A 144,179-nucleotide genomic window follows, 5' to 3' on the forward strand; every position below is an offset into this window, starting at 1 on the left:
GGCATACGTAACATGATTGGGCAATAGGGAGCCATTCCTTGACCCACTCGGGCATCGATCAGCCTCCCATTGTATCAGATGGAAATTCATCCTGTACAGCTATTGAAGGCTTCACGAACTACGTGGTCGAAATAGATGTTAAATGATGTGGGAGCCAGTGGACATCCCTGTCGCACCCCAAGGTGTACAGGGAATGGTTCCGGCTCCCAGCCACGTAGTTTTACCCGGGCCCGCTCATCATCATGAAGGTCCTTAATGATCGTGAGCAGAGGGTCAGGGACTCTGAAAGCACGAAGAGCTACCCAGAGCCCAGGCCTACTGATGGTATCATAGGCCATGACCAGGTCAATAAAGCAGAGATGTAGGTCTTGTTGGAATTCCCTACACCTCTGCTGTAGCAGACGGACAGAAAATATGACATCTGTGCAATACCGCCCTTTCCTGAAACCGCATTGGGGCTCCACAAGCCTCTCCTCAGAGTGCCTAGCAAGGCGATGTTGAAACATCCTTGCCAGGACCTTTCCCGCCACACTTTGGAGTGAGATGCCCCTGTAGTTGTTACACTCTGTGCGGTCCGCCTTCTTAAAGAGGGGACCACCAGGGCATCCTTCCAGTCCTGCGGAACCCGTCCAGTAGACCAGACTTGTTATGATGTCATGAAGGGCAGTCTGTGCATAAACGCCATCTCTGCCTGGTGCCTTTCCTAGTATCATACTATGGACTGCCTTCAGTACTTCCTCAACAGATGGCACCTCAGCCTCGGCAGGATCATCCCCACTTTGCCCCACGTTGTTATCCAGGCTGAGGGATGTCCTCTTCCCCAGGACCTCACAGCAATGCTCAGCAAATCAGCAAACCTGGTCCTGGGGGTCGGAGATTGGATCACCGTTCTTTCCCCTCATGATGGTAATAGGTGTGGCGCTGCAGGTTACTTTTTATGGAATTAAATAGCGATTAAGGCAGACTCCATCTCCTCAGCAACTCGCGACCACCACCCATCCTTGCAGCACCTCACGGCTCTCCAAACCTCCGAGCGAAGACTGCGGTAAGCCTCCTCATTCTCCGACGTGGGATGCTGTAGCCAATGAGAGTGGGCCTGTCGCTTTTTCTCAGCCAGCTTGAACACCTCCTCTGTCAGCCAGGGTCTCTTTGGGGAAGTCTGGACCGTGTACCCAAAGCAGCCATTGCAGCTGCATAAGCCACAGTCGCCCATTTCTCCTCGACATCAGGAGGAGTGGGGGATGATGCCAACCCCATCCCACAAGCGATAATTAAATTATCGCTTGCAACTTTCATCAGCTAACTGAGACCATGCCACTAAGGGTTTGAATGGGGTCCTGGGTGTACACCCACCACTAGAGTGAAAGAATGGCAGGCGCATCTTACAGATAAACAAGTCGATGGTCAGTGGGCAGATCAGCTCCATGGTAGGTCCTGGTGTCAAGGACATGGGCCCGCATCCACTGTTCCGTCACTATGTAGTCCAACAGATGTTCTTGCTTGGACCGGGCATGCATCCAAGATGTGTGGATGTGCCATGCCAGAACAGCGTGTTGGTAATTACAAGCCCATGGGCTGTACAAAAATCTAGCAGCCTCCTGCCGCTGGTATTGAGCTGATCTGGCCCATACCTTCCAATCACTCCAGACCAGGTGCCAGCATCATGACCAACTCGGGCATTGAAGTCACCCAACAAGATGACTCTATCCCAAGGGGCCACTTTAGCTAGCACCTGTGACAGGAGGTCATAGAAGGCATCTGACTCATCGGCCTTGCCTGCATCCTTCCACGGATGTTCATCTTCAGTGGGGGCATAAGTAACCACGACCACCACTCCTCACCTTTGGTTGATGGGAAGGCAAGCTCAAAGTAGCCTGGGTCTTACAGCTTCCCACACCTCACCGCCACGCTCCCATGCCCTCTTCATTCTTTTGTTCAGAAGAAGAGCCACTCCCTGTTGTTTGGCAGTCTCCTGCCCCGAGAAGAGGAATGTCCACCCCTCATGGTGGCAGGAGCCAGAGCCGGTCCACTAGACCTCCTGAATACCACAGAGATCCAGGCGGTACCGGTCCAGCTCCCAACAGAGGAGTGGCAGCCTCTCCTCCAAAGTGAGTGGTCGAACATTCCACGTGGCCACACATAGAGGTTTTTTGTTGTTTCTGGAGGAGCACTGAGGGTAAGGATTCAGTCTCCTGGCTCCGCCAAATGGGGTTTGGCCAGCAGACGTCCCCCCGGGGCCTCTGGCACAAGCTTATTAATCACATTTTTCAGTCATGGTTTAGCGGTAATTAATTGAAGGTGGAGGGTTTACCAGCCCCTCGCACCCATCCAAGCCCCCTTTTTGACCGCTGTGGTGGTCATAAAAGCCATGAGGGGAAAAGCCAATCGGAATTGGCCCTCCCCCCACAGCACTGCCCACGACAGCGTTTCCCATCCGGCACCACGAGGCGGTAGGGGGTTGTTTTGCCAGTAATAATATACACTTTTATACACACATCTAGTTTTCACACGGATGATTGTACAGCATTGATGCACAATGGGTTACTGAACATCTCCTGTTTAGGTTCTGTACCACGTTTTGTACATCCTTATTCATATTTGTAGTAGGTTGTGTACCATGTTAAGATCCATCATCCCATCACTACTACTAGGGAATAGCCACGGATCCAGAGAAAACGGCTTGCATTCACGATTGGCTGACCTCTACATGCATGGGTGATGTGCGCAGTTTCGTTGGGTTTGCGTCGTACTACCGCAGGTTTGTACCGGAATTTACCATGATTGCCAAATCCTTGCATGCCTTGACTGCTAAGAACCAGAGGTTCCGATGGGGACCAAAGGAAGAGGCTGTGTTCCTAGCCCTTCGCGAACGATTGTCTGATGCGCCCACCCTCGAGTTTCCCGATTTTTCCCTGCGATTTATTCTTGACACTGATGCTAGTGACACAGGCATAGGCGCTGTTTTGTCTCAAATTAAGAATGGGATTGTGAAAATGATCGCATATGGCAGCCGTGTCCTTTCCCCCGCAGAACATCAGTATTGTGTCACTCAGAGAGAATTGTTGGCCATTGTTTATTTCATCTAACAACACAGGCCTTACCTCTACGGCAGAGAGTTCGTTGTTTGCACGGATCACGCGGCCCTTCAGTATTCCTTGAAGGTTGAACAACCTTCTGGCCAACTTTCGCATTGGCTCGAAATTCTGCAGGAATTATCATTCCGTGTCATATATTGGAAAGGTACTCGACATTGTTATGCAGAGGCCTTGCCCCGGTTGCCTCAATCGCCTCATTGTCCATGTTCGTCGGGTGTGGGCCATTGAAATCGTCTACTGCCATGTCTGCATGTAATGACTCGGAGCCCGCTAGGGCGGTTGTGCCTGCCGATAGCGTTTTGCACCTTACACACGCTGCATGGGTGCACGCGCAGTTGAATGGTGATTCTCTATGGGCCTTGAGTTGTCGCTCAGAAATTGAACAGAAAACTCCCACGTTGGTTGATGGGCCTCGATTGTTTCTTCAGGATGACCTATTGATGTGGCGAGAGGACATGTTGGACCGTTGCCATGTTGTCGTCCCCAGTGCTCTTTAGGATGACCTGATTCGCGCGGTGCACGAGGATAAATTGTTACACCTTAGTGTTCGTAAGACCTTACTAACACTACAGCGAGATTATTATTGGCCTGGGGTGACCGCTGATGTTTACAAGGTGGTCCAAGGGTGTATGGAATGTGCACGCAGGTAACCGCCACAGTGGAAGTTCCATCCTCCGCTACAATCCATTTCGGTTTCACGGATCAACCAATTGGTAGTGCTCGATATCCTTGGGCCCTTTCCTGCCACTCCAAGGGGGAATACATTTATCTTAGTGGGGATTGAGTATTTCTCCCGATGACCTATCGCTTGGCTGCTGCCTGACCAGTCGGCGGCATCCATTGCGGAGGCATTTTTGTACGGTTACGTAATGGACAAGGGAGCCCCTGAGCAGTTGCTCACTGACCAGGGATGCAATTTCTCATCTAAACTGCTGCGTGAAGTTTGCGACGCTTTAGGTACTAAAAAAATTAGAATGTCACTGTACCACCCCCAGACAGATGGGATGGTGGAGCACCTGAATAGAATTCTGACCTCCATGCTTTGTCAGGTGGTTAACGCGGTGCAAACGGACCGGGATTTGCATGTTCCGAATGTACTGGCAGCATATAGGATGGCCCCTCATACTTCCACGGGATTTTCACCGTTTTTTATCATGTATGGGAGGGAGAATGTACCCCCTACATATGTCCAATTGGCTTCGCCACTGGATGAAATGAAATCCAAGTTGCCTGAGCATGTGAAAATTACCCTGCAACGCATTTCAATGGCTCGGGAGGCGGCCAGATTTAACACCACCGAAGCACAACGAATTGCGGGGAAACGGGATCACGTGCTAGCGTGGTCCGTTGGTGACAGAGCATGGTTACATTGCCCACAGTTGCCAGCTGGTATGTCCCCTAAGCTCATAAGCCCTGGCAAGGGCTCGTGGAAGTGGTCGAGGTTAAACGGCGACAGTGTGTGCGTATTCGGGTGGGCCGTTGCCGTTGGTTTGTCCATCCATCTTGGTTGAAGCCGTTTGTTCCTCCGCGGATTGCCTCTCCATCTCCAAAAATTGGTCTGCCGGTGTCTGATGTATCCGACGAGCCGGGGATGGTGTGTTTCGCAGGACGTACATCAGAAGGATTGTGTCGTGCCGCCCACAGCATCTGAGCCTGTGACCGTGGACGGGCGTCGAAGCCTCGCCGGGACCGAGGAGATGCCTGCTGCCGCCGAGCCTGCTGCGTCTGCGCCTCCTTTTTTGCAGTCCGCATCTCCATCTGTTCCGGTGGTGTGCACACCGCCCGAGCAGGAGCACAAGACCGTCCCCGTCGACGGACCGGCATCGTGAACTCGGTCCAAATGCTTGCGATTCCGTTGATTCCTTGTTCTGGGTATTGCTCGGGAATGGAGGAGAGGTTGTGGTTGATGTTCAGTTCTGGTTTTTTTTTCCTCCGTCTTGTTCCCCTTCGTAATTTTCCCTTCCCTCCTTGTTCCCTTATTTTGGGTGTTGATTGTTCCTGCGGATTGTCCCGCCCTTTAAGGAAGATAACTCGAGTCGTGATTTTATAGCTCTTTATTGTCGTTCTTATCCTGCACATGGGTGCACTTACCTGTTAATTGAGTATTAGCAGAGATGGCGAACATTTTTTTATTACGGGGGGGGGGGCCGTGATGTAATAACATGATTACACCTGCTGGTTGGAAAAGGGAAGAACGGATACAGGCACCACAAGAACAACATCCAATCCGTATGGGCCAAAGGTAATGGGCGAGGCTGGCTGGGATGCTCCGGGAACCCGCGCGGAGGTTCTATGATAGGGCCTGGCCAGAGGCGGAGCCTAGCCACGCCTGCAGGAATATACGCAGGGGCGGAGGAGGACTCGGGGTTCGTGTGTGGAGTCTTGGGTCCGGACTTCGTCGCTGTTCGCCGTCATCTCTCTCCGCCGTCCGGCCACGAGGATGAACTCCTGCGATGTTCCATCACCCTTCCCGGCCCACCGCCAGCCAGCGGCGAAGCCGAGAGTGGACGATAGAACCACGCCATGTGATCGACCGTGTGTGTAGCCAGAAGAGTGCAAACATCTAGGTGTTGTACCATAATGAGAATAAAGTTTGGCTTGTGCTGTGCCATGTGTGAATAAAGAAGAAGTGCCCTCTACACGACGAGTCGCGGAAAACATTCATTACAATACAACTTATACTAGTAGTAGGTTCTGTTCCATGTTATGATCAATCATGCCATCTCCACAACAAGCAGTTGTAGTCCTAGTAGTAATAGTACTCATACTACTAGTGTAGTAGGTTATGCTCCATGTTACGATCCACCATTTTATCTCGACTACACGTAGTCATAGTCCTAGTAGTAATAGTACTCATACTACTAGTGTAGTAGGTTATGTTCCAGGTTGGAGAGAGAACGGCTGGGGGGAGTGGCTGGGGAGGAGGGGGGAGTGGCAGGGGAGGTGGGGGGGGGGGAGTGGCTGGGGAGGTTGGGGGGGAGTGGCTGGGGAGGTGGGGGCAGTGGCTAAGGAGGTGGGGGGAGTGGCTGGGGAGGTGGGTGGAGTGGCTGGGGAGGTGGGGGCAGTGGCTGGGGAGGTGGAGGGGGAGTGGCTTGGGAGGTGGGGGGGAGTGGCTGCGGAGGTGGGGGCATTGTCTGGGGAGGTGGGGGGAGTAGCTGGGGAGGTGGGGAGAGTGGCTGAGGAGGGGGGGGGAGTGGCTGGGGAGGTGGGGGGAGTGGCTGGGAACGTGGGTGGCGTGGCTGGGCAGGTGGGTAGAGTGGCTGGGGAGGTGGGGGGGGAGTGGCTGGGGAGGTGGAGGGAGTGGCTGGGGAGGTGGGGGGGGAGTGGCTGGGGAGGTGGAGGGAGTGGCTGGGGAGGTGGGGAGGAGTGGCAGGGGTGGTGGGGGGAGTGGCTGGGGTGGTGGGAGGAGTGGCTGGGGAGGTGGGGGCAGTGGCTGGGGAGGTGGGGGAGTGGCTGGGGACGTGGGGGGCAGTGGCTGGGGAGGTGGGGGGATTGGCTGGGGAGGTGGGGGCAGTGGCTGGGGAGGTGGGGAGGAGTGGCTGGGGAGGTGAGGGGCGTTATGGGGAGGTGGGGGCAGTGGCTGGGGAGGTGGGGAGGAGTGGCTGGGGTTGTGGGGGGAGTGGCTGGGGAGGTGGGTGGAGTGGCTGGGGAGGTGGGGGGAGTGACTGGGGAGGGGGGGCAGTGGCTGGGGAGGTGGGGGGAGTGGCTGGGAAGGTGGGGGGAGTGGCTGGGGAGGTGGGGGCAGTGGCTGGGCTGGTGGGGGGCGTGGCTGCGGTGATGGGGGGAGTGGCTGGGTGGTGGGGGGAGTGGCTGGGGAGGTGGAGAGGAGTGGCTGGGAAGGTGGGGGGAGAGGCTGGGGAGGTGGGGGGAGTGGCTGGGGAAGTGGGGATGAGTGTTTGTAGAGGTGGGGGGAGTGGCTGGGGTGGTGGGGGGAGTGGCTGGGGTGGTGGGGGGAGTGGCTGGGGAGGTGGGGGGAGTTGCTGGGGAAGTGGGGGGAGTGGCTGGGGAGGTTGGGGGGAGTGGCTGGGGAGGTGGGGAGGAGTGGTTGGGGATGTGGGGGGAGTGGCTGGGGTGGTGGGGGGAGTGGCTTGGGAGGTGGGGAGAGTGGCTGGGGAGGTGGGGAGGAGTGGTTGGGGATGTGGGGGGAGTGGCTGGGGTGGTGGGGGGAGTGGCTGGGGAGGTGGGGGGAGTGGCTGGGGAGGTGGGGGGAGTGGCTGTGGAGGTGGGGGTAGTGGCTGGGGAGGTGGGGGGAGTGGCTGGGGAGGTGGGGGGAGTGGCTGGGGTGGTGGGGGGAGTGGCTGGCGTGGTGGGGGGAGTGGCTTTGGAGGGGGGGAGAGTGGCTGGGGAGGTAGGGGGAGTGACTCGGGAGATAGGGGGAGGGGCTGCGGGGGTGGGGGGAGTGGCTGGCGAGGTCGGGGGAGTGTCTGGGGAGGTGGGGGTTGTGGCTGGGGAGGTGGTGGGGAGTGGCTGGGGAGGTGGGGGCAGTGGCTGGGGAAGTGGGGGGAGTGGCTGGGGAGGTTGGGGGGAGTGGCTGGGGAGGTGGGGGCAGTGGCTGGGGAAGTGGGGGGAGTGGCTGGGGAGGTTGGGGGGAGTGGCTGGGGAGGTGGGGGCAGTGGCTGGGGAGGTTGGGGGGAGTGGCTGGGGAGGTGGGGGCAGTGGCTGGGGAGGTGGGGGGAGTGGCTGGGGACGTGGCGGAGTGGCTGGGGACGTGGGTGGAGTGGCTGGGGTGGTTGGGGGAGTGGCTGGGTTGGTGGGGGGAGTGGCTGGTGAGGTGGGGGGGGAGTGGCTGGGGAGGTGGGGGGAGTGGCTGGGGAGGTGGGGGGAGTGGCTGGGGAGGTGGGGGGAGTGGCTGGGGAGGTAGGGGGAGTGGCTGGGGAGGTGGGGGGAGTGGCTGGGGAGGTGGGGGGGAGTGGCTGTGGACGTGGGGGGAGTGGCTGTGGACGTGGGGGGAGTGGCTTGGGAGGTGGGGGGAGTGGCAGTGGTGGTGGAGGGAGTGGCCTGGGAGGTGGGGGGAGTGGCTGGGGAGGTAGGGGGAGTGACTGGGGAGATGGGGGGAGGGGCTGGGGAGGTGGGGGGGAGTGGCTGGGGAGGTGGGGGGAGTGGCTTTGGAGGTCGGCGGGGTGGTTGGGGACGTGGGGGGGAGTGGCTGGGGAGGTGGGGGGAGTGGCTTGGGAGGTGGGGAAATTGGCTGGGGAGGTGGGGGGAGTGGCTGGGGAGGTGGGGGGAGTGGCTGGGGAGGTGGGGGGGGGGTGGCTGGGGAGGTGGGGAGGAGTTGCTGGGGAGGTGGGGGTGGGGAGTTGCTGGGGAGGTGGGGGCAGTGACTGGGAGGGTGGGGGGAGTGGCTGGAGAGGTGGGGGGGAGTGGCTCGGGAGGTGGGGGGAGTGGCTGGGGAGGTGGGGGGAGTGGCTTTGGAGCGGGGGAGAGTGGCTGGGGAGGTAGGGGGAGTGACTCGGGAGATAGGGGGAGGGGCTGGGGGGGTGGGGGGAGTGGCTGGCGAGGTCGGGGGAGTGTCTGGGGAGGTGGGGGTTGTGGCTGGGGAGGTGGTGGGGAGTGGCTGGGGAGGTGGGGGCAGTGCCTGGGGAAGTGGCTGGGGAGGTTGGGGCAGTGGCTGGGGAAGTGGCTGGGGAGGTTGGGGGGAGTGGCTGGGGAGGTGGGGGCAGTGGCTGGGGAGGTGGGGGGAGTGGCTGGGGACGTGACGGAGTGGCTGGGGTGGCTGGGGGAGTGGCTGGGGTGGTGGGGGGAGTGGCTGGGGAGGTAGGGGGAGTGGCTGGGGAGGTGGGGGGAGTGGCTGGAGAGGTGGGGGGGAGTGGCTGGGGTGGCTGGGGGAGTGGCTGGGGTGGTGGGGGGAGTGGCTGGGGAGGTAGGGGGAGTGGCTGGGGAGGTGGGGGGAGTGGCTGGAGAGGTGGGGGGGAGTGGCTGTGGACGTGGGGGGAGTGGCTGTGGACGTGGGGGGAGTGGCTGGGGAGGTGGGGGGAGTGGCAGTGGTGGTGGGGGGAGTGGCCTGGGAGGTGGGGGGTGTGGCTGGGGAGGTAGGGGGAGTGGCTGTGGAGGTCGGCGGGGTGGCTGGGGACGTGGGGGGGAGTGGCTGGGGAGGTGGGGGGAGTGGCTGGGGAGGTGGGGGGGGTGGCTGGGGAGGTGGGGAGGAGTTGCTGGGGAGGTGTGGGTGGGGAGTTGCTGGGGAGGTGGGGGCAGTGACTGGGAGGGTGGGGGGAGTGGCTGGAGAGGTGGTGGGAGTGGCTCGGGAGGTGGGGGGAGTGGCTGGGGAGGTGGGGGGAGTGGCTGGGGAGGTGGGGGGAGTGGCTGGGGAGGTGGGGGGAGTTGCTGGGGAGGTTGGGGGAGTGGCTGGGGAGGTCGGGGGAGTGACTGGGGAGATGGGGGGAGTGGCTGTGGAGGTGGGGGCAGTGGCTGGGGAGGTGGGGGGAGTGGCTGGGGTGGTGGGGGGAGTGGCTGGGGAGGTGGGGAGAGTGGCTGGGGAGGTGGGGGGAGTGGCTGGGGCGGTGGGGAGTTGTGGCCGGGGAGGTGGTGGGGAGTGGCTGGGGAGGTGCGGGGGAGTGGCTGGGGAGGTGTGGGGAGTGGCTGTGGAGGTAGGGGGGAGTGGTAAGGGGCGTGGTCTCTAAGGGGGAGTAGTCGTTATGACCCCTGACCCCGCGAATCGCGAGGCCGCGGATTCCGCCACTCGCTCAGCCGCCTCCTCCCCGCAGCCTCGGCCTCAATCGCGAGCAGCCCTCACCACTTCACCACCGCCTCCTCACCACCGCCCTCTCACCACCACCTCTTCACCGCCGCCTGTTCCTCACCACCAGCACCGCCTCACCACCGCTGCAACAGCAGCTGCGACTTCTCTTCTCGCCCCGTGCTTCATCACAGGTTCATAATGTTAGTGTTTGTGTTATAGTGCCTGTGTTATAGTGCCTGTGTCATAGTGTCTGTCATAGTGTCTGTGTTATAGTGTCTGTGTCATAGTGCCTGTGTTATAGTGTCTGTGTTATAGTGTCTGTGTTATAGTGTCTGTGTCATAGTGCCTGTGTTATAGTGTCTGTGTTATAGTGCCTGTGTTATAGTGTCTGTGTCATAGTGCCTGTGTTATAGTATCTGTGTCATTGTGTCTGTGTTATAGTGTCTGTGTCATAGTGCCTGTGTTATAGTGTCTGTGGGGAGCGGTAGTGTAGCGGTTAGCGCGCTGCACTACGAACCTGGCGACCCGGGTTCGATTCCCGCTCACGGCCAACACCAGTGACGATTATCTTAACCGATCCCGGGCCTCCCCTAGGTCGACTCAGCCTCAAATGAGTACTTGGTGCGGTGTGTAAACATTGCCACTAGGGAGACAAAGGCGGTCGGGCGTGGTGCTGGCCACCCACCCCCTCGTGTACCGTTCCGGCCTTCATAAGTGCTCGCTAACAGCACTTGCCCCTACAGTTTGTAGGCTATATGGGGGATTCATCTTCTTTGGTTCTTTCGGTAAAGTCACGTAGAATGAGAATAAAATAAAAATAAAATAACACGATAATATTCTCACGACGTTTCGGCCACAACACAAGCGGCCTTCATCAGGTGAAGGGACGAGACTGTCTGGAGGACAGCGCTGGAGTGAAAAAGCCACGCTCAGATCGCGACCTTTAAGCTGTGTAGGAAGAAACAAAGCACATTGACAAAGGAATTAGCATAGAATTTAGCATTGAAATGGCTGAGTGATGAGCTTGTGACTGGTCACAGAAATGGCAGAGGCACCCCTTGACAAAGGAATTAGCATAGAATTTAGCATTGAAATAGCTAAGTTAAAGCATACACATCCGCAGACTTATTGTTGGTAGCTTAGCTGATTGGAGAATATATAGAGTTTGTTGATAACATTGAGGTAATTTATATTTTGGTTTTTAATTGGTTTACTATATAGTATTTATTATATATTGTAGTGTATACCCAGTTACTGTGAATAGCTCAGATGTGTAGGCCTTGACTTCAACATAGCCATTTCTGTGACCAGTCACAAGCTAATCACTCAGTTATTTCAATGCTAAATTCGCCTAGTTATTTCAATGCTAAATCTTCCTGTTTGATTTGTACTAGGTGCCTCGGTGAATGTATATGCTCTGACTTTAACATAGCTATTTCTGTGACGAGTTACAAGCTAATCACTCAGCTATTTCAATGTTAAATTCTATGCTAATTCCTTTGTCAAGGGGTGCCTCTGCGGATGTGTATGCTTTAACTTTAACATAGACATTTCTGTGACCAGTCACAAGCTAATCACTCAGCCATTTCGATGCTAAATTCTATGCTAATTCCTTTGTCAAGGCGCTTTGTTTCTTCACACACAGCTTAAAGGTCGCGATCTGAGCGTGGCTTTTTCACTCCAGCGCTGTCCTCCAGACAGTCTCGTCCCTTCACCTGATGAAGGCCGCTTGTGTTGTGGCCGAAACGTCGTGAGAATATTATTGTGTTATTTTATCAATTTATTATTTTATTCTCATTCTACGTGACTTTACCGAAAGAACCAAAGAAGATGAATCCTTGCAGTCACAAAAGCTTTAAATCGAAAAATATATGGGGGATCTTTGTCTTTTTGTCTTTGTGTCTTTGTGTCATCGTGTCTGTGTCTTAGTGGTTCTTAGTGGCTGTGTCATAGTGTCTGTGTCATAATGTCTGTGTCTTAGTGCCTGTGTTATAGTGTCTTTGTCATATTGTCTGTGTCATAGTGTCTGTGTCATCGTGTCTGTGTCATAGTATCTGTGTCATAGTATCTGTGTCTGTGTTATAGTGTCTGTGTCATAGTGTCATTGTGTCTGTGTCATAGTGTCTATTTCATAGTGTCTGTGTCATAGTATCTGTGTCTGTGTTATAGTGTCTGTGTCATAGTGTCTGTGTCATAGTGTTATAGTGTCTGTGTCATATTGTCTGTGTAATAGTGTCTGTGTCATAGTGTCTGTGTCATATTGACCTGGTCAAGGCCTATGATACCATCAGTAGGCCTGGGCTCTGGGTTGTTCTTCGTGCTTTTGGAGTCCCTGACCCTCTGCTCACGATCATTAAGGACTTTCATGATGGTGAGCGGGCCCGGGTAAAACTACGTGGCCGGGAGTCAGAGCCATTCCCTGTACACCTTGGGCTGCGACAGGGATGTCCTCTGGCTCCCACATTATTTAACATCTATTTTGACCACGTAGTTCGTGAAGCCTTCAATAGCTGTACCGGGGGAATCTCCATATGGTAGAGATATAATGGGAGGCTGATCGATGCCGGGGTGCGGTCAAGGGATGGCTCCCTATTGCTCAACCACGTTATGTATGCCGATGATTTGGTAATAGCTGCTCATTCAGAAGAGGAGTTGGAGACGCTGCTGCTGAGACTGCAGCGTGCCACTAAGAGATGGGGCCTTACCATCAGCCCCACCAAAACTAAGCACCTGCCTGGGTATTTTGTACCATCGGACACTCCACCCCCACAACTCCCAATCAGTGATGGGGCAGTTGTGGAGAGAGTGGAGAGTTTCCCATACCTGGGCAGTGTGCTTATGACCGGCTCCAGTTAAACAGCAGAGGTCTCACTCCGAATCAGTTGAGCGGCAATATCTTTTCATCGGTTGCGTAATGCTGTGTGGAAGCTACCCGGTCTGTCGCTCCGCACTAAGCTTCAGGTCTTCTCGGCCACGGTCATTCCCTCCCTTCTCTACGCTTGCGAAACGTGGACCCCCTTAATGGAGCATCTTCGCCGGTTGGAAACATTTAGGCTGGCCTGCCTACGATCCATCCTGGGTTTAACCAGGCTGGATTGTGTGAGGAGCTCACAAATCCTTGAAAGATCTGGGCAAGGTCCCATCGGTGAGCTCCTCCGGCAGGCAAGGCTGCGTTGGCTGGGTCATGTAGCCCGCATGCCAAGCCACCGCATGCCGAAACAGAGAGAAGAGATGGAGTGATGTGGTACAGGAGGACATGGAGCTGAGTAGACTTGCCGATGACTGGTACCAGCGGTGTCAAGATCCGCCTCTGTGGAGGAGGCTCGTGAAGGACGCTATTGGGCACTTGGAGGGCGGAGGAGCGACGCTTACAACAATGAGCGGAGCGCCGGGTGGCTAAAGCACAGCAGGTTGGCACAGTTGGGGGCACAGGTGGTGCACCAGCCAGTCATCTCAGTCAGTCGACTCGTGGCACCTGGGTCTGCCCCGTGACCTCCTGCCCTCGGGCGTTCGACACTTCACGTGGCCTCAGGGTGCACATAGCCTGGCACAAGCGTCGTCGTGGTGACGTCACCGCCACTTAGTGGCGAATGGCGGTTGTTGTCTGGGTCAGTGATCGTGTCTGGATCATAGTTATTGTGTCTGGTTCATTGTGTCTCTGTCATAGTGTCTGTGTCAGGTTCAAGCAGGGAGTGGCTTTTCTTCCAAACAAAGAATGAAGTGGTCATGGGAGGGTGGCATGGTGAGGTATGGGAAGCTGTAATCCCCAGGCTACTGTGGGCTCACCTCTTCATCAATGGGAGGCGAGGAGTGGCTGTGGTGGTTTCTTACACCCCCATCGAAGATGAACATCAGTGGAGTGGATATAGACAAGGTCGATGAGTCAGATGCCTTCAAGTGCTAGCTAAAGTGGCCCCTAGGGATAGAGTCACCCTGTTGGGTGACTTCGATGCCCGAGTTTGTCATGACACTGGCACCTGGTCTGCAGTGATTGGAAGGCATGGGCCAGATCAGCTCAATAACAACGGTAGGAGGCTGCTAGATTTCTATGCAAAACCATGGGCTTTTAACTATGAACATGCTGTTCTAGCATTGGCGCATGCACACAACATCATTGATGCACGCCTGGTCCAAACAACAACATCTGCTGGACTATATAGTGATGAAACTGAATGCGGGCCATGTCCTTGACTTAAGGACCTATTGTGGAACTGATTTGCCCACTGACCATTGGCTTGTCATCTGTAAGATGCGCCTGCCATTCTTCTATTCCAGTGATGGGTGTCTATCTAGGACCCCATTCAAACCCACAGTGGCCTGGTCTCAGCTAGTTGATGAAAGTTGCGAGCGTGAATTTTATCATCGCATGCAGCTGGGTTTGGCATCGTCCCCCCCTCCTGATGCCGAGAGGGAAATGTGGCTCATGCAGCTATAATGGCTGCATTGGGTACAGGTCCAAACCTGCTCAGAGACCCTGGCGAACAGGGGAGGTTTCAGTTATTTGGTATAGCCCTTTGAGCCATTCGGCTCTTGAATCGGGTTCAACCGCAAAAAAACAAAAAATAAAAACATGAACAAGAAAACATCTTAACCGAGCACAGAGCGGCAGCAGACGGCACCTCGAGCCACCGCGCGTCCCTCGCGACTCCTGAGCAGAGCGTGCGGCTGCGATTCTACGAGAAGAGCCCGGTCCACGCTCACAAGGAATTAGCGCGCAACAACCCAGGACATGTGCTCGATTTAGAAAGTGTTTATTTTGTGAATGGTTTGGTAACACTGGCGCGCAAGCAGTTTAGAAGAGGTGGGTGTTCCAGCTGGCTGAGAAAAAGCGACAGACCAATTCCCACCGTCTACAGCGTCCCACGTTGCAGAATGAGGAGGCTTGCCGCAGCTTTACCTCGGAGGTTCAGAGAGTGGTGGCTGAGGAGATGGAGTCTGCCTCAGTCGCTCGTGCTCACACATAACACTTTAATTCCATCAAAAAAATCTAAAAAGTAACTTGCAGCATCACACCTATCACCCTCCTGAGGGGAAGGAAAGGTGATTCAATCTCTGACCCCCATGAACAGGTTTGCAGATTTGCTGAGCATGTCTGTGAGCTCTTGGGGGAGGGGAAATCCCGCAGCCCAGAAAACATGGGCCAAAGTGGGGATGACCCTGCTGAGGCTGCAGTGCCTCAAATATTGGAAGCAATGGTCACCCCCTGTAAGTGCCTGGCTGAAGTGCCATCTGTTGAGGAAGTACGAAAGGCAATCTAGAGTCTGAGACCCGGAAAATCGCCGGCAGAGATGATCTCCCAAGCGAACTGCTGAGGGTGATGTTTGTGTGCAGACTGCCCTATATGACATCATGATAAGAGTCTGGACCACTGGACAGGTTCCACAGGTTTAGAAGAATGCCAGACTGTAACAACTACAGTGGCATCTCCCTCAATGTGCTGGAAAAGGTCCTGGCAAGGCTTATTCAGCATCACCTTGCCAGGCACGCTGAGGAGAGGCTTGCGGAACCCCAATGTGGTTTTAGGCCAGGGTGGTCCTGCAAAGACGCAATATTTTCTGTTCATCAACTATAGTCGGTAGGGAATTCCAACAGCATCTACATTTCTGCTTTATTGACCTGGTCAAGGCCCATGATACCATTGATAGGTCTGGGCTCTCCCTGACTCTGCTCACAATGATTAAGGACCTTCATGATGGTCGGCAGGCACGGGTAAAGCTACGTGGCCGGGAGTCGGAGCCAATCCCTTGGAGTGTGACAGGGATGTTCTCTGGCACCTACGTTATAGAAAAAAATTTCGACCACGTAGTTCGAGAAGCATTCCATGGCTCTACTGGAGGAATTTCGATCTGGTACAGATGCAGTAGGATGCTGATCGATGGTCGGGTGCGGTAGAGGGATGGCTCCCTATTGGTCAGCCATGCTATGTTGCTGATGATCTGGTGATTGCTGCTCACTCTGAGGAGGAGTTTGAGGCACTGCTGCTGAACCTGGAGTGTGCTATTAAGAGGTGGAGCCTAACCATCAGCCCCACCAAAGCTAAACACCTGCCTGGGCATTTTGTGTCATCAAACACTCCACCCTCTTAAATCCCCATTGGTTGGGTAGTTGTGGAGAGAGTGGAGAATTTTCCATACATGGGCAGTGTGCTTATGACCAGCTTTGGTTTGACAGCAGAGGTCTCACTCCAAATCAGTCGCGTGGCATTATCCTTTCATCGCCTGCGTAACGCTGTGTGAAAGCTACCTGGTCTTTCGCTCCACACGAAGCACGGGTCTTCTCCGCCACAAACGTGGACCCCAATGGAACATCTTCGCTGGTCCATTCTGGGTTTAACCAGGCTGGATTGTGAGTTGCTTCGTCGGCCAGTAATCTTAGTCAACCCTTGGCACCTGGATCTGTCCCGTGACCTCCTGCCAGCAGCCATTCAACATTTCACGTAGCCATAAAGTGCACGTAGCCTGGCACAAGCGCCGTCGTGATGTCACCTCCACTTAGTGGCGAATGGGTAGTTGTTGGTGTCAGGTTCATAGTGATTGTGTCAGGTTCATAATAGCTGTGTTTGTTTCATAGTCATCTTGTCAGGTTCGTAATGGATGTCTGGTTTGTAGTGATCGTTTCAGTTCATAATGGCTATGTCTGTTCCATTATGTCATGTTCATAATGCATATGGAGATTTAAAAAAGTGAAGTTTTATTTTATTTTTTAAGTAATTTGTCTAACTTTCCTATTCTTTACACTCGTCTGTCGTGTTGTTGTTACGTTCTGACCCCCCCCCCCGTGTCCGCCCTTGCTGGACATCTGTAAAAAAAAAATCTTCATAGCTCATCAGATTCCTCCTCCGGCACAAACATTATATTCCGACTCTTAATTTATAGGATGTCGTGTTGCGCCACGGCTATGCCGCTGGAGGCAATCGGCGACGGCAGCAGCTTCCCGGCGTGGCTGGAGACGCAGGGCGTGAGTGCCGAGGTGGCCCGCGCCCTCGACTCGGAGCTGGGCATCCGCGACTACGGCCTCCTGCGCGCCTGCGTGGACGACGGGAGCGTGCGAGCGGAGCTGCTGGCCACCGCTCGCCAACGCCTGCCCTTCGGGTTCTACGCGGCGCTGAGGCGCGCCGTGAAGGCCCTGCGACAGCTCAACAACGAAGACGGAGAGGGAGGAGGAGCGGGAGGAGGAGAAGCGGGAGGAGGAGCGGGAGGAGGAGGAGACGCAGGCGCGACGCTGCTGGGAGGCCTCGTGGAGGCGCTCCTCGCGCTCTTCGGGGGCCTCAGCCGCGAGCTGCTGCTCTCCGCTGAGCGCCTGGGGGCACTCACCGCTCACCGCCTCTGCCCCGGAGTGTCCGGAGACGGCCGGGAGGGAAGGGACGGGGGAGGTCGCGGAGAGTGGGGCGAGGCCAACGGTAAAGAAACGGACGGGCGATCGCGCTGTGTCATTCTCTCATGGAGTGGCACAACACTCCACGTTCAAAGGAGATGTTAACTACCTCTCCTGGTATACTGGATAGCGTGGGTTCGATCCCTGACGTCTGCTGTATTTTTTGAGTTTGCGTGTCTCTTTATCCCCGTGAAGATGTTAACTACCTCGCCTGGTATGCAGGAGGTTGTGGGTTTGATCCCTGACCCTGACACCTGTATATTTGGAGTCCGCATCTCTCTCTCTCTCTCCGTGGTCACGTGAATTTCCATCCTACGGTTTTTCTCCTCTACGTTCAGAATCGACAATCGTGCGTTTAGAGCATTTGGCTGCTATAAATCTCCACGTGAGCTATCATGACGTGTGGCAAGGTCACCTCTGAAAAAGTGCTACATAGCTCAGTGGGGCCTTACCTGAAAAATAAATCCTGACTTAAAGATTTCGTGACTGCATTAATTCATATTCTTTGGGTCTTTTGGTAAAGTCACGTAGATAGGTTCAAAGAAAATAACAAAAAAATAACAAAAAACTACGACGTTTCGATCGCAACACAAGCGTTCGTCATCGGGAAGAGGGGGTTAGCTTCTAAAGGTAAACTGTTTATAAAAGTTTGACATGGACGTAGGCCAAATATCAGCAGCCAATGTTAATGTAAGTGGTGGGCAGCGACCAATCATTAGGCTGCCTATGATTGGTGGGAAAACCCACAACCGTCGCGGTCGCTGCCTAACATTGGCTGCTGACATTTGGGCTACGCCCATTTCAAACGCGAACACACAAATAAACACGTCCTTCCACTCTACACTATATACTACACTCCACTCCGCTACTGTGTTTAGTTTGTTGTCCTCCTGCACGTCCGATTAGCACGGTTGGCTACGTACGGTGCAAAAGAAGTTCAACATACACATGTCCATGTCTTGTGGGGCATCCTGCACACAATTGCCACTCTTCAGCATTTCGTTTTGGCACGTCACCTGATCTCATGCTCTGGATCCACTCTTCATGGCTGGCACAGCAGCCAGCCACTCACAGGGCGTGGTTGCTTCCCATGATATTTGAGACACAACAGTCCCGGCAGGGTCAATATTTTGTGAGATCCGCCAACCCCTTGCCTCCCAAAGTGCTGAATTAAAGGCATGGGTCACCACTACCCCTCTTTAGCTCAATCTACAAAGAGAAACGTGCTGTTAGCGAGTAGCACCTATCAAGCCCAGCAAGGCACACGAGAGGGTGGGTGGCCAGCACCACGCCCGGCCACCTTTGTCTCCCCACTGGCGATGTTTACTACACACTGCACCAGATACTTATTTGAGGATGACTTGACCTACGGGAGGCCAGTACTGGTTCAGATAATCTCCAGGGTCGTAGCGCAGTGTACTATCTGCAACACTACCACTCCAAAGTGTGTGTACATTGTCGATTTAAGTATGCAGAGAATATGCAATACCTATGATTGGTTGAGTTATTCACAGTTAATCAAAATAATGTGTGTACATTATGTTAATTTATGACTACTTTAAGTTGATCTCAGAGTATTCCGAGAAGTATGTAGGACCTAAATTTCGATTTAAAGCTTTTGTGACTGCAGGGATTCATATTCTTGGTTCTTTCGGTAAAGTTACGTAGAAAGGAAATAATGAAATAATAAACATATAAAATTCTCACGACGTTTCGATTGCAACACAAGCAATCATCATCAGGTGTGAAAACCACAGCAAGAACATTTTCTGGCCAAGAATGTTATTGTTTTATATTTTTATTATTTTATGATTTCCCTTCTACGTGACTTTACCGAAAGAACCAAGAATATGTAGGACGTATTATTATTATTGGCTACTACTCAACCCCTTCCTCATACGTGAACCTAGGCGAATTCACCCTTGCACTTGCCTCACGCATCTGGCAACGGAGAGAGCACCGAGTTGATTCCGTGTGTCTGGGCTTGTTGTGTGTGTGTGTGTGCGTGCATTCGTGTGTGTGTCCATGCGCGTGCGTGCGCAGAGGAGGAGGTGGTGGGGGATGACGCCCCAACGCACGACCCCCGGTGGGACACGATGGCGGTTAAGACGGAGACGTGCGGAGGTATTTTATCTTTCTCCAGGTCGCCCGCGTCGCCACGTTACCACGTCGCCACTTTTACCACAATCGTTAACAAACTGCAGCCGAACGCGGCGGCTACATAACCGAGCAGTTGCAAGGGGGTTCGAGTTCGTACGCGGATAACAGAGCTTTTGCTGGATAACATTTGGGAGTATTGGCGGTACACTGGTGATACATGACACACCGGGTTCTTATAAAACGGTGCTAAAATCAAAATGTCAACTGACATTCGTTTTCCGACTGCTTCGACATTACGAGAATTCTGGTTTATACACCACCACCCACCACCAACCACCCATCAATCACCATCAACCACCACCCACCACCCATCAACCACCAACCACCACCCATCGACCACCACCCATCAACGACCACCCCCGCAAGATTTTCTGACCGGGAGTTGCAAATTGCCAACACGTTAATTTGTTCAAAGTGGCACGCGTGATGGGAAGAATGTTACGTTAATGCACAGGCATTATCGGACCAGGGTGGGTGGAGTGGGTTTGAACCTCCGATTTAGCACGGTTGGCTACATACGGTGCGAAAGAAGTACAACATGCATACGTACTACACTATACAATACACTACTTTACACAACACGACACACTACACTACTATACACTACACTACTATACACTACTATACACTACACTACTATACACTACACTATACACACTTATACACACTACTCTACACTACACTGCTATACACTACACTGCTATACACTACACTGCTATACACTACACTACTGTACACTGCACTGCGATACACTACACTGCTATACACTACACTGCTATACACTACACTGCTATACACTATACTGCTGTATATCACACTATACACTACACTGCTATACATTGCACTGGTATACACCACACAACTATACACTGCTATACACTCCACTATACACCACACTACACTACTGTACACTGCTATACACTACACGATACACCACACTATACATCACAATATACATCACAATATACACCAGTGCTATACACTACACCGCTATACACTACACTGCTATACACTACACTATAATACACTACACTATACACTACACTACGATACACGACACTACTATACACCACACTATACACTACACGACTATACACCAAACTATACACTACTATACCACATTATACACTACACTGCTATATACCACTGCTATACACTACTCTGCTATATACCACTGCTATACACTACTCTACATTGCTATACACTACACTGCTATACACTGCACATCTATACACTACACCACTCTACTCTACATTACTATACACTACACCACTCCTCCGTCCTCCGAGGAGGGGGGATGGAGGAGGAGGGAGTGGTTGGTGTGAGTAGCGATGCAGGGGGGAGTGGATGAGATGGGTCTCCCCCCCGCCCGTCCTCCAGACACCGGCTCCGGAACGGCAAACACCTCTTGCTCACCTGAATGGCCGCTCATCAAAGTGGAGGAGAAGTGCCGAGGTGAGACGTCAGGTGAAGGAAGAACCGTGTTCCTCCTTCACGCGCGTTCCTCCTTCAATCGCGTCCCTCCTTCCATCGCGTCCCTCCTTCAATCGCGTCCCTCCTTCAATCGCGTCCCTCCTTCACTCGCGTCCCTTCTTCACCCGCGTTCCTTTTGGCGTCGTTCTCTGGTCTGCTAACACCGCTGGTGAGACACGAGGCCATCAAGCAGGCTGCGGTCTCTGCTGTAGGCCAATCAGTTTCAAAGACAATCAATGCCGGATTATCCTAGGAGCAAAAGTAGCTGCAAATGCTAACGCAGCGTAGGCACCATGGAGGCGAGAGATAGCGGCGATGAGGGGGAGAACACGTGCGTGAGGCGTGGGGAGGACGCTGGCTTAATGAGGGCCATCTGGGGGCACTTAATGAGGAGGGGGATATAAGGGGAATATGTGAGGCAGTTGGGTGAGTTGGTTGGAGATGAAACAGTGAAGAGATTCAAGAGAAGTCCGGGACCTCGACCTCCACACATCGTCCCCCCCAGCGGTGTTGGCTGAACCCCCGCTGGGGGCACGGGCGAGGTTGGAGGTGCGGGTGTAGACAGGCGAGCAGTGGAGAGGCTAGCGGAATCTTTAATCTGAGTGTGATAGACTTGCGGGGTGAGATGCTAGCAGAGTATGCACAGAGAGAGAGAGAGAGTCTGTGACAGGCTAGGAGAGCGGGAAGTAACAGGCTAGCGGAGCAAGAGAGAGTAAGCTTGAAGTAGCAGGCTAGCAGTGTAAGAGTTCGAGACAGGAGAGCGTGGTGTTGAACAAGAGGGGCATCCGTGTGGGATGCTGTGAATGAAGTGACACAGGAGAAATGACGTGAATAAACACCACACTACACATATGCTACAGGCCCCGCACTAGCTTAATCCGGCACTGAAGACAGTGCTTGTAATATTATCATCAGAGCGCGTTTGTTTGCATGTTTTGCCAAAAGCACTGTGTGGTGAATGCAGCCTTGATGTTTGTGTGACGCTCTCAACACCGAGCGGAGAGCCGGGCGGCTAAAACGCAGCGAGCTGTTACAGTAGGGGCCTGGCACAGCAGTCAACCCATGGCACCTGCTGGGCCTGTTCCTTGACCTCCTGCACCGAGCCTGGCACAGCAGTCAACCCATGCCACCTGCTGGGCCTGTTCCATGACCTCCTGCACCTAGCCTGGCACAGCAGTCAACCCATGGCACCTCGTTCTGTCCCGTGACATCCTCCTCCTGCACCCTAGCCTCACCAAAATGCAGCAAGTTGGCACAGCAAGGGGCACATGTGGTGTATCTGCCAGTCATCTCAGTCAGCCAACTCATGGCACCTGCTGGGTCTCTCCCGTGACCTTCTGTAAGCGAGCCTTCGACATTGCACGTGGTCCCAAAGTGCACCTGGCCTGGCACAGGCGCCGTCGTGACGTCACCGTCGCTTAGTGGCAAATGGTGGGTATTGTAAGAGAAGTCTGTTCAGGCTATACGGGGGATCTTTCCGGCCGTGTGCGTGTGTGTGTGTGCGCGTGTGCGTGTGTGTGCGTGCGTGTTTATGTATGAGCTGGTCCTAGGCCTCCCCTAGATCGACTCGGCCTAAAATGAGTACCTGGTGCTGTGTGTAAACATCGCGACTGGGGAGACAAAGGCGGTCTGGCATGGTGCTGGCCACCTACCCCCTTATGTGCCGTGCCGGCCTTCATAGGTGCTCACTAACAACATTTGCCCCAACAGTCCGTTAAGGCTACACGGGGGATCTTTGCGTGTATGTGTGTATGAGATGTCTCTTGATCTTTGTGTGTATGTATGTGTATGTTAGTGTCACGCTCCCATGCCCCCTTCATTATTTTTTTCAGAAGAAGAGCCACTCCCTGTTGTTTGGTAGTCTCCTGCCCCGAGTAGAGGACTGTCCACCCCTCATGGTGGCAGGAGCCAGAGCCCATCCACCGGACCTCCTGAATACCACAGCATGGCGGTGAGGTGTGGGAAGCTATAAGCCCCAGGCTACTTTGGGCTCGCCTTCCCATCAACCAGAGCCGAAGAGTGGTGGTCGTGGTTACTTATGCCCCCACTGAAGACGAACATCCGTGGAGGGATGCAGGCAAGGCCGATGAGTGAGATGCCTTCTATGACCTCCTGTCACAGGTGCTGGCTAAAGTGGCCCCTTGGAATAGAGTCATCTTGTTGGGTGACTTCAATGCCCGAGTTGGTCATGTTGCTGGCACCTGGTCTGGAGTGATTGGAAGGCATGGGCCAGATCAGCTCAATAATAGCGGCAGGAGGCTGCTAGATTTTTGTGCAGCCCATGGGTTTGTAATTACCAACACGCTGTTCCGGCATGGCGCATCCACACAACATCATGGATGCATGCCGGGTCCAAGCAAGAACATCTGCTGGACTACATAGTGACGGACCAGCGGATGCGAGCCCATGTCCTTGACACCAGGACCTACCATGGACCTGATCTGCCTTCTGACCATCGACTTGTCATCTGTAAGATGCGCCTGCCATTCTTCCACTCCGGTGGTGGGTGTACACCCAGGACCCGATTCAAACCAAAGGTGGCCTGGTCTCAGCTAGCTGATGAAAGTTGCAAGCGAGAACTTCATTATTGCTTGCGGCTGGGGTTGGCATCGTTCCCCACTCTCCAGATGTCGAGGGTAAATGGGCGAGGTTTAGGACTGTGACTCAGGCAGCTGCAATGGCTGCTTTGGGTACATGGTCCAGACCTCCCCAGAGACCCTGGCTGACAGAGGAGGTGTTCAGGATGGCTGAGAAAAAGCGACAGGCCCACTCTAATCGTCTACAGCATCCCACGTCAGAGAATGAGGAGGCTTACCACAGCCTTCGCTCGGAGGTTCGGAGAGCCGTGAGGCGCTGCAAGGATGGGTGGTGGTCGCGGGTTGCTGAGGAGATGGAGTCTTCCTCAGTGGCCTGTGATCACATCCCTATTTAACTCGATCAAAAAAGTAACCTGCAGCGCCACACCTATTACCATCATTTGGGGAAAAAACGGTGATCCAATCTCCGACCCCCAGGAACAGGTTTGCAGATTTGCTGAGCATTTCTGTGAAGTACTGGGGGAGGGTAAATCCCTCAACATGGGAAACATCGTGGGACAAAGTGGGGATGACCCTGCTGAGGATGCGGTGCCTCAAATATTGGAGGAAGAAGTCACCCCCTGTGAGTGGCTAGCTGAGGTGCCATCTGTTGAGAAAGTACTAAAGGCAATCCAGAGTCTGAGACCCAAAAAAATTCCGGCAGAGACCAGGAAAGGCACCGGGCAGAGATTATCTCCCAAGCGAAATGCTGAGGGAGGGTGGCGTTTGTGCACAGACTGCCCTACATGACATCATGACAACAGTCTGGAACACTGGACGGGTTCCACAGGATTGAAAGGATGCCCTTGTGGTCCCCCTCTTTAAGAAGGGGGATCGCACAGACTAACAACTACAGGGGCATCTCACTCCTCAGTGTGCCGGGAAAGGTCCTGGCAAGGATTATTCAACATCGCCTTGCCAGGCACGCTGAGGAGAGGCTTGCGGAGCCCCAATGTGGTTTCAGGAAAGGGCGGTCCTGCACAGATGCCATATTTTCTGTCCATTTGCTACAGAAGGGAATTCCAACAAGACCTACATCTCTGCTTTATTGACCTGGTCAAGGCATATGATACCATCAGTAGGCCTGGGCTGTGGGTTGTTCTTCATGCTTTCAGAGTCCCTGACCCTCTGCTCACGATCATTAAGGACCTTCATGATGGTGAGCAGGCCCGGGTAAAACTACGTGGCCAGGAGTCGGAGCCATTCCCTGTTCACCTTGGGGTGCGACAGGGATGTCCTCTGGCTCCCACATTATTTAACATCTTTTTTGACCACATAGTTCGTGAAGCCTTCAATAGCTGTACAGGAGGAATTTCCATCTGATTCAATGGGAGGCTGATCGATGCCCGAGTGGGTCAAGGAATGGCTCCCTATTGCTCAATCATGTTACGTATGCCAATGATCTGGTAATAGCTCCTCACTCAGAGGAAGAGTTGGAGGCGCTACTGCTGAACCTGGAGCTTGCCACTAAGAGGTGGGGCCTTACCATCAGCCCCACCAAAACTAAGCACCTGCCCGGGTATTTTGTACCATCGGACACTCCACCCCCTCAACTCCCAATTGGTGATAGGGCAGTTGTAGAGAGAGTGGAGAGTTTCCCATACCTAGGCAGTGTGCTCATGACCGGCTCCGGTTTGACAGCAGAGGTCTCACTCAAAATCAGTCGAGCGGCATTATCTTTTCATCGGTTACATAACGCTGTGTGGAAGCTACCTGGTCTGTCGCGCCGCACAAAGCTTCAAGTCTTCTCGGCCACGGTCATTCCCTCCCTTCTCTACGCTTGCGAAACGTGGACCTCCCTAATGGAGCATCTTCGCCAATTGGAAACATTTAGGCTGGCCTGCTTACGATCCATCCTGGGTTTAACCAGGCTGGATTGTGTGAGGAGCTCACAAATCCTTGATAGATCTGGGCAAAGTCCCATCAGTGAGCTCCTCTGGCAGGCAAGGCTGCATTGGCTGGGTTATGTAGCCCGCATGCCCAGTCACCGCATGCCTAAACAGCTTTTGTTCAGCCGGATAGAGGGGGCTAAACAGGCGCGGCACGGGCTAGAGAAGAGATGGAGTGATATGGTACAGGAGGATGTGGAGCTGAGTGGACTTGCTGATGACTGGTACCAGCGGTGTCAAGATCGGCCTCTGTGGAGGAGGCTCGTGAAAGACGCCTCTGGGCAGTTGGAGGAAGTCGCCCTCCAACAACAATGGAGGGCGGAGGAGCGGTGCTCACAACAACGAGCGGAGTGCCGGGTGGCTAAAGCACAGCAAGTCGGCACAGTAGGGGGCACAGGTGGTGCATCAGTCAGTAATCTCGGTCATCTCAGTCAGTCGACCTGTGGCACCTGGGTCTGCCCCATGACCTCCTACCAGCGGGCGTTCGACACTTCACGTGGCCTCAAGGTGCACATAGCCTGGCACAAGCGTCATGGTGACGTCACCGCCACTTAGTGGCGAATGGCGGTTGTTGTGTGTTAGTGTATTCGAAGTCTGTTGATCTTTGTGGGTGTGTATGAGACGTCTGTTGATCTTTGCGCGTGTGTGTATGTGTATAATAGTGTATGAGAAGTCTGTTAAAGGTTATATGGGGGATCTTTGCCTTTTTGAAGAGCCAGAATCGCGCCGGGAATCCCCGCGCTCTGTCGAGGCCTCTTACTTCACCATGCCCAACGGCGGAGGCACGGATCCCAGCGTGGAGGTGACGGGCCGCGTCCCCTGTGGGTCCCCGTGGGTCCCCTTGGACCAGCAGCAGCAGGGTGTGGAGGGTGTGGGTTCCCAGAGCACCGGGGATGAGGGGGACGATGCAGGACTGGAGGCTGCCATCAACGGTGAGACGGGGGGTGGGGGAAAGGGATTGCATTATTTCATACCACCAGGTAAAGCCCCACTGAGCTGCATCACTCTTTTTCAGAAGTGACCTGGCTACCACAGCTGATAGATCAACGAAGTCACTGATATCATCATCATCACGTGGAGATTATAACAATAGCCAATTAATATAAACACGCATTTATACACTCGTAGAGACTCATGTAGAACCATCGAGACCCATACTCATGTAGAACCATAGAGACCCATACTTATGTAGAACCATAGAGACCCATACTCATGTAGAACTATAGAGACCCATACTCATGTAGAACCATAGAGACCCATACTCATGTAGAAACATAGAGACCCATACTCATGCAGAACCAGAGACCCATACTCATGTAGAACCATAGAGACCCATACTCATGTAGAACCATAGAGACCCATACTCTTATAGATCCATAGAGACCCACAGAGACCCACAGAGACCCAGAGAGACGTACACTCATTGAGACCCATACTCAAACTATTTTTTATTGAACCAAATAAGGCCCAATGAGCGAGATCGCTCCTTTTCGGAATCGAGTTGGCCACAAATGGCAACTCAACGAAGTGGCTTACCATCGCGCGGAGAGTTAGAGCAGCCAAACACTCTAAATGCTCGGCTTCTAAACGTGGAGGGAAAAACCAGAGGACCTCAGGCAAAATCAACGAGACCCTGGGGAGAGAGAACATACAGACTCCAAATATATAGCAGGTGTCAGGATTTGGGATCGAATCCACGACCTCCTTTAGACCAGGTGAGGTATATGACACAGTTTTTTTGGGTTAGATCATAAATATATAAATGTGTCGTTAAAGCCGCCATCACCCAACACAGCCAATTAGTAAGGTTTGTCACGTAAACAGAACATAACAGTTCGTTACAAGTACAGCACTAGTGTGTAGTGTATAGTGTAGTATATAGTGTAGTGTTTGTAGTGCGTAGTGTATAGCATAGTGTATAGTGTAGGGTATAGTAGTGTATAGTGTAGTGTATAATAGTGTAGTGTATAGTGTGTGTAGTGCGTAGTGTATAGCATATTGTATAGTGTAGTGTATAGTAGTTTATAGTGTAGGATACTATACTAGTACAGCACACCGGTGTGTTGGAGAGCCAAGCCACAACATTTACAATCTGAGTACGACGTTTCGCCAGTAATTACAACTAGCTTCATCAGGCGACAGCCAGATTTGTGGAGAGGTCCACCTGTTACGTTCCTTAAATAGAGGGGTAGATGTGATGGCAACACTTGAGCACTTCTTGGGCGAAGTGGGGTGGGCGATTAATGAATGCATATACATAACTATGGGTATCCATTGATAGTTGGGTTATTTATATGGTAATCAACGTATATTTTGCATGCACGTTATGCAAGCACATTGTACTTGTCCATCCTGTCGATTGTGTGTGCTAAAATAGTCCTAACAATGGTAATCCCTATTGAAGTATGGTGACTTGTATTGGCATGCATTTAAACAATGTACCATTCTTGGAATTTTTAATCGAAAAGACACCAGATGGCTCAATGGGACACTCTGCCTACAGGAAAGCCACCCATATGGATGCCTACCTAAAACCTGACTCCCACCACCATCCATCCCAGAAGAATTTCCTCATCAAAACTCTACACTATAGAGCTCGTTGTGTTTCTGACCATCATTACCTAGCCAGTGAACTGGAGCACGTACACCAAGCCCTCAAGATGAATGGATATTCAGACTACACAATCCGTAAAGCTATCACCCCAACCGTTGGGATAGAACCATCTGAGGACCCAATCAAAACCATCACCTTGCCATACATAGCAGGGGTCACGAAAAAGGTTTCCAAAATCATGAGCAAACACAAGATCCAGGTTCGATTTAATACAGTACATAAAATTCGTGATCTGATCCCATCTGTGAAGGATGTGATCCCTGACATGCAATACCCTGGTGTCTACAAACTGAGTTGTGGTTGCGGCAGCAGTTACATTGGGGAAACGAAATGACATGTCTGTATTAAGCAGGTAATGTCTTAACTGACTGTGATGTTTCCGTCCTACCTGCCTATGTCAGCTGTTATTTCCGACTCTCTGTGTGTCTCTCTCTATGCCTCTCTCTTAGATCTCTCATGCTCACATGTCCTTTGCATTGCCCTCTCATGCCTTTGGATTGCACTCTCATACTCACATGCCCTTTGGATTGCACCCGTTGGGTTGCTCTCACGCCTTTGGATTGCACCACTCTTCGATTTTACATTAACATCATGCTATTCTCTCACATTAACATAGCCACTTCCGTGCCCTCGTCGAGGAGGCCGCTCTCCTATCTTACAGTTACATGCTTATTTCTCACATTAACATCACTAGCCCCGGCCATCTCGTATCCACCGTGGCGACAGCTGTGCGCGGTTAGAGCACTGCGAGCGTGCGTTCGAGATCCGACTCCGCTTTGCGAACGCCGACCCGCAGCTCCGCTCCTCCTCCAACCCAACCCTCACCCCCGCCCCCGCGCTGTCACCCTGCAGGCGGCATGCAGCGCCACCTCGTCAAGCGCAGCAGCAGCAGCAACAACAACAACAGCGGCGGCGGCGGAAACACCCCGAAGCGTCAGCGCCAACGGCACCAACAGCACCAACAGCACCAACAGCACCAACAGCACCACCAACAACAGCAGCAGCAGCAGGAGGCGTCGGCGGCAGGCGAGCGTCCGTACGTGTGCGAGCAGTGCGGTCGCAGCTACACGGAGCTCTCCCACCTGCGCGTGCACAGGCGCACGCACACAGGCGAGCGGCCCTACGTGTGCACCGAGTGCGGCCGCGGCTTTTCGCAGTCCTCCCATCTCAAGGTGCACCTGCGGTCACACACGGGCGAGCGGCCGCACGTCTGCGGCGAGTGCGGCAAGGGCTTCATGCAGCTCTTCAACCTCAAGAGGCACCAGAGCACGCACGTGTGACGCTCCCCCAGCGCGCGAGATGACGACGTAATATCGGAAGGAAGAGGCGTTCCAGACGGCGGCAGGAAGCAGGGCATCTGAAAGCGCCGCGCGGTGACGCGGTGATCATCTTTGTTTGATGGTTCGCCAAAAGGAGTTCTCAAAAAGTGCACCGGGGAACCCGGTCGAGAGCGCTGCACTGTGTTGCGAACCCGGCGACCTGGATTTGATTCCCGCTCCAGGCCACCAACACCAGCGAGGAGCATCTGAACCAGTCCTGGGCCTCCCCTCCGTCGACTCGGCCTCAAATGGGTAGCTGGTGTGGTGTGTAGACATTGCCACTAGGACGTGGTGCTGGCCACCCACACTCCCCCTCGTGTGCCGTGCCAGCCTTCGTAGGTGCTACTTGCTAACAGCACTTGCTCCTGCAGTCTGTTAAAGGCTGTACGGGGGGGGGGGATCTTTGTTGGAGTGTGCCGTGGTGAAGGAGGCTCGTGATGGACCGCCGCCGCTGCTGCTACTACTTGGGTAGCTGTTGGGAGGAGGCAGTTCGCCCCTCCAGCAACAACAACAACAACAGCAAAGGAGAGTGCGGCAGAGAGGGAGATGACGCTCACGATAACAAGCGGAGGAGCAGGACGGCAACAACAAACTGCAGCAAGTTGGCGCAGTAAGAAGGGGGTGGGGGAGCACACAGGTGGTGCTGGTGCAATCTGCCCAGTCATCTCAGTCGGTCAGACCCATGGCACCGGCTAGGTCTGAACAAAAAAAACCCATAGCTCTCACATGAGGAAATGTATATACAGTGGTACCTCGTTATACGTCGTTAATTCGTTCCAGAAGGTAGGAGGACTTATACCGAAAGTGACGAACACCAAAGAATTTTTCCCATAAATAAAGGGAAAGTAAATAATCCGTTTCAGAGTATAAGCAATTTTATTTTATATGGAATATACATTAATGGGGTTGTATAACATAATGTGGACACTACTTAGTACTAAAATGCATACATACATTAAAATAAATGCATAAATTAATTAAAATAAATTGAAATAAAAATAAATGTTTACATCACTTTACCTTGCTGAGAGGAGTTTATAGCCTACGAGGATGGTGGTGAGGAAGGGGAGGAGGAGGAGATGTTATTTTTTGTAAGGAGAGTCCCCTTCCATTAAAACTTCAGGAAGCTGCAATTCTGGGGTTTTTTCTCTTTTCTGTCTTTTTTTTACTTAGACCTGCTTGAGGCTCACCAGGTTTGAGTTTTACTAAAAACCTGTCCATTGAAGTTTGTTTTTGCCTTCTTCTAAGAATGTTCCTGAAGTGTGACATTATCTGGTCATTCCACACAATACTGTTACGGCGCTGTTGACTGAGGAGCAGCGCTTTGTTTTAGTTGTGAACGGGGTCTACGTGGGGACGCGGTGACTCAACCCAACCCATACAAGTTCTAGCAAGCGCGTCATATCCCAAGCAAGACGTCGTATCCCAAGACATTTTTTTTCTCGTCAAAACACAACTCATACCAAATTCGACGTATTCCAAAGCGGTCGTATACCGAGGTACCACTGTAATTGTTTAACTGTGAATAGCCCATCCAATAATAGCTACTGCATATTTCTCTTCATACTCTCTTAGATCAACATGTGTGTATATAATTACCGACAAATCGTCATGGTGCACGAATTGGAAACGTGCGTTGTGGGTTTACTCGCCAACACACAACCGGTTAGTGCTGAACTTTTACACTAATTGGCGCGTTTTGTTTACGTGGCAAATGCTTACTGATTGGCTGTGTCGGGTGGTTGGTGGCGGGTCTAACGGCACATATTCACGCGATCTTACAGCTGGGGCATCTGCCCAGTCGTCTCAGTCGGCCACCAACAACCGCCATTCGCCACTAAGTGGCGGTGACGTCACCACGACGCTTGTGCCGGGCTATGTGCACCTTGAGGCCACGTGAAGTGTCGAACGCCCACTGGCAGGAGGTCACGGGGCAGACCCAGGTGCCACAGGTCGACTGACTGAGATGACTGGCTGATGCACCACCTGTGCCCCCTACTGTGCTGGTGCTCCGCTCGTTGTTGTGAGCGTCGCTCCTCCGCCCTCCGTTGTTGGAGGGTGACGGCCTCCAACTGCCCAGTAGCGTCCTTCACGAGCCTCCTCCACAGAGGCCGATCTTGACACCGCTGGTACCAGTCATCGGCAAGTCCACTCAGCTCCACTTCCTCCTGTACCACATCACTCCATCTCTTCTCTAGCCCGTGCCGTGCCCGCTTAGCCCCCTCGATCTGGCCGAACAAAAGCTGTTTAGGCATGCGGTGGCTGGGCATTCGGGCTACATGACCCAGCCAACGCAGCCTTGCCTGCCGGAGGAGCTCATAGATGGGACTTTGTCCAGATCTTTCAAGGATTTTTGAGCTCCTCACACAATCCAGCCTGGTTAAACCCAGAATGGATTGTAGGCAGGCCAGCCTAAATGTTTCCAACTGGCACTTGGCCTGGCGTCGTGGCGACGTCACCGTCACTTAGTGGCAAATGGTGGCTATCGGTATTTTTGGTATGTATGTTGAACTTATTTGGCACTGTACGTAGCCAACCGTACTAATCGGAGCGTGCAGAACCCGGCGATACGAGACATGGAGGGACACTGAGATACAGAGAGACACACTGAGACAGTGAGACGGACACAGAAAAAGACAGTCAGATGCAGTGAGACACACAGAGACAGTGAGATGGACACAGTGAGACAAAGACACAGTGAGACGCAGTGAGACACAGATACAAAGAGACGAGACGCTGAGAGATATAGTGAGTCGGAGTGACAGACGGTGAGACCCCCTGTCAGCGAGCCTCCAGAGACAATTCCCGTGGCCTTAAATGTGCACATCGCCTGGCACAAGGCACCGTGGTGATGTCACCACCATCACTGAGGTATCGGATGGCGGGTTTTTGGTATTGGTAGCCTGCAACAGCTGTTGTGCGGGGGGACAAAGTGCCGTTAGCGAGCGCCACTACTGAAGGCCGACGCAGGACACGACGAAGGGGGTTGTGTGTGTTGGTCGACGGCACCACGCCTGGCATGGTCCAGCACGGCCCTGGCCCGCTTTCTTCTGCCCGGTGCCGGCATTGCCGATTATTCCCCCCCCATCACCATCGCAACATAAGGGTACAGAGACTCGAAAACGACTGGTCCCCCCCCTCCCCCCCCCGCGGTGCTCTCTCCGTCGGAAGATCCCAGTGATCATCGTAATCGGCGTTTTCGAAATAACTCAATTTATTTTACTTACATTTTGTGTTACTAATATCAGGTGTAAGGCTCCCACTGTACATACCGGTTGAAAGGTGGTTCATTGACGATTGATTTATTGAAGATTGGTTAACGGTTCATTGACAGATGGTTGATTGACGAACCAGCACTCGCCAATTCACTCCGGTCACTCGCACACTGGCGGTTTGTCCCCTTATCACTCTTATAATCAATACTAGCACAGTTACTTTTTTCACATTAACTTCACTCATCGATTCTTCCACCCAAGTTAAGCACTCGGTCTACCAGACTTGACCATTTAATCTCAACCAAACTGCGTCTCTTTCTTCATGAAGGTTTTTTTGGGGTTAGATCGCATAAATATAAACTAAACAATGAAAAATAAGAATAGGTTTTACTTTTTCTGGAAATAAAACAGGTGTTAAGATATTCAATCGCCAAATATAAACTTTTTTCAAGGAATCATATCTGCATTAACCACACGTACTTGTAGTAAACATGGCAATCTCGATGATGATTTTAAAGTTGATCATAGCTCCGAGTGGCTTCCTAATATCGGAAGGAAGAGCGCTCCAGACGGCTGCAGAAGCAGCGCATCTGAAAGCGCCGAGCGATGGGGTGACCGTCCGTCTTTGTCCGATGGTTCACCGAAAAACCCACAAGAAGCCGTTCTCAATTGAGTTCTCAATCCGGATTTCACATCACACACTGCACCAGGGAACCCGGTCGATAGCGCCGCACTTCATTTCGAACCCGGCGACCCGAGTTCGATTCCCCACTCGGTCATAGAACATTTTGAACCAGTCCTGGGCCTTTGGCCCCTAGGTTTGACTCGGCCTCATGAGTACCTGGTGCGGTGTGCAAAAATCATCGCCAATGGGGGAGACAAAGGCAGTCGGGCGTCGTGTTGGCCACCCCCAACCCCCTTCGTGTGCCATGCCGGCCTTCGTAGGTTGCTACTCGCTAACAACATTTGCCCTACAACAGTCTGGGGGGATCTTTTTACTGTGTAAAAGTGTGTATATTTACAGTAGATAATCAATTATCCGGAGGCTTCGAGGGGGAAGGGGTTGCCGGATTTTCAAAAGGCCGAATGATCACTAATCATTGTTTAGAATAGCTTATTTTTGCATATGCTTGGACAACGTTATGTTTGTAGGTGTTGTGTGTGTATGTTTAATAAAGATACAAATAGCCAAAAATAAATATCCTACTGTAAAAAGTTGCTGTATTTACTGCACCCAACTTACCACTCCAATCTTGAAGACTGCATCATGGGGTGATGTAGTAAGTAGTTCTACTCCGCTTTTGTTCCAGCTGCCATGTGTGTTTGACGATCGCCGGACTGATGCGAACACCGAATTGCACAGTGCACTTTTCGACGGATTGCACTGTGTATATTTTGATGTCTGGACTACAGGATGGGTCCTGCAGGATTGGAAGGATGCCCTGGTAGACACCCCTCTTTAAGAGAGGAGACAGCACAGACTAACAACTATAGCGGCATATCCCTCAGTGTGCTGGGAAAGGTCCTAGCAAGGATTATTCAACATCGCCTTGCCAGGCACGCTGAGGGAAGGCTTGCGGAGCCCCAATGTGGTTTTAGGCCAGGGCGGTCCTGCACGGATGCCATATTCTCTGTCTGCTACAGCAGTTGTATAGAGAGTTCCAACAAGACCTGCATTTCTGCTTTATTGACCAGTTCAAGGCGAATGATACTATCAATAGGCCAGGGCTCTGGGCTCTGGGCTGTTCTTCACCCTTTCGGAGTTACTGACTCTCTGCTCATTACTCTTTGCTCTTTAGTTCGTTCGGTAAGGTCACGTTGGTATAAAATGAAATAAATTAAATCACGACGTTTCGGGCGCAACACAAGCGTCCGTCATCAGGTGTGACAACCACAGCAAGAAAATTGCTGAAGTGGGCAAAAGGACTGCTGTAACAAGAGGCTATATAGGTAAGAGAGGGGGGGTGGAGCCAGGGAGGAGAGATAGAGAGGCTGGGGGTGTGGGGTAGGGGGAATAGGGTGCTGACAGTGCCGGGGCTGGGAAGTAAATGGGGCTGGGAGTATGAGGCTGAAGAAAACTGGAGATGCGGATATGAAGGTTTTACCTGGTTAATAACATCCTTCCAATGATTGCTCAATTTGTATCCATATTCTCGGTTGAAGTTATGTCTGTGTTTATATAGCTGGATGGCTTCATGAACAAACCTTTGATAGTAGCCAGAAGGTTTGCAGAGCACCTTGGTCTCGGAAAAAAACAATATGATAAGAGCCCACAGCATGGGGCAATATGATGAGAGCCCACAGCAATGATCAGCTATGGCGGAGGTATTAGTCCTGCCATGTTTCAGATCTGCCTTGTGCTCGCGAACACAGTCTGACACATGCTGTTCCGTTTCCCCAATGTAACAATCACCACAGGAGCAACTTAGTTTGTAGACTCCCGGGTATTGCATGTCAGGAATGACATCCTTCACAGATGGGATTATTTCATGGATTTTGTGTACTGTACTGAATTGGGCCTGGATCTTGTGTTTGTTTAAGATTTTGGCAATCTTTTTGGTAACGCCTGCTATGTATGGTAACGTGATGGTTTTGATCGGTGTCTCAGGGGGTTGTTTCTCCATGGTTGGAGAAACAACTTTGCGAGTACCCATTCATCTTGAGGGCCTGGTGTACGTGTTCCAGTTCACTGGCTAGGTGGTGTTGGTCAGAAATGCAGTGGGCCCTGTGGTGTAGTATTTTGATGAGGGAATTCTTCTGTGCCGGATGGTGGTGGGAATAAGGTTTCAGATAGGAATCTGTGTGGGTGGCTTTCCTGTAGACAGTGTCCCAAAGAGCCATCCGGTATCTTCTCAAACAAAACATCCAGGAATGGTAGCTTACCATCCTTCTCCACTTCCATGGTGAATTTGATGGATAGGTGTATGGAATTAATGTGGTTGAGAAATTGGTTCAATGCTAGCAGGCCATGTGGCCAAATTACGAAAGTGCCATCCACATATCTCTTCCACAAGGAAGGACGTATGGTGGATGTCTGGATGACATCTGTTTCAAATTTCTCCATGAAAACATTCGCTATCACTGTTGATAAGGGGGAACCTATGGGGGTACCTTCATTTTGTTTGTAGAAAGTACTATTCCAGGTGAACCAAGTGTTGGTAAGGCAGTGCCTAACCAGAGTAGGAACATCAGGGTTCAGTCCATGTTGGACTGTCTTCAATTATTGCTAAGGTGTCAGGTACAGGAACCTTGGTGAACAGAGAAACTACATCAAAGTTGACGAGAAAATTATCTGGGTACAGTGAAATGCCCTTGATGAGAGAGACCAAGTGAGCTGAGTTACGTACTGCTGAGGTAGTCTTGCCAGTGAATGGAAGCAAGGTATCAGACAGAAAACAGGGCCAGCATGTAGGTAGGTGAGTTGATAGTGGAAACGATGGGCCGAAGTGGAGTGCCTTCTTTATGGATCTTAGGAAGACCATAGAATCTGGGTGGTCTAGCAGCTGAAGGTTTTAGGGAGAGCCGATTGACTGGTTCGATTAGATAAATCGAACTGGTAATGATATTTTTCGATTTAAAGCTTTCGTGACTGCAAGGATTAATCTTCTTTGGTTCTTTCGGTAAAGTCACGTAGAATGAGAATAAAATAATAAATTGATAAAATAAAATAACGCAATCATATTCTCACGACGTTTCGGCCACAACACAAGCGGCCTTCATCAGGTGAAGGGACGAGACTGGAGGACAGCGCTGGAGTGTGAGCGCTGTCCTCCAGACAGTCTCGTCCCTTCACCTGATGAAGGCCGCTTGTGTTGTGGCCGAAACGTGAGAATATTATTGTGTTATTTTATTTTATAAATGTATTATTTTATTCTCATTCTGCGTGACTTTACCGAAAGAACCAAAGAAGATGGTAATGATATTGTTGGTTTTGTTGTCAGGCTGTTAGTAGGATCTTTGTTGATTTTGGTGTAGCTGCCATCATTAAGAAGGTCCTGGATTTTGTTGTTGTATGTGGTTTTATCCATGATAACAGTGGTATTGCCCTTGTCGGCCAAGAGGATGACTATGTCATCCCTCTTTTTCAATTTTGCGAGTTCAGAGCGCTCGTCTTTGCTAATGTTACTTATGGGTTTTTTTTTGCATTTTTAAGGATGGTGGCAATTTCAGCTCGAGCAACGTCTGTCGGGATGTGTCCCAAGCCTTTGAGGGCTATGTCGACCTGGGAAATTATATCATCCACTGGGATATGTTTAGGGGTGATTGCGAAATTCAACCCTTTATCTCCGTCGTTCTTAAGCTGGGTTCGATCGAACCCCAGGGGTTCGTTGAGTCACTCTCCTGGGTTCGGCAGGGGTCAAGACAAACACAGTATAGCAGCCCGGTTCGCACTAGCAATGTCGGGGCCGTTTTTGTCGGCTGTCAAAAAATTGGCAACACGCAATTTTTCTTCGCCGTGTTAAATTACAAATATTTAGTTGCTTAGTAAAAATGTGTTACACAAAATAAATTCAGCCCACTTGTAGTATTCGTGACGTCACGCTCCACTTGGCCATCATTGGCTGCAGCTGATCACGCCACAGTGCGTGATCAGGAACTTGGTGCGCTCAGTAGTCGACTTGTGCCTGTTGTGATTGTACGTCATTTGTGATTTTCTTTTAATCTTTCAATCCCTTCATACTAACTACAGTGAGGGAAAAAAGTATTTGATCCCCTGCTGATTTTGTACGTTTGCCCACTGACAAAGAAATGATCATTCTATAATTTTAATGGTAGGTTTATTTGAACAGTGAGAGACAGAATAACAACAAAATCCATAAAAACGCATGTAAAAAATGTTATAAATCGATTTGAATTTTAATGAGGGAAATAAGTATTTGACCCCTCTGCAAAACATGACTTAGTACTTGGTGGCACAACCCTTGTTGGCAATCACAGAGGTCAGACGTTTCTTGTAGTTGGCCACCAGGTTTGCCCACATTTCAGGAGGGATTTTGTCCCACTCCTCTTTGCAGATCTTCTCCAAGTCATTAAGGTTTCAAGGCTGACGTTTGGCAACTCGAACCTTCAGCTCCCTCCACAGATTTTCTATGGGATTAAGGTCTGGAGACTGGCTAGGCCACTCCAGGACCTTAATGTGCTTCTTCTTGAGTCACTCCTTTGTTGCCTTGGCCGTGTGTTTTGGGTTCATTGTAATGCTGGAATACCCATCCACAACCCATTTTCAATGCCCCGGCTGAGGGAAGGAGGTTCTCACCCAAGATTTGACGGTACATGGCCCCGTCCATCGTCCCTTTGATGTGGTGAAGTTTTCCTGTCCCCTTAGCAGAAAAACACCCCCAAAGCATGTTTCCATCTCCATGTTTGACGGTGGAGATGGTGTTATTGGGGTCATAGGCAGTATTCCTCCTCCTCCAAACACGGCGAGTTGAGTTGATGCCAAAGAGCTCCATTTTGGTCTCATCTAACCACAACACTTTCACCCAGTTGTCCTCTGAATCATTCAGATGTTCATTGGCAAACTTCAGACGGGCATGTATATGTGCTTTCTTGAGCAGGGGGACCTTGCAGGCGCTGCAGGATTTCAGTCCTTCACGGCGTCGTGTGTTACCAATTGTTTTCTTGGTGACTATGGTCCCGGCTGCCTTGAGATCATTAACAAGATCCTCCCGTGTAGTTCTGGGCTGATTTCTCACCGTTCTCATGATCATTGCAACTCCACGAGGTGAGATCTTGCATGGAGCCCCAGGCCGAGGGAGATTGACAGTTCTTTTGTGTTTCTTCCATTTGCAGATAATCGCACCAACTGTTGTCACCTTCTAACCAAGCTGCTTGGCAATGGTCTTGTGGCCCATTCCAGCCTTGTGTAGGTCTACAATCTTGTCCCTGACATCCTTGGAGAGCTCTTTGGTCTTGGCCATGGTGAAGAGTTTGGAATCTGATTGATTCCTTCTGTGGACAGGTGCCTTTTATATAGGTAACAAGCTGAGATTAGAAAGCACTCCCTTTAAAAGTGTGCTCCTAATCTCAGCTCGTTACCTGTACAAAAGACACCTGGGAGCCAGAAATCTTTCTGATTGAGAACGGGTCAAATACTTATTTCCCTCATTAAAATGCAAATCAATTTATAACATTTTTGACATGCGTTTTTCTGGATTTTGTTGTTATTCTGTCTCTCAGTGTTCAAATAAACCTACCATTCAAATTATAGACTGATCATTTCTTCGTCAGTGGGCAAACGTACAAAATCAGCAGGGGATCAAATACTTTTTTTCCCTCACTGTAAAGTTCCTTCTGAATCTGAATTTATGTCCATTCTTGGACAGAAAAGCAGACTCAATCATTTGTTTTCTCCTACTCATTCCAAAGGCAATATCTTAGATCAAGCAATAGCCAACAACATTGAAATAATGGTTTCCTCAATCTTCCCTGTGGTTTAGAGTGACCACTACCGAAATTATTTATCTGTCTGCTTTCCAAACCCTCCACCTGATGCTTCCAGAGGAAGTGGAGAAAACTGGTCTTGAAATCAATTTACAGATCTGGAACAATCACTTGAATTCATATCATAAATTGCATATCAAAGCCAAAACTCACTTATTCTCGGGTGGTCGACGAAGCTGAGGGAGACTCAAATAAATGATACAAAACAATTATCTTCATTAGATAAAAAATAACCCTTCACTACATCGGTGGTTCAATGTGAGAAATTTGTTTCTTTTTCCATCAAAAAGTACAAAATATCAGATCATCAATCGTAACCCCATCTAAGTTAAAATTGTAATTTCTGGCCTTCATCTCTCCCTCCCTGCCTGGACCTTTCACCGTTAGTTTCTGAAAACGACACCGATAACATTATTTTTTTTAAAAACCACTGTCAGCATCGACCCATTGGCCTGCTTTATTGATCATTCCATATTCTTGGTTCTTTCGGTAAAGTCTGCAAGCCATCTGGCTACCATGAAAATTCGTTCATGAGGCTATCCACATATACAAACAGAGAGACAATTTCAACCGAGAAGATGGATTCTGGCTTAGCAATCATTGGAAGGATGTGATCAACCATTTCGGGTCTTAATTGATTGTGTTCACGCTTACGGTGACTTTCAGACCGCATTCCATTATCCTTCTCTACCCCCTCCTCCGCTCTGAGCATAGATGGACTCGTCCGTCTGAACAACCGCCAGTTGCTGTCCGTGGTGCTAACGTTAAGAAAAAACTGCCACTTTTTCAAATTTTCTTGCTGTGGTTTTCACGCCTTATGATGATTGCTTGTGTTGCAATCGAAACGTCGTGAGGATTTAATTGTTTTATTTTTATTATTTTATTATTTCCCTTCTACGTGACTTTACCGAAAGAACCAAGAATATGAATCCCTGCAGTCACGAAAGCTTTTAATCGAAATTTGATCATTCCATGTTCAGCTATTTTAATTCAACTTATTCCCCAAATCATTCATGCATCGCGACGCTCTTTAGTCTTCCCATCAGAACTCAAGGTAGCAGCTATCGCCTCGGTTCTCAAAAATCCGTCTCTTGATCCTTATATGCATGCAAACTATTGCCCTGTTTCAAATCTTCCATTCTTATCTAAGGTATAATCAAACGTTTTGTATACAATCATATAATTATTCATGTTGTTCAAAATAACCTCTATGGTCAGGTTCAATCAGGTTTTCGGAAACATCACTCAACTGAAACTGCTTTACTTCTTCTTCTTTGGTTCTTTCGGTAAAGTCACCACGTAGAATGAGAATAAAATAATAAATTGATAAAATAAAATAACGCAATAATATTCTCACGACGTTTGTGTTATTTTATTTTATCAATTTATTATTTTATTCTCATTCTACGTGACTTTACCGAAAGAACCAAAGAAGATGAATCCTTGCAGTCACGAAAGCTTTAAATCGAAAAATTTGCTTTAATTCTTGTTTCTAACCGATCTTCTCGTGTCTACAGACTCTGGATCCCTTTCTTCCCTGGTTCTCCTTCATTTATCTTCTGCATTTGACACTTTCGATCATTCTATTCTCCTTGAGTGCCTTCAAAGCCACGTCGGTTGCTCTGATGCCTTGCTAACTTGGTTTCCGTATCTCTCTGATCAGGTGCATCACGTCATTATAAAGGGTCTTTCTTTATTCCTCTCAAAAAACCTTTGCTTTATGGTGTTCTATACAAGGGTCTAGTCTAGGTCCGCATCTATTCACCATATCTTCTTCCTTTAGGCAAACTCATCTCAAGTTTTGGTATAAAACACAATTTCAGATGGTGCACAGATGTATATCAGTTTCAGTCAATCTGACATAAATCCATCTTCCACTCTGTCTTGCTGTCTGACTGCAGTTACTGACCGGCTCACGGCAAATTTTCTTCAAGTGAAAAACACTAATACTGAAGTTCTCTTGGTTAAAAAAAAAACACGCACACATCTAAGCATCGTCACTCCACTGCACGTCTTCTTAACTGATCTTCATATCAGTCAACAGACAAGGAATCTTGGTTTCATTCTTGACTCGAACCTCGCCTTTTCTTCTCATATTTCCTTAATGTGCAACACTGCTTATATCCATCTCCGTAAAATGTATCGTATCCGTAACTGTCGCTCCGATACGGCTGCAGAAACAATAATTCAGGCAAGACTATTGCAATCTTGATTTGAAGCTTTCGTGACTGCAGGAATCCATACTCTTTGGTTCTTTCGGTAAAGTCATTTAGGTGTAAAATAAATTAAACCACGACGTTTCGGGGGCAACAAGCGTCCGTCACCACCTGATGATGGACCCTTGTGTTGCGCCCGAAACGTCGTGATTTACTTTATTTTACACCTACGTGACTTTACCGAAAGAACCAAAGAGTAAGACGATGGCAATTCTGTTATATGGTCTTCCCTTGTCTCTCATCCAACGTGTACCCGTAAGCGCCATCATATTACACCCATCCTACGATCCCCCCCAATGGCCAGGTAATAATCGGTCCAGAATAACTTTCAAGATTGCACTTACTGGTTTTTTTATTCTTCATGGCCTTAGCCCCTGCCTAGCCTCCCCTTCTCATTTCAGTTTGTTCACCACTTCGAGTTCTCCGCTCTGCTTCACTGTTTGCTGTCCACCCCAAGGCCGTAATCTCTATATACAGGTAGTCCCCGACTTACGGTGCAGATGCGTTATGACGACCCCATGGCCTAGCCTATACCCAGGAGTCTTAAAGAACGGTGATAATTTAGCAAAACAGAGCAATTTACAGTACCATACTGTACAAACTATAGACTGTATGCATTTATTAATTACAATACTGTATTGCACAGTACAATTTAAAGTAAAAAAAACAAGGTAAATTCTGAGCCTACCTATATGAAACTGCAATTTCATTGAAAGTTTTTTTTCAGGAAACAATCCTATCTGCTATAAAAACTTTTAACATGCATTGAACGTATGTATCGTATCGTGGTAACCCTAAAATGAAATCGCTAAAGCTATGTTATCATACATGCATTGAACGTATCGTAACGTATTATATTCTACTAAGTTAATGATGGCTACATTAACTTAGTCGTCGGAAGAGGAGGATGGCGATGATAAAGTTACAGTATCGTACCTCGTACGCTGCTGCGTTTGCCTGCCGCGTGAAATTCAAAATATTTTACAATTTTGCCATGTCGCTATCGCCATCGTAAGATCGAAATATCTCTAAGTCGGACCCTCGTAAGTCGGGGACTACCTGTATATAAAAGGCAAATTTGTGATTGTGTCTGTTCAAGATGTTTAGCGTACTTCCCGACATGCAAAAAACTTGAAATTTGCCATGTGGGTACTTTCCAGACTGTACACCATGCAAAAATTATAAAAATACACTTTTGTATATTTTTTTTTGGGGGGGGGCGCAATAATGGATATATTTTGCACGGCAAGTGAGCTGTGACGTCACATCTCTGTCATGTCACCCGCGCGCGGCAGCGTGACGCAATGTGCCTGCTGACGTCACCGCCCCCGCAACCCTCCGCGTAGGCCGTTTATTAATCCAAGACAGAAATCTAAGTCCTGGGCGAAGCCGGGTAGTAAAGCTAGTTATAATATATATTGAGGGGGACACATCCCCCCCAATATTTAAATATGCTCAAAATGTCCCCCCAATATATTGCTAAAAAAAATTGCTATGCTATGTAAATAAAAACAACAATTTGGACAACCTTGGCCACAATATCTGGACTTGTCTTCATATAAATCAATGCATAGATTTATGTTTAGATTAATGTGGTTATGGTTGTACTTCATGAATCCCTAATCTCTCCCATTACATACAATGAAACAAGAAATGGTAAAAAAAAACAGAGCAATGTAATACAATACACTATTAGACATTATTGTAAAAAATAAATAAAACGTCCATCCCATGTGAGTGAATTTTTTTTATATTTTAGGCAGGAAATTCGTTTTTAAATTTAGATATTTTTTTTCTGGATTGGGACCCACCTGGAAGATTTGGTCCACCCCAATGTTGACTCCATGGCTACGGCCTTGGTCCACCCCAAAAATTAAGCACAAATCAAACGGTGGACGAGCGTTCACAAGTGCAGCCCCCAGTCTGGAACACTCCCACTAGTTCATAGTTCATTTATTTGGTATAGCCCTGTGAGCCATTCGGCTCTTGAATCGGGTGCAACCGCGACAAACACAAAAAAATTAACAAGAAAACATCTTAAAGTGACTTTGTGTGTGACTGTGCAAACAGAAAATCCAGGAAAAAAACATCAAAATATTCCTGAAATAGCACCGTACACCAACGCTGTGTGCAAAAATCCCAGTGGAAGCAAGTCAAATAACAACAACAACCACAAGACAACTAAGATTAAAGCCATCAGTCTAACTACACATCTGACAGATCAACGTATTCAAATCTGAACTAAAGGGCCTATGTATTTGTCCTGGTATACGCTGGAAAATAGGCATTTACATTATTGTCCAACTGGCTCGTAATGTTTTGGCCAATCCATCACCCATCAACGCGTTTCAGATTGTTTAGCTACGACTCTCAGAGCCAAGCAGCAGGAGGATTTCTCCACAACTCTGTGGCCGTCCGCCTGATGATGATGCTGCTGCTTGTAGTAATTACTGGCGGAACGTCAGGGTACCTGAATTGTAAATGTTGTAGTGGGTTTAGGGGCCGTCCATAAATGACGTCACGCACATAGGGGGGGTGGGGGTGTGTCAGACATTTGTGACGATGTGTGACGAGGGGGGGGGGGGTTGAGAAATGTGACGTCACATCAAAATTCGCAACTTTAAATAAATATAGACAACACGTTCTACTTAATTAAATAGACGTTTTAATACATGTTTTCTCCTACAACATCAGAGTGCAGCACCACATTAAATACGCACTACAATGACAATAGTTTAAAGCGATTTGAAGCATGTTTTATCTTTTTTGGGGGGGGGGGCAGAGCTTTGTGACGTCATATTTGAGGGGGGGTCTGAATTTTTGTGACGCCGTATGGACGGCCCCTTACTCTCCAACACACAACCGGTGTGCTGAACTAGTAAAGAATTGGCCACGTTTTGTTTACGCGACAACCCTTACTAATTGAGCTGTGTCGGGTGGTGGCGGGTTTAACGACACAAACCACAGCAAGAAAATTTGACTTTTTTCAAATTTTCTTGCTGTGGCTTTCACACCTGATGACGATTGCTTGTGCTGCAGTCGAAACGTCGTGATATTTTTATTGTTTTATATTTTTATTATTTTATTGTTTCCCTTCTACGTGACTTTACCGAAAGAACCAAGAATATGAATCCCTGCAGTCACGAAAGCTTTAAATCAAGACACATTTATATTTACGCGATCTAACCCAAACTAACCTCTATTATGGCTACGACTTTAAATTCCCACGTGTTATGATAAATAAAATGTTACGCCGAACTATTACTCTGTGTGCGGCCAGTGTTGCTGTCGTCCGACAGTTTTGACGAGTTGGCTGTCAAGAAATGATCCGCCACAAGTTGGTTCGCGTCCTTGTGCCACAGTGCTGTCAACGGTGCATTTACGAATCGAGGCATAGTCAATAAATTCCAAATCTTGTTAAGATTCATTGTATTCCGGATCGAGTTGCTAGCCTCCTTTCGGTCTGTCGTCATCAAAGCGCGGTTTTAAAAATAAAATCCACATTGGTGTCCTATAAAAAAGAGGGAATGGGATGGGAAAGAAATGGATCCGAACTCCTCTCCAATATAAAGCAAAAAATTGCAACCCTCACAGCGATGTCCTCCTCTGAAGAAGAGCTAATATACTGTAGCAACGGAGGGCTTTAGTTGGTAAAAAAAAAAGAACGCAATACGGAAAAAGTTATATTTGTTATCCAACACTTTACCAACATCGAAAGTTTTTCATTATAACCGGCATCTGTCATAGACTGGCAAATAACAAAATAAATCTTCCGGGAGAAAAAAAAATATTACGACAGCCACCGGGCGTCTTGCCGTTCACTCGCTTCTCGTAGCTCCGTTGTTGTTGTAATTACCGGTGAAACTTTCCCCTCTCGTCTCACTCCACTCCCCTCCACGCACTCTATCTCTCCCTTCTCATTACTCCCCTCCCCTCCACGTGCTCTCCTGCCTCTCCCTTCCCATTTCCCTCTGCACAATCTCTTGCTCCTGATAGCAAGCCTTCTATCAAAACCTCAAGCCACCTACAAGTCACCTCCACTCAACAGGTCTCTTCCCCTCTCCTCTGCTGCCCCTTGCCCACGGGTCTGGCACTCCTGCCCCCCCCCCAGCAGTCCACACATTGCCCAGGCAGTTCCCTGTTCACGTCCAGGATCGAAACGTCTTCCTCCTCCGTCGATGGAAGTGTGAATATTGCGCTCACATTTACCTGGCCACAAACAAGAACTCGACGAAGTGGGCCCATCACGTGGACATGTATTGCAGCCAAATACGTTTGAGAGCGGAGTTGCTGGATGCTCTCTCACGAATGATAGTTCCCACATATATAACTGCTTGACCCGAGCTATAAGTGTTCTGATACTTGTGTTGTGTCTATAACTAACCACACAGAGACGTCTGCTGGAGGCAACGCGTTTATTATAACTCTGTTAATCGACGCAGTAACACGAATGGGTACAGCCCCTTCTACCTGATAGCCTAAGGGAGGTACACACTCCCTTCTAGCGCGTCCTCCACACTCCAGGCTACTCTACACACCGGTCCCTTGCCACGGCGGCTAAGGGAAGACTGGACCGACCCGTCCCAGGCAGGGTACGGGGCTCACCCCTGGTCCGCTACACCCCGGCTCTGACCAGAGCCCCGGGGAGGGTCCCAGGGGGTTCTAGCTCACCTCTGGTCCGCTACAACCCGGCTCTAACGAGAGCCTCGGTTGAGGGTTCCCGGGTGCTGGTCCAGTCTTCAGGTCTTCAGATGTCTTCAAGCTTGAGTTGGCGAACACTGCTGGACCCGTTCAGAGGGTAGCCTTTTTATCCCCAGGTCGGGCTTACCTCTCCCCTCATGACCCCCCCTCCAGATCCTTCTGGAAGGTCTTTGAGGGTCTTAAATCTTAAGGGGTCTTAGGAAGGGGTGGGGGGAGCCCATCCCCCTCAGCCCCCAGCCCCTGGGGGGTCTGGGGTGTCAACCTCCGGTCACGGGCCCCCCAGGGGGGAGGGGGTTTGACCTTCGGTCAACCCCTACACACCTCGCTCTCTCGGCGGCCCCCTTCTCGGCCCGTGAGCGTGGTGGCAGGTCAGCTGCTTACAGCGCCTTGTTATGGCGCAACACTTACAATTGCCTCTGCACTGTTCGCCTTTTGGCCTTCTCTGGTCTAACACTGGTAGTAAGTGGCGGCCCTCGACTAAGCGCCCCAGGGAGAACCACGCAATCGGCGCCCCCACCATCCCCAAACTCTGAAGGGCAGATCTAGGATGAGGTTTTCGGTAAACTGGGAAACATTTTGGCCCCATTTTTTTACATTTAATGTTTTTGTAAGCATTTTTTTTACAGGGGCATAATTAGTCGGGTTTTCCATATGTCCGTCCAACCAATGATTTCTGAAATCAGATGAAATAAAGACATTTTCAGAATAGATTTCTACACAACAGCTAGATGATATTTTAGTCTGCTTTCAAATAAAAATGCATAAACATTTTCATTACAATTTTTATCATTACAAATTCAAAATCATCCATTAGGCTTATGTGCTTTAAATACCATTTACACCACACCCAATATATGAAGAACTAATAAAACTCTTCAATGAATTTCAACCAAAATACTCCGAATAAAAAAAAACACTGGGCTTTTAAAACATGATTTTCCTCGCTTGAAGTTTTGAACATTCAGTGACCAGTTCTTTTTAGATCCAGTTTTCCAGCAATATCTTGCTCTCTTGACATTGTGGCAAGCCCCAGCAAGTCTCTCTTGCACCAATTGTTGAACGCATATATGGGGTTTTTTTAAAAATAAAGTTTTACTTTGAAAAGCTACGTTCCCCACACACTCGTTCGACTGACTGATACATTATTTTTTATAATACATGTTAAGGGTTGTCATTATTGTGCAGTGACGCCAACACACGTTTTGACTTTTTAAGAGCCTTTCTATCCAGACACAGCGCTAACGATGCCCAGGGCTCTGGTTCTTGAGGCTTGACCTCCGTCACTTCTCTAAAATCCCCTCTCCTTTTATACCTCCCAAGCCCCATCTCCGGAACCTTCCATCACCCCACTCCCTTCGGCCAATCCTGACCATTCCCTACCAACGGTTCTTCATCGTCCTTCTACAGTCCACCCCTCACTTCCCGGCCTTTTTGCCTTTCAAATCTATCCTCCAATCCCTCTCAATCTTTCCTCGTGACCAATCCCTGTGGAGGCCTCTCTGCAACTGATTGGAGGCCTTGGCCTACGTCCCGATTGTTTGTAGCGCCATTATTAAAACGCTACGTGAAAGTTAGCCTGCTACTACGCCGATAGGTCAACGGGGAGCAGATAGGAGGCCTAATAGGTTGAGTGGCAGTTAAGCCAAGGTAACCCCCCCCCACCCATGGGTATCTCGTGACTGGAGGGGTGGACCCCGGCTAGGGGCGGAGTGAGCCCCGACTCGGCGTATAAAAGCCGGTCCCTCTCAACGGGACCGGCAGTTGTCGTCCACTCAAAGAACCGAAGACATCTCCAGTCTAGAGCCCTGGGACCCCTCAACCGAGGCTCTTGTCAAGAGCCGGGTTCGAGTGGGCCAGGGGTGAGACCCGGAGACCCTGGCAAGATCGGGTCAGAATAGCCTCCCCTAGGTGCCGATAGCGGAGGACCCGATAGAGAGGAGCATAGTCCCGAGTTGAAGAGGACACGCAAGCCCGGATATCGGGTGGAAGGGGCTGTTATTGCGTTTATTGTTAATTAACTTGTTGCCTCCAAAAGGAAGTCTCCTACAAGTTTGTACCCACTACACTTGTGTCAGGTAAGCGGTCTGCTATCTCGGTCATTACAATTGTAGAGCCTGTGTTGTAACAATCATCGTGAGCATAATCCAGCATTGGACCATCTCTTTTTGAACCAGGGAGATGACATGACTCGAACTACAGGTGACGTGACACTGGATTATAATGTAGATGAATATTGCAATAGGTTTAAAGCGACAGTTTCCTACTTTAATTCCCGAGGACGCCCATGATCTTTGGTATAGAAGGAGTCGGGAAGTGATCATTGTGATTGTCTTTCTGTTTGACCGTGTCTTTCTGACCGTCTGATTACCTGTCTGACTCTGTGTCTCTGTCTGACTCTTCCTGTTTGTGTGTCTCCGTGTCTTTAGGCTACGATTGTCTCCGATCGGAGATCTCAAATCATTTTCATACGTAAACAAGTTATCAACATTTACGGGCCGGTACGTGTCACACTCACACACACACACTCTGTTGTCGTGTACGCGACTAATATTAGTGCACGGAATTACAAACCGCCCGCCACCCACCTGCTCAAGTACACACCCACCCACCAGCCGACCCAAACACGGCCATATCCCTGCCCACCCACACCCAACCCATACACTCAAAACACACATCCACCCGCTCACTCACCTGCCCACCCACACAATTGTTCGGCACGACTCATGATTTTTAATACAAATGTCAAGGATTGTCATGATTGTATAGCCTGTGTTGTAATACTCATCTTAAGTATAAATCCAGTGTTAAAACGTGTGTTGTTCCCCACAGAACATGACGTAACGACAGGTGACGTGACACTGGATTATATACAGTGAGGGAAAAAAGTATTTAATCCCCTGATGATTTTGTACGTTTGCCCACTGACAAAGAAATGATCAGTCTATAATTTTAATGATAGGTTTATTTGAACAGAGAGACAGAATAACAACAAAAGAATCCAGAAAAACGGATGCCAAAAATGTTATAAATTGATTTGCATTTTAATGAGGGAAATAAGTATTTGACCCCTCTGCAAAACATGACTTAGTACTTGGTGGCAAAACCCTTGTTGGCAATCACAGAGGTCAGACGTTTCTTGTAGTTGGCCACCAGGTTTGCCCACATTTCAGGAGGGATTTTGTCCCACTCCTCTTTGCAGATCTTCTCCAAGTCATTAAGGTTTCGAGGCTGACGTTTGGCAACTCGAACCTTCAGCTCCCTCCACAGATTTTCTATGGGATTAAGGTCTGGAGACTTGCTAGGCCACTCCAGGACCTTCATGTGCTTCTTCTTGAGCCACTCCTTTGTTGCCTTGGCCGTGTGTTTTGGGTCGTTGTCATGCTGGAATACCCATCCACGACCCATTTTCAATGCCCTGGCTAAGGGAAGGAGGTTCTCACCCAAGATTTGACGGTACATGGCCCCGTCCATCGTCCCTTTGATGTGGTGAAGTTGTCCTGTCTCCTGAGCAGAAAAACACCCCCAAAGCATAATGTTTGCACCTCCATGTTTGACGGTGGGGATGGTGTTCTTGGGGTCATAGGCAGCATTCCTCCTCCTCCTCCAAACACGGCGAGTTGAGTTGATGCCAAAGAGCTCCATTTTGGTCTCATCTGACCACAACACTTTCACCCAGTTGTCCTCTGAATCATTCAGATGTTCATTGGCAAACTTCAGACGGGCATGTATATGTGCTTTCTTGAGCAGGGGGACCTTGCGGGCGCTGCAGGATTTCAGTCCTTCATGGCGTAGTGTGTTACCAATTGTTTTCTTGGTGACTATGGTCCCAGCTGCCTTGAGATCATTGACAAGATCCTCCCGTGTAGTTCTGGGCTGATTCCTCACCGTTCTCATGATCATTGCAACTCCACGAGGTGAGATCTTGCATGGAGCCCCAGGCCAAGGGAGATTGACAGTTCTTTTGTGTTTCTTCCATTTGCGAATAAACGCACCAACTGTTGTCACCTTCTCACCAAGCTGCTTGGCAATGGTTTTGTAGCCCATTCCAGCCTTGTGTAGGTCTACAATCTTGTCCCTGACATCCTTGGAGAGCGCTTTGGTCTTGGCCATGGCGGAGAGTTTGGAATCTGATTGATTGCTTCTGTGGACAGGTGCCTTTTATACAGGTAACAAGCTGAGATTAGGAGCACTCGCTTTAAGAGTGTGCTCCTAATTTCAGCTCGTTACCTGTATAAAAGACACCTGGGAGCCAGAAATCTTTCTGATTGAGAGGGGGTCAAATACTTATTTCCCTCATTAAAATGCAAATTAATTTATAACATTTTTGACGTGTTTTTCTGGATTTTTGTTGTTATTCTGTCTCTCGCTGTTCAAATAAACCTACCATTAAAATTATAGACTGATCATTTCTTTGTTAGTGGGCAAATGTACAATATCAGCAGGGGATCAAATACTTTTTTCCCCTCACTGTAGTAGATGAATATTATAACAGGTTTAAAGCTATCCTACTTAAATTCATGTGGACGCCCACGATATTCGGTGTATTATAAACACGATATACTGAAATTCCTTTAATACCGTCATATATTTAGCACCATTTAACTTAACGCCCCAGGCGATCGCCATTGGTTCGCCTGTATGGATGGGTGAACGCCCCTGACTGGTAGTGAGACAAGGCCAGAAAGAAGGCTGCCATCTCTGGTGTCGGCCAATCAGTCTCACAAAGACAACGCGTACATTATTATGGGACCATGTTAATTTGCATGTTTTTGCCACAAGTTACGTGTGGTCAATGCAGACTTGATGCCTTGCAAAAGGTATCATCTCTTTGGTGTTTGAACATCTTAACAACTCCTGCTTTATTTGCACAGAGGGTAAAAACCTATCCTTAACTTTCATCATTTTTGATGCTGGCAAAAAAGGTCCAATAGATATCACCGAAGTGGGTTATCGCGCGGAAATTAATAGCGGCCAATTATTCCGAACGCGCGGTGTCGATTCATAAATGCGGAGAGAAAAATCGGAGGACCTGGAGAATAATCCACGCGACCACAGGGAGAGAAAGAGAGACGCGCAGACACCAAATGTACAGCAGGACGTCAAAAGTTGGCATCGAACCCAAGACCTCCTGCAAATCATCCCCTTTAAAATTAACCAACTGCCTGCTTCTCCTCCCCGTCTCCCAATGCGCGCATCCCCTCTACGTTTGGTGGAACGCAGGCGCGCTCCAAACCGTAATTGAGGTTAGTTTGGGTTAGATGGCGTGAATGCAAATGTGTCGCTCAACCCACCACCACCATCCTACCTGACACAGCTAATCAGCAAGGGTTTGTCACGTAAACAAAAAGTGACAGTTAGTTGACTAGTCCAGCATTTAAACCGGTTGCATGTTGGAGAGTAAACCCACAACATCCACAATTGTAAACTGGTCACGAATTGGCACGTTTATTTGTCGTGAAAGCCCGCGCTCCAAATGTCCGTATTCAGCTGGCTGACGTTGGCGGCCGGAGCGAGCGTTTCGTGAACCAGAAGGTCTGAACAACGCGGCAACGTCCCACTGCGGGCACGACCGCCGAAAGTGAAGGGAGTGGGTCGCCCGTCCATACGCCGACTTGGCGGCCGCCAACTCGTCATCTCTCCAGGGCAAATGAAAAAAAAAAAATCGCTCCCACTTTGTCCGTCCCCCCCCCACTCCTCCCTCCCCCGTTCTGCCCCCCCCCCCCGCTCATCTCTGCTCCCCCAGCTCCTCACTGCTCCCGCAGCTCCTCCCTCCCAGCTCCTCTCTGCCCCCCCCCCCCGCTCCTCCCTGCTCCCCCAGCTCCTCCCTCCCAGCTACTCACTGCTCCCCCGGCTCCTCCCTGCTCCCCCAGCTCCTCCCTCCCCCCCGCTCCTCTCTGCCCTCCTCCCTCCCCCCCGCTCCTCCCTCCCCACCCCCTGCTGCCCCCATGCTAGCTGAGATCACCGCAGTGCGTGTGCTCCTGCTGGCGCCGGAGTAGCCCGGGCAGCGCAAACGTCCTCTCACACCGGCGGGGTGAGCGGTCGCACCGGCAGGCTCGCTCCTCCGCTCCTCCGGCGTCTCCGGCGTCGTCGTCGTTGTCATCGTTACGGTGACGACGGGGCTCGGGAGGGTGCGGCCGCTCTCCCGCGCCGTGCCCCCGCTGCTGGCGCTGCCCGAGCCCCGGCACGGAGACCCCACCGCACAGCAGGCAGTGCCGCTCCCCCGCGGAGCCGCCGACGGCCGCGGCCGCGACACCGCAACGGGCGCAGCGGCGGCGGTGCCGTCGCGTCGCGTCTGCGGGACGACGCCGGATCGGCGCGTGGCTCCGGGAGTCGAACCGAGGCCTCGGCGGATCGCCGGCCGGTGCCGGCCGCTGGCCACACGCGGGGCACGGGAAGGCGGCGATCGCGGTCCCTGCCGCAAACAGCCGTGTCAGCGCGAGCGGTTCCGGCATGTGTACCTGTCGGAGCTAAACTATGAAAGATTTTTTTTTTACGTTTTATTTTACCAGATCTAAAGGCCCCCAACTGAGGCTATGTCGCTTATCTCGTCAGAAGCGCCGCTGGCCATCCCAAAAATTATAGCTCAACGAAGTGGGCTTATCATCGTCGTCGTCGCATGGAGATGTACGGCAGCAGCCAAACACTCTCAACGTGGATTTCTACACTCATAGAGACTCAGCATCGAGAACCACAGACACCCATAGAGAATCAACATCACGCGTTTAGAGTATTTGCCTGCTGCTGCTATAAATGATCATGATAATAAGCCCACTTCGTTGAGCTATCATTTTCGTAATGGCCAGGGGTGCTTCTGACAAAAAAAGAGAGCTAACACAGCTCAATGGGGCCTTACAGTTACATGCTAATTTCTCACATTAACATAACTAGCCCCGCCCACTTCTTTATAACCCTTGATCTACGCCCATTTCAAACCTTTTTAAACAGCCTGCCCTCAGCAGCAGACCATGCTTTCCCTCCTGATGACGGACGCTTGTGTTGCTCCCGAAACGTCGGGATTCATTTTATTTTTCCACCTACGTGGCTTTACCGAAAGAACCAAAGAGTATGGATTCCTGCAGTCACGAAAGCTTCAAATCACAGATTGAAAAACAAAATAAAATGTTTTTCAAGTCTCAATTGAGATCGAGTGCGATCGGGCGGCGGTCGTCACGAAAACGACGTCGCAGTTCATCCATCGCTCGGCCGCGCCGGGGTCGGATCCTCACCGTCGCCGCTCGGATCCTGCAGCTCCACCTTGGCCTCGACGCCTGGGGCCGTCGCAGCCACCGCCGCGTCTCTCCGCGTGGCCGCAGTCACCGCCCCCGGCCTAGCGCTGAGACCAGCAGCCTGGAGGTCCCTTCCATAGGCCTGGAGGTCCCTTCCATCACCGACCTGGAGGTCCCTTCCATCACCGAGCTGGAGGTCTTCTCTGTCACCCAGCAGGTTGTCTCCTTCCGCGTGGACGACGACGTCCACCCGGAGGCTGCGCAGCTCTCGACCATCCGCCCCTTCCCCGTCGCACGGGAGGCCCCCTTCTTCCGCCCGAAAATCCTCGGCCACGTCTGAGGGCGTGACGCGTCGGGAAGGGGTGGCGGAGAGAGGGGGGTGGCGTTAAACTACCGGCGCGTGTCACCCCGGCGGCCGCGTGCGTGCGTAACCGTCCGTCGCTACGCGCTCCGTCGTCGTCACCTTCCCCGTTCGCAGTCATCGATTGCAGCTGACCATCGATAATTATTCGGCACAGGTATAACGGCGGCCACCGTTCACCGCTAAGTGGCGGCGACGTCACCACCGGCGCTTGTGCCAGTCGCGGTGCACTTTTGGGGCTATCGCGTGAAGTGTTGGAAGGCTCGCCGCCGCCGGCAGGAGGTCACGGGACAGACCCAGGTGGTGCCATGGGTTGACTGGCCGAGATGACTGGCAGACGCTCCACCAGTGACCACATTTTGCGTGATCAATAACTACAGTAATAAAAATATTAAAATATACACGATGCCATGCGGCAAAAAGTGCGCTGTGCAATTCGGTGTTCGCATCAGTCCGGCGATGGTCAAACACACATGGTAGTACTAGTAGTACAACTTACTACATCACCCCATGATACAGAGTCTTCGTGATTGGTGCGGTAACTACAGTGCAGCAAATGAAGCAACTTTCTTTACGGCAGGATGTTTATTTGTGTCTATTTGTACGTTTATTTACGACAAATTTCACATCGCAAACAAATTTAAAACACTGAAAAAAAACACACACGTCTACTAACATAACGTCGTACAATAATGTGCAAAAATAAGCTATTATAAATAATGATTGGTGATTATCCTCCGCATAATCGCCGATCGACTGCGCATAATCGCCGATCGGCTGCGCATAATCGCCGATCGGCTCCGCATAATCGCCGATCGGCTCCGCATAATCGCGATTGGCCGCGTTTCACCTCGCGGCTTCTCTTCCCGTTTGAGAGGCAGCCACTGCGTTGAAGCAGGCGTGGAGAGCATCCAGGGATGCAGGTCTGGGGAGAGGAGAGACGAAATTCTAACATGACGACGGCGACACTGAGCTCACTTGTTTATGCACGCTAACAAATCCGTTCCTATGTGGTGTAATGCGATTAAATCATTGGTTAACTGCGCAATGTATGAAATTCCTGCTTGAATGCGAGCGTTTTCTGGGCCGCACAAGTTGGACGAGAGGGTGAAGTCCTCGCTTAACGCGTGGCTGTGCTCACACCGTCACAACGCGGTACACACACAGTCACAACGCGGTACACACACCGGCACAACGCGGTACACACACAGTCACAACGCGGTACACACACAGTCACAACGCGGTACACACACCGTCACAACGCGGTACACACACCGTCACAACATGGTACACCGTTACAACGCGGTACACACACCGTTACAACGCGGTACACACACCGTCACAACGCGGTACACACACCGTCACAAAGCGGTACACACACCGTTACAACGCGGTACACACACCGTTACAACACAGTACACACACCGTCATAACGCGGTACACACACCGTCACAACGCGGTACACACACCGTCATAACGCGGTACACACACCGTTACAACGCGGTACACACACCGTCACAAAGCGGTACACACACCGTCACAACGCGGTACACACACCGTCACAACGCGGTACACACACCGTCACAACGCGGTACACACACCGTCACAACGCGGTACACACACCGTTACAATGCGGTACACACACCGTCACAACGCGGTACACACACCGTTACAACGCGGTACACACACCGTCACAACGCGGTACACACACCGTCACAACGCGGTACATACACCGTTACAACGCGGTACACACACCGTCACAACGCGGTACACACATCGTCACAACACAGTACACATACCGTTACAACGCGGTACACACACCATCACAACGCGGTACACACACCGTCACAACGCGGTACACACACCGTTACAACACAGTACACATACCGTTACAACGCGGTACACACATCGTCACAAAGCGGTACACATACCGTTACAACGCGGTACACACACCGTCACAACGCGGTACACACACCGTCACAACGCGGTACACACACCGTCACAACGCGGTACACACATCGTCACAACACAGTACACATACCGTTACAACGCGGTACACACACCATCACAACGCGGTACACACACCGTCACAACGCGGTACACACACCGTTACAACACAGTACACATACCGTTACAACGCGGTACACACATCGTCACAAAGCGGTACACATACCGTTACAACGCGGTACACACACCGTCACAACGCGGTACACACACCGTCACAACGCGGTACACACACCGTTACAACACAGTACACATGCCGTCACAACGCGGTACACACATCGTCACAAAGCGGTACACACACCGTCACAACGCGGTACACACACCGTTACAACGCGGTACACACACCATCACAACGCGGTACACACACCGTCACAACACAGTACACATACCGTTACAACGCGGTACACACATCGTCACAAAGCGGTACACACACCGTCACAACGCGGTACACACCGTCACAACGCGGTACACACACCGTTACAACGCGGTACACACACCATCACAACGCGGTACACACACCGTTACAACACAGTACACATACCGTTACAACGCGGTACACACACCGTCACAACGCGGTACACACACCGTCACAACGCGGTACACACACCGTCACAACACGGTACACACACCGTCACAACGCGGTACACACATCGTCACAAAGCGGTACACACACCGTCACAACGCGGTACACACACCGTTAAAACGCGGTACACACACCGTCACAACGCAGTACACACACCGTCACAACGCGGTACACACACCGTCACAACGCGGTACACACACCGTCACAACGCGGTACACACACCGTTACAACGCGGTACACACATCGTCACAACGCGGTACACACACCGTCACAACGCGGTACACACACCGTCACAACGCGGTACACCGTCACAACGTGGTACACACACCGTCACAAAGCGGTACATCGTCACAAAGCGGTACACACACCGTCACAAAGCGGTACACCGTCACAACACACACACCGTCACAACGCGGTACACACACCGTCACAACGCGGTACACCGTCACAACGTGGTACACACCGTCACAAAGCGGTACATCGTCACAAAGCGGTACACACACCGTCACAAAGCGGTACACCGTCACAACGTGGTACACACACCATCACAACGCGGTACACACACCATCACAACGCGGTCCACACACCGTCACAACACAGTACACATACCGTTACAACGCGGTACACACACCGTCACAATGCGGTACACACACCGTTACAACGCGGTACACACACCGTCACAACGCGGTACACACACCGTCACAACGCGGTACACACACCGTTACAACGCGTTACACACATCATCACAACGCGGTACACCCACCGTCACAACGTGGTACACACACCGTCACAAAGCGGTACATCATCACAAAGCGGTACACACACCGTCACAAAGCGGTACACCGTCACAACGTGGTACACACACCGTCACAAAGTGGTACACACACCGTTATACCGCGGCTGCTGAGCGGTCGACGATGAACTACTTTCTTGAGCTCCCACGCGGCTGAGTGGGACAGTGAGACAGTAACGCGGCGACGGCTGCGGCGGCGTACCCCCTACTGCGCGCTGTGCGTAAAACACCGTATGTCGCCAAACCGTACCACGCCTTTCCTTGCTCGCTCAACGCGGCACTTTCCAGGAACGTGTCTCCTCCCCCGCTAAACGGGGACCGCCCGCGCACTGCGTTAGCCAGGCGGCGGGGCACACCGGCTCCCGCGAAATCAACGCTGCGAGTTTGCATTTTGACTGCTTGTGTTGTGGTTATTGCAAACATGATGCCTTGAATAAAGGTGTCAGTTTTTGTGCCAGTTAAAAGGGTAAAACCTATTCCTATATCTTGTTACTGGCAAAGGAGGTCTCATAATGTTGCGAGTGCCGTCGTCGTCATCGTCACCACCGCTGTCACGAACCGCGCGTGCCATTCGTGTGGCTCCCTTCGCTTGTAATGTCGAGCGGCGGCTCCGACCACTCGCCCTCGTCCACCGCTTGAAGCTCGCCGCCGACACCGCAACACGAATTTCTGAAACCGCTGGACCATGCCTGCCTGTATGCCTGGGCCGTCTACCTGCCTGAGTGCTCTTCCGGGCTGCCTGGGCTACTTGACCCAGCTGCCTGCCTACATGAGCTGCTGCTCCCTGGGCCTGCCTGCCTGGCCCGCTGCTCCCCAAATATACTGTCGTCGGGTTCGGGATCGAACCCACGACCTCCTGCACACCAGGCGAGGGTGATAACATCTCGTCACCTCAGCACATTCATTCACGTATCCCGCCAGGGACTGCACTCAACCGTGTTAGATCTACACATCGGAGGTGGGGTCTGGTGCGGCTACCGCCTCTATAAAGTGTGGGGTTGAGGAGTCGCCCGATTGCGACTGCGGTGAAGTGCGATCCATCGCCCGCATCGCATAGATCAATGTTCATCTTCAGGGACGTGCAAATGGGAATCCATCCGCTGACCCCCGGATGCCATCAAACCGCTTGAGAAAAGTCTAAATGCAGCTATAGCGAACTCATCCGTTGCGTTTCAAGCGCTGTACGAACGAAGATTAGCAGTAGGATTGAACAACAGATTAAAATATTTTTAAAACTTTATTAAAAACATGCTTTAATGAAATGTACCGTACTAGTAATGGCAGAACTCCACGACTCCATTAATTGGCCCCAAAGCTTGCCACAACGTAAGGGACCATGGTGATTTACAGCCAACGTCAGTTGGCCGTGGACAATTAAACCCAAGCCGAAACATAACATATAAAAAATAATGTTTCAAAATACTTTTTTTATGATAGAATATAGTATTGTCATCAGTATGACATAAGTATACCAAGTTTGCAGTCGATACCACATTGGGAAGTGGGTTAACATTGAGTTACAAGATTTGAGGATACGACAACAACAACAACAACAACAGACAGAGTGAGTTAAATAAAAGCGTGTGAATAAAAATTACCTCCGCTCGCCTCCATCTTCACCGCCATCGTCTCCCACCTGGGGTCGGCCTCCGAGATTTCTTGCGTCGGAGCCTCCCCCACCTCCTCTGCAACAAAAGCCGGATGCACGGCATCAACTCAGTGGTCTCTCTCTCCGCACTGTTGATTCTGACTAAGGAGCCGTCCACAAATGACGTCACGCGATTTTGGACGAATTTTGACCCCCCCCCCTCGTCACACGGCGTCACGAAAAGTCAGACCCCCCCCCCTTAAATATGACGTCACAAAGCTCTGCCCCCCCCCCAAACCATATTTCCATTTTGAAAATAAAACATGCTTCAAATCGCTTTAAACTATTGTCATTGTAGTGCGTATTTAATGTGGCGCTGCACTCTGATGTTGTAGGAGAAAACATTTATTAAAAAGTCTATTTAACGTAGTAGAACAAGTGACTGATTGCGGTGATGATTCTGCGTGCGTGTGAGCCAAGTGACTGATTGCGGTGATGATTCTGCGTGCGTGTGATCCAAGTGACTGATTGTGGTGATGATTCTGCGTGCGTGTGATCCAAGCGACTGATTTCGGGGATGATTCTGCGTGCGTGTGATCCAAGTGACTGATTGCGGTGATGATTCTGCATGCGTGTGAGACAAGTGACTGATTGCGGTGATGATTCTGCATGCGTGTGAGCCAAGTGACTGATTGCGGTGATGATTCTGCATGCGTGTGAGACAAGTGACTGATTGCGTTGATGATTCTGCGTGCGTGTGAGACAAGCAACTACTTGCGATGATTCTGCGTGCGTGTGATCCAAGTGATTGATTGTGGTGATGATTCTGCGTGCGTGTGACCCAAGTGACTGATTGCGGTGAGGATTCTACGTGCGTGTGATCCAAGTGACTGATTGTGGTGATGATTCTGCGTGCGTGTGAGCCAAGTGACTGATTGCGGTGATGATTCTAGGTGCGTGTGATCCAAGTGACTGATTGTGTTGATGATTCTGCGTACGTGTGAGCCAAGTGACTGATTGCGGTGATGATTTTGCGTGCGTGTGAGACAAGTGACTGATTGCGGTGATGATTCTGCGTGCGTGTGAGACAAGTGACGTATTGTGGTGAGCGATAGTGGTAGTCACTGTGAGCATGACTGCGCTATGAACCCGGCGACCCGAGCTCGATTCCCCGCTCATGGCCAACACTGGCAATAGCGATTATCTGAACCATTCCTGGGCCTCCCCTAGGTCGCCTCTGCCTCAAATGAGTATTCAGTACGGTGTGTAAACATCGACCACTGGAGAGACAAAGGCGGTCGGGAATGGTGCTGGTCACTCGCCGCCCTTGTGTGCCAGAGTGCCAGCCTTCATAGGTGCTTGCTAACAGCACTTGCCCCAACAGATCATCTTCTGTGTTGGGTCTTGGTTTTGTTTACGAGTTCTTTTGAACTCCATTCAGCTCTCCAGGCATCATTGGGGTCACATTGTTTACGGTTAAGCGCTTGGCTCCAAAAGGGCTTGCGGCGTGACTTCATGCGATGACGAGGAAAGTTCCTGAGGTCCGGAGTTGTCTACATCTGACTGCCTGCGCTACTAACCACCCCTCGCCCTGCACTAGTCCATGAGCAAGACTTTTCTATTCTCCGGAAAAGGGAAAACCACATTTCCAAGACTACATTTTTTTGTTCGTCGTGTACAGCGATTGATGACCATGCAACGTTTAAATCATCATCTAGATTGACAAACTAATTTCTTTAAAGAACTGCGTTTTGTGTTTGGTTTGTTGTCCTTCACCCCCGCACCTCCGCTCAGGCAGGGTTGACTACGTATGGTGCAAAAAAAGTTCAACATGCATATACTATACACTACACTACTCACTACTACACACTACACTACTATACGTACACAATCGAGCATTAACTCACCGTGCTCCGTGTGCCACTCCACGTCGCAGCCGCCCCCGGGGCTCACAGCGCCGCCATCCGGGGCGCACCGATGGCCGTACAGCGCCCCCAGGCGCTCCGCGGAGAGCAGCAGCTCACGGCTGAGGCCGCCAAAGAGCGCGAGGAGCGCCTCCACGAGGCCTCCCAGCAGCGTCGCCCCTGCGGCGTCTCCTCCCGCTCCTCCTCCTCCCGCTAAGCCTGCTCCTCCTCCTTCCGCTCCTCCTTCCACTCCTCCTCCTCCCGCTCCTCCTCCTGCTCCGTCTTCATCGTCGGGCTGTCGCAGGGCCTTCACGGCGCGCCTCAGCGCCGCGTAGAACCCGAAGGGCAGGCGGTGGCGAGCGGCGGCCAGCAGCTCCGCTCGCACGCTCCCGTCGTCCACGCAGGCGCGCAGGAGGCCGTAGTCGCGGATGCCCAGCTCCGAGTCGAGGGCGCGGGCCACCTCGGCGCTCACGCCCTGCGTCTCCAGCCACGCCGGGAAACCGCTCCCATCGCTGGTCGCCTCCAGCGGCAGCGGCACCTCCTCCTCCTCGCAATAAGACAGCATCTCCTCTTCTTGGGGCTGCGACGGACATGGCATTCTCTGAATATTTCACGTCTGTCTTTTTTTTTGGTGATACGGGGACTCCCTCTACTTAGGAACATTCGACTTACGATCTTTCAGAGGAATTAACAATCCGGTGCCATGTGTCCAGTTGCCTGTTCGGACCGAGAGTTGTAAGTTAAACCGCCACGCATTAGATGGCGGTGGTGGCGTCTACACCTGCAGAACATGAAGAACCAGTGGCATCTACATCTGCAGAACGTGAATAACCAGTGGCATCTACATATGCAGAACGTGAATAACCAGTGGCATCTACATATGCAGAACGTGAATAACCAGTGGCATCTACATATGCAGAACGTGAAGAACCAGTGGCATCTACATCTGCAGAACATGAATAACCAGTGGCATCAACATCTACAGAACGTGAAGAACCAGTGGCATCAACATCTACAGAACGTGAAGAACCAGTGGCATCAACATCTACCGAACATGAAGAACCAGTGGCATCAACGTCTACAGAACGTGAATAACCAGTGGCAACTACATCTGCAGAACATGAATAACCAGTGGCATCAACATCTACAGAACATGAAGAACCAGTGGCATCAACATCTAGAGAACGTGAAGAACCAGTGGCATCAACATCTACAGAACGTGAAGAACCAGTGGCATCAACATCTACCGAACATGAAGAACCAGTGGCATCAACGTCTACAGAACGTGAAGAACCAGTGGCATCTACATCTGCAGAACGTGAAGAACCAGTGCCATCAACATCTACAGAACATGAAGAACCAGTAGCATCAACATCTACAAAACATGAAGAACCAGTGGCATCTACATCTGCAGAACGTGAAGAACCAGTGCCATCAACATCTACAGAACATGAAGAACCAGTGGCATCAACATCTACGCAACATGAAGAAGCAGTGGCATCAACATCTACAGAACATGAAGAACCAGTAGCATCAACATCTACCTAACATGAAGAACCAGTGGCATCTACATCTGCAGAACGTGAAGAATCAGTGGCATCTACAGAACAAGAACCAGTGGCATCTACATCTACAGAACATGAAGAACCAGTGACATCCACATCTACAGGATATTATACAACTTTTACAGCCATTCCCCGTACTTAGTGTACATGCTGTACAACGTTTGGAATCAAAAGGAGTAAAGTTGGACTCACGGACAAATCGACTCACGAACAGACCTTTGGAATTCATAATAAAGGTTTTTGGGTTAGATCTAACCCAAAAACCTTTATTATGAATATTGGTCGAGAAAGCCTATGTGTTAGACCTTTGGAAGCTGACTTGTTCGTAATTAGACGAGTCCCTGTTTTATCGTGAAAATACAGAAATGAAAAGGCACAGCTCCAAACCCGGAGCAATCGAGGGTATCTGGCATGGCCACTGGGAGCCTGGCAATGTTTCTCACCGCAGAAAACCATAGTGACGCGACCACCGCCACTCTACGAAAGCTGGCGCCAAAAACTGTGCCACACCCTACAACCCAACCGGAGAGGGCCCTTTAAACTTCCGATTCCGTTCTGAAGGCGTAAGCGGAATGGGAAACTAAAACCGATGACGTACAGTCACGCCTCGATATACTAAGTAGATTGGGTACGTTTTTGTGGGGGGGGCAAAGTAGCCACCCTGGATTGCTACTAAACTTAAAATCTATTGTTTTTATTGTACAGTAGAACCTCGGAGATCGAACGCACCAGAACTCGAACAAATCGGTTTTCGAACGATATTTCCGAACATTTTTTGCCCCGAAAACCGAACGAAATTCGCAGGTCGAATGGGCAATCACGACTTGAAAGAACCTGTACACGGCTGAAACGAGTATGGCCAGCAGCGTGCATGACGCTTGCCCAGACAAAGGGTTTACCGTATGGGACTCCCCTTCCAAACAATAACACCACCACCACCTCCTCTTCCTCCTCACCACCTTCCACTCAAGCCATGAACTCTCCTTACTACAGGTAAAGTAAAGTTCAATGTTCATTTATTTCATTTATTCCATATATTTATTCATTTATTCCATTTATTTATTGTGTTTGTTGTGTTTTTGTATGATTGTATGCGTGTAATTACTGTAAACTTCATGTAAAAATGCTTCATGAGAGATTTCTTGTGTTTGGAACCAATTAATGTCATTTACACATGATAATTTATCACATTAACATCACTAGCCCCGGCCACTTCTTTATAACCCTTGAGCTACACCCATTTCAAACCTTTTTAAAACAGTCTGCCTCAGCAGCAGACCATGCTTTCCCTCCTGATGATGGATGCTTGTGTTGCGCCCGAAACGTCGTGATTGATTTTTATTTTATTTTCTACCTACGTGACTTTACCGAAAGAACCAAAGCGTATGGATTCCTGCAGTCACGAAAGCTTCAAATCAAGAATGCTCTATAATTGTTTTTTTACCCTTTTATCTGGCAACAAAACTGACACCTTTTTTACAAGGAGTCATTTTGCATTGACCACAATACCTGTGGTCGGAATGCAAACAAAAAACATAACTCTGATAATGTATTGGCACTGTCCTTGAAATTGATTGGTCCACACCCGAGACAGCTTTCCTTCGAGCCCAGTCTCACGTGGTGTTGGACCAGATGACGCCAAAAGGCGCACAACTCAAAGACAATGCACCATCAGAGTATGAGAGCTCGGGGTAAGCATTTACACAACATTGGAACCTCCTTTGCCAGTAGTAAAATATGATAATTGTTTTTTTACCCTTTTATCTGGCAACAAAACTGACACCTTTTTTTTCATTCCTAACGCAGGTATTGTGGTCAATGCAAACATGACTCCTTGTTAAAAAAAGGTGTCAGTTTTGTTGCCAGATACAAGGGTAAAAAAACAATTATCATATTTTGCTACTGGCAAAGGAGGTTCCAATGGTGTAAGAATGAATGCTCTAGTAATGTGTGCATTGTCTTTATGCCCTTGTCTTATCACCGGTGTTAGACCAGAGAATGCCACAAAGTGAACAGCACAAAGCCAATGCAAGTATCAGAGCACTTATAGCTCGGCTAGCGCAGTTATATCTTTGGGACCCTTTTTGCCAGTATCATGACAAAAAATAAGAATAGGTTTTTACCCTTTCAGGCAATGATACAGGAGGTGTTCAGATGTTCAGACACCAAATTGACACACCTATTGCGAGGCATCAAGTCTGCATTCGCCACATGACATTTGGCAAAACACGCTCCTATAATGATAATGCACGCATTGTTTTTGAAACTGATGGGCCTACACCAGAGACAACGGCCTTCTTTATGGCCTTGTCTCACCACCGGTGTCAGACCAGAGAACACCAAAATGCGAACAGCTCAAAGGCAATGCAACTATCAGAGCATTCACAGCTCAAGGGTTCAGCAGTGCGCATGAACCACGCGAACTTGCGGCAAAATACCACGCAAAACATCGGTCCTCCGACATTTTTTATGATCTTCGTACGACATCCCTCCCGCCCTCCCTTTCCCCCTCACCTCTTCCTTGAGGTCCGACGAGACGGGCGTCGCGAACGTGGTCTCCGGAAGGCCACGGCCACTGCCGCCACCGCCGCCGTGCCCGCCCCTCGAGCTCACCATCTTGGCGTGGCTGTCGCTGCCCACGTGCCTCCTGACGTCCGTCTCGCCCTGGTGGGCGCAAGAGAGCACCTTGGCGCAGACGCCGCAGTGGTAGAGGCACGGCTCGCCCCTCACGGCGCTGATGAACGGGTAGCGGCTCGTCCAGTCGGCGTTGAACTTGGTGCGGTAGCGATGGGCGCCCGTGAACCTCGTCTTCTTCGCCGGAGGTTGCCCGGCGGCGGCAACGGCAGCGGCGGCGGAGGAGCCGGCGTTGGACATCGCAAGCCGGTGGTGGCGGTGGCGGTGGCTGGCGAAATTCAAGCGCGATGAATCAAGACGGGCGAGTGGCGCACCATGACAGCGTAAAAAAAAAAACAGCCCGGCGCGTTTCTTATCCCTTTCCCGTTCCAATGACGTACGTCAAACCCAAACATGCCACGCAGCCTACGTCATCAGCTTCAGTTTTCGATTCCGTTCCAATGACGTACGTCAAATGCAAACATGCCGTCTATTGTACCTCATCAGTTTTAGTTCCAATTCCGTTCCGATGACGTACGTCAAACCCAAACATGCCGTGCAGCGTACGTCATCAGTTTTAGTTCCGATGACGTACGTTGGTACAAAGATTTTTGGCATTCTCTGGTCTGACACTGCTGGTGAGACTAGGGCATAAAGAAGGCCGTTGTCTCTGGTGTAGGCCAGTCAGTTTCAAAGACAATTTGTACATTAGTATCAGCGCCACGTTTGTTTGCATGTTCACCACAAGTAGACTTGATGCCTTGTAAAAGGTTTTATCCATTTGGTGTTTGAACGTCTTAACACAGCTCCTGCTGTATTGCCAGAAAGGGTAAAACACCCATTCTCACTTTTCACACTTTACACACCATTGGTTGTATTTTATATTTCCGTTTCGATGACGTAGGTGCACATCATCAGTACGCGTTCTGGGTGCCATCGGAACGGAATCGGAGGTTAAAAAGGGCCGCGCCTGGGAGGGTTGCAGCGTGCCACAGTTTTTGGCGCCGGCTCTCGCGGAGTGGCGGCGGTCGCGCCTCCCGCGGTTCTCTGCGGCGAGTAACATTGCCCGGTTGCCAGTGGCCGTGCCGGTGACCCTCGATTGCTCCGGATTTGGAGCTGTGCCTTCCGATTTCAGTCGTTGGGTGCATGCGTGGCCTTGTCTGAAACGCTGACGACTTGGGTGCCATTCTGTGCAATAATACTACAAAAAGGCGAACATTCGGGATACGAAGCTTCAGTATAACGAACTTTGGATGTATTATCATTATGTTAATAAAAAAAAATAATAACTCTAATCACTTTGTCTCTCACCACTTCTTTCTCTCTCTAGATGCAGCAGTCATGTCAAGTTCTAGATACGATTCGCAGATACAGCCAAAATCGCAAATAGCAAATCCGTGAGACTCACAGTGAGACCGTGAGACTCGCCGTGAGACTCACAGTGAGACCGTGAGACCGTGAGCCTCACCGTGAGACTCGCCGTGAGACTCACAGTGAGACCGTGAGACCGTGAGCCTCACCGTGAGACTCACAGTGAGACCGTGAGACTCGCCGTGAGACTCGCCGTGAGACTCACAGTGAGGCCGTGAGACCGTGAGCCTCACCGTGAGACTCACAGTGAGACCGTGAGACTCGCCGTGAGACTCACCGTGAGACTCGCCGTGAGACTCACAGTGAGACCGTGAGCCTCACCGTGAGACTCGCCGTGAGACTCGCCGTGAGACTCGCCGTGAGACCGTGAGACTCGCCGTGAGACTCGCCGTGAGACTCGCCGTGAGGCTCGCCGTGAGCCTCACAGTGAGACCGTGAGACTCACAGTGAACCTCGCCGTGAGACTCGCCGTGAGACTCGCCGTGAGACTCGCCATGAGACCGTGAGACTCGCCGTGAGACTCGCCGTGAGACTCGCCGTGAGACCGTGAGACTCGCCGTGAGACTCGCCGTGAGACCGTGAGACTCGCCGTGAGACTCGCCGTGAGACCGTGAGACTCGCCGTGAGACTCGCCGTGAGACTCGCCGTGAGACTCGCCGTGAGACCCACAGTGAGACCCACAGTGAGACCCACAGTGAGACCGTGAGCCTCATGGTGAGACCGTGAGCCTCACCGTGAGACTCACAGTGAGACTCGCCGTGAAACTCGCCGTGAGACTCGCCGTGAGACCGTGAGACTCGCCGTGAGACTCGCCGTGAGACCGTGAGACTCGCCGTGAGACTCGCCGTGAGACCGTGAGACTCGCCGTGAGACTCGCCGTGAGACTCGCCGTGAGACCCACAGTGAGACCGTGAGCCTCATGGTGAGACCGTGAGCCTCACCGTGAGACTCACAGTGAGACTCGCCGTGAAACTCGCCGTGAGACTCGCCGTGAGACCGTGAGACTCGCCGTGAGACTCGCCGTGAGACCGTGAGACTCGCCGTGAGACTCGCCGTGAGACCGTGAGACTCGCCGTGAGACTCGCCGTGAGACTCGCCGTGAGACCGTGAGCCTCATGGTGAGACCGTGAGCCTCACCGTGAGACTCACAGTGAGACTCGCCGTGAAACTCGCCGTGAGACTCGCCGTGAGACCGTGAGACTCGCCGTGAGACTCGCCGTGAGACCGTGAGACTCGCCGTGAGACTCGCCGTGAGACTCGCCGTGAGACCGTGAGACTCGCCGTGAGACTCGCCGTGAGACCGTGAGACTCGCCGTGAGACTCGCCGTGAGACTCGCCGTGAGACTCACAGTGAGACTCGCCGTGAAACTCGCCGTAAGACCGTGAGACTTGCCGTGAGACTCACAGTGAACCTCGCCGTGAGACTCACAGTGAACCTCGCCGTGAGTCTCGCCGTGAGACCGTGAGACTCGCCGTGAGACTCACAGTGAACCTCGCCGTGAGGCTCGCCGTGACACTCGCCGTGAGACCGTGAGACTCGCCGTGAGGCTCGCCGTGAGACTCACAGTGAACCTCGCCGTGAGTCTCACAGTGAGACTCACAGTGAGACTCGCCGTGAGACTCACCGTGAACCTCGCCGTGAGACTCGCCGTGAGCCTCGCCGTGAGACCGTGAGACTCGCCGTGAGACTCGCCGTGAGACCCGCCGTGAGGCCGTGTGAGACCGTGAGACTCACAGTGAGACCGTGAGACTCGCCGTGAGACCCACCGTGAGACTCGCCGTGAGACCGTGAGACTCACAGTGAATCTCGCCGTGCGACTCGCCGTGAGGCCGTGTGAGACCGTGAGACTCACAGTGAGACCGTGAGACTCGCCGTGAGACCGTGAGACTCGCCGTGAGACCGTGAGACTCACAGTGAATCTCGCCGTGAGACTCGCCGTGAGACCGTGAGACTCGCCGTGAGACTCACAGTGAACCTCGCCGTGAGACCGTGAGACTCACAGTGAGACCGTGAGACTCGCCGTGAGACCGTGAGACCGTGGTGAGGGCGTTGAGGCGGAAGTGAATTCCCACTCCAGGGTCCGCGGCGATTTGAGCGCAGAGCCTCGATGGGTGAGTGGGGGGAGGGGTGAGTGGGGGGAGGGGTGAGTGGGGGGAGGGGTGATTGGGGGGAGGGGTGAGTGGGGGGAGGGGTGAGTGGGGGGAGGGGTGATTGGGGGGAGGGGTGAGTGGGGGAGGGGTGAGTTGGGGGGAGGGGTGAGTGGGGGGAGGGGTGAGTGGGGGGAGGGGTGAGTGGGGGGAGGGGTGAGTGGGGGGAGGGGTGAGTTGGGGGGAGGGGTGAGTGGGGGGAGGGGTGAGTGGGGGGAGGGGTGAGTGGGGGGAGAGGTGATTGGGGGGAGGGGTGAGTGGGGGGAGGGGTGAGTGGGGGGAGGGGTGAGTGGGGGGAAGGGTGAGTTCGGGGGAGGGGTGAGTGGGGGGAGGGGTGAGTGGGGGGAGGGGTGAGTGGGGGGAGGGGTGAGTTGGGGGGAGGGGTGAGTGGGGGGAGGGGTGAGTGGGGGGAGGGGTGAGTGGGGGGAGGGGTGAGTGGGGGAGGGGTGAGTGTGGGGACGGGAGCGGTGGTGCAGCGGTTAGCGTTGCGAACCCGGAAAAACAGCCGAGTTCGATTCCCGCTCACGGCCACAGCAGTGATAGCGATTATCTGAGCTGGTACCTGGGCCTCCCCTAGATCGACTCAGCCTCAAATGAGTACCTGGTGAGGTGTGAAAACATCGCCACTGGGGAGACAAAGGCGGCCGGGCGTGGTGCTGGCCACCCACCTCCTCGTGTGCCGTGCCGGCGTTCACTAACAGCACTTGCCCCAACAGTCTGTTAAGGCTTCATGGGGATCTTTGTCTTTGAATGAGTGGTGAGTGGATGGGTGAGTGAGTAGGTGAGCGAGTCAGAAAGTGAGTGAGTGGGTTGGTGAGTGGGTGAGTGAGTGATTCAGAAAGTGAAGTGAGTGAGTGGGTGAGTGAGTGGGTGGGTGTGTGAATGAGTGGGTGAGTGAATGAGTGAGTGAGTGGGTAAGTCGGTGAGTGAGTCAGAAAGTGAGTGAGTGGGTGAGAGAGTGGGTGGGTAGCAGATGCGTGAGTGTGTGAATGAGTGTGTGAATGAGAGGGTGAGTGAATGAGTGAGAGAATGAGTGGATGAGTGAGTGAATTAGGTGAATGAGTGGGTGAGTGTGTGATTGGGTGGGTGAGGGAGTGAGTGAGTCGGTAGGTGAGTGGGTGTATGAATGAATGTGTACGTGAGTAGGTGGATAAGTCGGTGAGTGCGTGAGTCAGAAAGTGAGTGGGTGAGTAAGTGGGTGGATGAGCAGGTGCGTGTGTGAATGAGTGGATGAGTGATTGAATGAGTGAGTGAATGAGTTGGTGAGTGATTGAATGAGTGGGTGGGTTGCTGCATGAGTGGATGGATGGGTGAGTGAGTCGGTGGGTGAGTAGTTTGTTGATTATATTTCACAAGATGAAAACTTTGATGAAACAATTAGGAGAGGCTTCATTGCCCTTTGAGATGTTCAAACACCAAATAGATACCTCTTGCAAGGAATCAAGTCCGCATTAACCACAACATATAACTTGTGGAAAAACATCCAAACAAACATGTTCTGATAAATATAACGTACGCATTGTCTTTGAAATTGATTTGCCTTCTGTAACACCTTGTCTCACCACCGGTGGTAGACCAGAGAACAATGATACAAGGCGAATAGTAGAAAGGTAATGCAAGTGTTTTGAGTCCAACTGAGTCGCACACGTTATTCTTCAGAGGCAACACATTTATTGTAACGCGTGATATACAAAGGGGTAACTGCCCCTTTACCAGATACAGCCTAGGGTGGTGACCACCCAGCTAACTACACTATACTTAGGAGTTACGGCTACGAAGGGTCGGGCCCTCTCACTCGGGGTGGTGCCTCTTCAGACGTAGGACGTGGAGCTTCCAGCTTGTAGAACGAAGCGACCCCGGTCCCTCTCAGGGACCCACCTTATATCCTCCCGGGTCAGGGCCGGCTCCGCCCTCGGCCCCGCCCACCTTCTGGAGCCTTCTAGCTCCCTCTCGATCCCTCTCGAGAGCTCTCCCCGGACACGTGATCAGCCCCTAGCCCCCCCCCCCCCCACCTGGGGCCCTCTCTGTGCGCACTCCGGATCACGTGCCTACGGGTCAACCAGAGTGCTATGGCCCGGAGCAACCCTGTCCCTGGGCTGACAGTCTCCTACTCCCCCTTGTGGGAGCCCGCACTGTGCGTGGTGCCCGTGCTATCTTCGCGCTCACCAAGCCCCGCTAGGGCTGGTACTACACCCACCTATGGGGTGTACGCGATGACGGTGCATCGCACGCCGTGCTATGCTGGAGCCGGCCTCACACAGCAACACACATGGTGCTGTCCGCGACATAAGGACATCGCACACCACGGGCCTCCCGGCCCGGCACCGTACAGTGACATCCCCATTGTCACTACACAAGTATCAAAGTATTATTTTTTTTATACCATATTCGATACTGGCAAGATAGGTCGCATCCTAAATGTGATTCATACCAATTCCGTATCCGCGAAACCGCCGAGTGTATGCAGCGCCTGCAGGTGCGCACAGAATGTTACTACACGTGTGGTGACAGCCCGACACAGCAGCAGTCTTCAACAAATAGCAGTCTTATTCTTTGGGTCTTTCGGTAAAGTCACGTAGATAGGTTCAAAAAATATATTATTTTGAGATAGGTTTAAAAAATTTAATTTTAAATACGTTTTTTTAACTCATCAAAACGTTATACCATAGGACTCATTGCATTTCGGACCAACACCACTTGACCAGTGAACTAAAATTGGTACGGCTGGCCCTCAAGAGGAATGGATACTCTGACCGTACCTTCCGCCAAGCTGTTTCTCCTACCATACAGAAACAACCACTTGATACTCTTTGGTTCTATTCGGAAAAGTCACGTAGGTAAAAAAATAAACAAAAATCACGACGTTTCGGCCACAACACAAGTGGCCTTCATCAGGTGAAGGGATCAACCTGTCCAGAGGACAGCGTTGGAGTGAAAAAGTCCAGCGCAGGTCGCCTCCTTTAAGCTGTGAGTGGGTAAACAGAAAAAAACGCCTTGACAAAGGAATTAGCATAAAATGTAAAGCTGTGCAAGCTCGCAAATAGAATCAAAGATACATTAGCACCACCGTGAGAGTTTGGGACGCCACTAATTTAATGAGCATACTGTACCATTAAAAATTCCTTTAACGTTTGGTTCGATTTAGAACATCTTTCCAATGGTTGCTTAATTTTGAGCCATCTTCTCGGTTGAAATTGTGTCTGTGTTTGTAAATCAATTAGTGGCATCCCAAACTCTCACGGTGGTGCTAATGTATTTTTGATGCTATTTGTGAGCTTGCACAGCTTTACATTTTTATGCTAATTCCTTTGTCAAGGCGTTTTTTTCTGTTTACCCACTCACAGCTTAATCAGAATCAGAAAGGGGGTTTTATTCGCCATGTAAGTTCACACCGACACAGAATTTACTTTGGCAGGATGGTGCATACATTCAACATATAGGAATCTAAAATCTTAAATAAGTTTTAAACAAGTCTTACTATAATAAGGGTTAAAAGTCTAACACCAAGGGGCTGAAGTATATAAAATTAAATAAATATCGAATATAAAATAGCTTTCAGATATAATTTAAAAATAAAAAATACAAATAGGGTAACATAGTTAATATCGGCAAGGTGTCGTTATGTAGATCAAATGTTAAAAACAGTGTTAGCCCTTGGCCTTGTTTAACAGGCCAGCAGCAGATGGGAAGAAACTATTTTTATGGCGTGAGGTTTTGGTCCTGATGGACCGAAGCCTTCTGCCGGAGGGGAGTAGCTGAAACAGAGAGTGTCCAGGGTGGGAGAAATCGGCCATAATCTTCCTCGCTCGCATCATGGACCTTGTCGTGTGCAGGTCCTCGAGGGTTGGTAGATTGCAGGCAATTACCTGCGCTTGACTTTTTTCACTCCAACGCTGTCCTCTGGACAGGTTGGTCCCTTCACCTGATGAAGGCCACTTGTGTTGTGGCCAAAACGTCGTGATTTTTGTTTATTTTTTTTACCTACGTGACTTTACCGAATAGAACCAAAGAGTCACGAAAGCTTCAAATCTAGAATTGATAACCTCTACGGGGAGGGCTTTCACCTATCTGTTAGAGCTTTCAACAGACAACGGGACAAGAAGTCACAGCTCATCGAGACGCTGACCTTCCTCAAAAGATGCCGCGATCACAAGGTAATACCCATCGCTTTCACGCTCACTTCTGCTGCTGTATCCTCACCGAATTCTAAACAGATTCTGTTTAAGGCCAGCCTATCTTTAATTGTATAGTGAATATACAGCAGTGTGGTATACAGTAGGGTTGGCAGAATAATACATAGTATATTAATATTTTACAGTCTAAAGTATAGGGTAGTGTATAATAACGCATTGTATAATTTAAGGGTGGGTTTGTCTATGGCAGTGTATATTATAGTCGTGTAATGTAGAAAAAGTTTAGTTGGAGACATATCAATATAATGCATAATGTTAGAGCTTACATGAGGCTGTGTATACGATATTATACAATGTAGTTTAGATTCGAAGGTATAACATTGCAATGTATAGTAGTCTAGTTGATAACATAGTTGTAATGCAACACAGGACAGAGCAGCGCATCGTGGCTGTTTCTCCCCCCCTCCTCCGTTCCGAGCATAGATGGACTCGTCCGTCTGAACAAAGCTCGTCGCTCTCCATGGTGCTAACGCTGAAAAGAGAAAGAAAAAAACCGCCACCCAATTTTTTTCGCTACATGGCATTGTAATGTATAACGACTTATTGTTAGTAGCTCAGCTGATTGGAGATTATATAGAGTTTATTGATAACATTGATGTAGTTTATATTCTTAGTTTTTTCGGTAAAGTCACGTTGAAGAGAAACAACAAAATAACAAAATATATATAAAACAATAAAAAATTCTCACGACGTTTCGACCATAACTCAAACGGTGATCATCAGGTGTGTCGGTTTGCATAAATTTATTTTGAAAACGGCATATTTATTTATTTATATAAAAAAATAACGTTTGCGTCACGCGCAACGATTGGCTGTTTGCCAGGACTAGTCCATCTATTTTTTGAAAAGAGGAGGGGGGAGACGAAATTTGGTTTTATGTATGCTGTCTGAAAGCCACTGCAAGCGTGAACAATCAATCAAGAACTGAAATGATTTATCAAATCTTTCCAATGATTGCTAAGATAGAATCCATCTTCTCGGTTGAAATTGTCTCTGTGTTTGTATATGTGGATAGCCTCATGAACGAATCTCTCATGGAAGCCAGATGGCTTACAAAGAACCTCCGTCTTGGAAAAGTCAATGGCATGTGAGCCTACTGAATTAGAACAATGATCTGCTACGGCCGAGGTGTTGGTCCTACCGTGTTTAAGGTCTGCTTTATGTTCACGAATGCGGTCTGAGATATGGCGTTTGGTTTCTCCAATGTAACTACTACCACAGAGGCAACTTAGTTTGTAGACACCAGGGTATTGTATGTCCGGAATCACATCTTTTACAGACGGAACCAGATCACGGATTTTATGTAATGTGTTGAAACGGACCTGGATCTTGTGTTTATTCAAGATTTTGGAGATCTTTTTTGTGATCCCAGCAATGTAGGGTAAAGTGATGGTTTTGAAAGGCTCCTCAAGAGGGTTCTTCTTCATGGTTTGAGTGATAGCTTTGCGGATTGTATAGTCGGAGTAACCATTAGCCCTAAGAGCTTGGTGTACGTGCTTGAGTTCACTGCTTATGTGTTCCTGGTCGGATATGCATTGGGCTCTATGATACAGAGTCTTGATGAGAGAATTCTTCTGTGATGGATGGTGGTGGGAATCCGGTTTCAGATAAGCATCCGTATGGGTAGCTTTCCTGTAGACAGAGTGGCTCATTGAACCATCAGGTCTCTTTTTAATTAGGACATCCAAAAAAGGTATCTTGCCATCTATTTCGACTTCCATGGTAAATCTGATAGCTGGGTGTATGGAATTGATGTGGTCGAAGAATTGGTCTAGAGCAGGCCGGCCATGTGGCCAGATGACAAAAGTGTCATCCACGTACCTCTTCCATAAGGTTGGGCGCAGAGTGGCAGTCTGGATGGCGTCAGTCTCAAATTTCTCCATGAAAATGTTAGCTATAACTGGAGAAAGGGGGGAGCCCATTGGGGACCAACACCTCGGCCGTAGCAGATCATTGTTCTAATTCAGTAGGCTCACATGCCATTGACTTTTCCAAGACGGAGGTTCTTTGTAAGCCATCTGGCTTCCATGAGAGATTCGTTCATGAGGCTATCCACATATACAAACACAGAGACAATTTCAACCGAGAAGATGGATTCTATCTTAGCAATCATTGGAAAGATTTGATAAATCATTTCAGTTCTTGATTGATTGTTCACGCTTACAGTGGCTTTCAGACAGCATACATAAAAACAAATTTCGTCTCCCCCCTCCTCTTTTCAAAAAATAGATGGACTAGTCCTGGCAAACAGCCAATCGTTGCGCGTGACGCAAACGTTATTTTTTTTATATAAATAAATAAATAAATATGCCGTTTTCAAAATAAATTTATGCAAACCGACACACCTGATGATGACCGTTTGAGTTATGGTCGAAACGTCGTGAGAATTTTTTATTATTTTATATATATATTTTGTTATTTTGTTGTTTCTCTTCAACGTGACTTTACCGAAAAAACTAAGAATATGAATTACTGCAGTCACGAAAGCTTTAAATCAAAATTGATGTAGTTTGTTTTATTTTTATTTTATTAGTTTACTATATGGGACTCATTATATAGTGTGATGCATACCCATTTACTTTATGTTAACAGCTCAAATTATTGAAGAATATATTGAGTACATTTATTATATTGATGTAGTTTATACTTAATTTTTTTTCACATCGGTTTATTGTGATAGTTGGGTAGTTGCAGTCCTTTGGCGTCCATATACTAAATGCCTCTGTTGATATGTAAACTTTGACTTTAACGTAGCTATTTCCGTGACCAGTCACATGCTGATCCCTCACATTAACATCATGTTAATCCCCCAGTTACATGCTAATTTTCTGACTTTAACACCCTGCTGTTTCAACACTTTAACACAGCTATTTCAATGCTAAATTCTCCTGTTTGATATGTAAACTCCTTTGTCAAGGCTCTTTGCTCCTCCCACCTAGCTTAAAAGACGCTGCGAATCTTGGCATCGTTCAATGAAGTGCTGTCGTCCCGACAGTTCTGCTCCTCCACCTGAAGAAGGCTACTTGTGTTGTGGCCGAAACGTCGTATTTTAATTGTATGTTTTATTTTAATTTGTGTTTTTTTTTACCTACGTGACTTTACCGAATAAAACCATAGAGTATGAATTATTGCAGTCACGAAAGCTTCAAATCTAGAATTATCTACATGACTTCACCGAAAGACCCAAATAATATTAATTAATGCAGTCACGAAAGCTTTAAGTCAAGGCAGCAGTCCTTATTGCCTCAGGCACGAGACACACCGCACGGATCTTCCCCCTTTCACTCCAAGGGTGTCGAACTCTATCGCTTCCCTTTCATACATTCCCTCAAGCCCCCCTTTGTCGAACCTTTCCTTGACCCACTTTCCCCACTCCAGCCAATCACACACCTTCCCTCTTTCTCGAACGTTGATCTCATACGTGTAGTGGCACACGAGACAGCAGCAGTATTCAACAAATAGGAGTCTTTATTTCCTCAGGCACAAGACACACCGCGGAAGGATTCCCTTGACTCCAAGCGTCTCGAACTCTCTCGTTCCCCCCCCGCACCGCCCCACTTATATATCCCTCTTACCCCTTTTCTCGAAGGTTCCTTGACCCACTTTGACCTCTCCAGCCAATCATCTTCCCACTTTCTCCAACGGACTCCCCCAACCGACCTCCCTGTCAATCGTCCCTCCCATTTCCCCGCTCTGCCCATGTTTATACCCCTGTAGAAGAGCTGCGGGCGACTCGGAGATGGAGGTGAGTTAAGGGTTTGCGTCAGTAGTTTATTAAGGGCTATTGCCAATAACACAGGGGTTACACTTCCCCACAAGGGTAGAAGGGTCCTAGCCTCGGTTCTATCCGTTCCTTCCACAGCAGGGTGTCCCGTGCTGCCTCCTCTAAGCAGGCCGTGGGTTCAGCCAACAACGGCCGACCGAGGAGCACCACCACACCTAGCCCTTACGCTGTGCTAACACAGATCCATATCCCCTTGGACCTGGCCCTCCGTTCCACCCTGCTCAGTCCATTGTCTCCAGCTACGACCCCGCCTACGTCACGGGCTCTCGTTTAAATACCCTTGCGGGACATGACGTCATCCTGCCCCCAGGCGCGCATGACGCCACCTCCCATGACGTCATGTTCGCAACTAGCCCTCTACAACCTCTGTAAGGGATCTATCTGCGAGCCACCGTCACGCACACGCACGACGCACGACATGGAATATCCGCACTCAGTATAACACACGCACCAATCACACGCACGGGAATACACTCGACGGGGGTCAAGGGTTAGAGGACACTGACATCACCTGGACCAGGCGTGCCAGACGTGGATGTGTATTGGGAACGAGGGCGGAGATGGAGGGGTTAAAAGGGGCTGTAAGACGCGTGTTCGGGGTTGGTTTTGGAACGAGTGTTGCTGTGTGTTGGAGAAATAAAGTGCTTAACCAGTCTCCGACTCCTCTTCCCCTCCAAACCGTTCAATTTCCCTGCCTCTAACCAATCCCCTTTCAGGCCCCATAAAGTAACCAATCAGAGGGCTTGTTTAACAAGTAGGCTTTCAAGACCAATATTATCCATAACAGAAGTTTTTGGGTTGCTCAGCGTAAATATAAATGTGCCGTTAAACTCACCACCACCCGACACAGCCAATTAGTAAGAGTTGTCATGTAAATAAAACATTCCAATTTGTTACTAGTGTAGAGGCGTTAACTACTCACTGTTCGGTAACCTGCATTGCCACTAGGTATCAAAGGGGCAGTGCAGCGTTACCTCTGTGTACATAACGGTTGTGGTCAGACGAGGTGAAGTGGATCGTAGCCACAGTTTGGTAAGAACGAATCAGACAGTTCCACGTGGGAATGTGGGATTGGTTACACCTGCCACAAACGGCTATAAGGGTGACCGCGCAGAGCGTGGGGAGTTCTCTCCCTACACGAAGACCGAAGTCCAGGCTGAAGATAGCCAGGACCCTGGACCCAGCCTTCCAGCCCTTCTGAGGGCTAAGGCTCGGCGTATCCAGTGGTCAAGACCCGCCGGGCCAGCGGTGAGTCAGATAGCCTCCCCTAGGTCCCAGCCGGATAACTCTAGGATAGCGGTAGACGTGTAAGTCCCGCCAAGATAGGAGGCTGTACCTCCTTTGGTTAGGAAGAGACCGATCGTCATCAAATCATCATCATCATCAAAGGTAATTTTAAAAAACACAGTTCTTGATAATGTATTTGTATTGTGCTCATTGTCATTAAATCATATTTATTATAATACTGGAGGAATGCGATATCCAGTCGGGGTGGGTAAGAAGGGTAGAACAACAAACAGTACAGGACACATGATAGGAGTGCAAAGTACAAAAAAGGTAAATAAATCACACAAACAGATACAAATGAAACTAAACCATCCCCATCCTACCCAGGCAAGGCCCACTGAGGTATTAGCTTATTTTTCACAAACGACCTGGCCAGATGTGATAGCTCAACAAAGTGTAATTTGAATAATTTATAGCAGCAAAATAATCTAAATGTTTCTAAATGTGGAAGGAAAAACCAGAGGACCCGGAGAAACATCCACGCGGCCACGGGGAGAACATACAAACTCCAAATATATAGACATCAGGGTCGGGATCGAACCTCCGACTTTCTCCATACCAGGCAAGGAAAATAACATCTCACAGGAAATGTAACCCCCATTAATTTTATCCCATTGGAGCAAGGTTTATGCCTTAGCGAATCATTCTGATGGTGCAGCATCGGTACCAAGGCGAGGACCCCCGTGCATGCGCCAGACCCCCCGATTAGCACGGTTGGCTACGTACGGTGCGAAAGAAGATCAACATACTGTACGTCCACATAAACTACGATACACTACACTACTACCCTATCCACTACTACACGCGACACTACTATGTAATACACGACTACACTACACTATACACGATATCGCACCTTGATTAGCACGGTTGGCTACATACGGCGCGAAAGAAGTTTAGCATACACACACTCACACAGACCCATAGACTCATAAAGAGACCCCTATACTCACACAGACTATACACTGCTAAACACGACATACTACACGATATACTGCACTGCTATATAGTAAACGAATAGACACTCCACTATACACTGCACTACTACCCTAGACACTGCAATATTCTACATTATATACCATTTACTACGACATCACTATACTAAATTGAAACGCATTTCTTTAGAACTGTTTGTTGTTGTGTTTAGTTTGCTGCCCTTCCCCCGCACCTCTGATTAGCAGTGAGCTGTGTATGGTGTGAAAGAAGTTTAACATACACACACTCACACAGACCCATAGACTCACACAGAGACCCATATACTCACACAGAGATTCATCGTTTGTTGTTCTTTTCGCGAACCTCCGATTAGCACGGTTGGCTACATATTGTGCGAATGAAGTTCAACATACACACGTACATACTACTATACACTGCACTATACACGACAACACACTACTATATAATACACTAGTATACACTATACTATAGACTACACCGCACCTCCGATTAGCACGGTTGGCTATGTACGGTGCGAATGAAGTGCGCAACGAGTAGCGTAACAAAAATTACGAGTAGTCAATAAAGATAAATGAAAAATAAAGAGGTAACTTTCACTTGGAATGTTTGGTTTTATGGGAAGGTTAGTCTAGGCAGGTGCGTCTTGCAAAGACCACGGGATTTGGGAGACACTAGGTGCTTTTCGAATATCCGGTCGCGGGCGGGGCACATTCCAGATATTATGAAAGGAAAAAAATAATATATCAGATGTTATTGTCACTATGGGGAGAGGTTTGACTTTATTCATGCCAAACTACCTGCCGGTTCGGAAGGCTCAATATTTGCGGCTCCATCTGTACACGTGCCTCTACGCACTTCCTCTTTTGTCTCGTAGAAAGAAAGAGCAGATGATGAAGAAGTCGAGGTGGCCCTGGGTTTCGATCACTGAGCAGCCACTTTGTGAAGCCTTGCATTTGAATCCAGGTTTCAGCCGCTCACTAAAAAACCCTTTCACGTTTTTCCTACGATTCCATTCCGATGACGTAAGAGGACGGAACGAGAAGCTCCCTCCTTCATCCATAGCTCTCTCCACACAGCTTCCTCCTCCATCCACAGCTCTCTCCACACAGCTCCCTCCTCCATCCACAGCTCTCTCCTTTCATAGTTCCCTCCTTCATCCATAGCTCTCTCCACACAGCTCCCTCCTCCATCCACAGCTCTCTCCACACAGCTCCCTCCTTCATCCACAGCCCTCTCCACACACAGCTCCCTCCTTCATTCACAGCTCTATCGACACACAGCTCCCTTCATCCACAGCTCTCTCCACACACAGCTCCCTTCTTAATCCACAGCACTCTCCACACGCAGCTCCCTCCATCCACAGCTCTAGCCACACACAGCTCCATCCTTCATCCACAGCTCTCTCCACACACAGCTCCCTCCCTTTTTCATCCAAAGCTCTCTCTACACACAGCTCCCTCCTTCATCCACAGCTCTCTCTCCACACAGCTCCCTCCTCCATCCATAGCTCTCTCCACACGCAGCTCCCTCCTTCATCCACAGCTCTCTCCACACACAGCTCCCTCCTTCATCCACAGCTCTCTCTCCACACAGCTCCCTCCTCCATCCACAGCTCTCTCCACACGCAGCTCCCTCCTTCATCCACAGCTCTATCCACACACAGCTCCCTCCTTCATCAACAGCTCTCTCTACACACAGCTCCCTCCTTCATCCACAGCTCTCTCCAAAGCTCCCTTCTTCATCCACAGCTCTCTCCACACACAGCTCCCTCCTTCATCCACAGCTCTCTCCACACACAGCTCCCTCCTCCATCTACAGCTCTATCCACACGCAGCTCCCTCCTTCATCCACAGCTCTCTCCAAACATAGCTTCCTTCTTCGTCCATAGCTCTCTCCACACGCAGCTCCCTCCTTCATCCACAGCTCTCTCCACACACAGCTCCCTCCTTCATCCACAGCTCTCTCCACACACAGCTCCCTCCTCCATCTACAGCTCTCTCCACACGCAGCTCCCTCCTTCATCCACAGCTCTCTCCACACACAGCTCCCTCCTTCATCCACAGCTCTCTCCACACGCAGCTCCCTCCATCCACAGCTCTCTCCACACGCAGCTCCCTTCTTCATCCACAGCTCTCTCCACACAAAGCTCCCTCCTCCATCTACAGCTCTCTCCACACACAGCTCCCGCCTTCATCCACAGCTCTCTCCACACGCAGCTCCCTCCTCCATCTACAGCTCTCTCCACACACAGCTCCCTTTCACCAAAAAGACATCAATCAGTATGTGAGGGCCACCACACATTTGAAAACATTGGATGTTTGTGACAGCAGCACAATGGGGTGCGTAAGGGGCTGCACTGAAGTCCACCAGGGGGCTGACAGTGGCATGCAGTGGCCTTGCAATGAAGAACGCTGCGCTAAACGCGTGATGATGGTTCTAAATGTGGAGGGAAGAACCCGGAGGACCCGGAGAAACATCCATACGACCACCACGGGGAGAGAGAGAGAGAGAGACACGCAAATGCCAAATATACAGCGGGCATCATCAGGGTCGGGATATTTAACAACTCGCCACGGTTACACCCCTCATAGGATGCACAGCAAAAGTTCAGGGTGCGTGAGAATTGAAAACTGGCCGGATTCATGCGTAGACAGTTGACGTTCAACACGTGCGGGTCCCTTTCGCGATCAATATTACCCATAACTGATTTGTGTTTTGTTTGGGTCAGCGGAAATGACAGTCTCATCGACCCTCCATCACTAACTCTGCTGATGGGAGACCCCAAAGGTGGAAACTAGCCCGGAGTGTTGTGGTGGGCTAGGGAGATGTTAACTCCCTCGCCTGCTCTACAGGAAGTCGTGAAATCGATCATAATCCTGAGGCCTGTTTGGAGTCTACGTGTCTATCTCTCCGTGGTCGTGTGGACTTTTCTCCGGGTCCTCCGGTTTTTCCCTCCACGTTTAGAATCAACATCACCACGCGTTTAGAGAGGATTTGAACCTCATGGCGGGACCCCGGGGTCCCGAATAAACGGAAGTCAAAATCGTAATTTATTACGTATTTTTGGCGACTCCATCCCACCGCGCACATAAGGGGTCGTCCATAAATGACGTCACGCACCTAAGGGGGGGGGGGGGGTCAGACATTTGTGACGATGTGTGATGATGGGAGGGGTTTGAGAAATGTGACGTCAAATCAAAAGACGGGACGTAACATCAGTGTAAGACTAAAAGAACATCAGAGAAATATTAAATTATCTCAAACACAACTGTCGGCAGTGGCAGAACATGCTTGTCAACAAGGACACTCAATTGATTTTGACAATGTTGCAGTGGTGTGTAAAACTAATTATTACTGGCAAAGACTAATTGGAGAATCCATTGAAATTGAGAGGAACAAGAATAACTTTAATAGCTCTGACAGCTACAGGCTTAGTGCGGCTTGGAAGCGTATTATTTAATAATACACATTACATTTTGATTAAAGAATTACTAATCTACAACTCATTACTAATCATAACCAATGACTGATTACTAATCGATTATATAATTACAATACCCCCCCCCCCTCCGCCTCTAATCACTGCACCTGATATGAGTTAAGTGATGACGTCACCCTGCTGCTATATATAAAACCGGGAGCAAGCGAGGGCTTTACCATTCTGGCGAATTGCCCGATGATGCTGGATGTATTTACCAGCGAAACGTCTTATTCAAACTGTAAATGTGGATTCACTCTTCAACACACCGGTGGGCTAAAGTAGTGAATTATTTGTCTTTTTGTCAACGTGACACTTTTTTTGTTGATTGGCCGTGTCGGGTGGTGGAGGGTTACGACACATTTATAAATAAACGCGATCTAACCCAAAAACCTTTATTATGAATAATATTGGTCGCGAAAGCCTACGTGTTAAACTGACGTTCTACTTAATGAAATAGACTTTTGATTTAAAGCTTTCGAGACTGCAGGGATTCATATCCTTAGTTCTTTCGGTAAAGTCACCACGTAGAAGGGAAACAACAAAATAATAAAAATATAAAACGACAAAATTCTCACGACGTTTCGACTGCAACACAATCAATCATCATCAGGTGTGAAAACCACAAGAAAATTTGAAAAAAGTGGCGGATATTTTTAACGTTGTTTTATATTTTTTATTATTTTGTTGTTTCCCTTCCTACGTGACTTTACCGAAATAACTAAGAACATAAATAGACTTGTTAATAAATGTTTTCTCCTACAACATCAGTGTGCAGCGCCACATTAAATACGCACTACAATGTGACAATAGTTTAAAGCGATTTGAAGCATGTTTCTTTTTGGGGGGGGGGGGGGCAGAGCTTTGTGACGTCATATTTGAGGGGGGGTGGGGGGGTCTGACTTTTTGTGACGTTGTGTGACGAAAGGGGGGAGGCGGTCAAAAATCGCGTGACGTCATTTATGGACGGCCCCTTGGTGAAAAAGAGCAAAGTGTTTACATTATGTTTATGATGTTTATGCGAGAGCCGTGGGCTTATAGGACCCCGGGGTCCCACCATAAGTTTAATTTGGCTACTGCTGTTAATTTCCACGTGATGATGATGATAGCCAACTTCGTTGAGCTATCATTTGTGAGGGCCAGGTAGCATTCTGAAAAAAATAACTTGTAAATACACTAATGACCTCGATAATATACGAGCTTCGTCTATTAAAACTTTGTATATCGGGTAACTTGTAAATTATATGATGATGCGTTCCCAGCCTTCTTAACGTGCTATTTCATACTTTAAACACAACTTAAATTTAGATTTAAAGCTTTCGTGACTGCATGGATTCATCTTCCTGGTTCTTTCGGTAGTCACGTAGAAGGGAAATAATAAAATAATAAAAAATAAACCATTAAATAAATTATCACGACGTTTCGGTCACAACACAAGCAATGAATGAACGATGTCTTCCCGACAGTTCTGCTTCTTCACCTGAAGACGGCTGCTTGTGTTGTGGCCGAAACGTCGTGGTAACTTTATTTTATTATGTTTTATTATTTTATTATTTCCCTTCTACGTGACTTCCCCGAAAGAACCAAGAAGACTTCATAACTTGCCATTAATATTGTCAAGAAAGACAATTCATGTGGAAAATAACATTTACATTCTATACTGTACGGAATAAAACATTAAAAAAACTAACGTAAGTAAAAGAAACATAGTGAAGACAATTTGATTCTATTTAAATATTAGTACTTTGAACAAAAATTGCTAAATCCGAAGTAAAATTCAACTTCGCAAGTTGAATATTCCCATGTATTTATGAGTATCTTTAAAATAGATGAGCTGAGTGGTTGTGTTCTTAAAGTTTGATTACAGGTCACCACCAGTTATATCGATTATCTGAAACCGGTCCTGGGCCTCCCCTAGGTCGACTCAGCCTCAAAACGAAAACCTGGTTGTCAATGTGGTACAGTGAACATCGCCACCAGGGAGACAAAGGCGGCCGGGCGTGGTGCTGGCCACCCAACTCCATGTCGTGTACCACAGCGCCGGCCTTCATAGGTGCTGCGACTCGCTACGCACAGCACTTGCCTCCGCAGCCTGCTAGAGGCTACACGGGGGAGCTTCGCCTTTGTGTGCGGCTCGCTGCGTCCGAGTGAGACGGCTTAGCCCGCACCAAGCCGCTCCTCGTCGTGACGGGGGAGGGGGAAGCCCAGCCAGGGGGCCCCGCCCCCACGCCCCGACTCTCCACGTGACCCCCACCGGCGCGAGACCCCCCCCCCCACCACTCCACCAGCACGAGACCCCAGGTTCGTAGCGCGAACCACTCGCTACGACCACTCGCTACAACCACACGCTACAACCACTCACTACAACCACTCGCTACAATCACACGCTACAATCACACGCTACAACCACTCGCTACAACCACTCACACTCACTACAACCACTCACTCACTACAACCACTCACTACAATCACTCACTACAACCACACATTCACTACAACCTCTCACTAACTACACCCACACACGCTACAACCACTCACTACAACCACTCACTACAACCACACACTACAACCTCTCACTAACTACACCCACACACACTACAACCACTGACTCACTACAGCCACACACTCCCAAAGCTAAACTACAGCCACACACTATAGCCACTCACTACAACCACTCACTACAACCACACACTCACTACAATCACTCACTACAACCACTCACTACAACCACACACTCACTACAACCTCTCACTAACTACACCCACACACTAACTACACCCACACACACTACAACCACTCACTACAACCACACACTACAACCTCTCACTAACTACACCCACACACACTACAACCACTCACTCACTACAGCCACACACTCCCAAAGCTAAACTACAGCCACACACTATAGCCACTCACTCCAACCACACACTACATCCACACACTCACTACAACCACTCACTACAACCACTCACTCTCTACAACCACTCACTAACTACACCCACATACACTACAACCACTCACTATAGCCACTCACTCACTACAACCACTCACTACAACCACTCACTACAACCACACACTCCCAAAGCTAAACTACAGCCACACACTATAGCCACTCACTACATCCACACACTCACTACATCCACTCACTAACTACATCCACACACACTACAACCACTCACTACAACCACACACTCCCAAAGCTAAACTACAGCCACACACTATAGCCACTCACTACAACCACTCACTACAACCACTCACTACAACCACTCACTAACTACATCCACACACACTACAACCACTCACTCTCTACAACCACTCACTCACTACAACCACTCCCTATCTACATCCACACACACTACAACCACTCACTAACTACATCCACACACACTACAACCGCTCACTACAACCACACACTCCCAAAGCTAAACTACAGCCACACACTATAGCCACTCACTACATCCACACACTCACTACATCCACTCACTAACTACATACACACACACTACAACCACTCACTACAACCACACACTCCCAAAGCTAAACTACAGCCACACACTATAGCCACTCACTACAACCACACACTACAACCACTCACTACAACCACTCACTACAACCACTCACTCACTACAACCACTCACTAACTACATCCACACACACTACAACCACTCACTAACTACATCCACACACTCACTACAACCACTCACTAACTACATCCACACACACTACAACCACTCACTAACTACATCCACACACACTACAACCACTCACTACAACCACACACTCACTACAGCCACACACTCCCAAAGCTAAACTACAGCCACACACTTTAGCCACTCACTACAACCACTCATTCACTACAACCACTCACTACAACCACTCATTCACTACAACCACACACTCACTGCAACCACTCACTACCTACACCCACACTCACTACAACCACTCACTACAACCACTCACTAACTACATCCACACACACTACAACCACTCACTACAACCACACACTACAGCCACACACTCCCAAAGCTAAACTACAGCCACACACTTTAGCCACTCACTACAACCACTCATTCACTACAACCACTCACTACAACCACACACTCACTACAACCACTCACTAACTACACCCACACTCACTACAACCACTCATTCACTACAACCACTCACTAACTACACCCACACACACTACAACCACTCACTACAACCACACACTACAACCACACACTACAACCACACATTACAACCACTCACTACAACCACACACTAACTACATCCACACACTCACTACAACCACTCACTCCAACCACACACTCACTACATCCACACACGCTAGGCTCTCACTCGCTCCGAGACCCACTCACTAACAGGGCTCCTCTTTACCCAGACATTTGCGAACCCTCTCTGCGTCTTTGTGTGGGCGCCATGTCGATGCCACGTGCAACTCGTTCTGGTGAGTCTTCATTTTCAATCTCTCCCAAAACTCTTTGGTTCTTTCGCTAAAGTCTCGGACGCTTGGTGTTGCGCCCGAAACGTCGTGATTTACTTCATTTCTCTACCTACATGACTTCACCGAAAGAAACCACAGAGTATGGATTCCTGCAGTCACGAACGCTTCAAATCAAGATTACTGATTTAAAGCTTTCGTGACTGCAGGGATTCATATTCTTGGTTCTATCGGTAAAGTCACCACCACGTAGAAGGGAAACAATAAAATAATAAAAATGTAAAACGATAAAATTCTCACGACGTTTCGACTGCAACACAAGCAATCATCATCAGGTGTGAAAACCACACCTGATGATGGAAACCGCACCTGATGATGATTGCTTGTGTTGCAGTCGAAACGTCGTGAAAATTTTATTGTTTCAGATTTTTATTATTTCATTGTTTCCCTTCTACGTGGTGACTTTACCGACAGAACCAAGAATATCAAGATTACTCTCCCAAGACGTTATCCGCTAAAAGTGCAGTTTGTAACACTTTTGAGAATTTTGCAACAACACCACGATTAAATGTGACGCCTCCTGTCCCCAGAGATCACCTGGAGAAGATTCCAGGCACGCGTTGACGATGATGGCGAACAATTTGGAAGACTCTTTGACTTTTTGAAGCTACTAACGTTACATTTGTTATCGTGTTACCGTGTATTATTATTATTATTCGTTTATACTGGTAGGAACAAAGTTGTAAATTGAGTGTACCAGCCTGCAATAGATTAATGTGTCCGTCCGTCCGTCCCCTTTCAATACTTTAACGAAGTGAAATCTCGCGCTGTCGGGGTGTAAAATCAGCAATAGACAGCGCAGAGACTTGATATTACGTCTTATTGCACCCAACATTTGGAAGCCACATCATCTCATTTGGGAACTTCGCTTTTGGGGATGTGGCAAATTCACACGCAGCCCACAGCCGAGTACCATTTGCGAGGCGAAGTTCCAAGGCACCGTGACATTACTTTGCCAATCTTCCTACCAGCCCACCCTGCAGGGACCTGTTTTTGCCATTAAAAAAAAACGACATTCTATTTTTTTCAGCACCCTGTATAACGCGCGGCAGTGTTTCTAGAACGCGAATCGGATTTAACGCGATAATATAATCAGAGTTTAGATTTGTAAAGCCCTTCTCAGAGACAGTCGTAATTAAGATGAACGCATTGCTACAATGCGGATGGCGAATTGGATATAACGCGATGATGGAGCGAATGGAACCGTAGCATCATCGGTACCGACAAAGTAATTTTTTTATTTTACCTCTTTGCAGTTGAATATCTTGACGCCTCTATTCATGCCAGAAAGGCCAAAGGGGCCTTCCATAAATGACGTCACGCACCTGTGGTGGGGGGGGGGGGTCAGACATTTGTGACGATGTGTGACGACGGGGGGGTAGGGGAGGGTGTTAGAAATGTAAGTAGTTGCTTGTCTCACACGCACGCAGAATCATCACCGCAATCAGTCACTTGGATCGCACGCACGCAGAATCATCACCGCAATCAGTCACTTGGATCGCACGCACGCAGAATCATCACCACAATCAGTCACTTGGCTCGCACGCACGCAGAATCATCGCCGCAATCAGTCACTTGGCTCGCACGCAGAATCATCACCGCAATCAGTCACTTGGCTGACACGCACGCAGAATCATCACCGCAATCAGTCACTTGGCTCGCACGCACGCAGAATCATCACCGCAATCAGTCACTTGGCTGACACGCACGCAGAATCATCACCGCAATCAGTCACTTGTCTCACACGCACGCAGAATCATCACCGCAATCAGTCACTTGGATCGCACGCACGCAGAATCATCACCGCAATCAGTCACTTGGCTGACACGCACGCAGAATCATCACCGCAATCAGTCACTTGGCTCGCACGCACGCAGAATCATCACCGCAATCAGTCACTTGGATCGCACGCACGCAGAATCATCACCGCAATCAGTCACTTGGCTGACACGCACGCAGAATCATCACCGCAATCAGTCACTTGGATCGCACGCACGCAGAATCATCACCGCAATCAGTCACTTGGCTGACACGCACGCAGAATCATCGCCACAATCAGTCACTTGGATCGCACGCCTACGCAGAATCATCACCGCAATCAGTCACTTGGCTCGCACGCACGCAGAATCATCGCCGCAATCAGTCACTTGGCTCGCACGCACGCAGAATCATCGCCACAATCAGTCACTTGGATCGCACGCCTACGCAGAATCATCACCGCAATCAGTCACTTGGCTCGCACGCACGCAGAATCATCGCCACAATCAGTCACTTGGATCGCACGCCTACGCAGAATCATCACCGCAATTATGGGCCATCCATAAATGACGTCACGCACCTGGGGTGGGGGGGGTTTGAGACGTGTGACGTCACATCAAAATGCGATACTTTAAATAAATATAGACAACACGTTCTACTTAATTAAATAGACTTGTTAATAAATGTTTCCTCCTACAACATCAGAGTGCAGCGCCACATTAAATACGCACTACAATGTGACAATAGTTTAAAGCGATTTGAAGCATGTTTTATTTTCAAAATGGAAATATGGTTTGGGGGGGGGGGGAGAGCTTTGTGACGTCATATTTAAGGGGGGGGGGGTCTGACTTTTTGTGACGATGGGGGGGTCAAAAATCGTCCAAATCGCGTGACGTCATTTATGGACGGACCCCTAAAGCCTCATTATCACTCCATACTTTTTTTTACACATACAGTCTGTTCTCCTCTTTCACGCGGCAATTTTCAAAACGCGAATTGTATATAAGGCGCGATGAATGTAAACAGGGAACGCTTTTATGAGGCGGATGCCAAATTGGATATAACGCGATGGAGCGAACGGAACTACGTCACGCCGCCTGAGTAGGAATAAGCGGCGGTCGTAACGGCTACTGCCTCGGCGTAGCATCATCATCGTCGTCGTCGTCGCATAGCAAGGCGTTGGGATGCTGCTGGATGCTGCTTCTAGATGCTACCCACCACGCACCTCGGTCTTTATCCGGCCCCGCGTCGCGCAACTCACGCGCGTTATCGCGGACTGTGCTTTACCCCCCCCCCCCCCCCCCCCATATTATTTCTTATAACGCGACTTTTCCATAATGCGGTGTTCTAACTCAACACAGTGGGCTTATCATCATCATCACGTGAAACTTTACAGCAGGCAAATACTCTAAATGCGCGACGTTGGTTGTAAATGTGGAGGGGAAAACCGGAGGACCCGGAGAGAAATCCACGCGACCACGGGGAGAGAGGGAGATATAAGCAAACTCCAAATAGACAACAGGCGTCAGGGTCGGGATCAAACCCACGACCTCCTGCATACCAGGCGAGGTAGTCAAAAGCAGCGGAGCGGCTTTTGGCTAGCCATCAGATGCTACATACACAACAGTATATACTACACCACTGTACACTGCACTATACTATAGGCTACTATACACTATACTACTGTACACAACTATACACCACACCTTTAGCTAGCCATCGAACAAAAACGGTCACCGCATTGCGCGGCGGTTTCATTTATACTTCTGCGGCCGTCTGGAACGATCTGCCTTCCGATATTAGGAAGCCACTGGGAGATATGGAACTTTAAAATCATCATCATCTAGATTTACAAACTAACTTATTTAGAACTGCTTCTTGTTTTTGTGTTTAGTTTGTTGTCCTTCCTCCGCACCTCCGCTTAGGATGGTTGGCTATGTACGGCGGTGCGAAAGAGGTTCACCATACGTACATACAAACTACTACACACGACACTGCTATATACTAAAGACTACACGATATACTACACTAGTATACACTACACTACTAAACACTACACCACTATACTACATTGAAAAATAATGTCTGAAGAACAGCTTTTTGTGTTTAATTTGTTGTCCTTCCCCCGCACACTCCGATTGGCTATGGTTGGCTATGTACAGTGTGAAAGAAGTTCAACATACACACACACATACGCTCAGCGGTAGGGACAGACGAACCCATGCTCAAACCCGTGCTCTCACCCACGCTGGAACCCATGAACCCAGTGCGGGCTATGGGTTAGCGCCAAGGGTTGTGGTTACAAGAACGGGTTTGAGCATGAAACCCCTGTGCTTGATGCGACTTCGGATGAGTCCTATGATCAGTTTAACACATATACAAGCACAGAGACAATTTCAACCGAGAAGATGGATTCTATCTTAGCAATCATTGGAAAGATTTGATAAACCATTTTAGGTCTTAATTGATTGTTCACGCTTACAGTGGCTTTCAGACAGCATACATTATAAAATTTCGTCTCCCCCCTCCTCTTTTCAGAATATAGATGGACTAGTCCTGGGTAAACTGCCAAATCGCTGCAAGTGGTGCTAACGGTTTTTTTATAAATAAATAAATGCGCCGTTTAAAAATAAAAATACATTTATGCAAACCAACACACCTGAAGACGACCGTTTGAGTTATGGTCGAAACGTCGTGAGAATGTTTTATTGTTTTATATATATATATTTCATTATTTTGTTGTTTCCCTTCAACGTGACTTTACCGAAAAAAACTAAGAATACAGTTTAACACAGTTTAACACGGCTTTCGTGACCAGTATTATCCATGAGAGGTTTTTGGGTTAGAATCGCGTAAATATACAAAAGTGTCGTTAAACCCACCGCTACCACCCGACACAGCCAATTAGTAAGGTTTATCACGTAAACAAAACGTGACAATTTGTTGCTAGTTTACAATTGTAGGTGTTGCGGGTTTATTCTCCGACACACCGGTGTGCTGTTCGTAAGTCGAATTGTTCGTTAGTGCAACTTTACTCCTGGCGATTCCAAACGTGTTGTACGGCGTGGACACTAAACACGGGGGAATGGCTTTAAAAGTTGGAAAATCTTCCTTAGATTTAGATGCCACTGCTTCTTCACGTTCTGCAGATGTAGATGCCACCACCGCCGTCTATTGCGTGCAAGTTGAACTAACGGCTCTCGGTCCGTGCAGGCAACTAGACATAAGGACAGGTTTGTTCGTATCTCTGAAAGTTTGTAAGTCGAATGTTCGTAAGTAGAGGAGTCCCTGTACTTGGGTGGCAAGGCGTTTTTCATATGGGGGTGGAAGCATGGCCTGGAGGTCTGTGGGGCAGTGATTGGTGTACTTTTTATAGTTCCCAAGCTCACCCCCCACGACGCCCACCACCATTTCTATTCCCTCTTCATATTCTCATTGCACGGCTATCACTCATTAACACCATTAATTCAATCCATTCATCATAATTTCCTGTCAGAATAATAATTATTCTCTGTATGGCTATCACTCATTAACCCCATTCATTCAATCCATTCATCATCATCATCATTTCCTGTCAGAATAATTATAATTATATGGCTATCACTCATTAACCCCATTCATTTGATCCATGCATCATAATTGACTGTCAGAATAATAATTATTCATTAACCCCATTTATTCAGAATAATAATTATTCTCTATATGGCTATCACTTATTCAACCTCAACCATTCGATCCATTCATCATCATCATCATCAGCCACTGTCATCAATTTAACTTTCACCGAATTCACGCATCATCAGAGATTTACACACCACATTGCTTCCTCTCAACCATTTTATTCATCGCATCTCCCACCACCGTCACACGCACACACGCGTTCTTACACCATTCTTAATTCTCTCTGCAAAGCGCCTTTGATCAAGGCGCTGTATAAATTTACGTTAAGATGAGATATGATCACTCCGATTTGTCATCTTAGCTGTGGGAGACTTTTGGATTTACTCTCCAACACACAACTGGTTAGTGCTGTACGAGTAACTAATTGTCCACGTTTTGATTACGTGACAAACCTTACTAATTGGCTGTGTCGGGTGGTGGCGGGTTTAACAATACACATTTATATTAATGCGATCTAACCACAAAAAATAAACCTGTTGTGGATTTCATCTGGGTAGCTTACATAACTAAAGTTTTAAATTAAATATCATTAGTAAAATATTTATTGTGACAGTAAATAATAAACATTGTCATATTTTTTTTCCGGATTTTTCTTCTTAGCTGCGGGAGGGGAGGCTTTGCTCGGTCGACGGGGCCCTCTGGTGCAAGGGGAGGAGCTTTGGACGAGAGGGGAGGAGGTTCGGATGAGAGGGGAGGAGCTTTGGACGAGAAGGGAGGGGTTTCGGGCCGATGGAGAGGACATCAGCTCTGGTGGAGGGGAGGTCCTCTTGGTCCAAATTAAAGCAGAGGACCTTCCTGTTAAAGGGGAGGACCCCCACATCAAATTGGAGGACACCTGGGGTGGCGGAGGAGGAGGAGGAGGTGAGCCGCAGAATGGCAATGGCGACCTTCGGGCGAAAGCGGACGACCTTGGCACTCGCCGGGACGGCGACGCGTGGCCGAGCGGCGAGGACCCTCGCACGCCGAGAGACGGCGCGGCGTCTCCCGGCGGTGACCTCGGCGTCAAGCAGGAGGACGTCCGGGCCGATGGGGATGCCCTTGGTGGGAAAGTTTCGGAGCTCCCGGTGGAAACGAGGCGACCGCCGGAGCAGCTTCGCATCAAAAAGGAGGAGGAGGACCTCCTCGAGGCTGACGCAGTGAATACCGCGGTCGGTGGCGAGGAGCCGCCCGTTAAGCAGGAGGTCCTCGTGAGCGGTGGAAACGAGCCGCGCGTTAAGCAGGAGGACCTCCGCGTTGACATCCGTATCGACGGACGCAGCCCTCGGACGACGGGGCAGGCTCCGGGCACGAAGGTGGAGGATGTTTGTACAGAGGGGGAGCAGCGTCTCGACGGCAGCGTGTTGGACCTCCCCCGGGTTAAAGAGGAGGGCGTTCAAATCAAAAGGGAGGACCTTCGAGACGACGGTGGAGAGGACCTGCGGGCCGGAGGTTCAGTTGCGAGGCCGGCGTTCCCAGACGTGGTGGAGGTGGAGGTGATGATGGAGCACGTGGATGAAGGTAGGTAGGGAGGTAGGTAGGGAGGGAGAGAGAGAGGAGGGAGTGAGGGAGACAGGGAGAGGAGGGAGGGAGGGAGAGGAGCGAGGGAGCGGAGGGATAGGAGGGAGGAGACGGGGGAGGGAGGTTTGCAGGAGGGGGAGTGGAGGGGTGGAGGGAGCTTTCTCCCCCTGTATCTCTGGATCACCAGGGAGGGAACGAGTCTGGCACAGAGGCTGTTGGGCACAGCTCTTAAAATCGACGTTCCATTTGCGGCCTCCTAGCAGCTGGAATGGAGTGGCTTTTGGTTTGGGTTGACCCAAAATTCAACTGTAAACCGATTATGTTTGGGCTAGTTTCAAGACGGACTTAAAACAGTTGGGTTTTGGCTATCCGGTTGAAGCAATCGGTTTTTATATCCAATTCGATATGGACAATACAATTACTAGTTTTAACCAGGAGTGGTTACGGATCACAAAATCTAAGCGGTTATTTGAAACAAATTAAGTTGTAACTTAATGTGCCCCATGCTTAATTTGTGTTTTCGATGATTGGCCTTCGAAAAAAAATATCTGGCCATTTCTCTTGCCCAGGGTGCGTGATGCACCCCAGGTTAAGAAGAACCACTGGCTCTTTTGAGATAGCTCGCTCGCACGTCACTGATGTCACAACGACGCCGCCCGGCTTCTGCTTTGCCACCAGAGTCGGACGGAGCGGGTGAGACGGCCGAACAGGGAAGGCACCGCTGCTCCGTGTGCGCCAGGGAGTTCAGCCGGAAGCGTGGGCTCCAGGTCCACACGTGGCAACACTCGAGCCACCGCCGCCACCGTAAGAAGGCCCTGCACTGCGACCTCTGCGCGTACAGCACGAGGCTCAAGAGCGACCTGGAGAGGCACCTGCGGACCCACCATGACGACGATGAGGAGGAGGATGAGGAGGAGAGTTCGGCGAACTGGGAGCCGTCGGCGCTATCGGCCGCCTCGAGACGCACGGCACCAAGTGGACCCGTCCCTCGTAACCGCCGTGCGATACGTGCTGCAGCGGAGAGTGGGCCCATCCCTAATAACCGCCGTGCGACACGTGCCGAAGCGGAGAGTGGACCCGTCCCTAATAACCGCCGTGCGACACGTGCCGAAGCGGAGAGTGAACCCGTCCCTAATAACCGCCGTGCGACACACTCGAGCCTCCGCCGCCACCGTAAGAAGGCCCTGCAGTGCGACCTCTGCGCGTACAGAACGAGGCTCAAGAGCGACCTGGAGAGGCACCTGTGGACCCACCTTGATGACGATGAGGATGATGATGAGGAGGAGGAGGAGGATGAGGAGAGTTCGGCGAACTGGGAGCCGTCGGCGCTATCGGCCGCCTCGAGACGCACGGCACCAAGCGGACCCGTCCCTCGTAACCGCCGTGCGACACGTGCTGCAGCGGAGAGTGGGCCCGCCCCTAATAACCGCCGTGCGACACGTGCCGAAGCGGAGAGTCGGCCCGCCTCTACTGACCGCCGGAGGAAAGCCGCCACAGCAGCAGCAGGAGGCGAGTCCGTCTCGAATAACCGCCGGACGAGACGCGCACCGAAGAAGACGACGACGACGACGACGACGACGACGACGGAGGAGGAGGAGGAGAAGAATCTGCCCCAGGCGCGCGAAGGGACGGATAACGGACGAGGCCCCGCGGAGGCGCCCCGCCGGGCGAGGCTCCACGATTGCCCCGCGTGCGGCAAGGCGTTCTCGCGCGCCGCCCACCTGCGGCGCCACTCGCGCGTCCACGCGACCTCGCGCCCGCACGTCTGCCCCGAGTGCGGCAAGGCGTTCGCCCACGCCGACGACCTGTCGGCGCACGCCCGGGTCCACGCGGCCGACCCCGGCGGGCACCCAAACGCGTGCGCCCGCTGCGGCGCCCGCTTCCGCCTGCCCTCGCACCTCCTCGCGCACGAGCGGACGCACACGGGCGAGCGGCCGTTCGCGTGCGCCCGCTGCGGCAGGGCGTTCGCCCACGCCTCCACCCTCCGGCGGCACGAGCGGGCGCACGCAGGCGAGCGACCGCACCGCTGTGACACGTGCGGGGCGCTGTTCTCGCGCGAGTCCCACCTGCGGCGGCACCGCGGACGGAGGCACGCGCGCGGCAGGGAACGCCACGCGTGCGCGCTCTGCCCCACCGCCGCGTTCTACTCGGAGGCGGCGCTGGCCAGACACGAGGGGCGCCACCTGCGCAAGGGGGGGGCGGCTGGAGGAGCGAGAGGAGGGTGGGGGGGGGAGGAGGGGTTACTGCGAAGCCGTCGGAGCGTCGGAGCGGCCGCGGAGGCGGAGGAGTGGGCGCGGAGGAGCCGGCAACGACGACGCGGGAACGGGAGTGGCGCCCGGGACGCTCGCTGTGGCCGGGAAGTGACCGCTCCCTTTCCTCGCGCACCCCGCTGACGGAGGCGAGAAGCTGGCGTGAAACGACCGGACCGGCGGCGGCCGACTGTCCCTCAACCTTCGTGTGCATCCCGTTCCATTGTAATGCGTAATGTACTGTATGCGTGTTAAATGTCCCTTTCGCACCGCCGTACGTAGCTGACCATAGCTAATTGGAGGTGTTGGGGGGGGGGGGGGAAGGAAAACAAGCGAAACGCAGCAACAAAAAGCAGTTCTCAAGGAATCTATTTGTCAGTTTAGATGATGGTTTAAAAGTTGTGTCGTGTTGGATATATAGGCCTTTTTCCAAAATTGATATTAATAATAATTATTTTGCCGATAATTTTTTTTAAAATTAATAATCGATAAATAAATAAATACCCCCAAACTTACGACCTCACAAAGCACCAGGCAGCTGGAGGTCGTAAAAGGCCATAAATACTAAACTCCGGGGCAAAGGGGGGATACAGACCTCCCCCCCCTCCCCTCACACACAACAGGCAGCCAGGATTTACATTATGAGACCTCCTTTGCCAGAAACAAGATATAGGAATAGGTTTTACCCTTTTAACTGGCACAAAAACTGACACCTTTATTCAAGGCATCATGTTTGCAATAACCACAACACAAGCAGTCAGAATGCAAACAAAAAAAGACAACTCTGATAATAATATGCACTGTCCTTGACTTTGATTGGTCCACACCCGAGACAGCTTTTCTTAGAGCCTAGTCTCTAAGACGCCAAAAGGCGTACAACTCAAAAACAGCGCCACTATCAGAGTATTGAGGGCTCGGGGTGAGCATTTACATTATGGGACCTCCTTTGCCAGTAACAAAATAAGGTGTCAGTTTTTGTGCCAGTTAAAAGGGTAAAACCTATTCCTATATCTTGTTTCTGGCAAAGGAGGTCTCATAATGTAAATGCTCACCCCGAGCCCTCAATACTCTGATAGTGCGCTGTTTTTGAGTTGTACGCCTTTTGGCATCTTCTGGTCCAACACCAGTGGAGACTAGGCTCTTAAGAAAAGCCGTCTCGGGTGTGGACCAATCAAATTCAAGGACAGTGCCAATATTATCAGAGTTGTCTTTTTTTTGTTTGAATTCTGACTGCTTGTGTTGTGGTTATTGCAAACATGATGCCTTGAATAAAGGTGTCAGTTTTTGTTGTGCCAGTTAAAAGGGGTAAAACCTATTCCTATAGGCAGCCAGGAGACAAACAATAAAAAGTAATAAACCAAATCAAAGAGAAAAAAAGAGGGGGGGGAATTTACTAACGAAGCTCTAGGAAAATTCCAGCCTTCAAAGACTCCATCTTGGAACTCCATCTTGGAACTCCCAGACAATCAGACGCCACGCACAGGCGAGTTCTAAAAACATTTGTCCCCTTTGTTGCTACTAATGCAACGGTTAAAGTTCAGAACTTAGCAACAAATGAGTCGACATCATAAAGAATCCACACACTCACTAATAAAAACCAAACTACAATCTACGTAGCGGGTTATTACTTCACATACATAACATTAACACTGACGTTATTCACTTTAAATTACATTACATCTTGCCGTTACTTGACCTTACAAAAACCAAGGAATATGAATTCCAACAGTCAAGAAACTTACCTCTTGAACTCAGGACATCAAAAATAAAATTAAAATAAAGAATAACTCAAGCATAACAGCACCGATCCCCAGATACAGACGGGGGCACGAAAATTAATAAACCCTAGGAAGTGCGTCGTGATGACGGTGTTAAATCACAAATCTTGGAAAACATAAACCAAACAATATTTGTACAGTGTTAAACCGAGAGCCAGCCGGAGGAAATGAGGCGGAATAGGTCAAACTTACACAACCAAGATAAATGTGTCCCATAGAGAAAGACAGCCTCCCGGCCGCCTTTGTCTTCCCGCAGCACGGGAGAGAAAAGAATTTAACGCCAGAGCGAGGGAAATTACTCTTTATCCCAGGGGCCATCTGTGCCCACGGATGTGCGGTGACTTAATAAATGACACACACACACGGACACGTACGCCCACACCCACAACACCAGAGTGAGATCAAAGAAAGATCCGATCCGTTGTGAGAAGGAGCACCAAGGAGGAAAGGGGAGGGGGGGGGAATTCCTCAAAGCCTCGCAGCTTCCCAAAGAGCGAAAACCGGGAAAACAAGTTTTAGTTAACAGAAATACAAAAAAACCAGACTACAATCCACATAGCGGGCCACACATAACATTAACGCTAACGTTATCCACCTTAAATTACATTACATCTTGCCGTTACATGACCTTACAAAAACCAAGGAATATGAATTCCAACAGTCAAGAAACGTACCTATTAAACTCAGGACATCCAAAAATCAAATAAATAACTCAAGCATTACAGCACCGATCCCCGGATACAGACGGGGGGGGGACGAAAATTAATAAACCCTAGGAAATGCGTCGTGATGACAATCGCAGGTCTTAGGAAACGGACCACATGATATTTGTGCAGTATTAAACCGAGGGCCAGCCAGAGAGAAATGGAGCCTCCCGGCCGTCTTTGTCTTCCCGCAGCACGTGATAAGAATTTGCATACGCAGGCAGAGAGCAATCTCTTAAAAATAAAAAAAAATAAAACACCACGATGGGAACACTACTACGACACACCTTGAGTCACGTGCAAAATCATAACTGCAAGTGGTACGGTTTCAAACTACGAGGTAAAATAAATGTTTCAACTTCAAAGCCTCAACACACCCGTTGTGCGAGTCTAAAAATGTCACACCAAAGGAAGAGGAGGGGGGCAGAGGACTCGACCGGAGGGGACACCCCCACTCCTTCCAGATTAATTGGTACAGAGGGCGAGACATAAGGAAGCACGCGGGGACATCTGAAGCATCCGCTTCCTTTTGATGATGGGATGGCTTGAGTAAAGCGACAGGGGACCATGCCTTGATGAAACTAATATTACCTCAATAAATGACGCACACGGACACACGACAATCCATCCCCCCCCCCACCACACAGAGCGAGATCAAAGAGAAATCCGGTCCTTTGTTGTGAGAAGGCGGAGCCAGAGAGAGAAATTTTGGCATAAATAGAGAGACCCCCTCCCCCGAGCATTGAATCATCACAGCTACCAGCGGCAGAAGACGTCGACCAACCCGAAGATACCAGCCAAGCACCAACGCAGAAGAAGACTCAACAACTCATCCAGCATGGCGGGGCTCGCTGTTTAGCGACATGCCACGCCATGCGAATGCAGCACCATCAGAAGAAATATCGCTCGAAAAGCATTCGGCTCTGAACCTTGACTCACAAGAGTCACTGCAGTTCTAGCTACAGTGAGGGAAAAAAAGTATTTGATCCCCTGCTGATTTTGTACGTTTGCCCACTGACAAAGAAATGATCAGTCTATAATTTTAATGGTAGGTTTATTTGAACAGTGAGAGACAATAACAACATCAAAATCCAGAAAAACGCATGTCAAAAATGTTAAATTTTTATTCAAAGCTTTCGTGACTGCAGTAATTCATATTCTTAGCTCTTTCGGTAAAGTCACGTTGAAGGGAAACAATAAAATAATAAAATATATATAAAAGAAAATGTTATAAATTGATTTGCATTTTAATGAGGGAAATAAGTATTTGACCCCTCTGCAAAACATGACTTAGTACTTGGTGGCAAAACTATTGATTTGGTGCTTTCGTGACTCCAGGATTTACTCTTTGGTTCTTTCGGTAAAGTCACGTAGAAATAGAAAATAATAATAAATACATAATAGCATGCGATATTTCGACTGCAACGCAAGCAATCATCATCAGGTACAAATGAAAGAGCTAAATTTAAGACGGATAGCGCCGTTCATCGCCAGAGAGCCGGAGCAGGAGAGCGCGCCACCAAGCGACACCAAGCGACACCAAGCAAAAGTGTAAACTGCCAGCGGACGAGCTGCGGGCGCTATGTGACGACGGATCATCGCGCCCGACGGCGAGCGCCGTGCCAACTCGTCCAACCAGCCGTGGGCCGAACTCCGGCCGCCCGTGTGAAAGAAGGAATCCAGCTATCCGAAATGATACTCACACTGCCACAGATACACCGCATCACCTGGCGTCTTCTTCACACAAAGAATTGATCAAGAACACATTTCCCCTCCACCCATATCATCCCCACAATACATACACGAATTATTAATAAGAAGACGAATTATAAAGTGCAGGAACCATCAGCTGGCCGTGAAACCATCGCGGCTCATCGAGTGATAACCATACGTCGTTTATAAGTACATTCATTTTTTTTATTTAAAAAAAAATGTGATTTTACTCCCAATCGCATAAATTACCAATAGATTCATCGATACAATCTAAACAATTTTAAACCTTCGCCACGATTCTATACGCTCAGAGAGAAATCGTGTTAAACCTGTTTCTTTATCATGTAATCTTGTCCACAAATTAATTAAAACTTAGCCAAAGATAAGAATCTCCCGTGGGAGAACACGAACACCATCGCACACCCTTATTCCAGGACATTTAGTTAATTATGTAATCTTGCCGATGAATCTATTGACGTATACTTTTGCCTTTGGGGTAGAACAATTTGTGTTTTATCGCTTTTCATGAATATCGTCGCATGATTTTTTTAAGGACTTATTCCTATATGCCGTATATGCTCGGGTTACTCTGAGGAAGTAATCATTGATCTGTTACCCAATTTACAACGTGATTATTGAGGCTTAAATGTATGGATGAATGAAGGGAACATCGTCTGGAGCACTGTGTTGACAATTTCAAGCATAATAATTCATATTATAGTGTTAAGGTTTTTGTTTAAAATATCGCTGCATATTTTAAAGACTCTTCCTATCACCTACTAAGCTCGTGTTATGCGGTGGAATTAATCATGTGCGGTTGCCAAAGTGAAACAACGCAGCCATTGATGGTTAAATGTACTGCTCACGGAAGGAAAATTCCCCGATGGTACCGGGGGTAATTCCAAGCATGAGAGTTCGCGTATTATAGTGTTAAGGTTTTGTTTAGAAGTTAAAATTGCTTAACACAGAAGTGTTTGAGTGTTTCTTTCCTGAGTTCATGCATAATAATCTTATTTACAAGAACTGTATCCTGCGGTGAGATTTTAATTTGGAGACATGATATAAACACACTAATACATAATCAGTAAATGTTAAAGCGAGAGTAATTGTATTATACCGATAGATAATACGAACCTAGACAACGAAGCCGAGTTTAACCTGGTGTACTTACAGCACACCTGCATAACTTCATATGAGGCGAGCGAGGAAGATTATGGCCGATTTCTCCCACCCTGGACACTCTCTGTTTCAGCTACTCCCCTCCGGCAGAAGGCTTCGGTCCATCAGGACCAAAACCTCACGCCATAAAAACAGTTTCTTCCCATCTGCTGCTGGCCTGTTAAACAAGGCCAAGGGCTAACACTGTTTTTAACATTTTATCTACATAACGACACCTTGCCGATATTAACTATGTTACCCTATTTGTATTTTTTATTTTTAAATTATATCTTAAAGCTATTTTATATTAGATATTTATTTAATTTTATATACTTCAGCCCCTTGGTGTTAGACTTTTAACCCTTATTATAGTAAGACTTGTTTAAAACTTATTTAAGATTTTAGATTCCTATATGTTGAATGTATGCACCATCCTGCCAAAGTAAATTCCGTGTCGGTGTGAACTTACATGGCGAATAAAACCCTTTCTGATTCTGATTCTGATGATACGACCCTCGTCAGCGAGGCGGGGCCTAATTTTCATAACGGCTCGCAGTAGCATAATCGCACGTGTTCACATAAATTAATACGATTATCTCTCGAATTAGCATAATTTATGTACATTATTAAATCATTTAACATAATTTCAGATAATTACGCAGTTCCAAATTTCATTTAATTGTTATTATTTTCGTGAATTTTTCAATACCTTGATATACAACAGTCGCTCCCAGTGGCTTCCTGATATCGGAAGAAAGAACATTCCAGACGGCCGCAGAAGCGCATCTGAAAGCGTGCGATGCGTTGACCATTGTTCCACCACTCGACCTCTCCGCACATCCAACCATCCAACCACATTACACACCACACCACTTAACCACCCTGCTCATTACACTATTCAACCGCACACCCTTACCACACCATTCAACCTCACCGCTCGTGTATGAATGTTCAACTTCTTCCGCACCGTACGTAGCCAACCACGCGAATCAGAGGTGCGGGGGGAAGGACAACAAACCAAACACAACAAAAACGAGAAGTTCTCAAGAAACAAGTTTGTCAATCTCGATTATGACTTAAAAGTTGCATAGCTCCCAATGGCTGCCAAACATCGGAACGAAGAGCATTCCAGAAGGCCGCAGAAGCAGCGCATCTGACAGTGCGGTTGATCGTCTTTGTCCGATGGTTGGTGAAAAGCCGCTGCTACGATTGTGACCGGAGTTTGCATGATGATGGTTTATGGAGAGACAATGCTCATTTGATCATAAAAGAGTGACTTGATTTAGTTTTTCCAGATGAAGTTTTAGTTTTTTTTATCTAGGCATACTCATCACGTGACGAAGCATCCATTCAGAAGTCTCGCACAGCGTGAGTCTTCGGCCCGTGAAAACGAGACATCACAGACCTCATTAAGAGCCCTTTCAAGTGACCTCTTAAACATTACCTGGCGACTGCTGCAGTTTTTTTTATGCACCCTGCTCTAGAGATGTCATGTGGAATGGCGGACAAACGTATACCTTTTTTAAGTCCTGGATAATGACGTAATTGCAAATAAAGTGAAAACGTTAATTTTATCGTGGGTTTGGTCGTGCATTATTTTGGTGCCTGTTTCTGAAAGTTATTTTGATTATTGCGCTGCTATACATTTCCACATGATGATATCAGCCACTTTGAGCTTTCAACAAAAGGCTATCAACAAAAGTGGCTGAGAGAGAAGCTACACAGCTCAGTAATAAAAAAAAAGTTGATTACTTTAGTTTGTGTTTTTTTTTAGTTATTTGTTTAACTTTCCTATACTTTACACTCCTATCGTGTTTGTGAGTATTGTGTTGTTATGTTCTGACCCCATGCCCCCTACTGGACATCTGAACAAAGAGCTGTATAGCTCATCGGATTCCTCGAGTATAAATACAAGAGTCGAATTATGACATTGGAGAACCCGGTATAATTTAGCTGGGCGGCTGTAATTCAGTGCTGTGGAGGCCAACAGCGAGGGTCAGGGCCCGATTAAGCTTCTTGTAGGCCCCAGGCCTTTCGTGATAACTTTCCAACAGTTGGTACTGCTGCTGCCCCATGGTGACCACTACCGCCCCTGTCATTCCGCTTGTTTCACGTGGTACTTCGTCCAGCCGCTGGACAGATGGCGTAACTGCTGACATGTTAATTGTTTAGTCTCTGACCCTAATTCGATGGGAGAACGCTGTGTGCCGCAGATGACATTGACATGACTGCATCTTTGTTATAGACACTGTTGCCTAGCCTTGCTATGTGTAAATGCATTTATTCGAGAAGATATATTGGTTAAATGTTTTTTTATCATACAAGAAAAACATGGTCACATTTTTGTTCATAGGCCCTTTTCGTTTTTGGAGGCCCAAGGCACAGTGCCTACTACTGTGGCTGATTGGATAACACGGCCGTGGTGGGTGGGTGAGTGAGTAGGCCCTAGACACAGTGCCTACTAATGTGGCTGATGGATAACATGGCCCAGGTGGGTGGGTGAGTAATCCCTAGACACTTTGCCTACTACTGTGGCTGATTTGAGAATATGGCCCAGGCAAGGATTTATAACCAGGTCCCCTGATGGAGGGGATCGTGGGTCAAGGTCATTTCCAGTCTCCTTTGTATGACATCGTTGTGACAGATGGGCGAATAATTGGAAACGTTACTTTGGCACGGCACGAGACTGTGATCTGATTTCTCCACGCCTCCGATAACTTTGGTCGCACAGTTACAGCATCGACGATTGACCACCATTTGTTTGAAAACGTTTGGAAACATTTTTCCCGTGGGCGTTGATGTGCCATACTACGGATCGACAGAAGGCAATACAAGAATTCCTTGCCAACCGCAAATTTGCCAACCGCAGTTTCATGTACAGGGATTCCTCTTGTTACGAATGAGTTAGGTTCCAGAGGTCTGTTCGTAAGTCGATTTGTTCGTAAGTCCAACTTCACGCCTGTCGATTCCAAACGTGTTGTACGGTATGGACACTAAACACAGGTAATGGCTTTAAAAGTTGTATAATCTGTAGATGTTGATGCCACTGGTTCTTTATGTTCTGCAGATGTAGATGCCACTGGTTCTTCATTGTCTGCAAATGTAAATGCCACCAACGCCATCTATTGCGTGGCGGTTGAACTCTCGGTCCAAACAGGCAACTGGACATATGGACAGGTTTGTTCGTATCTCTGAAAGCTGGTAAGTCGTCCGTAGATGAGTCCCTGTATACACGGTTTATTATGTGTATGTCAATTTGCCAACCGTGGCCTGGAAATTTGAGGACGGGTAAGCACAGTGTTTTATTGTTTTATTATTTTATTGTTTCCCTTCTACGTGACTTTACCGAAAGAACCAAGAATATAGTGTTAAGGAAGTCAACATGACGTAGCAGGTATTGCGTCATTGCATTACAGCATGACGTCATTGTATTTCGCGATGTCATTGTTACAAATTTCGTGTGGGCCATGGTTCTCCATGCCACGGCACCATCCATGGTGCTGCGTATCTGATCAGCTGATTTATTGTATATCACGTCAGTTCTCGTAGCGCATAGACCGCGTCGCATCGCAACAGGTTTCATATGAACCATTTCCCGTGTCTAAGACGTCTCCAAGTTGCAGGCTGGTGGGTGGTGTCCCATTCACCGCTGCATCTCAGAATGGCACAAGCGGTTCTCAGCATCACATTTTATTTATAAGAGACGTAGTAGTACTAGCAGCAGCGCAGTTGTGTGTTTATGAAGACGTTACTCACCGCAGAGAACCAGAGCTACATTACCACCGCTACTCTACGATAGCTGGCGCCAAACTGTGCCCCACCACAACCCTCCTGAATAGCCTTGCGGGAGCCTCGGGAGATCTCTCACCTACTTCAGCAATTTTGTCTTGCTGCGGTTGTCCCAACTGATGACGACTGGTTGTGTTGCGATCGAAACGTCGTGATCTATTATTTTTCTACCTACGTGACTTTACCGAAAGAACCAAAGAGTATGGATTCCTGCAGTCACGAAAGCTTCAAATCAAGATTCCCCACAAACTTTGCTTTTGTGACCAGGACAGTGGTATTTTGAAATTGACCTATTTTCCAGAACATTCCAGATAGATTCAGTGCTGAGTAAACTTGGAGTAACTTCTAGAACATTCTAGAACTTTCCAGTAATATAAATACTATAAATATAAGGGCCTTAAATCCACCAGTTCAGTTTAGTTCCAGCTGCCTAAGTGGATACATATCTACATTTGTCTGAGATGGCATGCAAGCATCCGGCAGGCACATTTTGCTATGTCTGCGGCCAATTTATCAAGCCAAGAGCGAAAAATTCCTTTGTGGAAGAATCTGCTAAGATGTGTGAGGCCTGCAAGGCATATTTCGGTATGCCTGTCGGGGATCAAGACAAACCCTGGGCACCTCATTTCACCTGTGAGCAATGCTTTCTCACTCCAGCGCTGTCCTCCAGACAGTCTCGTCCCTTCACCTGATGAAGGCCGCTTGTGTTGTGGCTGAAACGTCGTGAGAATATTATTGTGTTATTTTATTTTATCAATTTATTATTTTATTCTCATTCTACGTGACTTTACCAAAAGAACCAAAGAAGATGAATCCTTGCAGTCACGAAAGCTTTAAATCGAAATTTAACTGCCTCTACGGGGAGGGATTCCACACAACCTTAAGATCATTCAACAGACTCCGGGATAAGAAGGCTCAACTAATCGAGTCTCTCACCTTTCTGAAGAGATGCCGCGACTCTAAGGTAATAGCAACCGCATTTACACTAACCTCTGCTGCTGCAACTTCTCTCAATGCAAAACGAATTCTAGCTAGAACTAGCTTCGCTCTTATCTCGGAAAAAATCAGACTTACACGCACCGAACTCAGTTAGACAAGACACTCTACAAATCACACTTAACATTGACAGCAACAATTTCTACATCGGATTAGGAACATGTAGACAATATGACTACCTCAGTTTAACATGTAGGCTTTCGCGACCAATATTATTCATAATAAAGGTTTTTGGGTTAGATCGCGTGGTAGTAAATAAACGCGATCTAACCCAAAAACCTTTATTATCAATATGACTACCTCTTCGGCTGCCACTATGTCGACCAAATGTAGGGACAATTTGATTTCCAAATTCAATCACCTCTCCAACAAAAAATCGGATCCACACACCGAAAAGATAGACGTCAACAAAGTCGTAATTAATCGCAGTAACAGTTCCATTTCTGATGGTCTGAAATCCGTTTTAGCTAAAGGTCTAAACTTTGCTGTCACACCGAGACACTTACCGGTTAATGATATCATTGTCCATGTCGACGTTGCACTCAAGGGCTTGAGTCACATCTCTGCAGACGTAGCAAGATCTGAAATCGCTGCAACCCTCAAAAACGCTAAGTTGCCACTCAGCAACATCAGCAAAGACGAACGTTTTGAATTATCTCAATTAAAAAAGAGAGATGATATTGTCGTCCTCTCAGCCGACAAGGGCAATGCCACTGTCATCATGGACAAAACAGAATATAACAACAAAATTCAAAAACTACTCAACGATGACAGCTATACAAAAATAAAAAGAGATCCCACCAACAGCCTGGTTACCAAAACGAACAAAATCATCTCTGATTCAACAGCATTAATTGATGAGACCAAACAGTTCTCGTTGAAACCCTCTGCTGCCAGACCACCAAGATTATCTGGCCTTCCAAAGATACACAAAGAAGATACACCCCTTCGTCCCATCGTCTCTACTATCAACTCCCCCACCTATAAACTTGCACGTTTTCTTGCTGATATACTGCGACCTTTCACTGGAAAAACCACCTCTGCGGTACTAAATTCTACTCACCTGGTATCGACAATCAAAGGCATTTCCCTGTCCCCAGACGACCTGCTTGTCAGTTTTGATGTGGTGTCCTTGTTCACCAAAGTCCCGGTACCTGACACCATCGCTATCATTGAAGACCTGGTTCATCAAGGACTGCATACTGATGTACCCCCCCCTGGTGAGACATTGCTTAACCAACACATACTTCACCTGGAATGGAAAGATGTTATAAACCATTTCGGTTCTTAATTGATTGTATTTTAGGGTGACTTTCAGACCGCAGTCCATTCCCTGGCACTGCCTCTTAATACCTTGCACACGACGGTCAATGGTATGGTTTATAGCATGTTGTATAATAATAAATAGTATAACATTGTAATGTTTAACATAATTCATAAGGCAATATATAGTATCGTAATTGTATAGTGAATATACAGCAGTGTGGTATACAGTAGGGTTGGTAGAATAATACATAGTGTAATATTACAAGTCTAATATTTTACAGTCTAAAGTATAGGGTAGTGTATAGTAACGCATTGTATAATTCAAGGGTGGGTTTGTCTATGGCAGTGTATATTACGGTGTATAGTCGTGTAATGTAGAAAAAAGTTTAGTTGTAGACATATCAATATAATGCATAATGTTAGAGCTTACATTGGGCTGTGTATACGATATTATACAATGTAGTTTAGATTGGAAGGTATAATATTGCAATGTATAGTAGTCTAGTTTATGGCATGGTTGTAGCGCAACACAGGACAGAGCAGCGCATCGTGGCTGTTTCTCCCCCCTCCTCCGTTCCGAGCATGGACGGACTCGTCCGTCTGAACAAAGCTCGTCGCTTTCCGTGGTGCTAACGTTGAAAAGAAAAAACCGCCACCCATTTTTTCGCCATATGGCATTGTAATGTATAACGACATATTGTTAGTAGCTCAGCTGATTGGAGAGTATATAGAGTTTATTGATAACATTGATGTAGTTTATATTTTGATGTAGTTTATATTTTAGTTTTTTATTAGTTTACTATATGGTATTCATTATATAGTGTAGTGTATGCCCAGTTACTTTATGTTAATAGCTTAACTTATTGAAGAATATATTGAGTACATTTATTATATTGATGTATAGAAATAGGTTTTACCCTTTTAACTGGCACAAAAACTGACACCTTTATTCAAGGCATCATGTTTGCAATAACCACAACACAAGCAGTCAAAATGCAAACAAAAAAGACAACTCTGATAATAATATGCACTGTCCTTGAATTTGATTGGTCCACACCCGAGACAGCTTTTCTTAGAGACTAGTCTCCATTGGTGTTGGACCAGAAGACGCCAAAGGGCGTGAAACTCAAAAAACAGCGCACTATCAGAGTATTGAGGGCTCGGGGTGAGCATTAACAATATATTGATGTAGTTTATACTTAGTTTTTCATATCGGTTTATTGCATGACAGTTGGGTAGTTGCAGTCCTTTAGCGTCCATATACTAAATGCCTCGGTTGATTTGTAAACTTTGACTTTAACATAGCTATTTCCGTGACCAGTCACATGCTAATCCCTCACATTAACATCATGCTAATCTCCCAGTTTCATGCTAATTTCTGACTTTAACACCCTGCTGATCCAACACTTTAACACAGCTATTTCAATGCTAAATTCTCCTGTTTGATATGTAAACTCCTTTGTCAAGGCGCTTTACTTCTCCCACCTAGCTTATAAAACGCTGCGAATCTTAGCAGCGTTCATTGAAGCTCTGTCGTCCCGACAGTTCTGTTCCTTCACCTGAAGAAGGCTACTTGTGTTGTGGCCGAAATGTCGTGAGAATTTTATTATGTTTTATTTTTATTATTTTATTTCCATTCTACGTGACTTTACCGAAAGAACCAAGAAGATAGTAAATAGTTATTAGATTTTGATTTAAAGCTTTCGTGACTGCAGTAATTCATATTCTTAGCTCTTCCGGTAAAGTCACGTTGAAGGGAAACAATAAAATATATATTTATAGTTTTATATATATTATTATTTTATTGTTTCCCTTCAACGTGACTTTACCGAAAGAGCTAAGAATATAGTTATTAGATGTACGGTACGGTGGCTCACACCTGCAATCTAACATTTTTTGGGAGGCGAGAGGTTGGTTGATTATGCAAGATGCATGACTACCAGTGCCGGATTATCCTAGTGGCAAAAGTATCATGCTTATGGGCCCCGCACCTTCAAGGGGCCCCGCGTTAAATGCTTTCAAGCTATAAATTCCGGTTCAGTGATTCTGTACTTGCTCTATTACTATAGTTCTAGACTGCCTTCAACTTTTATGAACGACTGGGTGTTTGAGGTTAGCGATTTGTCGTATTATCTGGCTGTATAGGAAATGAAAAAATACAATTACTTTACTGTGCAAGTTAAAATGTATATTTTTTAATGTAGGGCTCCTTTATAACATACTAGTGGTAAGTACCCGGCGAAAAAGGCAGACACACATGTGGACTTACACACAGACATCGACCCACACACATAGAAACACATCGACTTACACGCATACACACACATATGGACTCACACACACAGACATCGACTTGAGACACACACACATGGAGTTACACACACATATCGGCTCGCACACACATAGACTCACACACATCGACTTACACACAACAACAACCGCCATTCACCACTAAGTGGCGGTGACGTCACCACGACGCTTGTGCCAGGCCATGTGCACCTTGAGGCCACGTGAAGTGTCGAACGCCCGCTGGCAGTAGGTCACGGGGCAGACCCAGCAGGTGCTACCGGGTCGACAGAGATGACTGGCTGATGCACCACCTGTGCCCCCTACTATGCCAACTTGCTGTGCTTTAGCCACCCGGCGCTCTGCTCATTGTTGTGAGCGTCGCTCCTCCGCCCTCCGTTGTTGTTGGAGGGCAACTGCCTCCAACTGCCCAGTAGCGTCCTTCACGAGCCTCCTCCACCAAGGCCATACTTGACACCGCTGGTACCAGTCGTCGGCAAGTCCAATCAGCTCCATGTCCTCCTGTACCACATCACTCCATCTCTTCTCCTGCCCGTGCCGCGCCCGTTTAGCCCCCTCTATCCAGCCGAACAAAAGCTGTTTAGGCATGCGGTGGCTGGGCATGCGGGCTACATGAGCCAGCCAGCGCAGCCTTGGCTGCCGGAGGAGCTCACCGATGGGACTTTGTCCACATATTTCAAGGATTTGTGAGCTCCTCACACAATCCAGCATGGTTAAACCCAGGATGTATCATAGACAGGCCAGCCTAAATGTGTTTAACCAGTGAAGATGTTCCATTAGGGGGGTTCACGTTTCGCAAGCATAGAGAAGGGAGGGAATGACCGTGGCCGAGAAGACCTGAAGCTTCGTGCGGAGTGATAGACCAGGTAGCTTCCACACAGCATTACTCAACCGATGAAAATATAATGCCGCTCGACTGATTGGGAGTGAGACCTTTGCTGTTAAACCGGAGCCGGTCATGAGCACACTGCCAAGGTATGGGAAACTCTCCACTCTCTCCACAACTGCCCTATCACCAATTTGGAGTTGTGAGGGTGGAGTGTCCGATGGTACAAAATACCCAGGCAGGTGCTTAGTTTTGGTGGGGCTGATGGTAAGGCCCCACGTCTTGGTGGCAAGCTCCAGGTTCAGCAGCAGCACCTCCTACTCCTCCGAGTCAAGAGCAATTACCAGATCATCGGCATACATAACGTGGTTGAGCAATAGGGAGCCATCCCTTGACCGCACCCGGGCATCGATCAGCCTCCCATTGTATCTGTAGCAGATGGGAATTCTTCCGGTACAGCCATTAAAGGCTTCACGAATGACGTGGTCCAAATATATGTAAAATAATGTGGGAGCCAGAGGACATCCCTGTCGCACCCCAAGGTGTAGAGGGAATGGTTCTGACTCACGGCCACGTAGTTTGACGCGGGGCCGCTCACCATCATGAAGGTTCTTAAGGATCGTGAGCAGTGGGTCAGGGACTCGGAAAGCATGAAGAACAACCCAGAGCCCAGGCCTACTGATGGTATCATAGGCCTTGACCAGGTCAATAAAGCACACACATGGACTAACACGCACACATGGACCTACAGACACGCAAAGAAATGGACTTACACTAACATGGAGGCACGCACATACAGCGACTAACACACATGCACATGGACTGACACACACACACATATCGACTCACACACAGACATACGTGGACTCACACACATTGACGTAAACAGACACGTACTTACACACACATATCGACTAAGACACACATATGGACTGACAAACGCATACACATCGACGTACACACACACATCGACTGACACACAGACACACAAACGCACATTGACTTACACACTCAGATGGAGCCATGCACACACATCCACTAACACACACATGGACTAACACACACACACAGCGACTGATACGCACACAAATGGACTGACAAGCACACTTGGACTGACACACAAACATCGACCCACACACATAGAAACACATCGACTGAGACGCACACACATATGGACTCACACAAACATCGACTTTAGACACACACACATGGAGTTACACACACACACATCGACTCACACACTCACATACATTGACTCACACACACATTGACCTACACATACACACGTGGACTTACAAAGACACATATCGACTAAGACACACACACATGGACTGACACACACATGTACTTACGTACACACACACACAACAAGCGCCATTCGCCACTAAGTGGCGTTGACGTCACCACGACGCTTGTGCCAGGCTATGTGCACATTGAGGCCACGTGAAGTGTCGAACGCCCGCTGGCAGAAGGTCACGGGGCAGACCCAGCAGGTGCCACGGGTCGACTGACTGAGATAACGTAAAAAAACGCCACTTTTTTCAAATTTTCTTGCTTTGGTTTTCACACCTGATGATTGCTTGTGTTGCAGTCGAAACGTCGGGAGATTTTTTATTGTTTTATATTTTTATTATTTTATTGTTTCCCTTCTACGTGACTTTACCGAAAGAACCAAAAATGTGAATCCGTGCGGTGACGAAAGCTTTAAAGCAGCAAAAAACTCTAAACGCGTGATTCTAAAAGTGGAAGTGGCAAAACCGGAGGACCCGGAGAGAGACGCAAACTCCAAATATATAGCAGCAGGCATCGTCAGGCCGTGGCATCGAACCCACGACCTCCTGCATATATAGAGAGGTAGTTAACATCCCCCCTAGCCATCGTCAAAGCTGAACCATTTAAGTGCCGCTACTCATCCTCCATCTCGCCTCCCGCGTCTCGCTTCGAAACACCCATCAACCAATACCACGGGTGCTATTCTGGTTCCAGGGCCGCGCCACCACGGGTCCAATGCTGGTTCCAGGGCCCCCACCCCTCCGCTCCACTATGCTGGTTCCGGAAACCCACTACCAGTGCCGTCGTGTCCCTCTACGAGTACCACCACTCACATTAACACCACTCGCATTAACATCACTCGCATTAACACCACTCGCATTAACACCATTCACATTAACGCCACTCGCATTAACACCACTCGCATTAACACCACTCGCATTAACACCACTCGCATTAACACCACTCGCATTAACACCACTCACATTAACACCCCTCACATTAACATCACTCACATTAACATCGCTCGCATTAACATCACTCACATCAACATCACTCGCATTAACACCACTCGAATTAACATCACGCACATTAACATCACGCACATTAACACCATTCACATTAACATCACTCACATTAACATCACTCACATTAACACCACTCACATTAACATCACGCATATTAACACCATTCACATTAACACCACTCACATTAACATCACTCACATTAACATCACTCACATTAACACCACTCGCATTAACATCACTCTCATTAACATCACTCACATTAACACCACTCACATTAACACCACTCGCATTAACACCACTCGCATTAACATCACTCGCATTAACACCGCTCGCATTAACACCGCTCACATTAACATCGCTCGCATCAACATCACTCACATTAACACCACTCACATTAACACCACTCGCATTAACACCACTCGCATTAACACCACTCGCATTAACACCACTCGCATTAACACCACCCGCATTAACACCACTAACATTAACACCACTCGCATTAACACCACTCGCATTAACATCACTCGCATTAACACCACTCGCATTAACACCACTCGCATTAACATCACTCGCATTAACACCACTCGCATTAACACCACTAACATTAACACCGCTCGCATTAACACCACTCGCATTAACACCACTCGCATTAACATCACGCACATTAACACCACTCACATTAACATCGCTCGCATTAACACCACTAACATTAACACCACTCGCATTAACACCACTCGCATTAACACCACTCGCATTAACACCACTCGCATTAACATCACTCGCATTAACACCACTCGCATTAACACCACTCGCATTAACACCATTCACATTAACGCCACTCACATTAACAAAACTCACATTAACGCCACTCACATTAACACCGCTGGCATTAACATCACTCACATTAACACCACTCGCATTAACACCACTCGCATTAACACCACTCGCATTAACACCACTCGCATTAACACCACTCGCATCAACATCACTCGCAATAACATCACTCGCATTAACACCACTCGCATTAACACCACTCACATTAACACCACTCGTATTAACACCATTCACATTAACATCACTCGCATTAACATCACTCGCATTAACATCACTCGCATTAACACCGCTCGCATTAACATCACTCGCATTAACACCACTCGCATTAACACCACTCACATTAACACCACTCACATTAACATCACTCACATTAACGCCACTCACATTAACACCACTGGCATTAACATCACTCGCATTAACACCACTCGCATTAACACCACTCACATTAACACCACTCACATTAACACCACTCGCATTAACACCACTCACATTAACACCGCTCGCATTAACACCACTCGCATTAACGCCGCTCGCATTAACACCACTCGCATTAACATCACTCGCATTAACATCACTCGCATTAACACCACTCGCATTAACACCACTCGCATTAACACCACTCGCATTAACGCCACTCGCATTAACACCACTCACATTAACATCGCTCGCATTAACACCACTCGCATTAACACCATTCACATTAACACCACTAACATTAACACCACTCACATTAACACCGCTCGCATTAACATCGCTCGCATTAACATCGCTCGCATTAACACCGCTCGCATTAACACCGCTCGCATTAACATCACTCGCATTAACACCACTCGCATTAACATCACTCACATTAACATCACTCACATTAACATCACTCGCATTAACACCACTCGCATTAACATCACTCGCATTAACACCACTCACATTAACATCACTTACATTAACATCACTCACATTAACACCACTCGCATTAACATCACTCGCATTAACATCACTCACATTAACACCACTCGCATTAACATCACTTACATTAACATCACTCGCATTAACACCACTCGCATTAACATCACATTAACATCACTCGCATTAACATCACTTACATTAACATCACTCACATTAACATCACTCGCATTAACATCACTCACATTAACACCGCTCGCATTAACATCGCTCGCATTAACACCACTCACATTAACATCACTCCCATTAACATCACTCACATTAACACCACTCACATTAACACCACTCGCATTAACACCACTCACATTAACATCACTCACATTAACACCACTCACATTAACACCACTCACATTAACATCACTCACATTAACATCACTCGCATTAACACCACTCGCATTAACATCACTCACATTAACACCGCTCGCATTAACATCGCTCGCATTAAAACCACTCGCATTAACATCACTCCCATTAACACCACTCGCATTAACATCACTCGCATTAACATCACTCGCATTAACATCAGCTGCCCCGTCCATGCTGCTGACACTCGGGCTATGCCCATTTTAAACCTCTATAAACAGTTTCCCTTTAGAGGCTAACCCCCTTTTCCTGATGACGACCGCTTGTGTTGCGATCGAAATGTCGTAGTTTTTTGTTATTTTCTTTGAACCTATTGACGTCACTTTACCGAAAGACCCAAAGAACATGAATTCCTGCAGTCACGAAAGCTATAAGTCAAGATTCGCTGTTTATTCTCTCGCTCTGCCATCTCTCGGTGAGCAGCAGGAGCAGCAGCAGGAAAACCCCCATACTGCCTCCTCTTCCTTGGGACGGACGACGACGAGGTGGTAGAGGAGGTGGTGGTGGTGAAGAGCCCCCTTTTCCGCCCATGGAGTCATTCATTAAGCGAGAAGAAGACGACGACGGAGAGGCTGGCAGTAGGATCTGGCTGGCAGTGAAAGTGGAGACGCAGGGGGAGGAGAGCGGCGGCGACGACCACGGTGAGAATTTGTCTCCCCCACCCCAGCAGAGACCGCCCATGTGCCCTGTGAGCCGACTCGTTTGACAGATCGACATGAAATGTTCCTCTTAACACCCCCCTTCCCCGCCCAGTCTTTTTCCCCGTTTCTGAGATGACTGCAAGTCGCAGGGTGAGGGTGGGTGGGTTAGTGCGGTGGAGTGGGTGGGTTGTCCCCATTCATCACCGTATACACTACTACACACTACAATACTACACGCTACAATACTACACTACACTACTACCCTATACACTACTACACACTTGTAGACGATACTACTACACACTACAATACTATACACTACTATATACTACACTACAGTACTAACCTATACACTACTAATCACTACTGCAAACGATACTACTACACACTACTACACACTATACGACTCTTTGGGTCTTTCGGTAAAGCCACGTAGATAGAAAAATAATTTTAAAAATATCGCGACGTTTCGATCGCAACACAAGCAATCGTCATCAGGTGAAAAAATACAGCAGGAGAACTGCAGTCACAAAAGCTTTTAGTCAAGATTTACACACTACACTACTACACACTACACTTCTACACACCACTATTATAGACTACTATGTACTACACTACTACCCTATACACTACTACACACTACACTACTATATTCACTACTCTATATACAATACAATAAATTACTACCCTATACACTACTACACACCACTACTAAATACTACACTTCTATACACTACACTATATGCAATACAACAAACTAATACCCTATAGACTACTACACACCACTACTATATACTACACTTCTATACACTACACTAGTATACACTACACTAATATACACTAAACCAATATGCTAACATTGAAAACTAACTTCTTTAGAACTGCTTGTGGTTTGTGCTTTAGTTTGTTGTCCTTCCCCCCTCCCCCACCTTCAAATAGCACGGTTGAATACGTACGGTGTTGCAAATGAAGTTAAACAAATACAAACACGTGTACATTTAGAGAGAGTCATAGAACTAGGAGTGCCGTTGTGCAATTTTAATGAAGTTGTTTACTCACCGCAGATAACCGTAGCGACACGACCGCCGCCACTCTTCGACAGATGGCGCCAAAAGCTGTGCCACACCACAACCTTCCCGTGTGGTCTTGTCGGCGCGAGCCTCGGTACCAATAAAAGTTATTTCACTTTTAGCTTTTCTTTCGGCTCTGTTTTGATGACGTACTACGTGTGCACGTACACACACGTACGTACACACATGTACGTACAGTGAGGGAAAAAAGTATTTGATCCCCTGCTGATTTTGTACGTTTGCCCACTGACAAAGAAATGATCGGTCTATAATTTTATTGGTAGGTTTATTTGAACAGTGAGTGACAGAATAACAACAACAAAATCCAGAAAAGCATGTCAAAAATGTTATAAATTGATTTGCATTTTAATGAGAGAAATAGGTATTTGACCCCCTCTCAATCAGAAAGATTTCTGGCTTCCAGGTGTCTTTTATACAGGTAACAAGCTGAGATTAGGAGCACACTCTTAAAGGGAGTGCTCCTAATCTCAGCTTGTTACCTGTATAAAAGACACCTGTCCACAGAAGCAATCAATCAATCAGATTCCAAACTCTCCACCACGGCCTGGCTCTGCCCTGGCCACGCCTCCTTTCTCAAACTCACGAGCGGGTTCCAGGGGCTTCCAGATGGGGTCCTGCCTGACCCTTGCCCCAGTTCCTCCGCCCTGGCGACACACCCGCGTATATGCTCACCGGCGTGTGTACTGCTCGGCCACCGCAGTTGCCATTGCTGGACAACAGACGGCGTTATTACACTACACATGCATCGACACGAGTATGTATGGTTAATGCAGACTTGATGCCTTGCGAAAAGGTATCTCGCCGGTGTTTGAACATCTTTACACAACTCCAATTTTATTTTTGCCAGAAAGGGTTATTTTTATTTTCTTATTTTTTATTTTCATCTTTTTTTTGTATTCTGGCAGAAAAAAGGTACCCCGTAGGTATATAACCTGTTCATTGTTCGCCTGTGATGTTTCATCTCTCGGCCGAAGGGGCGGACGTGCGTGCCGGAGAGGAGGATGGCCGAGAACTTCAGGTCAAACGAGAGACGCGGGAGGTCGAAGGAAGGGACCTGCACATTGTGGAGGTCGACCCTCAAGATCCGCTGGCTGGCGACGGTTCATCTGTGAGACCTGGAGAGTCACGGGGGGATTGTTTTGGATCGTCAGGCGTGGCGGAGATCGAAGTGGAGGTGGGCGACGACGACGATGGTGACGGTGAGGGAGGGGAGGGGAGGGAATTCCGATGGATCTTGGTCGCTGTGAGGGGTGAGGTCTGGTACAGAGGCCTCTCCAAGCTGTCGACGTGGTGGAGAGATGGAGATGGCTTTGGAGGACTTAAGTGATAAGTGTACAAGGGAGCTCCATGTGTATTGTTGGGGGTGCTGTGGTGACTTAGAAATGTTAACTCCCTCGCCTGATATACATGAGGTTGTGGGTTTGATCCCGACACTGATACCTGCTGTATATTTTGAGTTTGCGTGTCTCTCTCTGTGGTTGCATGGATTTTTAACCCGGTCCTCTGCTTCGTCCCTCCACATCTAGAATGAACGTCACACGTTGAAAGTATTTGGTAGCTATGTATTATCCACATGATGATAAGCCACTTCGTTGCGCTATCACTTGTGATAGGCAGGTCACTTATTGTGGCCTTACCTGGTAAAATTAAAAAAATGGTTTAATTTAGTTTAAGTGTCGTAGGTTGATGTTCACAGCCTCCTCACCAATGACTGCATCAAACAACAGCAGTTCATGGGGTTAAAATGTGGGTCTACAACAATTAATTTGGTCCCACTACATCTTTGGTAATGTAAATATTGGATTTACCATCAGGAAAAAAACGTTACTCTCACGTGGCAGGGCAGGTGGGGAAAGTGCTTCGCCTTTCCACGTGCTAGATCAGAGGTTTGGTGATAACTGCTTCCATGGGCCTTTCTCTCATGTCAACTCTGCGAGGAGGAGGGGGGGGCATCCAAACGGATTCTTCCGTCTCACGGCGTGACGCCACTCGGTGTGGGAAAAAAAAAACAACAACGGTCTGAACGTTTGTGTGACAGGGATGATCGTGGACGGTGCCCCGGAAACGCTCTCCCATGCGAAAAAATCCACCGGGACAACCGCCACCGCCACCGCGACCCGCGCCAGAACGAGATTGCACGGCTGCTCGGTGTGCGGCAAGAGCTTCGTCCGCCCGTCGGACCTCAGGAACCACGCGATGAGCCACGCGGGAGAGAAGCCGCACAAGTGCTGCGTGTGCCAGAGGGCATTTGTCGCCGTGTCCAACCTCAAGAACCACATGAGGGTCCACAGGGGCGACTGCCCGCACGAGTGCTCGGTGTGCGGGAAGGGGTTTGCCAAGGAGACGCAGCTGAGGAACCACGAGATGATCCACACGGGCGAGTGGCCCCACATGTGCACCGTGTGCGGGAAGGGCTTCGGGCGCCCGTTCGCGCTGAAGGTCCACGCGATGATCCACACGGGCGAGAGGCCCCACGTGTGCACCGTGTGCGGGAAGGGCTTCGGCCGCCTGTCCCACCTTAAGGACCACGCGGCCTCGCACACCGGTGAGAAGGCGCACCGGTGCCTGGTGTGCGGCAAGGGCTTCAGTCGCCCGTCGGCCATCAGGGGCCACATGGCGATGCACACAGGCGAGAGCCCGCACCGGTGCCCCGTGTGCGGCAAGGGGTTCAACGAGTCGACGCAGCTCAGGAGGCACGTGAAGAGCCACACGGGGGAGTGGAGCCACCGCTGCTCCGTGTGCCAGAGAGGGTTCTTCCGCCCGTCGGAACTGAAGACTCACATGATGAACCACACGGGGGAGAGGCCGCACAAGTGCTCGGCGTGCGGCAAGGCCTTCAAACAGTACGCAGTCCTGAGGATCCACGTGATGAGCCACACGGGGGCGAGGCCGCACAAGTGCTCGGTGTGCGAGAAGGACTTCGTGCATCGCGCAGACCTCAAGACCCACATGCTGACGCACACGGGAGAGAGGCCGCACAAGTGCTCGGCGTGTGGCAAGGACTTCGTCTACACCGCATCCCTGAGGAGCCACATGAAGACGCACACGGGAGAGAAGCCGCACAAGTGCCCTGTGTGCGAGAGGGACTTCAGGCAATCATCGACCCTGAAGAATCACATGAAGACACACGTGGGAGAGGGAGCGTGCGTGATCGGTGAGCGGGAGTAGTTTTGATTTGTCAAGCCCTTTGTGAGTGGTGCACATGGGGACCGCACAGTGGAGATTGGCAGACATGCGGGGGAGCAGTTAGTCAGTGAGGAATATATCGGAAGGGTAAAGACGCTACCAAGAAATCTTCAACGGCTCGAAATTAATTGCAAATGACTAACCAGTTAGCTGCACCACTAGTCACTTATAGCTCTGGGTTAATCGATTGGCTGTGGAGATATCTACACCGCTTGGATATGAGGATCAAGAAGCCTCCTATCTACACAGCAGGTTGTTTTCAATTGGTGTCAGAGGCTGTGCGTGCTCCATGCTGTGGGATGGTAAGGGCTCATAGTACCGATTATATCTCAGAATCCGAATGTTTATTTACATGGCAGGAGGAATCCGATAAGCTATAAAGCTCTCTTCACAGATGTCCAGTAGGGGCACGAGGGTCATAACGTTACACCAACAATACACAGTACACACAAACACGATAGGAGTACAAAGTACAAGATAGGTAAACAAATCACCTAAACACATACAAATTAAACGAAACCATTCCCATCCTACCAGGCAAAGCCCACTGTTATTTACTAATTGCTCAGAAGCGACCTGGCTAACACAAATGATATCTAAACAAAGTGACGTCATCTGCAAAAAGCAACGACGACGCCTCCATGCCCCCCGTACTGGATACTCTCCCTACCTCGGCTGCACCTTGATATCCTCCCCATGAAAATCACAAACACGAGTGGAGACAAGACGCACCCTTGGCATAACTTTGCCGCGGTTATTTGTGAGCCTGTAAATCCAATGGAGGTGAGAACTCCATTGTTCCCAAGATGCCACCTTCCTCTTTCCCCCACTGGGAATATATAAAAATTGATGCTCGGTTTTGGTAAGCTCCATGACCTGCTCTCGAAAAGGACAACAATATGCAACTTTGTCAGATGCGGCTTCAGCCAAGAAGCTACGCGAGAGCTCGAACCTGACAGTCACATCAATTACGAGTGTGTGGTCACCTCTGGCAAAAACCAGATCAAGTTTCCCATAGATCACCTTTATCAGTTCTCAAATAGGGCTCCTTTTAGATCGACCAACCCATTTCCACCGCTTCTACTGCCAAGGTGTCACATTTTATTGCGGAGTGCATTCCTGGCTTTCTGGACCGCTGGACACTGTCCAAGTATGTGCGAAAGGGATTCAAGTTGGCGCGAGCATTTCCTACAGGACCGCAGTGCTCCTTCCCTGCCTCCCTTCAGGCTCTCTCTTATTGGGTATATATTACTCCGCAGTTCTAATGCAGCGATGTAGTGGCACTCTGAAGCCACGCATTACTGACTTTATCCACTGCAAAGTTCACAGTACCTATACCTTCAACTGGTCTTTCACACCATCTTCAAAGCTTCACGCTGCCTCCAGTCGCATGGTATCGACAAAATGGGGTTTTTTGGTGCCTTGAAATTCCACCCCTCTTAGCTCATATTGGGATATGGCATTTGTGTCTTCTCCTGGCCCATACCCACGGGTCTGGAATCCTCACCACCTTGAGTGGACACGATATTGCGGGTGACCTCGTCCGAGGATTTTTTTTACACCTCAAATTAACCGATGGGATTATTCTCTCTAGTTTAATAATGCCTAGACCTCCGTCTCAGGTCCGAGAGTCCAAAACCCCATCACAGGTGGAGGCAGAAAGGTGTAACAGTCGGTTTACCCCATTTCTAATCTCCTGATATAGCGTGAGGAGAGTAGAGGATTTCTAATATCAATGATCGATCTGCTGGGTAGATGAATCTGGGGGGTACAGGCATACCCTGTTTAGCACGGGAGATGTGTTCCTGGAAAGCGCTTGGTGAATGGGCGCTAGAAACGGGGTCATAGCATAGGCCCTATGGAGATGTGTTTCTGACATTGTAATTTAGCACCTACGACCAATGCTCTTGATTTGAAGCTTTCGTGACTGCAGGAATCCATACTCATTGGTTCTTTCGATAAAGTCACGTAGTTAGAAATAAATTAAAATAAAACAAATCACGAGGTTTTGATTGCAACACAAGCAATCATCATCAGGTGGGAAAACCGCAGCAATATTTTTTGGTTTTAATGCTAAGAAACCCATTAGTAACATCAGCAAAGACGAGCGCTCTGAACTCGCCAAATTGAAAAAGAGAGATGACATAGTCATCTTCTCAGCCGACAAGGGAAATGCAACTGTCATCATGGATAAAACCACATACAACAACAAAATCCAAGACCTTCTGAATTATGGCAGTTACACCAAAATCAACAAATATCCTACCAACCGCCTGGCTACAAAAAACAACAATATCATTACCAGTTCAACTTCTCTAATCGAACCATTCAAACGGCTCTCCCTAAAACCTTCTGCTACTAGACCACCCAGATTTTATGGTCTTCCAAAAAGCTATAAAGAAGGCACTCTACTTCGCCCATCGTTTCCACTACCAACTCACCTACCTACAAACTGGCCCATTTTCTGTCTGATACCTTACAGGCAAGACTACCTCAGCAGTATGTAACTCAGCTCACTTGGTCTCTCTAATCAAGGGCATTTCATTGTCCCCAGATGATTTGCTCGTCAGCTTTGATGTAGTTCCTCTGTTCACCAAGGTTCCTGTACCTGACACCTTAGCAAGAATTTAAGACTTAGTCCAACATGGACTGAATCCTGATGTACCTACTCTGATTAGGCACTGCCTTACCAACAATTACTTCACCTGGAATGATACTTTCTACAAACAAAATGAAGGTACACCATGTGTTCCACCTTATCACCAGTGATAGCGGATGTTTTCATGGAGAAATTTGAAACAGATGCCATCCAGACATCCACCCTACGTCCTTCCTCCTGGAAGAGATATGTAGATGACACTTTCGTCATTTGGCCACATGGCCTGCCAGCTTTGAACCACTTTCTCAACCACATAAATTCCATACACCCATCCATCAAATTCACTATGGAAGTTGAGAAGGATGGTAAGCTACCATTCCTGGATGTTTTGTTTGAGAAGAGACCTGACGGCTCGTTGGGACACTGTCTACAGGAAAGCCATATACACAGATTCCTATCTGAAACCTGATTCCCACCACTATCCGGCACAGAAGAATTCCCTCATCAAAACAATACACCATAGGGCCCACTGCATTTCCGACCAACACCACATAGCCAGTGAACTGGAACACGTACACCAGGCCCTCAAGATGAATGGGTGCTCGGACCGCATTATTCGCAAAGCTGTTTCTCCAACCATGGAGAATCCCCTGAGAAGGCGATCAAAACCATCATGTTACCATACACAGCAGGTGTTATCAAAAAGATTTCCAAAATCTTAAACAAACACAAAATGCAGGTCCGATTCAATACAGTACACAAAATCCGTAATCTAATCCCATCTGTGAAGGATGTCATTCCTGACATGCAGTATTCTGGAGTTTACAAACTGAGTTGTACCTGCAGTAGCAGTTACATTGGGGAAACGAAACGACAAGTATCGGACCGTGTCCGCAAACACAAGGCAGATCTGAAACACGGCAGAAACAATACCTCTGCCGTGGCTGACCATTGCTATAACGCTGTGGACTCGCATGATATTGTTTTTTCCGAGACCAAGGTACTCTGCAAACCTTCTGGCTACTATCAAAGGTTTGTTCATGAAGCCATCCAGATTTATAAACATAGACATAACTTCAACCGAGAAGATGGATAAAAATTGAGCATTAATTGGAAGGATATTATTAACCAGGTAAATCCGTAACTGGTTTGTGGTTGTGTCTATCATATCTGCCGGGTACTAGTCTATTTTTACGAGTTAATTTCCCCCCGCATCCCCAGCTTTCTCGGTCTCCCACTTCCAGCCCCACCCACTCCCCCCCCCCCCCAGCCTCACGTCCCCGCTCCTCGCGCTCACGCAGCGCTCCCCTCCCCTTACCCCCCCTCTCTCTCTCCCCCCTTGCCCCTCCCCCCTTCTTACCTATATAACCTCTTGCCACAGCAGTTCTCTCTCCCACTTGTGTTGCAATCAAACCGACGTGATTTGTTTTACTTTATTTCTAAGTGACTTTACCAAAAGCACCAAAGAGTTCGACCAACACATTAGAGGTTCATTTGGTTATTGGAACAATATTATGGATGCTAAACACGACTTATAAATACTGTTAATGGTGCAAAAAATTGAAATAACATTAACAGTCTACTCACCAGTGCATGGTGCGACCCCGATATGGTGAACTTGGCAGCGCTGGGAGACAAGATGGGAGTTGCAGCTTCCGCCCAGTGGCGCAGTCCAATCTGTGACTTGGCTTCCAGGGCCCCCAACCCACCCCGGTTTTAGAGGGAAGCGCTCATTGGCGGAGAGCGAACAACGCGCCAACTCGACTATGATAGTGCTCGCTCATTTCCTGAGGTTGGAGAGCGTGAAAGGGCGCTAATACTGAACAGGATTTGGACGAGAGCCTCCACCGTGCTAACTCAAGCACGGCTTTTCATCCTTATTTAAATTTACTGAACGTTAAGTATGTAATGTTTTTTTTTTGTAATAAACACCGTATATATTTTGTTACAATAAAAATTTGCCTGAGAAACAAATAGCTCTATAACGAATCAGTGCTGTACGCAGTAGCGCTAAACGGAGTGTGCCTGTACATCCACTTTCTGCGCAAGTTTAAGTGGAGCTTCATCAATCTTGGACATCCAGTCCTTCAATTGCACTGCCATACCTGGATTTTAAAATACCTGTCCATGGACTGATGTTTACACCCAGGTATTTTACAGCCTCATCAAGTGGAGCGTTGCATCACAGACACTCCATGGCCTACAATTGTTGACTGTGTACGAGTCTTTCGTTGGAGTAAGCATAAAGCCATGGAGTTTTCGTGGCTTGAACAACTAGCCCAGTTAATTTGCATAAGGATTCCTGGATGCCGATATTTGTGGCCATTTCCTCAGAATTTACTCACTAGCACCAGATCATCGGCATACGCGAGTGAAGTAACTGTTGGATTCAATTGAATATCCAACTCCGTATATTTATAGCGGGTCCATAGGTTAAATATCAGGGATGACATGGCGTCGCCCTGCTTCACACCAGCTTTGTTGATGTCTGGTGCTGGTGTCCAGACCCCTTTGATCTCAAATTATGTCGTGGCATTCTCATCGGCGTTTTGAATGACGCCAACCATGTGCTCATCGACTGTCATGTACCTCAGAACCCCACAAGATGTGGGCATGGGACACGGAATCAAACGCCTTTGCTACGTCAACGAACTACACTGCAAGCGACTTGCGCGTTATCTTTACATGCTTCATAAGGCCTTGCAACACCTTAAGATGTTCCGAGCAGCCTGGTGCAGCTGGGAATCCACGTTGTCGAGCATTCAGAGGACAGGCCTGTTCCAGGCCTCGCTGTCAGAATCCTAGCGAACAAGCTCGGGATCATACATACAAAATCGTTATTGGTCTCCATTTACCGAGGTATACCGAGGTACTTAAGTTCTTTCTCATTCGTGACCTTGGGGATTGGGATCGATCTGTTCCTTTTCGTGTGTGTGTGTGAGTGAGCCGTGTGAGAGTGAGACGTGATTATAATACTTGTGTGTTGTAAGGACCCATTGCCCGAAAAGTCAACTATTCTGAATTTTCATTTAGAGGCCACCCTCAGCAAATGTAGTTCAGCAGCTTCATAACTTCATAGCCGCGACGAGAGGGACTTCTGCGTTGTATTCCATGGAATCTACGATGTTCCCTGTCCTGCCTCTCAAGGTTGGAAGAGTCGGCGTGAGAGGTGCAGTGGTTGTTTTTTTTATGGTTATTATGCCTGCTGTTGTGTTTTTTGTTAGTGGGTGGTATTTTTGTGGTTGCGGCCATTTGATTATCCAGTAGTGATTTGCTACTGTGGTGTAACGGTGTCGCTTATTTTGTGTTTTCGTGGTTGCGAGCATTTTCCCGGCGGGCGTAACTAGGTAAGGCCGTAGGCTTTCAGTTACCGTAACGGCCTCGTGCTTCACCGGGTAAGGTGAGCTTTACCCGGCGGGAAAAACTAAGTAAGACCGTAGGCTTCCAGTTATTGTAGCGGCCTAGTGTGTGCTCTGTCCACTGCTGCCCTGAGGCAAGGCCGTGCTCTCTCCGCTGCTGCCCTGAGAGAGAGTCGCGCTCTCTCCACTGCGGCTGCCCCGAGATGTCGCGGGCGCTGCCCCAGAGCAAGGAGGCGCTGCTGCAGTCGTTGTAACAAGCGGCTCAAGGACAATGTGCGCTCCATCCTGGAAAACTTCACGAAGATCGTTCGAGACGGCCAAGGGTCGTGAATGAAGAGTCCCCTTGTGTGGGCTTCAGTGGGGCCATCTGGTCGGGCAGCAGAGACACGAGAGGCCAAGAAACGACATTCCAGTCGTTGGCTGAGCTCAAGGAGGGCTAGCTCGAGCACCATCCTGCGGCGGGGAAAGGAGGCGGTGCAAGCGGTTCAGCCGAGCCCACAACAGCCAAAAATCTGCTGTCCCTGTCTGGGGGGGTGTGGGGCTGTTCAACCCTAGCACATGGACAAGAAGCTGTGCATGTGTGACGAGTGCGGCAAGACGTTTTCTCGCGCTTGCCCTACAAGTATATATATTTTTTCTTTTCCACTTGTGTGTTAATCTGTGTGTACCCCGGATATGTTAAAGATGGCAATTCTCCTGCTGTGTACCATACTGCTGTCCCTCCCGGCCATATCTAGTGCCACACTCAACTCTACAAACCGCTACCCTCGTTACTTTGCATGCATATTTGTTGCTCGATTTGCCACTACACCTGCAAATGAAACAGCTTATAGACACTTCTACACTCCATCATTGTATCCGTTTTAAACCCTATCTTTGTCCCATTACTTCACCAGCATTCCTTCCAAACTTCATTCTGCTCTTAAAAATAACACCATCTGCGAGCTGCTGCTATTCGTCCAAGGTTTGCCGCTCTTCATCCTTTCACAGAAAATACTTGTGCAAACTATTAATTCTACTTTTCTTATTCTGGGTGGTATTGAGCTTCATCCTGGCCCAAATGTAAAGAACTCGTATAATTCTGTATATTTTTCTGGCAGGAAAGGTCTTGGTTTTCTACATGTGAACATCAGAGGGCTTGTGATTAAATTAAGTCAACTAAAACTAGAAGTGGCAAATCTTGACCCGGACATTTTTTGCCTAACAGAAACATTTCTCACTCCTGCCGTCAATGACTTGCAGATTACGATTGACAACTACAACCTTTTTCGGCTTGACCGAGGATCGAAAGGAGGTGGAATTGGCATCTATGTCCGTAACACTATTGCATGTTCACCAGCTCACTCCTTGTTTAAAAAATGTTGCTTGGAAGGTTTGGCTCTCAGAATAACTCTCCCAAATAATCAACAGATATTGGTAGTGTGTTGCTATAGACCGCCTAGTCGGAAGCATGTTGAAGCTGCATTTGCACTGAGAGAGCTTTTTGGGGGCCTCCCTAAAGGTGAAATCGTTTTAGTGGGTGATCTAAATTGGAATTGGCTAAACCTGCCGGCCATGGCCACAAATTTTGCAGATGAATTTAACCTGTTTCAATTAATGAATGTTCCCACAAGACCCAACCTAAAAAATCCAGGACAGTCATCTCTGCTTGACGTCCTATTGACAAATGCCCCTCACAATTTCGCACTGACTGGTGTTCTGGGTAATAACCTTAGTGATCACTCCTTCATTTTTGGGGTGAGATCATCAGCCAGACCCAAAGCCCCCCCTAAATTGGTTGAGAAGCACTCTATGAGACACTTCAGCACTTAGGCATTTACTAATGATGTGCTTCACTCAGATATTGACAAGGTCTGCGATATCCCCAACCTGACTACGGCTTGGGAGACCTTCAGGTGCACGTTTCTCCAAATTATTAACAAACATGCTCCGTTGGTTAGATTTAAAACTAAAGGCAACCGCCCACCATGGTTTGATCCTTTGATTACAAAGCTGATGAAAACTAGGGACAAGGCTTGGGCATGTGCTCAGAAAAGTAATTTGGTCAATGACTGGCTAGAATACAGGATTTTAAGGAATAGATGCGTCAAAAAAATCAGGCTTGCAAAAAATTCCTACTTTTCCTCCACTCTCTTCTAATCACATGGAAATGCCAGGATTTTCTGGAAAACAATCAAATGTATTGAAAAGGCATCCAAAACAGAATATCTGCCCGTTGAGCTTAACCGAAATGGGGAATATTTTTCAGATCCCAAAAAAATAGTTGACAATTTTAACCTTCATTTTTCTGAAGCTGGTAATCTTTTTGATAATGTATTGGGAATCACCCCTGCTCATGCAAATTTCTACACCCCTGTCCAAACATTAAAGGAATTTAGTTTCCAGCCAATCCACGAAAGTAATGTTCTGAAACAACTGTCCTACCTCAAAGGGTCCTCCTCTACCGGAGCAGATAGTATTCCCGTCTTTGCTCTACTAACTGTTGGTCACCTAATATACAAACCTATAGCCCATATTTTCAACCTGTCCATCAAAGAAGCATCAGTTCCTCTAGAATGGAAACATTCCTATTTCCGTCCACTTCACAAAGGGGGCCCTAAAGATGATCCCAATAACTACCGACCTATGTCAATTTTGTCCCCGTTGATGAAAATTTTTGAAAAATTATTGAACTACCAAATTAGCAGTTTCCTGTCCACCAACAATCTACTACATCTAAAATAATCTGGGTTCCGAAAAAAATACAGCACCACATCTGCTGCATTAGACTCTCTGAATCACATTTTCAATAGCCTTGATAATAAGCAGTACTGTGCCTGTCTTTTTCTTGACCTGTCTGAAGCTTTTGATACAGTAGACCACAACACCCTGCTTAGTAAACTAAGTTACCTCGTTTTTTCCGAAAACGCAGTAAAATGGTTAAAAAATTACCTCTTTTCTCGCACCCAAACTGTATTCACAGATGGATGGAGGTCAAACAGTGTTAAGATAACAAAAGGGGTTCCACAGGGTTCCATCCTCGGCCCCCTCTTGTTCTCTCTATATGTCAATGACTTGGGCACTGACCTGGATCATTCCAGAGTAAATCTTTTTGCAGATAACACGATACTGATTACTGCTGGCCGCTCTCCGGATGATGTGATTGCTAAGCTCCAGGGTGATTTCAACAAACTACAACATCAGCTAGTTGCTCTTAAACTAGTCCTGAATATCTCCAAAACCGAGGTGCTATGCTTCTCACCAGGACTAAAGCAGGAATATATTTTTCCCCAATTACATTCCTTAAATAATGATCAAATAGAGCAAGTCAAGAGCTATAAGTATCTTGGGGTCACCCTGGATTCAAAACTGATTTTGAAGATCACATTGATTATATTGGTAAAAAGACAAAAATAAAAATTGGTTTTCTGTATCGACACAAGCACTACTCCCCTCCTATGTTCCGTTTGGAATTGATAAAATATACCATACTGCCTTTACTTGATTATTGTGACATCGTGTATAAATCAGCCCCAAGTACTGTACTGAAGAAGCTTGATTCCATCTATCACTCGGCCTTAAGATTTGCATTGAACTGCCCATATAAGACCCACCACTGCGATCTCTACATTGGGTCAAACTTAACATCTCTTAATGTTCGACGGCTTGTGCACCAGATCTTATTTATTCACGATGTACTTACAAAAAAATCCGCAGACTACCTGCTGGATCTCCTCTCTGTTGCAAAGAACAAATTTGACCTCAGGTCTTCGCTCATTTACCAGCTTCACATTCCCTATTGCTGTACAAAAACTGGAGGAAGGGCCTTTGCTATTGATGCCCCCAGGGTCTGGAATGCTATTGCCAATAAACTGCAACTTGAATCACTACCTATGAGATATTCACTCAAAACTGCTCTAGAGGAGTTGTACACCCCTAGCTGCCACTGCTATTCGCTCCGGATGACCGCTGCAAAGTATTATCTGTATTTTGATTTAGTGTGCTGATCTTAAAGGTGCATTGAAAAATGTGATACTCCGACTGATGCTCTTGTTGTTGTGGAGTGACTCATGCAGCCAGCTATGGCTCTAGGGTTTGGTGTTACATGTTGTTTATGTCGTTTATTATGAAAATTCGGTCACAGTTCTTATGATCACTGTTATATTACTTTTATGGCTTTATTTTGGTGATGTCGAAAACGTTTTTTGGTTTGGCCTTGTTTGTTTGTTGTCGTATGGAGTTAGACTGATAGCCTTAAATCGAAGTTGTCTTGTGGTTGTTGTTGTTGTTGTTTGACTTGCATCTCACTGGGATTTTTGCACACAGCGTTGGTGTATGGTGCTTTTTCAGGAATATTTTGCTGTTTTTTCCTGGATTTTCTGTTTGCACAGTCACAGTCACTTTAAGATGTTTTATTATTCATGTTTTTGGGGTTTTTTTGTTGCGGTTGCACCCGATTCAAGAGCCGAATGGCTCACAGGGCTATACCAAATAAATGAAAAAAAATGAAAACAGTGATCAGCCAGGGATTGAATAGGGCAGCCAATGCTCGCCCTTCAGGATCCACTTTAATTATTGATGACTTAAGAATGATCTGGACCTGCTGCTGAAGACTATGTAATAGCACTAAATGGTACTTTGCAACTCTGATGTTCCATGTGTAGTGTTGTGGATTCAGGAGACATCGGAGACAGTTCTTGGAGGCAACACAATTTATTAAAACACCTCACTCGGCAGTACAGTCCCAGTACACTTAGGGTTACTGTCCTCCTACAGCTACTGTCTGGGGAGGTACTGCCTCCGGGCTAACGTGCCCCAACACAAGACTACACTCAGGGTCCTCCGGCTATGGGTGCCTAGGGGGAGGCTATTCTAACTTGCCCTAGCCAGGGTGCGAGTTCCGACCACTGACCCACTGGACCCGGCCCTTACAAGGACGTCGGGCCAGGGGTTCCCAGGGTCTCACCACTGAGCCGCACAGAGTCCCGGCCCTGATAAGGACAGCGGGGCTAGGGGTCTCAGGGTCCTATCTAGCTGGCCTTCGGCTTCGGTATTCAACTGGTCCAGATCGGCTGGGGAGGTCCCCTTTTATGCCCCTTGCCCATGGAGGGGTGGGGCTGCGTGGGATCCCTGAATCTCCGCCGCCCCCCTCCCCCCCCCCCCGTTGGGGGCGCCGAGGGGCTTAGCCTTAGCTGTCTGGGGATCCTGAGCCCCCAGCAGCCCCTCCCCTCATGGGCTGGCACTGCAGCCCCTCCCCCCATTACGGAACGAGGCACCGTTCCATCTATGGCGCTACATTACCCCCCTCTTCGTAGCATCCAGCCGACCCAGCTGGCAACAATACCGGAGGATGAACCAAACGAAGTGTATGTGTGCCTTATTGTGCGAACGCGAGTAACAAAAATAAACGCACGCGAACCCTTATAAATACCCCAGCCCACCTGTGCAAGGGAATACCAGAACATATATACATGAAGACCCCTGCCCCACCCGCCTCTTCAGAACAACAGAGCAACAACAAGCGACCGACGGTTGTCAACACGGTGCAAGGTGAGTGGGTGGCGTGGGGGAAAGGTTCGTGGTGGTTCAAGAAAATCTCCGGGACTTAGAACGAGTCCCAAAGGCCGGCCCATCCGGAGCAGAAGGGGCCTGTGGAGGCGGGACGCACGGGACGGCCGGTGACCCGCCGACCCCCGAATCCGCCGGCACAGGCGGCTGGGACGACTTCACTCCCGTGGCTCCTGAGGATGGAACGACATGACTGGGCTGAGGGTTAGACTCCCCCGGCACCTCACCCGACTCGTCCGACACAACACGTTCTCGGCCCATGTGCGGTGGCATGGAGGTGTGAGGATGAGTGAAAGGTTTGAGGCGCGAGGGGTGCACATATCACGAGCGTTTTCCAAACAGAATTCTAACACACTGGGGTCGGAGCATGCGGACACTTTCGACGGGACCCTTCCAGGGTTTAAGCAACTTTGAAGACGTTGCCAGGGGCACCTGAGGGCAATGAAGCCAAGCCCGGTCTCCTTCAACCCATGTGTGTCGAGACATACGGAGTCCCCGCAGGCGTTCGTTAGCCAGTTGTCGCGCCTCTGAGTTAGATTTAGCGGCCTCCCGGGCCTCCATCAAGCGGCGAGCATTGACGCGGACATGATCGACCATCTTAGACTTGGCAGATGGCTGTTTGACGTGCAACAGTACATCTACCGGGGGGCAGACTTCTCTGCCATACATGAGGTAGAATGGTGAAAACCCCGTAGCCGCATGGGGCGTCATCCTATATGTGGCCAGCACACCAGGGATGTGAAGGTCCCAATCAAGCTGTGACTCACACACCTGGTGGCTCAACATAGAGGTAAGTGTTCGGTGGAGGCGCTCAACCATACCATCCGTTTGAGGATGATATGGTGAAGTGTGAATCTTATGTGTGCCCAGCAGGCTGCACACATCTCGCAACAAAGTGGATTATTTTATTTTACCTTGATCGATCAGCAGCCGTTCAGGAGCACCCTTATCCAAGACGTAACCGTGGAAAAAGGCGTCCGTGATGGCCGCTGCCGATTGGTTGGGGAGAGGCCAGGCCATGGCCCAGCGGGTGAAATACTCTACCCCAACCAACAGGTACTTATTACCTCGCGGGGTAGCTGAAAATGGGCCTAAAATATCCAGCGTGACAATTTCATTCACTCGGGAGACGCGAATAGATTGTAAGGGTGGACAAGATGGCCTCGCGGGTGGCTTACGGTGAGCACATTCAGTGCAACCTTGCAGGAGGTCGGCCACATCCCTGGCCATGCCTGGCCAAAAAAACGCGAGTTGGAGAGTAGCCAGCGTCTTGTGGACTCCCAAATGAAGCAAGCGCGCATGGGTGCCCCAAACAATTTTACCCCGCAGGGACGCGGGTGCAACAAGTTTGAACGCGTGCGAGCCGCCATCACACATCATGAGGAGGCCGCCCCGTATGACAAACGACACGGGGCCCCCCCGGCCGCCCCCCTCGAGCGATTCCCTCGCACGGTGGCGTAAGCCGAGGAGGGAGACGTCTTCCATTTGAAGACGTCCCCATTTGTCAGAACTTCGGCCCAACAGCGCGTCTTGTGCAATGGGCGCATTTGATGCAACCTGGCCGTCAATGACCGGACTGGCTGTGGCGGCGAGGGACAGATGCGACGCTGGGTCAGGAGGCTTACAACGGCCCGAACCCAAGGAACAAGCACATTTTCCGAAAAGGGGCAACCGTGACAAGCCGTCAGCATTACTATGCCGAATACCCTTCCAATAGACCACCGTAAACGCATAGTCTTGAAGGATCTCCAGCCATCGTGACAATTGGCCCGACGGCTGATCGACCTTGAAAGCATACTGAAGCACTGCGTGGTCGGAACATACTGTAAAGTGTCTACCGTACAGATATGGCCGGTAATGCTGGACAGAGAAAACAATGGCGATTAGTTCATGACGGGTCAAGCAATCGCGCTGTTCGGCGGGGGACAGCACATGGCTGCCATAGGCCACGACGCGTTCCACACCATTGAGCACCTGCGACAATACTCCACCAATGCCAGTATTACTGGCGTCTGTGTCCAAAATGAAAGGCTCAGCGAAGTCGGGGTATCGCAAGGGAGGAGCGTCAATCAGGGCATTACGGATGGCATCAAAGGAGGCCTGCTCTGCATCCCCCCCAGTGGAATTTCGTGCCTTTGGCCGTCAACGCATGGAGGGGTTTGGCCATGGACGCGAATCCGGCGATAAACCGGCGATAATAGGAGGCAAAACCCACAAAGCTGCGCACATCCCCCACAGAGGTGGGAACAGGCCAAGAGCGCACGCAGTCGGTCTTTTCGGGGTCTGTACGATACCGGAGCGACTGACGATGTGACCCAGGTAACGAACGGACTCGCGCATGAGGGAGCATTTTTGCGGATTAAATTTGAGATTTTCTGCCCGCATTTTGAGGAAGACTGCCCTCAAACGTTCGAGATGGTCGTCAAAAGTTCGACTAAAAACGATGACGTCATCGAGGTAAATCAGGCAGGAGTCCCACTGGAGTCCAGCGAGGACCAGTTTCATCAGGCGTTGGAACGTCCCTGGAGCCGAGTGCAATCCCATGGGAAGCCGATTAAAACTCAGAGAGGCCCTGAGGAGTGCAGAAGGCCGTCTTTGGTTTTGAAACGTCATCGAGAGGCAACTGCCAAAAGCCAAACAACAGGTCTAAGGTCGAAAAGTATCGTGCGCCTTCTAGAGCGTCCAGGGACTCATCCATTGGGGGGAGTGGATAAGCGTCCACAACCGAAACTTTATTCAGTTTCCGGAAATCCAAGCAGAAGCGAAGGGTACCATCATGTTTTTTGACCAAAACAATGGGCGCTCCCCAAGGGCTGGTGGATGGCGAAATGACATCGGCCGCCAACATGTCATTAACGGCTATCCGCACATGTTATTTTTCACCCGGGCTTAACCGAAATGGATTGTCTGATAGGCGCAGCGTCACCCGTGTCAATGTGGTGACTGAGTAGCTTGGTACAGCCAATGTCAAATTTACCCATGCTAAAGACATCGGTGAAGTCCCGCATGAGAGCATCCAATTGAAGGCGCTGTGACGATGACCAATGCGTTCCTCCCGAACAAAGCGCGTCAATCCATTCAGTATCCAGACATGAATGTGGAGTGGGATGGTCCACATCCCCAATGTGACCCACCAACGAGTCTCCCACAAGGGCCGGTGAAGCATGGGCAAGCACCGTGCCTTGGGGGATAACTGTGGTCTTTGACCCCGCATTCAAAATCTGAATGAATGGTTCCCTGTCAGCTGACACGAGCATCTGCGCACCGATAAGATCTAACTCGCGCACCGCCGTGTTGGACGGACCTAGCAGCACACCTTTAGCAAGCGTGTCTGACGTAAGAGGTTTCCGAAACCGAAGAGGGACGGCCGGAACATGAATCGTACGAGACGCCATCGCCTGGACCGTGGCAAACGCAGTGTGCAATCGAGTGGGTGAGGGCAAGAAAGCAACGCGTCGGCCGCAGGGGAGCTCAATGCACCCCTGGTCGATGAGAATTTTAATGGGCATTCTCGCCAAAAAGTCCGTGCCCAAGAGGAATGGAACAGCGAGGATTGACAAAACCAAAACAGTCCCTTGCATTTGTACATCCCCGATGCGGATCTGGGCGTCAATCCTGCCAATTATCCCTAACGAACCCCCATTAGCGGCAAAACATGGCACATCAACATTCCGCAGGGGACGGCACTTGTCGGGCAAGATGTTATAAATGATGTCCGAGATGATGGTCGCCGACGCTCCCGTGTCGACCAACATCCGGACATCAACTCCCTCAATGGAACCTACGATGGCAGATGAACCTACGGCCGATGGAACCTACGATGGCAGATGAGCGATGACTCTATGGGCCAACTCGGACCACTGACCTGGTCCGAGCATCCTGTCGTTCACACCCCCCCACTCGGATCCCCTCCGCCCGACGCATGGCAACCCTGTGTGGTGCGAGTGCGTGACAAGAGTGGGGGCCGAGAACGTGAGGTGTCGCGACTTGCCTGGAACCGGAGCGGGGCCGAAGGTGAGCGAGGCGCCGGAGGTTGCCCGGGGTTGCGGCGTCGGGGAACCCGGCAGCCCGATGCCACGTGTCCCCGCAAGCCGCAGTTGTAGCACGTGATGGTTGCACCATCCTGACGCGGGGCCGGTCGGTCGCGTTGTTGGCGTTCCCGCGGGGGCCGACGATCTGCCGGTCTCCGGTCCTCCCCCGCCGAGGGAGAGAAGGCCCGGTCATGGATCCCGTCGTCGTCGCGGTCCAGGCCCACCGATGAAGCGGCACAGGCAGCGACGGTCGGCGCCCCCTGCTGTCGCAGGTGTGCCTGGACACTCCGTGCAGCTCGCAAGGAGTTAAAGTCGTCATCGTCAGCCGCTGGCATGACGATTCTAAGCTCCCGAGCCAGGGCGACAAGCTTCTGGAGGACGAGCGAGTCGATCGCTTCTTGGCCCATGCGGGGGTAGGCGGCTTAAACCAGCGCCAGCAGGGCGGTACGGTATGCCAGCGCAGACTCGGCCTCCCCCCTCCTCCAGGTATCAAAGCAGTGGCGGGAGTCGGAGGGCGGGCCATAAATTGCCTGCATCTGGCGAAGGGCGTCCTGCAGCGTGGAGCGATTCGCCCGAGACACCGTGATGAGGGAGGCGAGGGCGTCATCGTCCAGCGTAGCCAGGAGGACGTGGAAGGCCACCCAATGCCATACAGACATTACAAATCGTACACCAAATATTTTTTGCTTATAACTTGTGCATTACTTTAATCTTTGTGTCAACTCGCTTTCAAATACACCGCTTTTGGAAAATATCACCTTCCTATTATTACATTACTTTTCTTTACTTACAGCTTGCGTTACTGCACGATTTCCAAATCTTTGCCTCTTTCTGTTACGCCACGTACCTACAAACATTTAAAGTAATTTTGCATTTCTCATAATGTCATACACACCATTATATGTGCAAACAACTATTTTTGTTGCTTCGTAGCTTGCCCATTTTTTATGTAGGGCTCCTTTATAACATATGCTACAGGTCCCACACTAGCTTAATCCGGCACTGATGACTACCCTAACCCGTTGGGCCTACAAGGTGGATCAGCGGTGGGACTGCAACAAGAACACTTGCGTTGAACTCATCCGCATGGGGCATGTGAGTGTTCGGCCACTCGTGTGTTTGGATTTTCTCTGGGTGCACCCGGTCTCCTGTGATGGGACTAATTTCCCCCCGTCTAATCGAAAGTCTGTTCTCCTGTAACGTGGTGGAATGGTGGCTAGATGTTAACTATCTCGCCTGGTGTACAGGAGGTCGTGGGTTCGATTCCGACCCTTGACGCCTGCTGTATATTTGGAGTTTGCATGATCTCCCCGTGATCGCATGGATTTTTCTCCGGGTCCTCCAGTTTTCCCCTCCACATTTAGAAACGCGCGTTTAAGATAATTTAGCTGCTATACATTTCCTCATAAGCTACTTCGTTGAGCTATTATTTGTGGTCAGGTCGCTTCTGATAAAGAGCAAACATAGCTCGACTCGACATACATTGTCAAGGGAAAATAAATATCAAAAATATTATTTGCTGAGGTACTGGTGACTAAAACCAGCCGGCAAATCTCGGAACAGAGATGAAACCTGAATAAGCGGAAAAAGGTTCCTTTGAAGCCAGCTTCCAACAATGTCGGCCCCACCGAGCGAGACGATAGGGGTGAAGGCTAAACTCAGTCAAGCAGCTGAGCTGTGTGCCAGTAGAATGATTGGGCACCAAGAAAAGCCAGCATCGAATGTGATCGGGCAGTATGATGACTTCGTTGACTCGGCCACAGTAGCAGTACTACGAGCGGTGAGGTTGAGGAAACGGAAAACTCCACGTTCCAGGACCCTACCGATGAGTGGTGAGAGACTCAAAATAATGCCTGCAAAGTCTAGAATGAAGAATATGGCTGAGAAGAGAGTACATGAAATGCCAGAGCTTATTTTCAAATAACTGCTTTCAGCGCGCCTCCTTGGTCCTTGTTGGCACGGAACATCAGAGTTGCAAAGTACCACTTAGTGACATTGACGAGTCATTGTAATAAGTGGGAAACTCTCAGCACCCCACTCCCAGCCCCGGTCACGTCCCCCCCGTCCTAGCTTCACGTTTCCCTCTACTAGCGTCCACACAATGCTCCCCTCCCTTGCTCCTCCCCCCTCTCTTACTGATATAACCTCTTACCACAGTATCTCCCCCACTTCAGCAAAAAAAAGTATTACTGTGGGTTCCCACCTGATGATGATTGCTTGTGTTGCGATCAAAACGTCGTGATTTAATTTTTTATTTTATTTTTATATCTACGTGACTTTACCGAAAGAGCCAAAGAGTATAGGAAACTATTGTTCCATTCCCAGGGCTGGGTCACTTTAAGTCATTAAGGTCAGCGAAATATGAGCCCTTTGAATCCCTAATCTCAAAGGAAGAATTGCTGGCCGTGCATGGGTGCTATTACATAGTCAGCAGCAGGTCGAGATAGCATTAAGTCATCAATAATTAAAGTGGATCCTGAAGGGCGAGCATTGGCTACCCTATTCAATGCCTGGCTGCTCACTGGTGTCATCCCCCCCCCAAATGCGAAGAGGAACAGATCGATCCCAATCCCCAAGGTCACGAATGAGGAAGAACTTAAGTACCTCGGTATACCTCGGTAAATGGAGACCAATAACGATTTTGTATGTATGATCCCGAGCTTGTTCGCTAGGATTCTGACAGCGAGGCCTGGAACAGGCCTGTCCTCTGAATGCTCGACAACGTGGATTCCCAGCTGCACCAGGCTGCTCGGAACATCTTAAGGTGTTGCAAGGCCTTATGAAGCATGTAAAGATAACGCGCAAGTCGCTTGCAGTGGAGTTCGTTGACGTAGCAAAGGCGTTTGATTCCGTGTCCCATGCCCACATCTTGTGGGTTCTGAGGTACATGACAGTCGATGAGCACATGGTTGGCACCATTCAAAACGCCGATGAGAATGCCACGACATAATTTGAGATCAAAGGGGTCTGGACACCAGCACCAGACATCAACAAAGCTGGTGTGAAGCAGGGCGACGCCATGTCATCCCTGATATTTAACCTATGGACCCGCTAGAAATATACGGAGTTGGATATTCAATCGAATCCAACAGTTACTTCACTCACGTATGCCGATGATCTGGTGCTAGTGAGTAAATTCTGAGGAAATGGCCACAAATATCGGCATCCAGGAATCCTTATGCAAATTAACTGGGCTAGTTGTTCAAGCCACTAAAATTTCATGGCTTTATGCTTACTCCAACGAAAGACTCGTACACAGTCAATAATTGTAGGCCATGGCGTGTCTGTGATGCAACGCTCCACTTGATGAGGCTCTAAAATACCTGGGTGTAAGCATCAGTCCATGGACAGGTATTTTAAAATCCAGGTATGGCATTGCAATTGAAGGACTGGATGTCCAAGATTGATGAAGCTCCACTTAAACCTGCGCAGAAAGTGGATGTACAGGCACACCCCGTTTAGCGCTACTGCGTACAGCACTGATTCGTTATAGAGCTATTTGTTCCTCGGGCAAATTTTTATTGTAACAAAATATATACGGTGTTTATTACAAAAAAAACATTACGTACTTAACGTTCAGTAAATTTAAATAAGGATGAAAAGCCGTGCTTGAGTTAGCACGGTGGAGGCTGTTGTCAAAATCCTGTTCAGTATTAGCGCCCTTTCACGCTCTCCAACCTCAGGAAATGAGTGAGCGCTATCATAGTCGAGTTGGCGCGTTGTTCGCTCTCCGCCAATGAGCGCTTCCCTCTAAAACCGGGGTGGGATGGGGGCCGTGGAAGCCAAGTCACAGATTGGACTGCGCCACTGGGCGGAAGCTGCAACTCCCATCTTGTCTCCCAGCGCTGCCAAGTTCACCATATCGGGGTCGCACCATGCACTGGTGAGTAGACTGTTTGTTATTTCAATTTTTTGTACCATTAACAGTATTTATAAGTCGTGTTTATCATCCGTAATATTGTTCCAATAACCCAATGAACCCCTAATGTGTTGGTCGAACTCTTTGGTTCTTTCGGTAAAGTCACTTAGTTAGAAACAAATTAAAATAAAACAAATCACGACGTTTCGATTGCAACACAAGTGGGAGAACTGCTGTGGCAAGAGGTTATATAGTTAAGAAGGGGGGAGGGGCAAGGGGGGAGAGAGATATATTTTTTTTATAGTAACCGAAATAATGAATGAAGACACACAAACCAGACTCTCAGCAAACACAGATGGAGGTCGTGAAAAGGTCATTAAAAAAATAATAAATTCCGTGGTCCTCCCCACACACATAACGGAGCGCCAGGAGATAGACCATAAAAGGTAATACACCAAATCAAAGGAGACGGGGGGGGGGAACACTCCAAGAAATTCCAGGGCTCTATCTTGGAAACTCTAGACAGAGTGACGCCAAGAGTTAAACAGTTGCCTCTTATTTTGCTATTAAAACAATGGTTACAAAGTTCAAAATTCAACAACAAGAATACGCTAACATTATCGATCCTCACACCCACTCCAATTAAAAACCAGGCCATAATCTACATCAGTGAATCATTACCCATTTAGTAATTCGAAACCAAATGATTTTCACCTTTAATACTTTTACTGTTAAATCACAAATCTTGGGGACAGAAAATACAGTCACATCAAGGGTTATCGAGAAGGAATGAGGCAAACGAGCAAACTTACGAAACGAGTTTAAACAATATTCCAAGAGACCCCGACCGCCTTTGTCTTCCCGCAGCACGAGAGAGCAGGAATTACACCTTATCGCGAGGGCCATCTGTGCAGCGGATACGCGGGACTTTATGAGAAAACACACAAACACCACAACCCATAACACCCTTCGAGATCAAAGGGGGAAGGGGGCGGAAAGGAATCTCTCTTGCCAAGCAGCGTCCAGGACGGCGAAAAACCAGACAGACAGCATTCGATTATTTTTAATTAACGGAAAGTCCAAAGAAAACTTGACAACAAGAATAAGCTGACATTATAGGAATAATCTCGGGAAACATAAACCAAAAATCATAATGAGGGTTAAACCGAGCAGCCAGAGAGAGAGACTCCCGGCCGTCTGTGTCTTCCCGCAGCGCAGGAGAGAAAGGAATTTCACACCAGAGCAAGGGAATTATTATCGTGCAGGCCATCTGCACACCCGATGCGCGGGACTTAACAATGGCACCCCACCCCACCTCACTACCGCGGGCGGACAAGTAATTAACAGTGAAGCCCGGTCACAATACATAGTTTCATACATAACTTTAATGTTAACGTTATTCACTGTAAACTATATTCCGTTTATATAACCTTGCAAACACCAAGGAATACGAATTCCCAGGATCAAGAAACATACCTCTTAACCCAGGATATCGGAAATAAAATGATATAAATGATAAGCATACACACGGAATGATGAAATTAATAAAAACTGAGGAAGGGCCAGGATAACGGGATGAATCACAACCTTGTTGAACATAAAACCAAATGATATTTGAGCGATGTTAAACCAAGGGCCAGGGAAAGAGAGAGCCTCCCGGCCGTATTTGTCTTCCCGCAGCACGTGATAAGAATATGCATACGCTCAAGAGAGCATCTTACGCTCGTGAAAATAAAAAGCAGATACCGGGAGTCACAGACAAAATCCTAACTGCGAGTGGTACGGTACCAAAAACTACGATGGAATAAATGTTAACTTTAAAAACCTTAAAATCCTTTGTGCGTCGGAAAATGTCATACGGGGGGGGGGGGGGGGGGGGAAATCGCCCCTCCCTCCAGATTGTATAACGCAGACAGAGGGATGCCTTCGGGACGATTTTGAAGCATCTGTTTCCTTTTGATGGTTTATGGCTCGAGGAAGCCAACAATGGAACTATGCCATAAATGACACACACATGCAACAATAACAACCGCCATTCGCCACTAAGTGGCGGTGACGTCACCACGACGCTTGTGCCAGGATATGTGGAGTGTCGAACGCCCGCTGGCAGGAGGTCACGGGGCAGACCCAGGTGCCATGGGTCGACTGACTGAGATGACTGGCTGATGCACCACCTGTGCCCCCTACTGTGCCAACTTGCTGTGCTTTAGCCACCCGGCGCTCCTTTCGTTGTTGTGAGCGTCGCTCCTCCGCCTTCCGTTGTTGTTGGAGGGCGACTACCTCCAACTGCCCAGTAGCGTCCTTCACGAGCCTCCTCCACAGAGGCCGATCTTGACACCGCTGGTACCAGTCATCGGCAAGTCCACTCAGCTCCACGTCCTCCTGTACCACATCACTCCATCTCTTCTCTGGCCCGTGCCGTGCTCGTTTAGCCCCCTCGATCCGGCCAAACAAAAGCTGTTTCGGCATACGGTGGCTGGGCATGCGGGCTACATGACCCAGCCATCGCAGCCTTGCCCGCCGGAGCTCACCGATGGGACCTTGCCCAGATCTTTCAAGGATTTGTGAGCTCCTCACACAATTCAGTCTGGTTAAACCCAGGATGGATCGTAGGCAGGCCAGTCTAAATGTTTCTAACCGGCGAAGATGTTCCATTAGGGGGGTCCACGTTTCGCAAGCGTAGAGAAGGGAGGGAATGACCGTGGCCGAGAAGACCTGAAGCTTAGTGCGGAGCGACAGACCAGGTAGCTTCCACACAGCGTTATGCAACCGATGAAAGGATATTGCCGCTCGACTGATTCGGAGTGAGACCTCTGCTGTTAAACTGGAGCCGGTCATAAGCACACTTCTCAGGTATGGCAAACTCTCCACTCTCTCCACAACTGCCCCATCACCGATTGGGAGTTGTGGGGGTGGAGTGTCCGATGGTACAAAATACCCAGGCAGGTGCTTAGTTTTGGTGGGGCTGATGGTAAGGCCCCATCTCTTAGTGGCACGCTCCAGTCTCAGCAGCAGCGTCTCCAACTCCTCCCCTGAATGAGCAGCTATTACCAAATCATCAGCATACATAACGTGGTTGAGCAATACACACATACAAACACGCACACCCCAACCCCACGTCACACAGCTAGATCAAAGGGAGCTCCGCCATCGTAAGGAGGGGGAGCCAAGGGGAGAGATTTTGTCATAAAAAGAGGGGCCCATGAGCATTGAATTCAGCATCAGCCAGCGGACCAGCTCAACTTATCTCGGCAGAAGATCAACCATCAGAAGATCAACCACCGTCGACGCAGAAGAAGTTTCTACAACTCGCCAGAATGGCGAGATTCGCTGTTTAGCGACAGGCTACACGGTGCGAATCTGCCATCAGAAGGAGCATCGCAACAAACGTATCGCCCAGCGCCAGATAGCGCGTAACCAGCGATCATCACGACGACACAACCGTGCCAGCGACCAGCAGACGAGCGCCATCTACCGATCGTACAACCGTGCCCGCTACGAGCGAGCCATGAGCCAGCTACCTACCGACGGGCCACCACGCCGACGGCGCACGACCGTGCCCGCTACGAGCGAGCCGTGAGCGCCCTCTACCGACGGAACACCGCGACTACAGCGCGCCGGGTCAACTCGTCAACCAGTGTGGGCCGAATCAACTACTGTGAAAGGAGAATCAACCATATGTATGATGCACTGCCCCCCCACCACACGACAAACCAGGCGTCTGCTTGACGCAAAGAATTAATTCCGAACATTGGCCTACTCCACACAATCCATATCACTCAAAACACACACAAGTTATTAACTAAAGCCTAATCCTCAAGACGTGAACCATCAGTGGCCGTAAAAGCATCGCGACAGACCACGTGATAACCATCCTTCGTTTATAAGTACAGTAATAATTTTTCCTCCTTAATTTTTTTGTTTTGGGTTGTACTTCTAATCGCATAAATTACCAACAGATCCATCAATACAAATTAATCCTTGACACCTTCGCCACGGAGCTACGCTCAAGGGGGGGGGGGGGGGGGATAGCGTGTCCAACCGTTTCCTTATCAGGCGATCTGGTCCACAATTAATTAAAAGTTGGCCCAAGATAAGATCTCAGGGGAAAGCGCGCAACCCATCACACACCCTCACTCCAAGCCATTTCTGTAATCATATAATCTTGCTGATGGATCTATTGATATATTTGTGCCTTTGGGAATAGTAACTGTTTTTGATTGTCTTTTCGTATGAATATCGTCGTATAATCTTAAGTACCTTTCGTTCATAATTGCCGCACGTTTCTCGTGTTGCATAAGAATTGCTCTGATATCCAAAGTGAAACAACGTGATAAGAATTGACTTGAAGGTCTATGAATGGATGCGGTACTGTGTGGGCAATTTTCAAGTGTACGAATTTGCATATTATAAAGTTAAGGTTTTTGTTTAATTATAGCGAATGCATGTTTTTAACGACTCTCTTTCTCACCAACTGAGCTCGTGTTACGCGGGGGAAGGAATCACATGTGCCATTATCAAAGTGAAACAACGCAGTCATGATGATACTGTGTTGATACTGTGGTGAAATTCCAAGATTGAGAGTTGCATCTTTTAAAGTTAGAGTTTAGTTAGAAAATAAAATTAACACAGAAGTGGTGGTGTGTTTCTTTCCGAAATTTCATGCATAAGAGCTGTATCCTGCGTTGAGATCTGAATCTGGAGACCTGACATAAATACACATACACTCAGTAAATGTTAAAGCGAGAATAATTGTACCATACCGATCGATAATACGAAGTTAAACAACGAAGCCGAGTTTAATCTGACATGCTCACAGCACCTACATAACTGCATACGATTAATTGTCTCAACCCGATTGGATACGACCCTCGTCATCGAGCCTGATTATCATAACTGCTTGCATTAGCATAAGCACACACACTCGAATAAATAAATACGATTATCTCTCGAATTAGCATAATTTATGTGCATAATTACATCCAATAACATAATTTCGGATAATTACGCAATTTTCCAAATTTCATTTAATTTTTATTATTTTAATCAAATTTTCATAACCTACATATACAACAGGGGGGTAAGGGGAGGGGAGCGCTGCGTGAGCGCGAGGAGAGGGGACGTGAGGCTGGGGGGGGAAGTGGGCGGGGCTGTAAGAGGGGAGGCCGAGAAAGCTGGTGAAATGAGCTTATAAAAATAGACTAGTACCCGGCAGATATGATAGACACAACCATAAAGCAGTTACGGTTTTATCTGGTTAATAACATCCTTCCAATGATAGCTCGATTTGTATCCATCTTCTCGGTTGAAGTTACGTCTAAGTTTATAAATCTGGATGGCTTCATGAACAAACCTTTGATAGTAGCCAGAAGGTTTGCAGAGTACCTTGGTCTCAGAAAAAACAATATCATGCGAGTCTGCAGCGTTATAACAATGGTCAGCCATGGCAGAGGTATTGATTTCTGCCGTGTTTCAGATCTGCCTTGTGTTCGTGGACAAGGTCCGAGACATGTCGTTTCGTTCCCCCAATGTAACTGCTACTGCAGGTACAACTCAGTTTGTAAACTCCAGAATATTGC

At 48.9% G+C, this 144,179-nt stretch overlaps 5 protein-coding genes and 1 long non-coding RNA gene across 14 annotated transcripts in view; 3 read left to right on the forward strand and 3 right to left on the reverse strand.

Annotated features, from left to right (window-relative positions):
* The first annotated feature begins 9,712 nt into the window (after window positions 1-9,712).
* LOC116957634 (uncharacterized) lies at window positions 9,713-33,590 on the forward strand. 4 transcript variants are annotated; one of them, XM_032979896.2, is made up of 6 exons: window positions 9,716-9,971; window positions 16,647-17,170; window positions 19,189-19,269; window positions 20,686-20,760; window positions 25,957-26,175; window positions 28,710-33,590. In XM_032979896.2, coding segments are annotated over exons 1-6 (1,329 nt in total). In that variant the 5' UTR covers window positions 9,716-9,969; the 3' UTR covers window positions 29,138-33,590. The 4 variants fall into 4 exon arrangements, with proteins under 4 accessions (XP_032835789.2, XP_032835787.2, XP_075913083.1 ...); XM_076056968.1 differs by having other exon boundaries at window positions 9,716-9,962; window positions 16,593-17,170; XM_032979897.2 differs by having other exon boundaries at window positions 9,716-9,962.
* Window positions 33,591-45,452: 11,862 nt separating this feature from the next.
* LOC116957627 (uncharacterized) lies at window positions 45,453-67,860 on the reverse strand. Of its 3 annotated transcripts, none has more exons than XM_076056966.1 (8): window positions 67,762-67,860; window positions 64,291-64,678; window positions 60,215-60,791; window positions 58,318-58,404; window positions 54,190-54,264; window positions 52,979-53,314; window positions 51,798-52,164; window positions 45,453-46,425 (listed from the first exon to the last, which is right to left on the reverse strand). In XM_076056966.1, the coding sequence occupies exons 2-8, from the start codon at window positions 64,648-64,650 to the stop codon at window positions 46,230-46,232; spliced, it is 1,998 nt and encodes a 665-aa protein (XP_075913081.1). In that variant the 5' UTR covers window positions 64,651-64,678; window positions 67,762-67,860; the 3' UTR covers window positions 45,453-46,229. The 3 variants fall into 3 exon arrangements, with proteins under 3 accessions (XP_075913081.1, XP_075913082.1, XP_032835774.2); XM_076056967.1 differs by lacking the exon at window positions 67,762-67,860 and adding an exon at window positions 65,798-66,048; XM_032979883.2 differs by lacking the exon at window positions 45,453-46,425 and having other exon boundaries at window positions 51,685-52,164.
* Window positions 67,861-83,835: 15,975 nt separating this feature from the next.
* On the forward strand, window positions 83,836-98,152 carry LOC116957624 (uncharacterized). Of its 2 annotated transcripts, XM_032979879.2 has the most exons (4): window positions 83,836-83,908; window positions 85,992-86,057; window positions 92,151-93,047; window positions 93,726-98,152. In XM_032979879.2, the coding sequence occupies exons 2-4, from the start codon at window positions 86,030-86,032 to the stop codon at window positions 95,438-95,440; spliced, it is 2,640 nt and encodes an 879-aa protein (XP_032835770.2). In that variant the 5' UTR covers window positions 83,836-83,908; window positions 85,992-86,029; the 3' UTR covers window positions 95,441-98,152. The 2 variants fall into 2 exon arrangements, with proteins under 2 accessions (XP_032835770.2, XP_032835769.2); XM_032979878.2 differs by lacking the exon at window positions 83,836-83,908 and having other exon boundaries at window positions 85,929-86,057.
* LOC142907455 (uncharacterized) lies at window positions 84,021-85,820 on the reverse strand. Its single transcript, XR_012931012.1, has 3 exons — window positions 85,765-85,820; window positions 84,415-85,728; window positions 84,021-84,352 (listed from the first exon to the last, which is right to left on the reverse strand). It is a non-coding gene; the product is annotated as an uncharacterized LOC142907455 (long non-coding RNA).
* Window positions 98,153-111,837: 13,685 nt separating the features above from the next.
* Window positions 111,838-123,778, forward strand: LOC116957629 (uncharacterized). Its single transcript, XM_076057151.1, has 4 exons — window positions 111,838-111,924; window positions 114,711-114,928; window positions 116,994-117,218; window positions 118,058-123,778. The coding sequence occupies exons 2-4, from the start codon at window positions 114,817-114,819 to the stop codon at window positions 119,185-119,187; spliced, it is 1,467 nt and encodes a 488-aa protein (XP_075913266.1). The 5' UTR covers window positions 111,838-111,924; window positions 114,711-114,816; the 3' UTR covers window positions 119,188-123,778.
* Window positions 123,779-138,239: 14,461 nt separating this feature from the next.
* The window catches only part of LOC116957630 (uncharacterized), a 19,339-nt gene continuing 13,399 nt past the window's right edge, over window positions 138,240-144,179 (reverse strand). For all 3 annotated transcript variants that reach the window (XM_076057143.1, XM_076057144.1, XM_076057142.1), the window contains one exon: window positions 138,240-144,179. This exon is cut by the window's right edge and continues 4,717 nt beyond it. The gene's annotated coding sequence lies outside the window, so the exon portion shown is untranslated.

The sequence above is a fragment of the Petromyzon marinus genome, chromosome 79 (assembly GCF_048934315.1).
Source record: "Petromyzon marinus isolate PM22_M1 ecotype Great Lakes invasive population chromosome 79, UKy_Petmar_22M1.pri1.0, whole genome shotgun sequence".
Lineage (NCBI taxonomy): Eukaryota > Metazoa > Chordata > Hyperoartia > Petromyzontiformes > Petromyzontidae > Petromyzon > Petromyzon marinus.

Excerpts from the sequence above, each read along its gene's own strand:
- LOC116957627 (XM_076056966.1), bottom strand. The coding sequence starts at position 64,650 with ATGTCCAACGCCGGCTCCTCCGCCGCCGCTGCCGTTGCCGCCGCCGGG. Across the intron at positions 52,165-52,978 it reads GCAGGATCCGAGCGGCGACG|GGACCGCGATCGCCGCCTTC; the intron begins GTGAGGATCCGA and ends TGTTTGCGGCAG. Across the intron at positions 46,426-51,797 it reads GCGGAGGAGCGAGCCTGCCG|AAATCATTGGTTGGACGGAC; the intron begins GTGCGACCGCTC and ends ATCTGATTTCAG.
- LOC116957624 (XM_032979879.2), top strand. The coding sequence starts at position 86,030 with ATGTCGATGCCACGTGCAACTCGTTCTG. Across the intron at positions 86,058-92,150 it reads GCCACGTGCAACTCGTTCTG|CTGCGGGAGGGGAGGCTTTG; the intron begins GTGAGTCTTCAT and ends TTTTCTTCTTAG. Across the intron at positions 93,048-93,725 it reads GATGGAGCACGTGGATGAAG|AGTCGGACGGAGCGGGTGAG; the intron begins GTAGGTAGGGAG and ends CTTTGCCACCAG.
- LOC116957634 (XM_032979896.2), top strand. Across the intron at positions 17,171-19,188 it reads AGAGTGGGGCGAGGCCAACG|AGGAGGAGGTGGTGGGGGAT; the intron begins GTAAAGAAACGG and ends GTGCGTGCGCAG. Across the intron at positions 26,176-28,709 it reads ACTGGAGGCTGCCATCAACG|GCGGCATGCAGCGCCACCTC; the intron begins GTGAGACGGGGG and ends GTCACCCTGCAG.
- LOC116957629 (XM_076057151.1), top strand. The coding sequence starts at position 114,817 with ATGGAGTCATTCATTAAGCGAGAAGAAGACGACGACGGAGAGGCTGGC. Across the intron at positions 114,929-116,993 it reads GAGCGGCGGCGACGACCACG|GGGCGGACGTGCGTGCCGGA; the intron begins GTGAGAATTTGT and ends TCTCGGCCGAAG. Across the intron at positions 117,219-118,057 it reads CGACGACGACGATGGTGACG|GGATGATCGTGGACGGTGCC; the intron begins GTGAGGGAGGGG and ends TTTGTGTGACAG.